Genomic DNA, 140,747 nt, shown 5'->3' on the forward strand with positions numbered 1-140,747 from the left:
CCAATGAACACCCAGGACTGATCTCCTTTAAGATGGACAGGTTGGATCTCCTTGCAATACAAGAGACTCTCAAGAGTCTTCTCCAACACCACAGTTCAAAAGCATCAATTCTTCGACACATAGCTTTCTTCACAGTCCAACTCTCACATCCATACATGACCAGTGGAAAAACCATAGCCTTGACTAGATGGACCTTTGTTGGCAAAGTAAATTCAGACTTAAATTGAAGAAAGTGGGGAAAACCACTAGACTATGCAGGTATGACCTAAATCAAATCCCTTATGTCTATACAGTGGAAGTGAGAAATAGATTTAAGGAACTAGATCTGATAGACAGAGTGCCTGATGAACTATGGACGGAGGTTCATGACATTGTACAAGAGACAGGGATCAAGACCATCCCCAAGAAAAAGAAATGCAAAAAGCCAAATGGCGGTCTGAGGAGGCCTTACAAATAGCTGTGAAAAGAAGAGAAGCGAAAAGTAAAGGAGAAAAGGAGAGATATACCCATTTGAAATCAGATTTCCAAAGAATAGCAAGGAGAGATAAGAATGCCTTCCTTAGGGGTCAATGCAAAGAAATAGAGGAACACAATAGGGTGGGAAAGACTAGAGATCTCTTCAAGAATATTAGAGATACCAAAGGAACATTTCATGCAAAGATGGTCTCAATAAAGGACAGAAATGGACCTAACAGAAGCAGAAGATATTAAGAAGAGGTGGCAAGAATACACATAAGAACTGTACAAAAAAGATCTTCATGTCCCAGATAATCATGATGGTGTGATCACTCACATTCACCTAGAGCCAGACATCCTGGAACGTGAAATCAAATGGGCCTTAGGAAGCATCACTACGAACAAAGCTAGTGGAGGTGATGGAATTCCAGTTGAGCTATTTCAAATCCTGAAAGATGATGCTGTGAACGTGCTGCACTCAATATGCCAGCAAATTTGGAAAACTCAGCAGTGGCCACAGGACTGGAAAAGGGCAGTTTTCATTCCAATCCCAAAGAAAGGCAATGCCAAAAAATGTTCAAACTACCTCACAATTGCACTCATCTCACACGCTAGTAAAGTAATGCTCAAAATTCTCCAAGCCAGGCTTCAGCAATACATGAACCGTGAACTTCCAGATGTCCAAGCTGGTTTTAGAAAAGGCAGAGGAACCAGAGATCAAATTGCCAACATCCGCTGGATCATGGAAAAAGCAAGAGAGTTCCAGAGAAACATCTATTTCTGCTTTATTGACTATGCCAAAGCCTTTGACTATGTGGATCACAATAAACAGTGAGTGTGAAGTGAAGCGTTAGTCGCTCAGTTGTGACTGACTCTTTGCGACCCCATGACCTGTAGCCCACCAGACTTCTCTGTCCATGGGATTCTCCAGGCAAGAATACTGGAATGGATCGCCATTCCTTTCACTAGAAGATCTTCCCGACCCAGGGATTGAACCCGGGTCTCCTGCACTGCAGGCAGATTCTTTACCGTTTGAGCTATGAGAATGTGACCAAGGTATATTGCTGGGAGAGGCAATGGGAGGAGACTTTGACCTTCTCAGAGAGGTCAGAGTAGACTCTCAAGGGCTGAAAAGGAATGAGTGCTGACTGGGTGAATAGAAGGAGGCAGAGCTTCCCATTAGAAGGAACAGCACATGTAAAAATCCTATGGCAGCAGGGTACAGGGCCAGAGCAGGGCTGGAAGAAAGCCAAACAGGTTGATGCCAAAGGGAAGAAACTGAAGACACAGGCAGGGATCAGACCTTAGGCTTTGGCTCTATTCTAAAAGTGACAGGGAACCTCTGATTCCTTCTGGGAGGAGTCACTATCAGATCTGTATATGTAAGTCCCAGGCTGGCTTATGTGGAGAACAGGTGAACATAAAGAAGTCATTATGAATGGAACCTAGTAGGAAGGAGCAGTGGCATCCCAGAGGGAGGCATTCAATCTTTACTTTTAACATGTACATTCTTCACTTTGCCCCGATAAAGAATCTGCAACGTGGGAGGCCTGGGTTTGATCCCTGGTTTGGGAAGATACCCTGGAGAAGGAAATGGCAGCCCACTCCAGTATTCTTGCCTGGAGAACCCTATGGACAGGAGCCTGGCTGGCTACAGTCTATGGGGTCGAAAAAAGTCAGACATGACTGAGCGACTAACACTTTTACTTTCATTCTTTACTTCTGGTCAGTGTGCCCTTTTCCTTAATAATTAAAACAGATGTACACTGTAATTTTCCTAGGCCACTAACAGACTGTTACAGTTAGTATAAAATTCAAGTTAACTCATGTATAAGCCAGAATGACTTTCCATGCCTCAATATGTGAAAATTTATTTTATCATCCCGAACCAGCGAGTTGATTACGGTAAAAGTGACTTCACAGATGAGATGTGGTTAGGTCCTTGAGATGGGGAGATTTTACTGGATTCTCCAGTTGGATGCAATGTCATCACAAAAGTCCATAACATGGGGGCAGGGATGTCAGAGTGGGTAAAGATATGTGAATGGAAGCAAAGATGAAAGAGAGAGATTTGAAGAAGACAGGTTGTTGGTTTTGAAGATGGAGGATGGGGACCACTAGCCAAGGAGAGAAGTGGTCTCTAGAGAGTGGAAAAGGCAAAGAAATGCATTCCCTTCCAGAACCTTCAGAAGGAAATCAGCCTGCCAACACCTCCATGGTAGGATCTTTGACCTCCAGAACTGTAAGATGGTATAAGTTTGTGTCATTTTAAGCCACTTCATGGCTCAGATGGTAAAGAATCCACCTGCAATGCAGGAGACCCGGGTTTGACCCCTGGGTTGAGAAGATCCCCTGGAGAAGGGAATGACAACCCACTCCAGTATTCTTGCCTGGCAAATCCCATGAACAGAGGAGCTTGGCGATCTATGGAGTCGCAGAGTCGGACACAACCAAGTGACTGACACTTCACTGTTTTACTTTTAAGCCCCTTTGTGGTAATTTATTACCGCTTCAATAGGAAATAAATACAGCTTCTAACATACTATATAATTTACTCAATTATTATGTTTATTTTTCAATTTCTCTCCCCCTGAGAGATGTTCCTCTTCAGGGTAGGAATTTTTGTTTTTTGTTTTTTTTCTCTCTGAAGAATCCCAAACTACTTAAAATGGGCCTGGCAAACAGCAGATGCTCAGTCCATGTTGATAAATGGATATAGAAAATGAAGGAAGGGAAAGTGTCAAGGCTTCTCTGGCGCTTTATTGACTAGGAACCTCATGTTATGTTTACTCACAGAAGTAAGAGAGGAGCAGGTCAGTTTGGAGAGAATCAAGAAAATAAAGATGGGTTTAGTTTGAGGTTTGAGGGCTTCTGTGGGAGATATAAATAGATAGATATGACCTGAGGGACTTCCCCGCTGGTCCAGTGGCTAACACTCCGCACTCCCAATACAGGGGGCCTGAGTTCACTCCTGGGTCAGAGAACTTGATCCCACGTGCCTCAACTAAGAGTTCGCATGCCGCAACTAAAGATCCCAAGTGCCGCAACTGAGACTCAGTGCAGCCAAAATAAATAAATATTTACAAATATATATTGCTTAAAAAAAGAAGAGAAAAATGTGTCAGTAATTCTGCAGAGGCAGCTGGAATGTGAGTCAGGCTGGTAACAGGCCCTGGGGCAGTTCAGTTTCCAAATCCTGAAGCTTGAGGCTTGGGAGGCTTCACAAGAGTCACAATCAACTGATCCCTCAGGCTTAATGTCACAACAGGGAGAGTCCTCAGAATAAGAAACAGGAGATCAGCCTTCCTCCCCAATCCTGGGGCAACTGATAAACAGTGACTCAAACGTTTCCTCATCCTTTAACTTTCTTCTTGGATCTTAATTGACAGGGATAGATTGTGTGCCTCTGGAACTCATAACACCGCCCCAGACACTGGGAAAGACAAGCACTAAGTGGTACACGGTCTTGCCCTAAGAGGACTTACATCCAGACATTCACAAAACTAAATTAAAATAGAAGCAACTATACACGGTGCCATGCATGGTACGGTCCAGCCGGCGAGGGTGGCTTACTGTGGCTGAAGTACCTACAAAGACCCAGTGGAGCAGATGTCACGTGAGTGGGTCTTCGAGGGACAGGGGCACAGAGAGCAAAGACTGCCAAGAATGCTTTGACTTGTTCAGAGAGCCTTGCCTAACGTAAAGATTCCAGATTGGAGTCTGTTTGGGGAAGAAACACTTGATACACCACCTTTTGGGTATTTTAGTATCCCAGGCAACCTCCCAGCCCAGCGCATGCGCCTCGCAGGGCTCTCGCGCAGTGTTACCATAGAGGCTCAGGGCTAGATCGTCAGCCAGCGCAGAGGCGGACATTTTGGGTCCTGGCAGGGAAAAGTTGGACAGGCTGGCACCATTAAAAAGTCAGGCTGCACCGCCCAAGAACGTGAGAGCAAAAGAACCCCCTTGGGGCGACAAGATCAAAGTGGCGAAACGAATCTTTAATGTCTTCCGAGGAAAAAAATAAGCTTGTGGAGAGTTGCCCACCGCCCTGCCCTCATCTAAGATGGCGACCGTGCGGGCGCTCTAGCTGCGCCCTTCAGATTCCCAGAGGGGGCGGTGTCCTCGTCGCTATCTTTGAGGTGATCGGCGGCGCAGGTTGCTTCGCTCTCTCGTCGCGCCTGATTCCTCCGCGAGTGGCCTTTGGGACGAGGAGGCTGGGGGTCTCGAGACTCTCCCCGTCCCCCGCCCCCCGTGCAGTTTTCTCGGCGCCTTCGCTGCGCTGGCCTCGCGGCCGCCTCCGTCAGAACCGCTCCTCGGTGCAGCCCCGCGCGGGCCGGCTGTAACCGCGCCCCCGGGCCGGACGATGCCTAGGAAGCTGCTGCTGCTGCCCCCGCTCTCCGTGTCCTCCGCTTTCCGCGCCCCGCGAGCCTGCCCCGCCGCCCGCCCCGCCATGAACGCCGCCCGCAACGGCTACCGAGTCTTCTCTGCCAACTCCACGGCCGCCTGCACCGAGCTGGCCAAGCGCATCACCGAGTAAGGGGCGGGGGACGCGGATGTCCCAGGGGCCCCTTCCTTTCCGGGAGACCGTCCTTGCTACTCTTCGCCTCCGCATCCCTCGACCGGGGTGAGGGGTAATTTGGCCCCTTCACCCTGCCGCCCCCACCCTCATCCCCCACCCTCATCCCCCACCCCAACTCTGCGGCTGAAAACACGTTGGGCTGGTTGACTCTTAACTGGCTTCTCCCCCAGCCCACCCCTCGGGTCCTTGGAGCGCCCTCCCAGCTTTCGGCTCCCTACTCCCACCTCCCAGGCGGTGGACACCCCCCCCCCGCCCCAGATTAGAGCTTTGTGGGAGCGGGGGCGGCTCTGGGTTTGGCTGCTTTTCCCACGGTTGGAGTTGACCTCTGGATCTGATCGCTGCGGTTCCCAAGTCTCCCCACCCCGGGAGACGGAGGCCGGCACGTAGTTACAACATCGGGTGCAGTAGATGGGGGTGGCAGGGGGCGGCCTTGCAAGTGAAAGACCCCCGAGGCCCAAGATGCACGGACTGAAGCAGACGTGTAGGGGAGGGCAGTGAGAACAAGGCAACCCCAGGGGAGCAGATTTATCGCAGCTGATGATTGAAACGACAGGTCTAACCGTATTCTGTAAGTCAGTTAGGTTCGATCAGTCTTAAGTCTTTGCTTTTTCACCTGTTCACCTAAAGAAGCCTCCAGCCTCGAGTGGCCTTTGGAGTCTTAGGACCTTGGCCGTCTTGCCCCTGGGCAAGAGACTTGATTTTCCTGAACTTCATTGGTAAGATAGAGACAGTTCCTTCTACTGCACCCAGAACATTGTGAACATGAACCAGATAATGGTTCATGCATTCAAGCGTCTAGCAGAGCAGAGGTTCATAGTGGCCCTCTGAATAATACATGCTTGCTAAATGGCCTCTTTTCTAGTTGGCTCTTGTAGAGAGTTCCAGAGCCTATTGTAGAGAAAGAACCTTCTGAGCCCTTTGCAAATAAAGTCGTTTAAAAAATAAGCTTGTTTTTTTAACTTGTAAAGTCATTTTCACGTTTTAAACAACTTATTAGAATTCTGTGGGGTTTTCAGAGTTTATAAGTCATGGCATGAATATATTTTAAAATTTTAGATGAAAGATGTAAAAGAAAGGGGAAACTTTAGTCATATTACCTCAGTAATGCCTGTGTTCTTTTCAGTTAGCTTTAAATGAGATTAGAAGAGTGTGAAAAAACAAACAGTCCTTTTGCAGTCTACTACCTGGTTTCCATTCCTGACCACTGATTATTTGTCTTTCTTTTTGAGGCCAACTAAAACACTAATTTTAAATATAAAGCTTGTGTTTGTTTATTTTGGGTCAGATTTACCACAGTGGCCTTGCTAAGAGAAACCAGAGCGGGGAGGGCAGAATTAAATAGTCCGTGTTTTTGCCTTGGTCTTGTATTTGGTTCTTGAAAAAATTGTTCCAGAAAATTTTTAAGTTTTAACCATTTTTAAGTGTGCAATTCACTGGCACTAAGTACATTCACAGTGTTGTGTGATTATCAGTACTGTTCATTTCTAGATCTTTTTCATCATTTCAAACAGGAACTCTGTACTCCTTAAGTACTAACTCCCCTTTATCCACCCATCCCAGTCCCTGGTAACCTCTGTTCTATTTTCTGTAGCTGTGAATGTTCCCATTCTAAGGTCCTCCTATACATGGACTCATAGAATATTTGTATTTTTGTATCTGACTTTTTTACTTAGAGTCTGGTTTTTTTTTTTTTTTCAATCGAGGTTTATCAATAATGTGGGCTTCCCTGGTGGCTCAGTGGTAAAGAATCTGTCCACAATGTGGGAGACCTGAGTTCGGTCTCTGGGTTGGGAAGATCCCCTGCAGGAGGGCATGGCAACCTACTCCAGTATTCTTGCCTGGAGAATCCCTATGGGCGGAGGAGCCTAGCCGGGCTGCCGTCCAGGGGGTCGCAAAGAGTCAGACACTGAGTGACTGAGCACACAGCACAGCATCTGTATTGTAGCGTGGACCAGAATTTCATTTCTTTTTAAGACCGAATAATGTTCTGTTGTATACTTGGCTGCAGTGTTTTTGAACAGATTGCAGAACATAACAACCATTATCAACAGCCCTTATTTCACTCATAAGAATGGTAATACTGACCGAGAAGAACTGAAAACAAACGAAAACCCATCATGAATTCCTTTGTCTACTCTCTTGTCTAGCCCTAAGGTATTTCACTGTGTGTGTTAGTCACTCAGTCATGCATCTTTGCGACCCCACAGACCATAGCCCACCAGTCCATGGGGGCAAGAATACTGGAGTGAGCTGCTGTTTCCTGTTCCAGGGGATCTTCCCAACCCAGGGCCTGAACCTGGGTCTCCTGCATTATAGGCAGGTTCTTTACTATCTGAGCCACAAGGAAAGCATATTTCCTAGTTTGTCTCAGAAATGAGTTTTCCACTTGGTTTGTTCTAATCAGGATCCAAACAAGATTCATACTGCGTTTGGTTAATGACATGGAAGTCTGATGCTTTTGACCACTGAGGCATTTACCTATGGCTTGTGTTTTTGGAATTATTGCTGCTAACCACGTATTTGTTGGCATCGATTTTGCAAGACAATTACTATTCGAAAAATGATGGAAATGTTAAACTTTGGTTGTGGGTTCTTCCCAGTAAAGCGGTGTGTTACAGAATGGTGAGCGCTGGAAGCTGCTCATGGAATGACAGCGGATTTTTAGTTCTTAATGAGTTAAATTTTCTAAATTTTTTTTTTTTGGTAAGAGAATGCTGATGTAGTTGGAGAAGGCGATGGCACCCCACTTCAGTACCCTTGTCTGGAAAATCCCATGGACAGAGAAGCCTGGTAGGCTGCAGTCCATGGGGTCTCTAAGAGTTGGATATGACTGAGCAACGTCACTTTCATGCATTGGAGAAAGAAATGGCAACCCACTCCAGTGTTCTTGCCTGGAAAATCCCAGGGACGGGGGAGCCTAGTGGGCTGCCATCTATGGGGTCGCACAGAGTTGGACACGACTGAAGTGACTTAGCAGCAGCAGCAGCTGATGTAATTATTGTAGTCTTTTTGTTAAATACATGCCTGTGAACTGGAGTTTTTCTAAAAAGAGCCTTCATTCTTCTTTTTTAATTAATCTGTTTATTGTTTGGCTGAGTTACGCAGCATGTGGGATCTTCGTTCCCTGACCGGGGATTGAACCCCAGTCCCCTTCCCTGGACTTGTGACTTCTCTGATGGTCCAGTGGTTAGGGCTGTGTGCTTCTAAAAGGGCCTTAATTGCTTTTTTTCTCCCTTTAGGCGTCTTGGTGCTGAATTGGGGAAGTCTGTGGTTTATCAAGAGACCAATGGAGGTGAGTTAAACTTCTTAAACGTTCTTTGTCCTTCAGGCTCTGTTTAATTGACTGGCATGTTTTTAAAAGGCTAGTGTTACTCATCTTTAACACAGGAGTCCGTTGCTCTTTAACAATAGGGTTGAAAGGTTTTCAGTACTTTTAAACCTTGACTGGCGAAGGCGATGGCACCCCACTCCAGTACTCTTGCCTGGAAAATCCCATGGACGGAGGAGCCTGGTGGGCTGCAGTCCATGGGGTCGCTAAGAGTCAGACACGACTGAGCAACTTCACTTTCACTTTTCACTTTCATGCATTGGGGAAGGAAATGGCAACCCACTCCAGTGTTCTTGCCTGGAGAATCCCAGGGATGGGGGAGCCTGGTGGGCTGCCGTCTATGGGGTCACACAGAGTCGGACACGACTGAAGCGACTTGGCAACAGCAGCAGCAGCAGCAGCAGCAAACCTTGACTTCTTGTTTTCTCCTTAAGTCTTCTTTCCTGTTGTTCCAAGGTAATGCAAATATCTTGTCATTTTAGAATGAAAAAAGCGATGGGAGGAGATTTTTCTTCCTTATTTTGCTGTATTTGATACATACATTCTACGTTTATCTGTCTCACTGTCATCAAATGGTGTTAAGAGCCATCTGTACTAGACAGGTAATGACTTACTTTAAAAACCTCTTGGAGTTAGTTTTATCTCTCATCTTTTCTCTCAAGTCTTGTCAAAGCTCACCACTTTTTTGTTGCCACCTAAGTTTTTTGTTCCGAACCAGGCGTAGGCTGTGGGGCTCTTAAATTCCCAGCCCAGGGATGGAACCCGCACCTCCTGCAGTGGAAGCATCCTGGACCTCCAGGGAAATCCCCTGCCTGAGTTTCCAGGGAGAGCTAGAACATGAAATAATACTGCTTGAAGGCTCTTTGTTGATAGCCGTGTTCCAGGAATAAACCCCCAGCTGGGAATTATTTTTGCAAAGTTGAAAGCCTTGGATTCATGTTTCTGTGTTTGCTCAGGAGAGAATTAAGATGAAACTGATGTTTGGGGAGCTAGAAAAGCAAAATATTGGGTAGTAATGTAAAGCATACGTTCTGGAGTGTGTACAAGTTACATCTGTGTTATATAATTAACCCCCAGAAACCCTTAATCCGGCTTCCACACTCAATAGCTGTTAACTTGATGACTTCAGAAGCTTTCTTGCCAGGGCAAGTCAGGAGATGCTTATTTTGTTGTTGTTAAACACATGCCTGTGAACTGGAGTTTTTCTAAAAAGAGCCTGCATTCTTCTTTTTCAGTTAATTTATTTATTTTTTGACTGAGTTGTGCAGCATGTGGGAATCTTAGTTCCCCGACCAGGGATTGAACCCCAGTCCCCTTCATTGGAAGTGTGACTTCCAGTGAAGGTGAGTGCATATAGGTGAGATAACTTATTTAACAGTAACAGATTTGGTTCATTGTGATGGCATTTGGGGGTCTCATAAATGAACCATTTGAGGAAAGGAGGGAGGTTTAGGGAGGGCCTTTTTCTCCATCTTCCCATCACTGTTCTAGGCCTCCTCTGTCTTTCTCGTCAAAGTAGCTTCTTAACAGGTCTTCTTACTTGCGTTTTCAGCCTTTAGTTTGCTCTGCTCCCCTCCAACAGGTTATTTCCACAATACAAACGTTTTTTACTTACCTCTGTTTCACATTTTATAGGCTAGAGTTCAGTCTCCTTAGCAATCATGTTGGGGCTCTTTGGGACCTAGTTTCTGCCCATCTCACCTGCTTCATCTTTGATCACACCCATCAGCATGTCTTGTGTGCTCTGATCAGGAATCCGTTTGGAATCTGCCTGCTCCTCTCACCACCCCCACTCCTGCTGCTCCGGTCCAGCGCACTGTCTGTCACTTGCCTAGGCTCCTTAAAAACGTCTTGGGGTGGCTCTCTCCAAGTAGCCACTCCTGCTTTGCCACCATTTTCTTTACACCGTAGCCAGTGATCACACGAAGCCTCCAGTGGTTCTCCTGTCTACTCTGGAATAGAGTCCAGACTCTTGGGAAGTCTGGTCATGGTTGGCTCCCTGCCCTCCTCTCTGTGTCCTTCTCTTTCAGGCTGTCTCCAGATGCACAGTGACACCCCTGCCACTGCTGTTCCACACTTGCATTCCCACTGCATGGTCCAGCCTGCGGTGAGGCCATCGTTCCCAGGCCTTTTCTCCTTTCTCGTGGCTGGGCTTTCTCCTGCACGTTGGCCTGGAGTGTTTGCCAGTCTTCGGCATTGCATTGTCTCTCCCGGGTCAGGCTTTGTCCCCTTGGTCCAGTCCTCCTCTTTGGGACCCCAGCTCAGGGCCTGACACAGAGGAGGCCACGGCCTTGGTAAAAGAACAATACGGATATTAACCTTTGGCTGCCTTAATTGCTGAATACTTTCCCCTGAGCATCTTGTGTTTATTTAGTGATGGATTTTCTTTTCTGGACCCTGAGATTTTACATAGACCTGATTATTGCTTTTGCCTTCTAGTCTATTTTTGGCTTATTTTCCCCTGAGCTTGACTAATTTTTTTTTCCAGTACATGTCATTCCCAGATCTATTAAGAATTTATTTTGGTGCACTAAATGAAGTGTTGATTTCAGTTCAGTTCAGTCGCTCAGTCGTGTCTGACATTTTGTGACCCCATGGACTGCAGCACACCAGGCTTCCCTGTCCATCACTAACTCCTGGAGCTTGCTCAATCTCATGTCCACCTAGTCGGTGATGCCATCCAGCCATCTCATCCCTGTGGTGCCCTCCTCCTGCCTTCAATCTTTCCCAGCATCAGAGTCTTTTCCAGTGAGTTGCTGTTTAGATTCCCCTTTACTCCCTCCAACTGCTGCCCAATTCTTACAGCATTCTTACACCATTCTTACAGCATGAAGTACTTTTCCTTAAAACTATAGAACATTTTTATTTTTCAGAAACAAGAGTTGAAATACAAGAATCTGTTCGTGGCCAAGATATCTTCATTATACAGACAATACCCAGGTAAGAGCGCGACTTTATCCCTTTTCCTCTAAAAATCTTAGTGATGTACCTTGCTGTCTCTTCATGTGAACTTCAGTTTTCTCTAAATTGTAAATGTGTTTGTATGTTAAATGCTTTCTAAAATACGATACGTATGTATGTGTTTGCATGTATACAGACACACATATTGGGTCTTTTGGAATTCTTTCCATGCTTGTCACACTGTACTTAACTGCTGTGTGTTTACTTGATCATCTTTTCCAAGCTTGAAGCTCCTCAAGGACAAAATATCCTCCCTGCATTTGCCAGGGTCTGTCTGTTCCGCTCTACTGAAAGCCTTTGTTGTTGTTAAATGCAGTGCATAGCTGCTCTGGTTCATATCCGCTGAGGCCCGTTTTTGCGCTGCATTTAATTTTGCACAGTGGCCGGTACCCCCGGCCATCTCTATTGCAGATACCATCTACTGGTGCTCTCCAGGCAGGAGGACAGGCCCTGGGAGAATCCTGGCATGCCTGAGCGTGAACTTCCCCGTGGGGTTGTCTCCTCTCAGCCCCTCACTGGGAATGGGGTTGGCGTCTTTGAAAAATCCAGAGCTTCACGTCTTGATCAGTTCAGTTCTTGAGATTGTGCCCAAGCAGGGCACTGGGTGCCATGGCACGCAGGCGCAGTACACGCATCACTTTAATCCTCGTGTGTCAGTCCTACGTGGCTGCTCTTGTTTGGCCTCTGTGATTCTGAGATTTATAATAAGAAATATGGATTTGGTCTTCCTGTCCTGGCACAGAGCTCCTAAAACTGTTGGAACTTCCTCCTTGAGAAAAGCAGTCAAAGTATCTCTGTTATTCAGAACAAGCCCCCTTTAGTTACCCCTGAATTATGTTTATGCAGGGAGTTTTGGAAATCCCCTGGATAAACCCAGGATGGGGGCTGGTTCCTAGGGGCACCAACCTTGTGATGAGAGGGTGGGTACCTTCAAGCTAGCCCCCATGACCTCTGGGGAGGAGTTGAATCCATCTCCAGTGGCCAGTGATTTGACCACTAATGCCGGTATCATGAAGCCTCCATAAAACCCCCAGAAGGCCTGGGTTGGTGAAGACGGGGGTGCTGGGAGGTGGGTGCACACAGAAAGGGTGGGGATGCTCTCCCATGCAGCATGCAGGATCTTCGTTCCCCGACCAGGGATCCAACCCGTGCCTCCCTACAGTGAAAGTACCAAGGCCTAACCACTGGGCCTCCAGGGAATTCCCTGAGTTCTTCTTTTATTATTATTATTATTATTAATTTGCTCTAGCAAGCTAATCAGAGCTGAGGAGTGGGTCCTAGGCACCTCTCAATTTATAGCAGGTTGGTTAGAGACAGGTGACAGCCTGGACTTGCCCATATTTGAAGTGAGGAAGGGCGGTCTCATGGGACTGGGCCCTTAAGCTGTGAGATCTGTTGCTATGTCAAGAGAGAGACGGTCAGAATTGAACCTGAATTGTAGGACACCCAGGTGGTGTCCCCAAGATTCTGAGAATTACATATCTATGGGAAAACCCCTACACATTTGGTGACCAGCAGTATTCAGTGTTGTGAATGTACAGAGAAGGAAAAAACCTTTTTCTTACAGTCCCCTCTGAAGGGATTGAGAAAGTTGGGCCTGAAGGAAGCTGAGGACCACAGGGTCATGGAGAGAGTGATCTGAACCCTAGTATAAAGAGTTTCCTTGTACACTGATAACTGGTAGCTACTCAGTATTTCATTTTTAATATTTTTTTCTGATTATAGGAGTAATATTCATCTCTAAAAACACAAGCTTTATAGAAACATGTATCAGAAAATAAGAATTCCCCAGCCCTCATCCACCCCGCTAGTCTTCTGAGATAACTAGTTTAAGTAGGTGTTTGTTCCTGTCTGTTGGATATGTACAAATTTAGGCTCCATCATTCAGGCGATCCTCAAAACCAAAATAAAAGCCATTTTAATTTCTCTGCATGGTTCAGATTTCAAAAGGGTGTGTAACGAGGCCTGACTCTGCCCTCAGCCCCTCCGCTTCCCTCCCTGGATGTGGCAGGTGTCACCAGGTTCCTAGGCATCCTTTCAGAGACTCTGTGTGTTCAAGCAGTTGCATGTATGTTTTTTTGCGTAGAAGGAGTTCCCTGGCGGTCCAGTGGTGAGGACTGTACCCTTGTACTGCGGGGGGTATGGGTTTAACCCCTGGTTAGGGAACCAAGATCCTACAAGCCTGGCGATATGGCCAAAAAGGAAAAAAAAAAAATGCTGTTGCACATTGCTGAACTTAAACAAATAAAGCCATGCATCATATCAACACAGAAAGAGCCACCTCATCTTTTAAAGATTCAGATTTTGAAACAGTCACAGACTTAGAGAAAACTTCCCTGTGCAGTACAGCCGCTTTAGACAAGCTTGCCAGTCTCATATCCCCGCCCCACAAATCACACAGTGTGTGATTCCTACAAAGGAGAGCTTGCTTTCTCTCTCTCTCCCCTTTTTTTTTCCTGCATCACATGGTCTGTGGGATCTCAGCTCCCTGACCAGGGATCAAACCTGGGCCCATGGCAGTGAAAGCTTAACCACCGGACCACAAGTTAGTCCCCAGCGAGGGCATTCTCCTATACAGCCACAGTGCTGCCATCAAAATCAGGATACTGAGACCTCTGTGTCATTACCACCTAAGGCTCAGATACCATCCCCAGTTGTGTGCTGTCCCCCAGGGCTCAAGCTCAGGCTGCACTTACTTGTCATGTATCTTATCTTGTAGACAGTCTGGAACTGTCCCTTAGTCTTTCCTTGACTTTCAGAACTTTTCACACTTTTGGAAGATGTTGACACTTTGGCCAGTTGATTTTGTTGAGTGCTCCTCAGGATAGGCAGTTCGTTTCCTTGGTGGCAGGAAGTTGTGCTTTATCTAATTATTGGTTTCCGTATCTCATGGTAACCAAGAAGGCAGTAGGAATATTAATACATGCAATCCAGGGTGAAGTTGGGGCAGTACTATAGACTGAACTTTATAAAAGTGGACATGTTTTCCAGGGGAAGGACACAATAAACATGGAAAAACATGTTGGTTAATAGCTTATTGGGAAATATTTGTTGTGTTTTTTTGTTTGTTTTTTTCTACTCATGCTTAGTTGCAGTGGGGAGAGTGACTCTTAAAGGATAACATGACAGTAATTTTACATACTCACCATGTGGAAAGGCTTCTCTTTGAAGCAGCAACACAGATACACGTGATGCTTTTAGAAACCAGAACCCCATCCTGAAGATGGTGCTGTTCCCCGTGTGTACTTGTTTTGAGATTATTTTAGAAGCCACAGTTGTCTTCCCTGGGGTTCAGTTTGGTGGTATCAAAGCAAAAACACCTTCACCGGACAGTTCCTGTATCTTTCAGGATGATGGGGATGGGAGAGGAAATTTGGAGAAAAGACAAAGAGAATATGTGTGTGTGTATCCCATGAAGGGTTATTGGGTTTGTCCCAATAAACAGTGTAAAACAACATTCTGTTGCCTGACTGAACATTTGAATGACAACTAAATTTAGTTAATTTAGTGGGGAATTTAGTGTTTCAGTCCTGTCTGCCACACGTGGTTATATAGATTGCCAATCGGTGCAAAATGCACAGCTTAAAAGTTGCAAGTTAAGTTTTATTTGAGGATCTTACTCAGGACTACAGTCTTGGAGCCAGTCTCAGAGATGACACTAAGGAACCACTCTGATGAGGTAAGAGAGGAACCAGGATATGTGTGAGTTTTTTTCCGGGTTGAGGGGGGCAGGGGGAGGGGGGTAAGTGAAACATCAGAAGATTATCGCTGATCACGAAGCAGAGACATCACAATGACTTTAGTGCTTTTCTGTACTCGGGAAGACAACGGATTTGGGGTCATTGAAATTAGCCCTTAGGTATGCATCTTTTTATCTGGGGCCTGTTACCCAAAGCCTAGAGAGCTGCTTGTTTTTCTCCATCCTGAATTCCCCTCAGGGCTTGACTCTGGTGGAAGTCAAGAGGTGTCCTGGGCAAGGTATGCAGGAAGGGGTCTGGGGCATTCGGCCGCTCTCTCCCCAGCTCTCCAACCCGGAAGTTCTCTGAACCCCCTCCTTTTTGGGTTTTTACGGAGGCTTCATTACAGAGGTATGACCTATTAAATCGTTAGCCTTTGGCGATTGATTGAATCCAGACGTCATGGGGTAGGACTGAAAGTTCAACTTCTCTAACACGTGGTCTGTTTCCCAGGTAACCAGTCTCCTTCAGGTGCAGTCCAAAAGTCACCTCATTAACATAACTAAAGACACCTTTACTTGTCTCAAAGCTTAGGAGATTCCAAGGGATTCCAGATGGAGCCTGAAATGGCAACCAAATAGGTATTCCTTACCGTAAATCACACTGTCACAGGGAGGTACTCAGGGAGTTCCCGGGTAAACTGAGCACTGGAACCAAGTGAACTAGATGGGAAGCTTTAGAAAGTGTTGTTTGAAGGACAAGGTTTCGTGTTTTATGTCACACGTTCTAGTTTGTTGATATAACTGTTGGTGTTTAGTCGCTAAGTCATGTCCATCTCTTTGCGGCCCCACGGACTCCGTGGAATTTCCCAGGCAAGAATACTGGGATGAGTTGCCATCTCCTTCTCTAGGGGATCTTCCCCACTCAGGAATTGAACCCATGTCCCCTGGATTGGCAGGTGGATTCTTTACCACTGAGCACATAAGACCACTCATTAAAAGACCATGACAGCTTACTTGCTGCAAGTGATTAATTGTTGGAGGTGGAGGCAGTGTACATCCTGCTCCCTGACCCTGTCCTCAGTACTTCCATCTGTGTTGCTGGTCTGTTTTTGCAGTTTTAACTGATAGGTATAGACGGTGTCCTTACCTCGCACTCACTTTTTGCCCATCGAAAATGAGAGAGCAGTAAGAGCCAAGGCTAATAGATGTGATAGTCTTAGGGAAGAGAAAAAGAGTTGGTAAACAATTAAGATTGTCCTGCTTAGAGATTACAGGCACTAGCCAGAATGTGCTGGGAACAGATAAACAAAGCAGAAGCTGCCAGCTAGTTTCTCTTGGCCCTGCTAACTCACACAGTACTGCCTGGGATCCAGTTTGTCCGGCGTCCCTCAGAGAATGGGTAAACCCCCTGTGACAAAGGCCCTTTTGTCGCCTTCCTGACCGAAAGGGAGTAGGTCATGGGAGGCTTTCCTTAGCCTTGATCTAGAGAATGTTGAATCCCCTGGCGCATAGGTCATTAGGAAACGGAAAAAGTAAAAAAAATAAAAACCTCATGGGAGAGATTAGTAATTAGTGGAAAGAAAGTTACTCTGAAATCAAGGCTTCTCCAAAACTTTTGTTCCTCTTGTTACACTCAATGTCTTACCATCCGGCCCTCCCTTGCGTGGTGCCTAAACCTTGTGGTGGATGGTTGTGTATTGTAAATGCTGTCACAAAGACAGCTGAAAACCCATGACCCAGATAGATATCCTTCCAAGATCTGTTTAATTAACTTCAACTCTCCACGTATTGTTGGCATTGGGATCTGGTGTAAGAGACCACCACATCCAGTGAAGATTTTTAATGCCACACACTGCACCACACCAGTGGAAGGTTAAGAAAGCTTATCTAACGTCAGCAAGCAGTCTGTATGTGGAAGAGGCTTTTGATAGAGGGTATATGATGCCTGATGTTTACAGACAGACTCCTGAGTTACCTATGTTCTATCCTGAGTGCCGTGCTGACTTCATCTGAATCCCCAGAGCCCACAGGCATCCATTGAGATGATCTGTTGTGGGCTGGGAGCTCTCCTTTCTGGGCTGAAGGATCAGAAGGGGAAGAGGACATTCTCAGGTGAGTTAGTGTGCTCCTTCTAGGGACAAATGATTCCAAGGGTGATGGTGGGGGAGAGCCAGAGGACTCCCCCACCCCCAACAAGATGAGGTCAGCCTCTTTTACCATGTTACCTCCCCACCTAACACAGTACCTGATGCAAGGTGCTCAGTAATTATTTGGTAAATGGATGATGCAGGGTGAAAATTGTTGAAGAGTGGGGAAAACTGACCAAGTATTATGAATTCCTAAGTGTTAGGTTGATACAAATGTAATTGCAATTTCAGACCATGAATTTTAAATCATTATAACTGGGCTCAAACACATCTTTATTAATCAAAATAGGAACCATTAAGATCAACACATTTTTGTCAGAAGAATAAGTTGCCAGGAATAAGTTGGTATATTCCTGTAGCGTAAAAATCGGTGCTTCGGGATTCTACAAACTCTTAGAAAGCATTTTCTGCCTTCTGCTGGTCGTGGAAACTTTCCCTGCAGAAAGTTGTCAGGATGATTAAAGAAGTGATTGTTGGTTGTCGAGAGGTCAGGTGAATATGGCGGACGAAGCAAAACTTTGTAGCCCAATTCATTTAACTTCTGAAGCGTTGATTGTACAATGTACGGTTAGGTGTTGTTGTGGAGAAGAAGTGGGTCCTTTCTGCAGCCCTAGCTGCAGGCGTTGCAGTTTTCGATGCATCTCATCGGTTTGCTGAGCATACTTCTCACGTGTAATGTTTCGCCAGGATTCACAAAGCTGTAGTGGATCAGACTGGCAGCAGACCACCAAACAGCGATTATGACATTGTTTTGGTGCAAGTTTGGCTTCGGGAGATGCTTTGGAGCTTCTCCTCGGTCCAGCCACTGAGCTGGTTGTTGCTGGTTGTTGTATAAAACATACTTTTCATTGCATGTCCCAATCAGTCCAATCGAGAGATGGTTCATTGTTGCTGCACAGAATAAGAGAAGATGACATTTCAAAATGACAGTTTTTTTGTTTTTGGTCAGTTCACGAGGCACGTACTTATTGAGCTTTTTCACCTTTTCAGTTTGCTTCAAAGGCTGTTTGATCGTAGAATGGTCATTGTCGAGTTCTTTGGCAACTTCTTGTGTAGTTGTGAGGATCAGCTTCGATGATGCTCTCGGTTGGTTGTTGTCAGCTTCCGATGGCCAGCCACTGCGCTCCTCGTCCTCAAGGGTCTCGTCTCCTTTGCAGAACTTCTGAACCACCACTGCCCTGTACGTTGTTAGCCAGTTCCAGGGCCAAATGCATTGTTGATGTTGCTAGTTGTCTCCACTGCTTTATAACGCATTTTGAACTTGAATAAGAAAATCGCAAGAACTTGCTTTTTGTCTAACGTTATCATTTCCCTAGTTTAAAATAAATATAAAATACACAGTAATATGTCATTAGCAAAAAAACATAAAGTGAGAAACGTGGATTAAAATGATGTATAATATAACCACATTTATTTAAGGAAGTATTCCAAAACAGTGAAGTTCAACAGTGCAAAACTGCAATTACTTTTGCACCAACCTAATAACCTTGAAAGTGTTTGATAAGTGTATTGTCACAATTATACCAAAAGGTTGTGTGTCTTCTGACCTTTTGATGCCAGACGTGGGATGTTATTAACTTGGGAATATGAGGGAGAAGAAGACTTCAGTTTATTTCAGAGGAAGGAAATGATAACTGGAAAATATGTAACCTGTTAGCAATCCAAAAGGAATGTCTCAGTTGACAGTTGCATCTTGAAGTTGAGCCCAGAATCAACTCTGCCTACCCTGTGGGAGAAATAAACACAGAAGCTTGTGACTGAAGCTTGAAGTAGTCATGAAAAGTCCAGACTACAAAAGGGAGGTAGGAAGCCCCCCCAGTGAGCGTGGGCGCAGAGATGGTGTCAGAGTGAAAGGGTGTCTTTGTATTGTTCACTCCCAGGTGCTATTATTAAGTTTCTGCTGTGTTGATGGCAGGCCTTTCCATTTTAATCAGGTGATTCAAGAACTGAATAAATAATCTAGGGATTTCCCTGGTGATCCAGGGGTTAAGACTCCGTCTTCCAAATCAGGGGTGCAGGTTCAGTCCCTGGTCAGGTAACTGAGTTCCCACATACCACAGGGTATGGCCAAAAATTAACATAAATAAATAAAACTTTTTTTTTTTTGTAAAGTATAATCTGAAGAGCGTGTTCCTCACTTGGGTGGGAACTCGGACATGGGAAATGATCTTCTTTATCTTGGAAAGGCAAGGGAAATACACTCCTAATGCAAAAGAAAGGGTGTTTGAGGACACTTGGACAATCCCAAGAAGAGTTGGGAGGAGGCTAGAGAGAGGGTTGAACTTTGGAAGGTCATCCTGAAGGATTTCAAGGCCCTTTAAGAGCAGAGCCTTACCTTATACTTGATCAGTCTTGGCAAAGGGTGGCACTCAACATTCATTAAAGTTTGGAAATAGCCTTTCCTTTGAATACCTTTCAGATTCACATTTCCTTCTTTGTTTGTCTGGGTAATCTTTGTATCGCAGGAGGCTCAGTGGTAAAAGAATCTGCCTGCCAGTGCAGGATCCACAGGAGACTTGGGTTCAATTCCTGGGTCAGGAAGATTCCTGTGGAGAAGGAAACGGCAACCTGATCCAGGATTCTTGCCTGGGGAATCCCATGGACAGAGTAGCCTGGTAGGCTATGTCCATACCCTTTGCCTGGTAGGCAAAGGGGTCCGACACAGCTGAGCAACTGAGCATGCATGTGAGTTTGTATCTCAGGGAAAGAAGGAGTGGGGGAGATTTTGGGAAATTAACACCCAAGACCTTCCTGCCCCGCTCACCCTTCTCTCCACCCCAAAAAGAAAACAAACAAATTATTTCGGCTAAATAGAAGGCCTGGTGGATTTTCCCTGGTGTTCCCAGGAAAAGGAGGTGCCAGCACCCTGGCCCGAGTTCAGATCCTGGGCATGGTACCAGCAGGTGTGGGTTAACTCTGGTCATCAGTAGTCAACATCTGCTTCACCTGCCATTCCCATGACCGTGTCACTGACAAGATCCAGGCAGAGATGAGTGTGGATGATGGTGCTGTGAATGTCAGTAACCTCAGATGCAAACTAGAGTTCACGTAGCTCAAAAGAAAAGCGAACCAGCTTCTCCCTCTATTCAGGAGGTGCCATCCTAAGCTACTGAGATGATTCACATTAACACCCATCTTGGCAACCCAGGTCAGGTTGCTGGGATTGAGATCCTTGCCAGGGGTTAATAAATGACATTAATCCCAAAGGACAAATCTCACCTGTTTCAGAGACGTGAACACGGCCGTGATGGAGTTGCTGATCATGGCATATGCGCTGAAGACTGCCTGTGCCAGGAACATCATTGGTGTCATCCCCTACTTCCCCTACAGCAAGCAGAGCAAGATGCGGAAGAGGGGCTCCATTGTGTGCAAGCTCCTGGCGTCCATGCTGGCAAAAGCGGGTGAGTGCGCCCACGCCCAGGGCCCTACACCGGCGGTTAGGACCCTCCCCGGGCCAGAGTAGTCCACACCCCACAGCCATAGGTGGTTGGTGGATACCTATTTCTCTGAGTGTTGTTGGGTAGTTTCTTTGTCTTGCTTGCTTTTGCATAATTCTGGTTAGGGATTGTGAGCTTAGGTGTATATTTTTTTTCCTCTTTGTCCCACTTCAGAGTGACCTTGCCGGCTTCAGGATTCTTTTCTCTCAACTTGGACTTTTTCCTCATTCTGCGTCCTGTTCATCTTATCATCATTGAAATTTTGGCTGACAGTCTTGGCATTCAGCTGTGATCTTTTGAGCTTCAGGTCTAGATTTTGTTTAAACCTTAGCTACCAGGGGGATCAGTGATAAAGAATTCCCCTCTGCCAATGCAAGAGCCGCAGGAGCCACAGGAGATGTGGGTTCAATCTGATCCCTGGGTTGGGAAAGTCTGTTAGAAGAGGAAATGGCAGCCCACTCCAGTATTCTTGCTGGAATAATCCTATGAACAGAGGAGCCTGGCGGGCTACGGTCCATGGGGTCACAAGAGTCAAATGCAACTGAGCACGCGATTCTGTGCATACATAGTAGTAAAGCTGGGGTTTTCTTTTACCATTTCCTCAGCTTGTACTCTCTTCTTCCTCCCTGATTGTCTTTCTGTATAGCAGGTCATAGCAGGGCATTTTCATCGTATGTTTTTGTAGTGACCTACTTTCTGTTCAATGTAACAGCCTTTCAGTTGTTGGGATTTTATTTGCTTCATGTTTATTTAAAAACTCAAATATAGTTCTGAGTCCTCAGAAAACATACTTGAATTCCATTCTTTAAAAATGTGTAATGTTTTTGGAAAGAACAAGTAATTCTGGTTCTTTCCAAAGAACCAGAAATTTTGCTCTGGAAGTTTTTCAGTGAGCTTGGCCGCTTGCCATGAATGTACGTTTTCTTTTGTTTAGCGCTGTTGATTAAAAGAGTATGTTTTCACTTTTTCTCTGTAAGCGTACTTCCTAACCCGTCCTCGTAGGACATGACACAGATTTTTCTGGACTCTTCAGCGTCTTATCCTTGTGTTTTGTGGTTTCTTTCTTTCTAGTATATGTATTACTCTGCTTTTGCTTTCCTGTTCCTTCTGCATTTACCTACACCCCTTCAACATTTCTTCCTAGATTCTTTAATCAAGGCCTTACTTGTTTTTTACATCTATTTTTGCTCCAGTATTTAATGCCCTATTCATATTTTCGCTTCTGCCTGATTTTTCTTTTCCTGGTTTTCAGGCCCAAGCTAATGGTTAGAGTAGAAGAGAGCACTGTTTTTTCTAGGTTTAGTTTTCTAATCCACTTGGAAGGTTATACGCTCCTTTACATCAGGCTTAACATTGTCTTTACTAAGTTTCATTAAGATTGCAAATAAGGTATAGAACCGGCGCACTTGTTCACAGTACCCCCTGCCTTCAGTCTTCTGTGAGGAAGCAGGCATTGGGCATCTAGTTTGTGTCCACTGTAGCTGTCAATTTGTAGGGGTGAACTTTGTAATTTTGTGTTTTAAAATTTCAGGTTTAACTCACATTATCACTATGGATCTTCATCAAAAGGAAATACAAGGCTTTTTCAGCTTTCCCGTGGACAACCTTAGAGCCTCACCTTTCCTGCTTCAGTATATCCAGGAAGAAGTGAGGAGCACCAGCAAATACCCCCTTGTCCTCAAAAGAGACCCCATGTAGTTCTTCTCTGGTACCAGGTTTCCATGTTGGAAGGCGCAAAGGGTGATCACATGATCTCTTGCTGAAGTCTTAATGCCTGAGGCAGCCAGCCAGGGTTAGCGTTGAGGCACAGAGGATCTTTTATTTTTTAAAGACATTAAGGACAGATTTCCTTTTAAGTATCTTTAGCCATTTGCTTATGTTTTCTAAAATGAAGGTTTTAAGAATTGTTTTTTATCTTCTTGATGTAGCCTACTTTGGCCATGATGCTAACTGATAGGGATTAAAAAATGGTAACTGTGTGAATGAGATTCTAGCATACTTATTTGCTAATATGGATCATTTTTATAAGAGGAAAAAAGATGTAGTGCCAGCACCCAAGTATTTTTGTTTATTTATTTATTTTTTAATACCTTTTCAGTATTTTCTTATTTTTCCTCCAAATCTAGATTCCAAATTACAGAAATGCAGTCATTGTAGCTAAGTCGCCTGATGCTGCAAAAAGGTAAATAAGCCAGATACACTCATCCCTTTCGGGTGCTTCTGAAGTCAAAATGGGCTGTGTTAGTATCCGGGGTCTGTCCTAATAACAGCCTCTGAAAGCTCACAAGTCCAGCTTTCCCCCAAGTCATTGTCATACTCCAAACCACAGCTTTACCTGTAGTCTCCAAATAACATGAGTGGTTCTTGGAATCACTCAGTTTTCCCTTGGGAGAAAATGAAGTTCTTCCTTCGAGTTCTCAGCAAAAGGAAAACAAGAATGCCACAAGCGCCTTTCAGACAGTGGTTTTTGAGACCTTTTTGAGCAGAATTCTGAAGATGAGTGACTTCCCTGGCAGTCCAGTGGTTCAAACACTGAGTTTCCACTTCCGGGGTCTCAGCTTCCCTCGCTGGCTGGGGAACTAATATCCTGGCATGAAAAGTGGCCAAAAAATAGAGAAAAAACAAAGCCAAAAGCAACTAAAGGTGAATGTGCGGCTGTTGGGCAAAGAGTAGAACCAACATGACCAGAATCAGATGCCAGCCCACTTCCCCCCTAGGGTGCCTCTTGAGACATTTGCATTCTGGCCTGAGCCTCACATTCTGACTTGTAGAAACAGTTACTTTGTGTGTCCCTAAAAGGTGGACTGGTATTTCATTCTGTGGTTAATGAAGTGATGAAAAAGCTGCACCTGGGTCTTCCTTCCCATGCGTCTCACCCTCTCCCGTTGGCTTCCTCTCAGGGCCCAGTCGTACGCGGAGAGGCTGCGTCTGGGCCTGGCAGTCATCCACGGGGAGGCCCAGTGTGCGGAGATGGACATGGATGATGGCCGCCATTCCCCGCCGATGGTCAAGAACGCGACTGTCCACCCAGGGCTGGAATTGCCGTGTAAGATCAGTCATGTCTTTTTTCTGTTTGTAAATTGAAGACAGTTTTGAATAGTATGAGTGGCTAGGAGTTCATTCCTACATGGATCTATTCTGGTATTTTCTGTTTTTCAAGTTTGAAATTTTATTTCTTTTTTTAGTATTATTACAAGTTTGAAATTTTATTTTATTTTTTTAGTATTAATATGATTTAAAAATTATTTTATATTGGAGTACAGTTGATTTACAGTACCATGTTAATTTTTGAGTGTACAGCAAAGTGGTTTAGTTATTTGTGGTTGTTGCTTTTTAGTTGCTAAGTTGTGTGTCTGACTTTTGTGACTGTATGGACTGTAGCCCACCAGACTCCTCTGTCCATGGGATTTCCCAGGCAAGAATACTGGAGTGGGTTGCCATTTCCTTCTCCAGGGCATCTTCCTGATCCAGGGATTGAACCTGCATCTCCTGAATTGGCAGGTGGATTCTTAACCACTGAGCTACCAGGGAAGCCTAGTTTAGTTATACATTTACTATTATATCTATTACACGTATTATACATATATGTATGTATATGTATATATATATATGTGTGTGTGTGGAGTGAAGTCGCTCAGTCGTGTCCGACTCTTTGCGACCCGTGGACTGTAGCCCACCACGCTTCTCCGTCCATGGGATTCTCCAGGCAAGAATACTGGAGTGGGTTGCCATTTCCTTCTCCAGGGGATCTTCCCAACCTAGGGATAGAACTCAGGTATCCCACATTGCAGGCAGACGCTTTAACCTCTGCGCCGCCAGGGAAGCCCAATATGTATCTATTTTTCAGATTCTTTTCCCTATACGTTATTACAGAGTATTGAGTAGAGTCCCCTCTGCTATATAGTCCTTGCTGACTATTTTAAATACAGTAGTGTATATATAACATATCTGTTAATCCCAAACTCCTAATTTATCCCCCTTCACACCTCTCCCCTTGGGTAACCATAAATCTGTTTCCTAAGTCTGTGAGTTTGTTTTGTTTTATAAATAAATTCATCTGTGTGCTTTTTTCGATTCTATTTATAAGTGACATGCTATCTTGGCATTTTAAAATAATTGAATGGTATTACAGTGATTTCATCTTTTGTGAAATACTTTGTTACACACATTTGTAGGCATTGAGGACAGCAGAGCTGATCTGGGTAGCGCTTGGCTTTCCGAGAGTGTGAAATCATTTTGGCTTTAGTAAAAAGTGGTATGTGTAGTGGTGTGAAATCTTAAGCGTTTGTATTTTGGTAAGATGGGTGATGGCGCTTCCCAGGTGGCACTGCTGGTATATACCCACCTGCCAGTGCAGGAGACGGAAGAGACACGGGTTGGATCCCTGGGTCGGGAAGATCCCTTGGAGGAGGGCGTGGCAACTCCAGTATTCTTGCCTGGAGAATCCCGTGGACAGAAGAGCCTTGTGGGCTACAGTCTGTAGGGTCGCCAAGTGTCAGACGGGACTGAAGCGACTTAGCACACTTGCACACAAGATGGCAAACATTTGTCAAATATCAGGCTTTGGTGATCAGGTAACTAGCATCTATTTTAGTGATGTAGCTCTTTTGACCTGATACCTGTTTTTTTTTCTTTTTTTTTAGTGATTTCATTTGTTGACTTATTTTTGGCTGTGCTGGGTCTTTGTTGCTGCGCAGGCTTTTCTCTCCTTGTGACGAGCAGGGGCTACTCTCTAGTTTGGGTGCTTGAACTTCTCCTTGCGGCGGCTTCTCTTGTTGCGGAGCACGGGCTTAGCTGCTCCGTAGCACGTGAGATCTTCCCAGATCAGGAATCAAGCCCATGTCCCCGGCATTGGCAAGCGGATTCTTAACCCACTGCGCCCCCAGGGAGGTCCTGTGAGGGCCTGTTCTCTTGATGCTCTAATGAAGTCTGTCTCTTTTTTTTAAAGTAGAGTGAAGTCGCTCAGTCCTGTCCGACTCTTTTCGACCCCATGGACTGTAGCCTACCAGGCTCATCCGTCCGTGGGATTCTCCAGGCAAGAGTACTGGAGTGGGTTGCTGTTTCCTTCTCCAGGAGATCTTCCCAACCCAGGGATCGAACCCGGGTCTCCCGCATTGCAGACAGACGCTTTACCATCTGAGCCACCAAGGAAGACTCTGTCTCTTTTTTTAGTCGCCACCAAATTGCGTGTTGAGTTTGTGCTGCTCCCAACGCCAGTTTTGAGCAGGCACTGAGCGTACCAGGAGTGAAGCTTTTGTTTTCTTAGTCGTTTTCTTTTTTAAGCCTTGACCCTAGCCATGCCTGGTTTTCATTTCAAACTGACAGAATTTGAGGCGGGGGAGGTAGCAGCAGTAGCAGCAGCAGGCTCACCAGAGAGTCAGCAGGAGCATCAGACTGGAGCCGAGCTTCTGTTGTGGTCTGACAGGAGATACCAGCTTGCAGTCTTTTTCTTTTTTTACAGAGAAAAATGGTCAAGAAGGGACCACATCACTTTAAGAAGTGGGGAGGTCAGCATAACTACCTACCCCCGTGGTTTAATTTACAGACGGGATTTGAGGAAGGCTTTTCTGATGTTGGTTGTTTACTTCCTCCTCTTTTAGGTAATGCTTATACGCAGAGCCTTTGTGACTGCCCAAATTCAGGAAATTGCCCTTGTTTCCGGAATGGGAAATCAGGAAATGTCTGTTGAAATTTGCCAGTAACATAGTGTTGGATTTCAGCCTGGCTGATGTGCTGGTATACGCAGAGGGACACCTGTTCTTCCAGGTTTATAGCACCTGTCGAGAGGAGTCAGCTCTGGTGGATGGCCTGCTAATTACTAACCTGTAGAATTACCCTGAATTTAGCCTCTTCCCCTTCCCTCACTACTCCTACAGTAGATACTTCAGAATTAAGCTTCCCAAGACTTCCCCTGTGGTCCAGTGGTTAAGACTCCACATTCCCAGTGCAGGGGCCACAGATTGGGGAACTAAGATCCTGCATGCCATGCAGAGTGGCTGGAAAAAAACAGCTTTCCAAAAAAAGCAAAATGTCTATTCTGAAATACTAATGCCCGCTCAGTTTACTGGGGCTTCCCTGGTGGCTCAGCAGTAAAGAATCTGCCTGCAGTGCAGGAGCCTCAGGAGACGCGGGTTGATCTCTGGGTTAGGGAGATCCCCTGGAGGAGGGCATGGCAACCCCTCCAGTATTCTTGCCTGGAGGATCTCCCCATGGATAGAGGAGCCTGGCGGGCTGTAGTCCATGGGGTCACAAAGAGTTGGACAGGACTGAAGCACACCGCATGCTCAGTTTACTTAACCCCCTTTTCAGGGAGAATTCCTCTGTCCCCTTTGCATCCTGTAGTTGGCTTTGTATTGGGGATGGGCCTTTTTCACACGTAAATTTTGTAGCAGATAAGAAGTCTCAGCTTTAAGGACCAGTTAAATCAGGAAAAGATGATGGACTTGTGATTATTGTCTTCAGCTTCCTAATTTTCAGGAAACTGATTATGTCAGTGGTTTAGTTATCTGATTGTGAGGTTACATTCTTTGTCCCAGTAAGGTCACCTTGGAAGAAAATGAGATCAAGCCAGCTCTTTGGCAGCATTTCCCTGTTTACTTTCTACTTAGCGGCATTTATTTATGTTTCTCTACTGGAGGGTTTCTGTTCTGAGTGGCATTGCAGTGGGGCTCCTTCTCTGTGCGGGTGAGAGATCTTTCTAGCTCTGCTCCTCCACCCTCCATCCGGAGGTCCCCGTGCACCCAGGGTGGTCTGGGTCTTAGGCACACGGGGCTGCTGAGCCCTTGATATGCGGTTGGTCCCAACTGAGAATCACCACGTGTGGAGAAGGCACACCAAATAGGAAGACAGTGATGAAAAAAAAAAGTAAAACGTCTCTAATAAAGGTGCATATCGCGTATGTGTCAAAATGATAATATGTTAGGTATACTGAGTAAAGGAAAAATCTGTGAATTTCACCTGTTTCTTTTTGCTTTGTGATGTGGGTATGGAACATTTAAACTCGGCTTCCTTGCTGCTGGACGGTGCTCCTGCAGATAACCCATCTCTGGGAGGCCCCAGGTTGATTAAGGAAGATCCACAGATTTTTAAACTGTCTGTCGGGGCTCTGCCACCTGTTCCAGGGAATGTGATGCGATGACATCATTCACCTAGTGACCCTTGGATGACTGGGGTCTTGTGATTTGTTTTGCTTTCCTAGTGATGATGGCCAAGGAGAAGCCGCCCATAACGGTAGTTGGAGATGTGGGAGGACGCATCGCGATCATAGTGGTAGGTCACCGTCCCCCTGCTGTGCAGAGATCACATCATTTTTAGTAGGTGTCCACCTTGGGATGGGTGTCCAGTGGTGATGGTACATTTAAATGGATCTGTCTAGTCTTGAACCCTCCCTAGCGCAAGTAGCAGAAACTTTTAAACCAGATGAACAGGGATTATTATTACAACTTACACATGTAAAATGAGCACAGTAGTAGCGCCTGTAAGTAAATTCAGTTCCACAAATAACCTTTGTCTTCAGGGCTCTGGGTTCTGTGAAAGCAGCTGACCCTACTCCTCGCCCTGAAATCTGTGGGCCGTGCAGTGAGCTAGACGGACCTCCATTTCCACCATTGGGGACGTGTGTCTCCTTTGTTACTGCAGCACAGTACCTGTGCTCCCAGCTCTCAGCTGCTTCTGCTGGGCCACGGGGTCCGACCTTTACTATGGCTCACTTCATTGCTCTGTTGCCATCAATTAACTTCCTCTTGGGCAAACAGTAAATGGGACACTGGCTGTGCGGTTTTCATCAGAAGTGTGAAATTGGGAGAGGAGTCTTGGGAGATCTCCTGAGCTGAAGCCGGGATGTCACGTGTGATTGTAAGGCTTTGCCGCGCTCTCCTCGGAAGTTCAGTTTGCGTGGCTCTGTTGCCGCTGCCGAGGGCTGTTCAGTCCTGTCTTTGACCCGGGCGATGGCTCTGTTCTTCCACTGGACACCCTCGGAAGCGAAGCACAGAGAGGCATGTGTTTACAGACAGGGGTGGAGGGACCTCCTCGAGCCCGAGTGCGGGTCTCTCCGCAGGATGACATCATCGACGACGTGGAGAGCTTTGTGGCGGCTGCGGAGATTCTGAAGGAGAGAGGCGCTTACAGGATCTACGTCATGGCCACCCACGGCATCCTGTCCGCAGAGGCCCCCCGTCTGATCGAGGAGTCCTCCATCGACGAGGTCTGTCTACTCTCTTGGAGGTTTTAAATCTTGATATTATATGGAAAGAGCTAACGTTATTCCTGTGTAAGGGAGCCGTCCTGGGTGAGCCATTCAGGGAGGGTCACTCAGTCCAGCGTAGAGGTCTGTCTGCTCCTGAGTCGTGGTTTGCTGCTCTGTCTTCTGGGAATAGTTCAGTGGTTCAGTCCGTGTCACTTCCTCCCTCTCCAAAGGACTGAAAGCACGTTTTGGGTGGCTAGCAGTCTGTCTGGGCAGATGTCAGATTTATAGTTAGAAATATGTGCTTGCCTGGTAGCTCAGCGGTATAAAGAACACACCTGCAGTGCAGGAGCCGCAGGAGACACAGGTTCCATCCCTGGGTCGGGAAGATCCCCTGGAGGAGGGCAGGGCAACCACTCCAGTATTCTTGCCTGGAGAACCCCATGAACAGAGGAGCCTGGTGGGCTACAGTCTATAGGGTTGCAAAGAGTCGAACATGACTAAAGGGACTTGGCACGCATGCATGCCCGGTTAGGAATATATGTCTATTTTCATAAACACTTGCTCTCTGTACTTCAGTATAATTTGATTCTAAAGTAGCATGTCTCTCAATACCTAAAGTCTTCTCTAATAGGAAGTTTTCTTGCAGAGCTGAGTCTCACCCTATCATTTCTGCATACATAGACCAAGACCTCCATAAGTTTCTCTTTTGAATACCTTCCCTTGTGTAGTGTTGGTTTTGTTTGTATAAACACACCCCGTAAAGTAAGGTTTTGTCGTTTGAAACTTGGTCTGTGGCTACCAAATGTCAGATACACGTTTCCAAGTGACCACATCAGGCCACACAACATCAGTGACGTGTTTATTTTCTGTTACTGCGTCAACCAGGTGGTGGTGACGAATACTGTCCCTCACGAGGTGCAGAAGCTGCAGTGTCCCAAGATAAAGACTGTGGACATCAGTCTGATTCTTTCTGAAGCAATCCGGAGAATCCACAACGGGGAGTCCATGGCGTACCTCTTCCGGAACATCACGGTGGACGACTAGCTTTCGCGGCTGCCTTGGCCCTAGAGCTCCTAAGGAAAACATGTGAAGGGCAGTGCCATCAATAATGTACACAGGGTTTCCTTTCAAGGGAGGCACATGGTTTCTCTTGCCAAGCTTGGTGGGTAGGAGGCATTAAGATAAGATAGTCCAGGGGACAACAGGGGTCGTGGGGGCGTGGCCTCAGCTGTTTGCTGTCTCCATCCTGTCTCTTAAAGTTAGATGCCTTCCTGAACAGGATCTGAAAATCTTGCTGATGTTGCAAGAGAGTGAAAGGCAGGTGAAATCCTGACTCTCTAACTTTCGTTCAGTTGTTTCCACCGCAGGGACACGTCCGTGTTAACGTTGAACCTGGTTAGGGAAGCTGAGCACCGTTCCTATTCCGCTTGTCGTCTCGCCGGTCAGCTTTCCCCAAATCTTTTCTAGGGAATCCTATTTTTCTTTAAGAACCTGCTTGCCAACAGCCAGTGAGCAAGGAAGCATTGGTGGTAGTGCTCCTAGGGAGGGCTTCACATTAGCAAGTCACACCTATCTCTGGATCCCCACGTTGCTCTTAAATCGCAAATAAAGGAATCTGCTGTGTTGTTAGTGTCTTCGCTGCAGCGCTCCCCACTCTCCTGCCTTCTGTCCAGACGCTGCAGAAGCCAGTGCCTTGAATGCAGGTGGCCCAGGTCCATGGCTGGCCCCAGCCCTGGACAGACGTGCCCCTCTGCACATTCCATCCCCTTCCCCTCACGTTCCCTGAAGTTAAATTCTTGTGTAATAATAATAAGTGATATTTGAATGTTTGAATATTCATATCTGAATATTTGAAGGTTCTATATTTGAAACCTAAGTAGTTGTTATTCTAATAGACCTAAACCGAACTTTTTCCCTGTGTGCTAGGTGACACTTAGGTTGGTTGCGTTACTTAGGACTGCACTTCATTTTTCTGCCAACATTTAAAATGACACAGTCCTAATTCTGTTACAGTTGACATCTTATTTGTCAGGTAGACTTTTTCTATTCTGATCCAAGTCAGAACTGAATGAAACAGGAGGGAGCAGTGTCTGCCCGGAAATGAACTGCAGTCACTCATTTGTTCCATTGGTTCCTGAGAGATAATAAACGCCGATTCACTTACTTGTACCATTGCATTTCTCTGCGGGGAAGTTTCCTGGACATTTTTCTCCCTTTCCTAACAGCTAGGAAAGTTCCCCAGCCCACCATGGAGACTTGAGCACATTCCCTTTCTCAAGCACACAAAAAAGTTGCCTTCTGTTAAGAGTCCAAGTAGGAGGATCTTGAGAAAAGAACTTAATTGTGAAATAATTCCCCTGGTTGTAGAGGAAGTGCCGTGGACTGCTGTTACTCAGCAGACTGGTTTTGTCCTGGAGGTTGGGCCAATGACCCTTCCCGGGTCTCTTTCATCAGCTGTCGAAGGGGAGGTTTGGAATTGAAAGCCAAGGTCCTTTTCAACCCCAAATTCCATTTATACCTCCTGTGAGTGTTCTCTGTGTCTCTAAGAGAGATTTTTAAATGTACTTATTTAACAGAAGCACTTAAGTGTACATTTCCTGGGATTGGAATTGGAGTATATTAGAATAAGCCCTTTGCATTGGCATTTGGTGAGTCCTAGTGTGTGCCTGTCATGATAGCAAGGCTCAGGGACAGGAGAATGGAAACATGAGGGCCCAGAGAGGTGATGTTCTGGCCTTAGCTGGTGTAGCAGCAGCCATATTCTTCTGGAAGGTTCTGAGCTTAGAGTCAATTCAGCCCACACATCTCACCCTGCAGTACAGCCAACACTCAATCCGAAAGCTTCAGCTATGACTCCGTGGCCTGGCTTTATGTCTTCTAATGTAGGAGTGTATGTGCACAAGAGACTGCAAAGAATTTTTCCCTATTCTTTGGCCACTCCTTGCGGCAGGTGAGACCTTAGTTCCCCAACCAGGGATCGAACCTGTGCCCCCTGCAGTGGACACCTAGAGTCCTCCCTGGACTACCAGGGAGGTCTGAATAATGTCTCAACAACCCATCTGAAGGCCTGTTGTGTGTCAGGCTCTGGGAATATAATCGCAAAAATCCGTGGGTGGTTAACCCTCATGGAGGTTACAGACTCATTTAGCTCCATTTCCAAGAAACACTGCTTTTATTTTGGAGGGAGGTAGGGAGTGAACATGGAGGCTTTCGATTTTACCAGTTCAAACTAAAAATTGGACTTTGAAAAGTAGTGTCTAGTATAAGTGTCGATGCAGGTTTTCTGTATCTGGAAGGTCAACACTGAAAGCGGTACCCATTTCCTGGGGGACTCTGGTATGGGAGAATAAGCCTCAGTTGCTGAGAGCATCACTGTCCCCCCTGGTCCTATCTCATCGGCCCTGCCATGTAACCAGGGGAGATGCTGGCACGTGACCACGTGAGTCTTCTGAGATAAGCGAGGCCAGGGCAGCGCAGAAAATTCTGGCAGCTGGTGGCTAACTGGGACCACCTGGGTACTGTGACTGGCCTTTAAGTTACCTTCCCTTCTGATTGAGCAAAGATACGGGAACTGTGCCCGAGGGGCCAAGGTCTGACGACTGTGTCTGTTAGGTTGCCATTGCCCTGTGAAGGGGACACACAAAACCCCGTGGCCGTGAGGCCTCAAATCTTTGCATTATTGTGACCCCCACCCCCACCCCCGAGTGAATCAGCTGGAATCTAGGTGAGCCTTAGGGGGCCTCCACCCTCCCACCCCCAAATTGACGTGTTCCCTGGGTGGGGGTGGGGGGCGTTTACTGAGAACAAAAATTGATGGCACTTTGGGGTGTGACCAGGCCTTTCCCGACCCACTAGAACAGGCTTTCCTTGGGTCTGGGGTGGCTTCAAGGACCTGCAGGTGTCCGCGCAGAGGCCAACTCTCCGCGAGGCGCATTCTTCCGTGGAATCCCCGAATGCGCGTTGGGGCATCCACAACCGGGCAGCGAACGGGGGCCACGAACTTCGTTCCAAACGTCCGCCGGCCGCCTGGACACTGCACTCCCGAGTTCGAGCTCGGTGATCGGATGGCGGCGGGCTGACGCCAGAGGCTCTGCGGTCCCGGGACCCGGGTTTCCCGGGAGCGAAGACTGACTGGGAAGTCCGGTGGCCGGGCGCTACCTCTCCGTCCTCCAGAGAGGCTCCAGACCGAGACTGGTGCCCAGCGCGGCTGAACGCAGGGGCAGGGGCGCCCCGGGGCCTCTCAGGGGCCCGGAAAGGCCCGGGAGGCGGGGCGAGCAGTAAGGCGGGCAGGGCCGCCCGAGAAGGCGAACGATGCCGCCCGCGACGGCGGCCCCCTCGGTCTCCCTCCGGGAGCTGGCCGACCTCGCTATCGGCACCCCGGAGGTGGGCGCTGTCAATTTCACGGCCCTGCACACGCTCCTCGTGGCCATGCTCAAGAGCCTCAACCTGCAGGATACGCGGATCGACTTCCAGACTCCCATGCTCGACCAGAGCCGCTCCTTTGAGTCCCCGCGGGTGTCGACCAGCACCCCGCAGCTGCTGGCGCCCAAAGAGAGGCGAAGGAGCAGCGTGGCCAGAGCGCAGACCCTGGAGACCCAGGTGAAGGACCTGGGCGGCCAGGTCCAGGACCTCGGCCGGCAGCTCAAGACCATGGGGAGCCAGGTGCAGGCCATCGTGGCGCACGTGCAGCACTTCCCCACCCAGACTGATGGGCTGGACGACCGCGACTGGCTGGAAACGAAGGATTTGGCCCTGGTAACGCAGGAGAAGGGGCAGACAGGGCAGACGAAAGGCAGGAGTGACAGCAAGCCGGTCTTCCAGGTGGGTGTGCGGGCGGCCCGCCCAATCCAGGCCGCTCTCCAGCGCCCCGCCCCCAGGGAGCTGGGCTTCTGAGACACGCTCCTGGGAGGAGTCCCGGAGCCCGGAGGCAGGCGAGGGAGGGTCAGGCCCGGGCCAGGAGCCCCATGGCTCGATTTCTACCTCGCAGGGCCCCGAGCTGCTCCAGGACCTCATGAAAGACATGAAGATTTTGAAGGAAGCCCATCAAAAGAAGGTGCAGCCTGAGGTGCAGCCTGAGGTGAGGGCGGCAGGGACCCCACCTTGGGGAGCTGAGTGACCCCCTTCCTGGGCAGCCTTCTTCCTCCCCTCTGTTTACCCGGGGCTCACCCACCACTTGTCAGACACCCATGCGTCCTGAACAGACCCAGAGAGGGCCCAAGAACTTCTCAGAATGTTCTTTAAGTGACTTTCCTTTAAACTAGAATAAAGGAGCAAGGTGGTGGGTGTTAAGGGATAAAAGTTTGGTCCAAGAAAAGAGAGCTAGAATGCAGAGGGTCATGAGTCACCACCCACAGCCCCCCAGGCAACAACCTCTCTCACTTGGATCTTTGTTTGCTTGGAGAGAAGCCAGGAGCCCTGAGCGTAAGCAAAGAGTCAGACATAACTGAAGTGACCGAGCACATTTTTAGATTTGGGGTTTGTCTTTGGTAAAGGCTGTTTTACCTTTAGATTCGTAGTTTCTGAAGGTTTGCCAAAATTCTAAGGAGCCACTTGCTGTTGATTTGCTAAGTTGTGTCCAACATTTTACAATGCCATAGACTGTAGGCCACCAGGCTCCTCTGTCCAAGGAATTTCCCACCCAAGAATACTGGAGTGGGTTGCTATTTCCTCTTCCAGGGAATCTTCCTGACCCTGGGATTGAACCCGTGTCTCCTGCATTTGCAGGTGGATTCTTTACCACTGGGCCACCTGGGAAGCCCCAAGGAGCTGCTTTAAGTGGTAGCGATTTGCTTTGATCCTTCAGAGGCACTTTTCCCTTTAAACAGTGCAGACTTTCAGATACCCAATCATCTTTGTTCTTGAGAGGCGAGGTCAGTCTGATTCCAAAGTCCCACTAGTGGGTTGTATGAAATGCATCCTGGGACCAAACAAAGGGTCCCACCCTCGCACCATTTTTGTCCAAGGCACGTAGCCTCCGAGTACCACTCACCATGCCCCATGTCCCTTCCTCTTGTTGTCTGGGAAGAGAATGGGGAGCCTGGCTTGGCAAGCTTCTCTGTACCTTGAGCTCCTCTAAGACCCAAGGACCTCCTTTCCTCTTCTGCCGTGTGTGTGTGTGTGTGTGTGTGTGTGTGTGTGTGTGTGTGTGTGTGAGTGTATGTATAGAGGCCACTGGAGGGGCTGTTTTGATCTTCAATCTCTGAACTCTTCTTCCAGCAACTCCTTCAACGGATTGAAGAACTGGAGAGGATAAACAGAGAAAGGGACGAATTCCTGGTAATATCAGCCAGTTCTGCGGGAAAGGGTGGTGAGAGAGGGGATTAGGGGGTAGGATGGTTGCCCAGAGCCTGGCCCCTCTCCTGGGGCTCACCCAGTTTCCCACCCCAGGGGTCTGCATGCCTTCATTCGAGGGTGATGTATGTCTCCTGCCTCTTGGGGTGCCGTCCCTGGCATGTGGGAACATTCTTTCCCTGCTCATTGGTCCATCTGGGGCCCACATGGGACAGGAAACCAGCCGCCCAACATTCACTGGTTTCTTGAAGGACAGTACTTCTCCTTGGGGCTTCGGAAAGACCCACCCCATCCTGTTCTGTTCTGTCCTGTTCCTAAAGAGTCCTGGGATTAAACTAGGGGTGTGTGTGTTGTGTATGTTCGGTGTGTGTGTGTGCTTGTCTGTGCGTGTTGTCTTTCACTGTCAGGAATTATTAAACCGGAAGCTGAGTAGGATGCCGTCTTCAGAAGAGGCCACCATGGTCACCTGGGAAGAGCTGGAGCAGGCGATTACTGATGGCTGGAAGGTCTCACAAACAGTAAATAAGGGTGGGGGGTCCTGGGGGTGGGCAGTGGTCTTGGAAGGGGCCCCTGAACCTCACAGTGTTCTGTTATGTGGATGCTTATAATTTCCTTCACAAGTTTTCTATCAATATTACGGATAGTTTTAATGTTTTTCCCCAAGCTTATAAGGAACCCTGCTCTAATGCGACATTCACACAAGTGAAGGTATTCATAGGGTAAATTCCTAGAACCAGAATACATGTTTACAGTTTGGATAGCTTTGGCCAAAATTGCCTTTCATGGTTGTGGTTCTGATTTGGAGCTCCGTGAACAGCAGAGCAGAGAATTTGTTTCTCAGTACCGGATTTTGTTTGTTTTTTTAAAAAATATTAATTTGCTGCATCAGATCCTGGTTGTGGCATGTGAAATATTTTTAGTTGCAGCATGTGGAATCTAGTTCCCCGACCAGGGATCGAATCCAGGCTCCCTGCATTGGGAGCATGGTGTTTCAGCCACTGAATCACCAGGGAAGTCCCCAGAGGATGGTTTTGATTTGCTTTCCTAGCTTTTCAAAGTTCCTTTAGAGTCTGTCCTAACACGCATGGGTCCCTTCACTATCAGTGCACAAAGGTGAACAACCGTGGCAATAAAACCCGTTCAGGGAGCCTTTTGCTGATGGTGACTTGTACACACAGGTGGCATCTGCCTCGAGGTAGTGCATAGGATAACCAAACCAAGCTTTCTTCGTCTGAACAAAGGGGGTATTTTCAAATGACCCTCAAGGACAAGGATCAGGTGTCCTTTTGGTCTTGACATTCCTCTTCCTCTGACTTTGTGTATCTGGATTCCTCAGAAAGGGTCCCACGAGCAGGAGAAAGAGAGTGAGGCCTTTGGCGCCACCAAGTGGCCATCTGGGGTGCGCCAAATACCGTCTTGGTACAAAGACACCCTTCTAGTTTCCTTGTTTTCTGAGGTCAGGGCCCTCTTCGAGGAAAGCAGCATCACAGAGTTCAAGGAAGAGCCTGCAAACCAAGTGACCAGCCTAGAAAAAGGTGGCCTCTGCTTTCACTGTCATTTTTTTTAAGCCAAAGCTTTTTTGCATTTACCCACATATCACTATTCTATGTTTCGAGAGAGCAGCACATTTTTGGGGGTGCCAGCAGAAGACTCCCGCAAGACCTAAAAATAAGCCTCGACAGAAGCGCCTCTTGACTTCTCACTTGTCCAGAAGTGAGAAGGTGTCAGGGTTCTGACGGCTGCTCAGAATCACGAACAGCCCCAGAAGCAGATGAGAATAAATTTAAATATTAATTTTTGAGAAGCAAGAGTCAGTAATGATCATAATGAAAGCAGTGGAGAGTTTCACTCTCTCAAGCTGAGGAAATACAACACGCTTGAGCCCAATTTTTTTTTTTTTTTTTTGCCTTGTTGGCAGTAACTCTAAGGTGATTGTGAGGTACACTCTCCGCCTGCATCATGAGTAGACAGGCAGGATTGAGGCTTGGATGTGAGTACAGGGGGTGGGGGTGTGTGTGATGAGTACAGAGGAGTAGATTACACGCTTGGAGATGCAGATGTGAGGAAGCACACTGTCCATGTAGCAACTACAGTTCAAGGAGCTCAGAATTCATGTGGAAGACGCTCATCCCAGGACCTGAGTGTGGAAGGACGCTGACCGCTTGATCCCAAGGGTGTGTTCTGATGGCCGATGGGGCAGGTCTTTGCAGCTTTGCTCATATACCCAGCGGTGCTGCTGATGCTTTTCTTCCACCTTCTTTTTCTCTCCCTCCTCCTCCTCCTCATGGTACTTCTTCAAGCAATTCTTGTATCAGTTGCATCCCTAGGGGAGAGGTCTTGGAGAATCTTCTGTAAAGCAGAGTGGACTGCCTCCCGTGATTCATCTTTTAGAATTTGATTTATTCTTGATTGCACGGGGTCTTTGTGGCTGTGTGCAGTCTTTCTCTCATTTCAGTGAGTGAGGGTTGTTCTCTGGTTGCGTGGGCTCCTCACTGTGGTGGCGTCTCACGTGGCAGAGCCAGGCTCTAGAGTGCGGGCCCAGTAGCTGTGGCACATGAACTTAGTTGTTCTACGGCATATGGAACCTTCCTGGACCAGGGATCAAACTAGTGTCCTCTGCATTGGCAGGCAGATTCTTTAGCACTGGACCACCAAGGAAGTACAGAGGCATGGAATCTTAACCACTAGACCACCAGGGAGCCCTCTTGGTCCCCTATAGATAACCTGTTTTCATAAACAATGCCTCAGACTCTGTCTCTGTACGTGTATGCCTGTTCTTTCGTGAGAGTCAATACAGACAGTTCCTATCTATGGAGTTTCTGAGTCTGTGCTTTACATTTTAAATGCATGGTTTACTTTCCCTACTGTGTACACTTCTGCTGCCAGCAATGGGTCAATGGTGGAGTAGACTTTATATTGTAAACTCAATAAATTACTTATGTCCTTTGTTTCCAGACGCAATAAAAGTTGGAGTTGATCACGTGATTTAGCAGGTTTCCCCCCCACCTTTTTTTTTAATTTATAGTTTGGCTGTGCTGAGTTCTCATTGCCACATGTGGCCTTTCTCTAGTTGTGGCGAGTGGGGAATACCCTCTAGTTGCAGCGCGTGGGTTTCTCACTGCGGTGCCTTCTCGTGTCGTGGTGCATGGGGTATCTATGCCCGTGGGCTTCAGTAGTAGTGGTGTGCAGGTTTAGCTGCCTCACGATATGTGAATCTTCCCAGACCAGGGATGAAACCCATGTGCCCCGCACTGGCATGTAGATTCTTAACTACTGCACCACCAGGGATCTCCCCCCTCCTGTCTTCTATGAGGAAAATTACATATAAGGAGACCATTTACAAATGTACAGACTCAAAAATCTGGAGAACTGCCTTTCAAGGGTGTCAAAGTCAGTCTTTGTGTCCAGCTTAGTTTTGTAAGGGTGCATGTTTTTTCCCCAAGGGCTCTAAATCATCTTCATCAGATACCCCAGACTTCCTACCCTCCTATCATGAGTACTTTTTCCTTAGAGACACTGATTTCTCTCTTCCTCTTTCACCAGACCTCAGAGTCATCAACAGGACTTCAGCGGCGCAAAAGACAGAGTTCCATAACATCAAGTGACCTAATTGCAAGTGGAGTCTCCACAAAGCATCCAAGTGATGACCAGGCTGTGGACTCTGCTGGTTTTATCACAGACAACACCTTTTCAGGAACCAGTGGCATAGGATACCCCTTCGATGGGCCTCCTGGCAGGGAACGGAGCAGAGTTTCCTCTGCCACTGGGTTTCCGGCTAGAGAACAGCACTTAAGGGCCCGTGATGAAGCTGGCCTGGCCAGACCCCATCCGCCATCTATGTCCCAGTTGAGGGCAGAGCCAGATCGCCGCCGGTCTAGAGAGAAGCACAGCTCAGGGTATCTACGCAGAGATGAACGGGATGCCCACCTTGGCCCAGTGTATCAGGATGTGTCCTTGCCCAGAGATCAACACCCTCAGATGTCCCCAGATCAGCACAGGGGAGTGTTTGCTAGCCAAGGCCACCTCTATGCAAGGCCAGATCAATATGGATTCGGATCGTTTGATTCAGATCAGCTTGAATTGCTGTATCCCAGCACTTATGTGCCTGGCATGGTTCCCATCAGTGTGGATCAGGTTGGAGTGATGCTGCCTGGAATGGATGAGCAGGAATTGGTACTAGCTGGCATGGCTCAGAGTGATGCGGTGCCACCATTGGTACATGGCAGAGATCAGCCAGGATCAGAACAGCCTGGTACAGTTCCGCTTAGCACATATCAACTTCCTGGAATGGATGAGAGTGGTATGGGACCACTTGGCACATATCAGTCTGGGGTGGTACCTCTTGGTGTAGATCAGCATGGATTTGTAATATATCCCATGGATCAGCAAGTTTTTGTACAGCCCAGTTTGGGAACATCTGGCTTCATACAACCTGGCACAGAGCAGCATGAAATGATCCAGCCCAGTGCAGGCCAGGCTGGTGTGGTCCAGCCCGGTGCGGGCCAGGCTGGTGTGGTGCAGCCCGGTGCGGGCCAGGCTGGTGTGGTGCAGCTCGGTGCGGGCCAGGCTGGTGTGGTGCAGCTCGGTGCGGGCCAGGCTGCTGTGGTGCACACCGGTGCGGGCCAGGCTGGTGTGGTGCAGCCCGGTGCGGGCCAGGCTGGTGTGGTGCAGCCCGGTGCGGGCCAGGCTGCTGTGGTGCAGCCCGGTGCGGGCCAGGCTGGTGTGGTGCAGCCCGGTGCGGGCCAGGCTGGTGTGGTGCACACCGGTGCGGGCCAGGCTGCTGTGGTGCACACCGGTGCGGGCCAGGCTGGTGTGGTGCAGCCCGGTGCGGGCCAGGCTGGTGTGGTGCACACCGGTGCGGGCCAGGCTGGTGTGGTGCAGCCCGGTCCGGGCCAGGCTGGTGTGGTGCACACCGGTGCGGGCCAGGCTGGTGTGGTGCAGCCCGGTGCGCGCCAGGCTGGTGTGGTGCAGCCCGGTGCGGGCCAGGCTGGTGTGGTGCACACCGGTGCGGGCCAGGCTGGTGTGGTGCAGCCCGGTGCGGGCCAGGCTGGTGTGGTGCAGCCCGGTGCGGGCCAGGCTGGTGTAATGCAGCCTAGAATGTATCCACGAGGTTTGGTGCAACCTGGGATGTATCCGCGAGGTTTGGTGCAACCTGAAATTTATCCACGAGGTTTGGTCCAACCTGGTATAGATCAGCCTGGTTTCATGCAGCCTAGAATGTATCCACGAGGTTTGGTGCCACCTAGAATGTATCATCGAGGTTTGGTGCAGCCTGGTGCGGGTCACCCTGGTCTGGTGCAATCTGGTGCAGGTCAAACGGGTGTGATCCAACCCGGTGCAGGCCAGCCTGGTGTGGTGCAGCCCGGTGCAGGTCAGGCTGGTGTGGCGCAGCCCAGTGCAGGCCACGCTGGTGTGGCGCAGCCCAGTGCAGGCCAGGCTGGTGTGGCGCAGCCCGGTGCAGGCCAGGCTGGTGTGGTGCAGCCTGGTGAAAGTCAGGCTGGTGTGATCCAACCCAGTGCAGGCCAGGTTGGTGTGATCCAGCCCGGTGCAGGTCAGCCTGGGTTGGTGCAACCTCAAGTGGATCAGTATGGTTTAGTACAGCCTGATAGAGGTCGACATGGCTTTTTTCAACCTAATATATCTATGCCTGGCTTGGTCCCACCTGGGGCATATCCTCCTGGTCTGGTCCAGACTGGTGCCTATCCAGGTGGTTTGATCCAACCTGGGGCCTATCCACGTGGCTTCATGCAGCCTGGTGCCGATCAGCAGGGTTTGGTTCAGCCTGTAATAGATCCACATTGGGGGAGGCAATCTGGCACAGGTCGAAGCATAATACCACCAGGCACAGAGCTTCTCGGGTTTCCAACATACCGTGCCGATTTTCGAAGTTTTACATCACCACGCCCATACCAGCAAGGTGTGGCACCTCCTGGCAGGGATCAGTATGGTCAGGTGTCATCACTCCTATCCAGTCAAGGTCTGACACCATCAGGTACAGACCGAGAAGCCTTGGTACTACAAGAAATGTATCGACAAGGTTTGCAGCAGCGTGGCCCAACACCATTAAGCACAGCTGTAGGATCTGCACCCCAGGATCAACAGCATTTGGAAACACCTGAACCAGAGCAGCGTGACCAGGCTGTTCCCAACTCTATCCCAGACTCCCAGGGCCTAATGTATGGTGGCCCAGGGTATCAAGGTGTAGATCAGCACGTCCAGGTAGGTGTGGGTCCAAAAGAACTATATGTTTTAAGCCAACCTGGAGTTTCTATTCAGACTTCCCCAGGCCAAGAGGCCCCCGTTCCCAGGAGCACACACTCCCTTGACTATCTGGACCGAGGCTCATCCGAAAGGAGCGATACTCAGAGTGAGAGACGTGAGTCACTGGATAAACTGGCTCCCAGCTTCCCCATAGCCATGGAAACATTTCGTATGATGGGGGAGATTATCGCCCTCTACGTGGAGCTTAAGGAGAACATAAAGGACCTGAATGAGGAACAGGCTGGCCTAACGGACTTGGAGAAGATCCAGTACCTGCTGGCACTGATGGGTGGGTGCTGCAGGCACAGAGGAGAGGCCGTTGTCCTCCTCGGCTGATTTCATCCTTTTCTCCTCCTGTGCCTCTGCCTGAGACCCCCGAAAATGGCATTTCCATTCTCAGCCATTCTGGGTTCTCCCATAGCCTTTAAGGGTCCAAGTTGTTGGTGTTTAGTCACTAACTTATGTCTGACTCTTTGCAGCCCCATGAACTGTAGCCCACCAGGTTCCTCTGACCATGGGATTTCCCAGGCAAGAATACTGGAGTGGGGACTTCCCTGGTGGTCCAGCGGTTAAGAATCCGCCTTCCAGTGCAGGGGAACACGCGTTCGATCCCTGGTCAGGGAACTAGATCCCACATGTTGCAGGGCAACTAAGCCCGCACACCAAAACTAGAGAGAAGCCCTGGAGCCACACGACAAAGACCCTGAGTGCTACAACTAAGACCCGATGCAGCCAAATAAATAAATATTCAAAAGAAAGAAAGAAAGAAAAAGAATGCTGGAGTGGGTTGCCATTTCCTCTTCCAGGGGATCTTCCTGACCCAGGGATCGAACCCATGTCTCCTGCATTGCAGGTGGATACTTTACCACTGAGCCCCCAGGGGAGCCCTGAAAAGACACTCCTTTCTTCCCATCCCCTCTCCACTCCAGCCCCCAGGAAAAGCCAGATAAACGATCCATGTTGTTCTTCATTGTGAGGCTGGGATTGGGAGCCATTAGAAATCTGATTTTTCTGACTCTAAGATCTCTGTTCTCCATAGTCAAGAAGTCCATACCCCCTGACCTGCAGGAACAGCTGAAGACCTTAAAGGCCTTGACCAAAGAAATTCAACAAGAAAAAGCAAAAGTAAGGGAGGGTCCACCTCCTTTGCCTTCCAGTGCCAACAACTCCACTTCCCATTTTCATTTTCATGGACTGCACAGTCCTTTCACCTCTGTTACTATCACATGGATCTTTACAGTCCCCTCCGATGGGAAACACACCCCAGGTTTGAGCGTGTTTCTTTCCTGAATCTAAAACCTGACATTCAAAGCTATTAAGATTCCACTGAGCCAGCAAGGTGGCCTGGGCTCCTTTCATTACATGTGGTCATTTCCAGTAACCCCCACTGTCCCTGGAGCAGCCTTGGAGTTTGTGGGACTGTCTGGGGCCAGCAGTCATGGCAAGGGGCTATTAGGTCTTCAGCCCTTCTCTCTGTCTCCTTTTAAGGTTTTTATTTTGAGGTGGATGATATTTAAAGTCATTATTGAATTTGTTACAGTATTGCTTCTGGTTTTTTTATGTTTTAGTTTTCTGGCCCTGAGGCATGTGGGAATCTTAGCTCCCCTACCAGGGATTGAACCCATATCCCTTGCATTGGAAGGTGAAGTATTAATCACTGGACTACCAGGGAATGACTGACTCCCCAGTCATTCTCTTAATGCCAGCTCTCTACATCCATGGGCTTCCCTGGTAGCTCAGGTGGTAAAGAATGCACCTGCAATGCAGGAGACCCTGGTTCAGTTCCTGGGTTGGGAAGATCCCCAGAGGAGGGCATGGCACCCTACTCCAGTATTCTTGCTCCCATAGACAGAAGAGCCTGGCGGGCTATACTCCATGGGGTCGCAAAGAGTCAGACACAACTGAGCGACTAAGCAAAAGCATCTTCATCCACGGGGTAGACGGACTGAATGTCAGGAAGGGACCTCAGGCTTTGCTAGAGGATTGGATTAGGATTAGGGGGTGGGGTGACTTTCCTGGTGGTCCAGTGGTTAGGACTCTGTGCTTTCGCTGCCAGCAGCCTGAGTTTGATCCCTGGTTGGGAAACTAAGATCCTGCAAGCCTCATGGTATGGAAAAAAAAAAAAAGAAAAAGCAAGGATTAGGGAATGAGGGAGGAGCTTGCTGGGCCTGCAGCGGTACATTCAGAAAGCAGAGATCTCAAGCCTGCCTGACACTCCTCTTCCATTGGATTTGTAGATGGAGAAGATGAGCAAGATCCTGGAGGGTCATGGGGAGAAAGAAATAGGAAAGGAGGAGAAAGGTAGCCCTCTGAACCTGCAGCTGGGTATCCTCAGGTAAAATCCCCCGGCTGAGTGCAGCTTGTGTCCTGGCATCACGTGCTCTAAGCCAGGGAGGCAGTAGCAGCCTCTGGTCCCCTCCTTCCTGAACCGACTGCTATCTTTGATCCGGATCACGTCTGCTCTTCAGGTTGTCCGTACCTTGTTCAGGTTGCTAGTGGAAGTTTCCCACGTTCTTAAAACAGTTCAGCACCAGGGCTTGGAAGAGCACTCCTCTCCCCGGACAAAAAGCTCCCTAGATTCTGTCCACAGTTGGAGGCTTCAAAGCATTTGCTGGAGCCCCTCGGAGCAGTCTCTGCGCAGGGCCAGGCCTCACCCCCTTGAAGCCTCTCAGCCGGGCACACTGGGCACCCGCCTCCACGGCAGGCAGGGCCTTGGACGCTTTAGGCAGAGCTTGGAGAGGGGATGTGAAAGAGCGCCGGGCTGCCTCCTCCATCCTTGAGGGCCGGCGCTCTGCCATGCCGGGCCCCAGCCCCTGGGCGGGTAGTGGGGCTGGACCATCTCTTGCGCACACAGAGTCACCATGGCTGACATCGAGAAGGAGCTGGGCGAGCTGAGGGAGAGCCAGGAGAAGGGCAAGGTCAGCATGGAACATTCGGTCTCCGAAGCCTCCGTTTACCTGCAGGATCAGGTGAGGACCTTCAGCCCACAGGGACGAGGGCCCTTCTCAGAGCTGGCTGAGGGCGTTGGGGATGCTAAACGCTTATCTGATATATACTTGGCAAGTATTTTCTCCCTTTCTGGGGGTTGTCTTTTCACTCTCCTGGGAGTGTCTGCCTTTACATCGTGAGTGTTGGTCACCCCAGAATGTTCCCAGTGAGGACTGTCTGGACTCAGACCAGCTCTCTGAGTGCCCATAGAAGGATCAGATGGGCAAAATCATGGGCCCAGGGGGCTCGTGATGGGAACCCCTTTATGCTAGAGGCCCCATTCAGGACCCCTGCACCAAGTTTGCCAGGACGGTGGTGTGCACCATTTCACAACCCAGGACTGACTGTCTTGGATAGGATGGCAGTAGATGGTGTGTTTGAGAGTCACGTGTTATCCCAAGGCTCAGGCCTGAGCTTAGCCACCTCTGGGGCTCCGCAGGGCCACACCTGGAGGGCATCCACCTGCCACTGGGCAGGCCCAGCTCCTGACTCTCCAAAATAGCGTTGACTCTTCTGGTGGCAAGAGTCATGCTGAGCTCAGGCCCACAGGAGCCTGGTTGAAAATACAGACGTGTAGAGGAAATTGGGAAGGGCAAATTTCTAAGCCAAGGGGCCAGTCTGGCCCGGGCCACTACCTGTCTGTCCTTGTGTGTCTTTTCTGAAAAAGCTTTCTTTCTTGCTTGCTTGGCTTTGCTGGGTCTTCTTGGCTGCGTGCGAGGGCTTTCTCTAGTTGCGTTGCACAGGGGCTACTCTTGAACGCAGTGTGAGAGCTTCTCAGGGCAGCGTCTTCTCTTGCCGCAGAGCGGAGGATCAAGGCGCGCGGGCTTCAGGAGCGGCTCTAGAACGCTGGCTCAGTTGTCGTGGAGCACCAGGTTAGTGCTCCTTGGCATGTGGGATCTTGCCGGACCAGGGATTGAACCGGTGTCCCTTGGTTTGCAAGGCAGATTCTTAACCACTGGACCACCAGGAAAGCCCTCTGTCTTTTGTGTCTGTCTTTGCCTCCGTGTCACTTTCCTTATCCATCTTTCTCAAATACCACTGTATCTCTCTTGCCTTCTGTATTCCGTCAGGTTTCTTTTTTTTCCATTTATTTTATAATTGGAGGATAATTGCTTTACTATGTGGTGTTGGTTTCTGCTGTACAACAACACAAATCAGTAATAATTATATATATCCCCTCCCTCATAAGCCTCCCTCCCACCTCCCATTCCACACCTCTGGGTCATCACGGAATGCCAGGCTGGGTTCCCTGTGTCAGTCAGCTTTCTTATCTCTCACACATGGTCCAAAAGGGCTGCCCCAGGCCTTGCAATGTCACATGCTTCCAAGGAGGGGGGCCCTAGGTTGGCTCAGCCCCTCTCCCCGAGGCAGGCAACACATCACAGGTCTTTGGTTAGTCTGGTGTCTACCCAGGACCAGTCCTTTATGGGGACAAACTGGGACCATGGGATCCAGAAGAGAGCAGGAGGGCCAGTGGAAGGAGTTTGTTCCCACCCTGGCCGTGAGAGACCCCTGCAGTGGTGGCACTGGTCACATTCTCTCTCTCTCTTTCAATTGAAGTATAGTTGGCCTACAATATCACATCAGTTTCAAATGCACAACATAGTGATTCAGTATTTTTACAAATTATACTCCACTGAGGGCTTCCCAGGTGGCTCAGTGAATAAAGAATCTGCCTGCCAAGCTGGAGACATGGGTTTCAATCCCTGGGACAGGAAGATCTCCTGGATAAGGAAATGGCAATCCTAAACGACTAAACAGCAACAGACTCCATTGGAAGTTATTATAAAAGAACGGCTCTATTTCCCTGTGCTACACAATATGGCTTGGCTGCTTATTTACACACAGTAGTTTGTACTTCTTAGTTCCCTCCCCCTGTCTTGTCCCTCCCCTGGCCCTCCCCCAGCTGTAACCACTAGTTTGTTCTCTAGGTCTATGAGTCTGTTTCTGTTCTGTTATATTCACTAGTTTGTTTTATTTTTTAGTTTCTACATATAAGTGACAACATACAGTATTTGTCTTTGACTTACTTCACTAAGGATGACACTCTAGGTCCATCCATGAAAGTGAAGTGAAAGTGTTAGTTGCTCACTCATGTCTGACTCTTTGCGAACCCATGGACTCTTGGCCTCCAGGTTCCTCTGTCCATGGAATTCTTCAAACAAGAATACTGGAGTGGTTAGCCATTCTCTTCTCTAGAGGTCCATCCAAGTTGTTTTGCAAATGGCAAAATTTCGGGTTTTATGACTGAGTGTGGTATTCCATTTTAATATATAAACCACATCTTCTCAATCTATTGATGGAAACTTAGGTTGCTCCATGTCTTAGCTATCGTAACTAGTGCTGCTGTGGACATTGTGGAGCATGTATCTTTTTGAATTCGTGTTTCCATTTTCTTCAGATACATAACCAGGAGTGGAATTGCCGGATCATACGCTAATTCTATTTTTAGTGTTTTTAGAAATTTCTGTACTGTTTTCCATGGTGACTGAACCAATTTACATTCCCAGTAGACTTTTTGATGCTAGCCTTTCTAAGAGGTGTGCGATGATATCTTATTGTGGTTTTGATTTGCATTTCTCTAATAAGTAGCGATGTTGAGCATCTTTTCATGTGCCTGCTGGCCATCTGTATACCTTCTTTGGGAAAAATATCTATTTAGGTCTTCTCAGTTCAGTTCAGTCACTCAACCGTGTCCGACTCTTTGCGACTCTATGGAGTGTAGCACCCCAGGCTTCCCTGTCCATCACCAACTCCCAGAACTTGCTCAGCTCATGTCCGTCAAGTCAGTGATGCCATTCAACCATCTCATCCTCTGTTGTCCCCTTCTCCTCCTGCCTTCAATCTTTCCCAGCATCAGGCTCTTTTCCAATGAGTCACCTTCTTCACATCAGATGGCCAAAGTATTAGAGTTTCAGCTTCAGCATCAGTCCTTCCAAGGAATATTCAGGACTGATCTCCTTAAGAACTGACTGGTTGGATCTCCTGCAGTCTAAGGGACTCTCAAGAGTCTTCTCCAACACCACACTTCAAAAGCATCAATTCTTTAGCGGTCTGCTTTCTTTATAGTCCAACTCTCACATCCATACATGACCACTGGAAAAACCATAGCTTTGACTGCTGCTGCTAAGTCACTTCAGTTGTGTCTGACTCTGTGCCACCCCATAGATGGCAGCCCACCAGGCTCCGCCATCCCTGGGATTCTCCAGGCAAGAACGCTGGAGTGGGTTGCCATTTCTTCCTCCAATGCATGAAAGTGATAAGTGAAAGTGATGTCGCTCAGTCGTGTCCAACTCTTTACGACCCCATGGACTGATGCCTACCATGCTCCTCCTTCCATGGGATTTTCCAGGCAAGAATATTGGAGTGGGTTGCCATTGCCTTCTCCATAGCTTTGACTAGACAAACCTTTGTTGGCAAAGTAATGTCTCTTTTTTAATATGCTGTCTAGGTTGGTCATAGCTTTTCTTCCAAGGAGCAAGCATCTTTTAATTTCATGGCTGCAGTTATCATCTGCAGTGGTTTTGGAGCCCAAAAAAATAAAGTCTGTCACTGTTTCCATTGTTTCCCCACCTATTTGCCATGAAATGATGGAACTGGATGCCATGTTCTTAGTTTTTTGAATGTTGAGTTTTAAACCAGCTTTTTCACTCTCCTCTTTCACTTTCTTCAAGAGGTTCTTTAGTTCCTCTTCACTTTCTGCCATAAGGGTGATATCCATCCATTTTTTAAATCGGGTTTTTTGATTTTTGAATGTTGAATTGTATAAGCTGTTTATATGTTTTGGATATTAACCCCTTACCAGTCAGATCATTTGGAAATATTTTCTCCCATTCCATAGGTTATCTCTTTGTTGGTGGTTTCCTTTGCTGTCCAAAAGCTTTTCAGTTTAACTAGACCTCATTTGTTTATTTTTGCTTTTATTTCCTTTGACTTAGGAGGCAGATAAAAAAATGTTGCTACAATTTATTTAATTTTTTATAATTTATTTATTTTTGGTTGCGCTGGGTCTTCGTTGCTGCTCGTGGGCTTTCTCTAGTTGCAGTGAGCAGAGGCTGCTCTTCATTGCAGGGCACAGGCTTCTCACTGCAGCGGCTTCTCTTGTTGCAGAGCACGGGCTCTGGGCACATGGGCTTCAGAGTTGCTGCCCGTGGGCTCAGGTGTGTCAGGTAGGGTCGTTGCTCTGCGGCATCTGGGATCTTCCGGGACCAGGGATCAAACCCATGTCCCCTGCATTGGCAGGCGGATTCTTCCAGCAGACAATCAGGGAAGTCCTATTGCTACAATTTATGTCAAAAAGTGTCCTGCCTGTTTTCTTCTAGGAGTTTTATGGTTTTGGTTTTACATGTAGGTCTTTAATCCATTTTGAGTTAATTTTTTTTGTAGGTGGCATTAGAAAATCACGTTCTCTTATTGTTCTTTACATACTAAATGGGGAGAGAGCATGTGTGAGCCCACCGCTCCTCTGCCCAGGGCCTGGAACAGGGCCTGTGTGCCACCAGGGTCCTCAAAGTGTGTGTGGACTGACTGACAGACATCATCACTCTGGGATTTAGCTAGAGGAGATACATTCTCACATTGCACCAATGGGCTGGCTGGAGAAAGGTACAGAAGCCCCCTTCCTGCAAGGGCTTAATCAGCACCTGCCCTCCCTCCCCTGGAAACACTGCTCACTGTTTAATGGACAGACATCGAGCACCTCCCGTGAGCTGCATACCGTGCGAGGCACCGAGGCTCCGGCACCTGCCTGGATCACAGCAGGTCCGGGCAGAAAGGCTGGTGGTGGCTGTGTGGTGACCTGCTCACTGCCCTGCACCCGCCCTCTCTCCCACACCCAGTTAGACAAGCTCAGGACGATCATTGAGAACATGCTGGCCTCGTCCTCCACGCTGCTGTCCATGAGCTTGAACATGGCCCCGCACAAGCCCCTGACCACCCTGGCCCCCAGCCAGATCGACCCTGCGGCCACGTGCCCGGCCTGCAGCCTGGACCTGAGCCACCAGGTCAGCATGCTGGTGCAGCGCTACGAGCAGCTGCAGAACATGGTCAGCAACCTGGCTGCCTCCCGGCCCTCCAAGAAGGCCAAGCTGCAGAGCCAGGTGACGCGCCTGCCTCCCTCCTGGGTAGCTGCAAATGACCGCCCACCAGGAGCTGCTTGGGGAGTGTCCAGGGGAGGGATGTTGGGTCACTTTTGCATGATGGAGCCCTTTAGCAACTGCCCAAAAGTGCCTGGTCTTTCTGTGGGGTCACAGCAAGGGCAGCCATTGAGCTGGCCCTGGGGATGGGACTGGGGGCCCGACCTGGGTCCACGGTGGGATGGGGACAGCGTAGCTGGTGGAGGGGTGGAGCAGAACCATGCTCGTGCCTCGGGGACGCTGACATAGCTTTAGTGCTTGTTGCCCGCTCCTTCACACTGGTCTTCTGGTCTGTTTCTCTCTTCCCCGATAAAGGGCAGGCCTGCTGGGGGGAGGGCAGGGAGGACCACAAGTCCCTGAGGCCTGTCTCTTGGACTCCAGAATTCACACTCAGCTCAGGGCAGGAGGGGAGACTGTAGACCACATCCCAACTCTCTGGGGCCCCAGAGCAGCTCACCACCTCACCTACACCAGTGGACCGGGTGCCTGGAGGCCACTCCATGGGGAGGTGGTGGGCTATGATGGCAACCCAGGAGGCCTAGAGTGGGGTCTGATGTCCGCCTGTCCGCTGGGTGATGTTCTAAAGGCTCCCCTGTCGGGGGAGCGGCAGCACCCCAGGTGGGTGTGGGGTTGCCGCCCCAGGGAGCCTGCCTCTGTCCTGCGCAGGATGAAGAGCTGCTGGGCCACATCCAGAGCGCCATCCTGCAAGTGCAGGGCGACTGCGAGAAACTCAGCATCACCACCAGCAACCTCATTGAAGACCATCGGCAGAAGCAGAAGGACATTGATGTGAGGACTGGGAGGGGGGCGGGGGCGGGGCTGGGGCGCGACCGGTTCCCTGCTCCTATTCTCTGCTCCCTCGGCCTCCCAGGTGTTGTACCAGGGTCTGGAGAAGCTGGAGAAGGAGAAGGCCAACAGGGGACACCTGGAGATGGAAATCGGCGTGGTAAGGCCAGGCCTGAAGAAAGGCCACCCAGGGAGGTCCCATCGCTCCCACTCTTGAAAAGGCAGAGAGAGGAGAGGAGCCCAAGGTGGGAGGTGGGCTCAGCATCAGAGTTGAGCTACGTGGAGCAGGGCCCCACTGTGGCTCTCGCCCATCTCGGTGGGGGCGCGTCTCGTCCCCGTCTCTGGGCAGAAAGCCGACAAGAGTGCCCTGGCGGCCAAAGTGAGCCGCGTCCAGTTTGATGCCACCACGGAGCAGCTGAACCGCATGATGCAGGAGCTGGTGGCCAAGATGACGGGGCAGGAGCAGGACTGGCAGAAGATGCTGGACAAGCTCCTGGTGGAGATGGACAGCAAGGTGACCCGGGCAGCGCCACCTCCTCCAGGCACTGCAGACCTCCACCTGCTTTCTCAGAGCTCACCTGGTCCCCGCCCCCCACTTCCTCCCCCAGCTGGACCGCCTGGAGTTGGAGCCGGTGAAGCAGTCATTGGAGGATCGGTGGAAATCCTTGCGACAGCAGCTCAAAGAGCGCTCTCCACTCTACCAGGCGGACGAGGCAGCCGCCATGCGGAGGTGAGGCCTGGCAGGGGAAAGGGTGGGCCGGCTGGAGGGTCCCCATGTGTGTTCGGAGGGACTGGTGGATCCTATCTGGGACCGTCCAGCCGTAGGAAGCCACAGAGCTTGAAAAGCTCTTGTAGCTCAGGCTGATTCATATTATAGCAGAGAGAGGGAGGGGAGGGGGGCGTAAGGCTCTCTGGTCACAGGTGGGAGGGGGTTCACAGCCCCCAGAACTCAGCTCCCAGGGGAACAGGCCCCAGGCCACCAGAGGCAGAGCCTGGGCGGGGTGAGTGCTCCTGGGGGTGCCTGGCTCCTGGCAGCTTCAGTCTCAGCATTTCCATTCCTGGCCACCAGAGGGCTGCCAAGGCTTACACAGGGCACCCACCCCCCAGGGCCCTTGAGAGCCCTGCCGGCTTTGGGTTAGGGTAGATGGGTGCTAGATGTGTGTCCAGAAGTGGGCATCTCTAGTAGCTGATGTGTGCAGGGAGCAGGGCCCAGACCTGCCTCCGGTGGCCTGGGGGCCCGTCCCTCTGGGCGCTGAGCATCCAGCCTACCAGCCAAACCTGAGTTCTCCATCCCTCCCTTTGGGGCCCTCTGGGCAGGCCCTCACCCTCTGCGTGTGTCCCATCCCTCACAGGCAGCTCTTGGCACACTTCCACTGCCTCTCATGTGACCGTCCCCTGGAGACACCTGTGACTGGACAGTGAGTGCCCCCAGCGCGTGGCCGTGATGGGGGCGTCTTCTGTCCTCCCTGCCGGCCTCCAGCTCGCCTGCTCCTCCTCTCTCTGGTCCGCTCCATGCCTCGGGCTGCTCTTACCCCTTGGCCTTCAGTCCCTGGGGCGGGAAGGCTCCTCCGGCAGGTGGAGCATGAGGAGGGGGTGATGGGTTTGGACACTGGAGTTTCTCACTCCGACCCTCCCTTCCCTGCCCCTGCCCAGAGTCATCCCCATGACTCCTGTGGGCCCCTGCCTGCCCGGGCACCGCTCTGTCCGCCCCTACACGGTCTTTGAACTGGAGCAGGTTCGGCAGCAGAGCCGCAAGTACGGGCGGTGCCGTGGGGTCCTGTGAGGGCTTTGCAGGGGGTCTGGAGGGCGAGAGTGGGGACTGGGGCGGGGTGATGCTAGGGCGCTTTTTGAAGCAGCTCCCAGTTCTTCCCAGGGCGGGAGCATCAGTGCAGGAGGTGCAGACCTAGTAACCACCTGCCTTTGCACCCCTGCCAGGCATCCTGGTGGGACATTGCCTCTGAGACTTCCCCCCACCCCCACCCCCACCCCCACCCTTCCCCTGCTCACACTGGGCCTAGGAGGAAGGCAGGGGGCAGCTCCATGAGTGTGAGATGAGTGGTAGGGGATGTGTTTCATGCCCTCCGGGGCTCCTGCCCTCCTCCCACAGACTTTCCAACTTCTGAGGCTGGGGGGTTCAGCAGAAAGCCTGGTTTTCAAAGCTGCCCTTGGAGCCCACGGGGGCCAGGGGTGCGAGGGGGCCCGATGGACTGGGCTGCTCTCCCCTCTGGCTCTCCGGCATGCTCTCGGCTCAGGAAACCCTCCCCGGCAGGCCCGGCCCTGGTCCCTGGGGTTCGGTGGAGGGGGCTCCCACTCCACAGGGCCCTGCTTCCCAGGGAGGGTGCTGGGGTGCAGCTCACCCCTCCACTGGGCCCGCACCCCACAGCCTGAAGCTGGGCAGCAGTGGCTTCCTGCGGGGGGACCTGGGGCAGGTGGACCAGAGCGTGGGGCGCCTGCGCACCATGCACTCCAAGATGCTCCTGGACATCGAGAAGGTGCAAATCCACTTCGGGGGCTCCATCAAGGCCAGCAGCCAGATGATCCGCGAGCTGCTGCAGGCCCAGTGCCCCAGCTCCCCCTGCTACAAACGGTGGGCGGCCGAGGGGCCTGGCACCAGGGAGGGCAGAGAGTGTGTGTGTGTGTGTGTCCGTGTGTCTGTGTGTGTGTCCGTGTGTCTGTGTGTGTCCCTGTGTCTGTGTGTATGTGTGTGAGTGGGGCACCGGGGAGGGCAGAGAGTGTGTGTGTGTGTGTGTGTCCGTGTGTATGTGTGTATGTGTGTGAGGGGGGCACCGGGGAGGGCAGAGAGTGTGTGTGTCCGTGTGTGTGTGTGTGTGTCCGTGTGTGTGTGTGTATGTGTGTGTGGGGCACCAGGGAGGGCAGAGAGTGTGTGTGTGTGTGTTCGTGTCCGTGTGTGTGTGTGTGTCCCTGTGTGTGTGTGTATGTGTGTGAGTGGGGCACCAGGGAGGGCAGAGAGTGTGTGTGTGTGTGTTCGTGTCCGTGTGTGTGTGTGTGTCCCTGTGTGTGTGTGTATGTGTGTGAGTGGGGCACCAGGGAGGGCAGAGAGTGTGTGTGTGTGTGTGTGTCCGTGTGTGTGTGTGTATGTGTGTGAGGGGGGCACCGGGGAGGGCAGAGAGTGTGTGTGTCCGTGTGTGTGTGTGTATGTGTGTGTGGGGCACCAGGGAGGGCAGAGAGTGTGTGTGTGTGTGTTCGTGTCTGTGTGTGTGTGTGTGTCCCTGTGTGTGTGTGTATGTGTGTGTGGGGCACCAGGGAGGGCAGAGAGTGTGTGTGTGTGTGTGTCCGTGTGTGTGTGTGTCCCTGTGTGTGTGTGTATGTGTGTGAGTGGGGCACCAGGGAGGGCAGAGAGTGTGTGTGTGTTCGTGTCCGTGTGTATGTGTGTATGTGTGTGAGTGGGGCACCGGGGAGGGCAGAGAGTGTGTGTGTGTGTGTCTGTGTGTATGTGTGTGAGGGGGGCACCGGGAGGGCAGAGAGTGTGTGTGTGTGTGTGTGTGTGTCCGTGTGTGTGTGTGTCCCTGTGTGTGTGTGTATGTGTGTGAGTGGGGCACCAGGGAGGGCAGAGAGTGTGTGTGTGTGTGTTCATGTCCGTGTGTATGTGTATATGTGTGTGAGTGGGGCACCGGGGAGGGCAGAGAGTGTGTGTGTGTGTGTCTGTGTGTATGTGTGTGAGGGGGGCACCGGGAGGGCAGAGAGTGTGTGTGTGTGTGTGTGTGTCCCTGTGTGTGTGTGTATGTGTGTGAGTGGGGCACCGGGGAGGGCAGAGAGTGTGTGTGTTCGTGTCCGTGTGTGTGTATGTGTGTCCCTGTGTGTGTCTGTGTGTGAGTGGGGCACCGGGGAGGGCAGAGTGTGTGTGTGTGTCCATGTGTGTGTCCGTGTGTGTGTGTGTAGAGTGGGGCCTCCATGTAGGAGAGAGTATGTGATTGTGTATGTCTGTGAAAATGTGAACATGCATATGTGTGTATGAAAATGTGGGTGTGATTATATGTGTGTGAACGTTTATGTGTTTTTGAGAGAATGCAAGAGAATGTGTATGTGTGAATGTGTGTAAACATGTGCGAATGTGTTTGAGAATCTGTGAACACACGTATGTGAATGTGTATATGAGTGTGTGAATGCGTGTGAACAAGTGTGAGAGCATTGTTAAATGTATACTGTATGAGCAGATGAATGTGTGTGAATGTGCATATGAATGTGTGAACGCCTATGTGTGCGTTCTGAGTGTGTGAGAGAATGTGTGTATGTCTGCGAACGTACATGTGAATGTGTGTTTGAGGATCTGTGAATACATGTGTGTGGATGTGTGTATGAGAGAGGGAGTGTGTGTGTGTGTGTGTGTGTGTGTGTGTCCCTCAGGAGGCCACCCTGCTCGCTCACCCCCAGCCCTGTCCTGGCTAAGCGGTGGCCCCTGGAGCACCCCCCTCACCTGCACCCCCCGCCCCAGTGAGGCGTGTCCTGGGACACACCCGCTCCCCGTGACTCCGCCGTCTCCACCGCAGGCTGCCAGACATGGCTGATTACAGCTACTCCTCCGCTCCCCGGCCCTGTGGGGGCAGCCACACCCTCACCTACCCCTACCGGCGCATCCGCCTGCAGCACCTTTCGCAGGGACTGTACCCCACCGAGGAGATCCAGATCGCCATGAAGGTGGGGACACTCCTGGGAACCTCCAGGGAGGGCCCCCCAGACTCCCAGATCCCTCTGGAAAAGCAGCCAGCAGTCCCCTGCTCGGTCCTCAGCCTCGGGTGTGGTTTCTTAATCAGACCCAGTCAAAGCCTCAGATTCTTTTCCTTTCCTGGGAAGAAGACAGCCATCCCGGCCACCCGGCTCATCCCCTTCACCCTGTCACTCAGCCCCTTCGAGGGCTCTGAGCACCGTTTGGCTCAGAGAGGGGACGGGAGGGGCACTCAGGCGGCAGGTGGCCATGGGTACCCACCCGTCTCCACAGCACGATGAGGTGGACATCTTGGGCCTGGACGGACATATTTACAAGGGACGGATGGACACAAGGCTACCGGACCTCCTGAACAAAGACAGTGAGTGTCCAGATGGCCCAGAGGCCCTCGGGCTCCTTGCTTGGGTCCCGCAGGGTCTGTCCGGCTCCTGGAGGCCCCTGCACTTCTTGGGGCCACCAGACCCCGACTGCCTTCCTCCTCCACCTCCCTGACTCCGAATGCCCCCAGGTCAGTGTTGGCAGAAGGGGGACAGCTGCCCAGTCTTAGCCAATCAGCAGGAATGTCGTGGCCCCATCTTTTCTGGCCAGGCTTCATCCGCAGGCTGTCACCCCAGCTTTCCCACCTAGGCCTCTGTTCCCAGCATCACCCATTCTTCAAAACTCTTCCTGAGCCCCTACCACTTTGTGAACCTCTCGATGTTCTGGAACGTCCCCTTCCAGTTGGCCATCCTGGATGTGCTTTGTCACTTCCCTCTGGGTCTGACCGGTGTGTATGCATCTTTCTAGTCACTTCCCCTCCCGAACTGTAAACCCAGGGTCAGAACTCACCCAGCACCTGGCACGGGGCTACTGTATGTGGGTAAGATATCGGAGTGAGTGGATGGATGGATGGATTGACAGATGGCCAGACAGACATAAAGGGGGATGAAGTGCTTGTTGTTGCTCAGTCACTAAGTTATGTCTGACTCTTTGTGACCCCAGGGACCGCAGCACGCCAGGTTCCCCTGTCCTCCACTATCTCATGGAGTTGGCTCAGATTCATGTCCACTGAGTCGGTGATGCCATCCAACCATCTCATCCTCTGCCTCCCTCTTCTTTTGCCTTCAATCCTTCCCAGCATCAGGGTCTTTTCCAATGAGCAAAGTGCTTGCTTATAAAGGGCATTTCCACGAATTCAGACTGAGAAGGGCGCCCGCTGAGGCAGGCTGAGACCAGCAGCCCGCCGCCCTCTCCCCATCCCCACAGCCCCCTCAGAGCGTATCTCAGAACTGATCCTCCCCGCTCCGTCTCCCGTCAGACGCAGGGATGAAGCATAAGACCAAGCAGTCCCGGGCACACGGGCATCGGCAGCAGTCCCTCAGCAACAGCGGCCAGCTGCCCTCGCGGCCTCAGAGCGCCCAGACGCTGGCTGCCAAAGACTCAGGTAGCTCCTCCCTGGAAAGAGGGTCCTTCTGGGTGGCACTGCCCGCCGACCCTCTTCCTTGCCCTGTCCGGCCCCTCTCCTCCCCGTGGCTGGTATATACCCTTATTCCCCTGGAGAGAAGAAGGGCCTGGGAGCCGAGGGATGGGATGCGAGGCAGGAAAGAGAAAACCCTTCCCTCCCGGGCGCCTGCTTTGTGCCAGGTCTGTGGGCAGATACCGTCACTGCTCCCATTTCACAGAAGAGGAAACGGGTGGGCTTGCGGCCCAAGCTCTGGCTCCAGGCCCAAGTCCTTCCCCGCTGCTCATACGCACCGACTCTCCTGGGCCTGTGAGGTCCCCAGGGTCCGTGCTTTCTCCAGAGGGGCCAAATCCGGCCTGAAAGCCCGAGGGCTAAGTGTTCCCCTGGGGTTTGGCTACGCATGGGAGCCAGAGAGGGACACCGGCCTGGAGCCAGGGGACTAGACCACTTCCCGGTAACTCTGAGCATGTCTCCCCCTCCTCCTGGCCAGTTTCTTCATCTGTCAATAAAAGGGTGCTGGATTCTGGCTGCTAAGTTAGGAGCCCCCCTGCAGAGTCTAAGAAAGCTGCTGAGTTTCTTCTCATGAAACCTTATGTACCCACAATGCTTTGCAGCTACTTGCTGGAGGCCCAGGGAGCCCCACCGCACCCCTGCCCAGGTCTAGAGCCGCAGCCCGAGGTCCTCTGCACCAAGCCTTCCAGTTCCAGCCCCCAGTGCCTGCAGGAGCCAGAAACCAGTGCAGTGGTGGCGATGTGCAGCCTCGCCTTTGCCAAGGGTTCCTCACTGCTGAAGAGCTTTACACGTGTGAATCAATAATTTTAATCCTCACGTGTTACAAGATAGGGACCATTGCTGGTTCCACCTACAGCTGACAAAGCCAAGGCACAGAGAGGTTAAAGTACATGCCCAAGGTCACACAGCTAGAAAGTCGCAGAGCCGGAGCTCAAAGCCAAGCTGTCTGGCCCCAGAGCCAGCGTTGGTGATGAAGGCAAATAGCCTGGGGTGGAGGATTCAGCAGGAGGCAGACAGCATTGGTGGCCTTTGGCTCTGGCTCCTAGGACTGTTCTTGGGGGAACTTAGCTTCCTTCTCCCTGGCACCCGTGTCCACTCTAAAGGCACATTACAGAAGCAGGAGGCGGGGGCTGTCTTAAAGAGAAATTCCTGCCCTGATTTAAGTCAGTGTGCCCCTAACAGTCCCTGTATTAATAGAGGGAATGTTAACAAAGAGGCAGGCTCTTGCCCCCTGAGTTATTTTAACTCAGAGTATAAAGGAGTGTGGCTTAGGGGCTCGTAAGAGAGCTTGACCCTCCAGCATGATGTCCTGGCTCAGCCTGGTTAGTGGGGCTTTGGGCAAGCCGAGGTGGGCCGCTGTTGGGCGTGGGAGTCAGCCTGAGCCATCCAGGGCCCCTCCTGTCTCGCAGCTCCTTCCCGTCATCAGAAAGACAGACCTGTCTCCACCGAGGGCCGCCTTTCCCAGCTGAACCCAGCCCACCTACCCGGCGAGACAGCAAACCTGCCAGTGGGGCTGGACGTGCACAGGGATGCACCTCCTGGGGAGGGGCTCGAGGAGCCCACCCGGGGGCCACGGTCCACCTCTGCTCACTGAGCAGAGCTATAAATAAATGCTTAGGAGAAAGCTTGGGGCCATGAGGCTCCTCTGGTCCTGGTTCAGGTGGGACAGTGGACTTCTTGCAGCCTGACGGACGTGGCTCCCCCAAACAGGGCCAGCTGTTCTCCGAGGGCTCCAGGGCTTCAAGAGGACTGAGTATAGCACCCAGGGTGGGGAGGCGGCAGCACAGGCCAGACCCCAGGCCCCGGGGACTGGCAGGCCTACGGGGGTCGGCCCTCTCTCGACCTTGGCTGGACCAAGTGCTAAGGCCTTCTCTGGCACAGGCACCGCCTTCCCTCTGGATAAGTGCCCAGGGCCCTCTGGAGGGTTTAGATGCTTCAGGTCCGTGCTCTGCTCAGGCTGTACCCTGGGGTGAAGGTTTAAGGGTGGCCGCCAGCAGGCTTCTGGCACATCCTGGGGAAGACGGGGCCACCAGCACCTGGGAAGGTTCCTGGTTGCCATCCTCTCCAGCTTGCGAAACGAGGAGCTTACCCAGGTGGTGCTGGTGGTAAAGAATCTGCCCGCCAGTGAAGGTGATGCGAGACGCGGGTTCGATCCCCAAGTTGGGAAGGTCCCCTGGAGAAGGAAATGGCACCCCACTCCAGTATTCTTGCCTGGAGAATCCCATGGACAGAGGAGCCTGGCGGGCTACAGTCCATGGGGTCACGCTTGGAGGCTGCAGCAGATGCAAGAGGGGCTGCTGGGGCCAGGCCGTGTCCCTGCTCCCCTTCCCTCCCCAGGAACAGAGAGAACTGTCTGACAGCCTTGAGGCCTGGCCCTTGTCCTGCTGCATGTCAGCCTTAACAGATGAGGGGTCAACTGTAAGGGACAAAAGCCCTTGTCCCCAAAGCCCCAGGGACAAGGGGAGAATTGCCTCCCACCCAGATAGTCTTGGAAGCAGTTTTCTGCCTTCAGATCTATTCTCATCAGCCCCCTCCTCAAAGGTGGGGTTCCCTCCCCCACCCCCAGGCCCCTCTGCCAGTGAGAGGCCTGCTTTAGAGGTGTGAGCGGAGGGGCGACATAGAGTCACAGGTGGGTGTGGCAGGAAATAGCCCAGAAAAGGGTTTCACTGGAGGGTGGGGCCCTCTGGGGGTGTCATGTATGGAGCAGGCACTCCCTACGGGAAGGGGCACCCCCCCTCTTCCCCATCTGCTGAGATGTGATTCATCATAGAACCCCAGAGTCCCAGCAGGCACCCAGCACCCTTTGCTCTGCAAGCGGGAGGCAGGCGAGGCCCGGGCCCTCCTCTGCTCAGTGTCCTGGCCTAGAATCCAAACTCACCAGCTTGGCGGGGAGGAGGGAGGAGCAGCCAGGCCCCCCACCCACCCCGATGCCCCTGAAAGGACGAGGGGGCCCCCCCACTCCACTTCCCCACACCTGGGCCGCCTGCCCGCCCTCACCCAGCACTGGCCGCCCACGTGCCCGTGAGGGGCTTCCCCTTCCAGCCTGGGAAAGCACAGGTGGGCAGAGTGAGGGGTGTGGGTGGGAGGAGTCCCACGGATCTCCGACCAGGAAAACAAAACTGAAAGGACAAACCCAGCCTCGAGCACATGGTCACATGCAGAGTGCGTGGCCAAGGGCAGCTGCATCCCCAGTCCTGCTCCACACCCACAGAGGGGCTGCCCCACAGCGACCCCGTGAAGACACAAGGGCCCAGTAGTAGGGGGGGCCAGCCGGCCAGGTGGGGCCCTTCCCAGGTGTTCCTGCACTTTGGGTCTGAACATCCAGACCCTGCAGGCCTGGTCGACGGCAAGGCCCAGGCTGCCAAGAAGGGAATGTGTCCAGTCACACGTGCTGGAGGGGTCTGGGGTCTGGGTGGGGGGCGGTAAGGGGATCAAGGAGGAACCCCAAGCCTGGGCCCTGCAACCCAAATTCTGCATTTGGGTGGACCGACTCTGCACCCACCTGGGCCACCTGCGTGGGAGAGTCTGAGGAAGGGCCCCACCAGGCCAGGAACTGCCATCACTGCTTTATCCTAGCCCCTTGGGGACCCAACTCAGGCCTCTGGCTCCCTGAGAGCTGCGGCTGACCTCTGGGATGTGGCCACACAACACGCACGTTAGGACAGGGTGCTCCGAAGGAGCTTGGGGGCAGGAAGAGCAGAGAGGGTGGAAAGATACCTTGGTGGGGGGGACAGGCTAAAGTGTGGGGCCACCATCGGGCCCCCTGAGGCAGGAGGGGAGCTTACCCCACCACCAACTGCAAAGACAGGGGCTCCAGGGCTAAGGCTCAGCCTGTGGTGACCTGTGAGGTGGTGGCCAAGGGCCAAGAGGAGAGGGTCACTATGACCAAGCCAGAACCTGTTCCTCCTTCTCCCTACCCCGACCTATCAGCCCCCTTGTCAGAACACCCGACCCCGCCGCATGGCCATGAGGCTGGTCCCCTGAACCGCAGCATAGCCAAGGGCCCCCCACCCCTCTGCCCAAGGAGCACGCTCTCCGTTCCAAGGCAAATAAAGGCACCACAAACCAGGGAAGTTAGAAAAGTCTCTTTTAAGTTTTAAATTAAAATTTCACCCTGGTGAGATGATTTGATTTGGGAACTCCATCCAAAGGCAAGCCCTCCGCTCTGCTGTCCACGGCCGGGAACACAGTGGGAGAGGCAGGGCAGCCCTGGGGTTGGGGGCCGGCTCACAAGTCCTACATGAGCCCTGCACAGCTAGCCGCTGAGGCGACGCGGGCCGGAGCGCCGCTGACCGGGGGTGGGCAGTGGCCCCCACACCTTCAGCCACCCAGCACCACCGGGAGTCCCTCCCACAGCTGCCACGGGGAGTAGGAAGCCTGTGGTCCTTCACCCGATTCCAGAAGGTGTGACCTTTGAAAGGAGGCAGTGAGCAGACCAAGTGACTGCAGTCACACCACCTGGCTCCCCAGCACCTGCCCTGGGCCTGGGGTTGGAGGAAGGGGTGCTGGCCCACTGGGTGGCTCCCCTGGCCCTTCCCCGCTGACCCAACACTCCGTCGGCCAGCCCCGTTCTCACATACATTAGTTATTTTTATATATTCATATATATATTACAGTTATATATTAAAAAGAGGAAAAAAAAACTTGCCTGATTTGAAACTCCTGAAGGATCCAAGTGGCTCAGAAGTTTACTGTCCCCCCACCCACAAAAATTCTCTTATATAAAATCTTCCAGTGCGATCTTCAGGAAACCCCCGCGCGCCCAGCTTCCCCCCCGCCCCTAGATTGCCCCCTAGCTCCAGCCCAGCGCCCGGCGGCATCCAGTCTCATCTCTGGCCGTCCATCGCCGCCATGGCTTTCTGCTGCGTGCTCCCCTGCTGTGCTCCGGGGGGCCACGTGGGCTGTGGGTGGTGGAGGTGGTGGAAGCTGTGGGCCGTGGGGGAGGAGGGCGGGATCCAGGCGGCCTGGTGGCTGGGCGGGGACGAGGCCCAGAAGGGGCTGAAGTTTGAAGGGGGTGAGCAGGCCACGGCAGTCATGGGGCTGTTGCTGCTCTGCAGGCCCTCGGAGGCGCGAAGCTTTGAGAACATGGCCAGCGCGTCAGGGAAGTTCGGCGGTGTGGCAGGTGTGTTGCTGGGGGTACACATCTGCTGGGAGAGAACACAGGGGTTTCGAGGGCTGCCCATGTGGGCCCCCCTCCCCAATCCCCAAGCCACAGTCCGAGGTCCTACAGAGCCTGCCTTCCTGTGGGGCTCACCCAGGCCTGACCCTCTTTTATTTCCCATTGTTCAGTCCAAAAGAGGTTTCAACAGCACAAAAGCACTCCTTGCACAGAGCCGCTAAGAACCAAAAACATGGGGGCAGATTCCTACAATTTTTGTCAAAACCGAAGTGTTTCTTTTTTGAAAAAATATTTATTTGCTTGGCTGTGCTGGGTCTTAGTTGCAGCAGGTGGGATCTAGTTCCCTGACCAGGGATCGAACCTAAGCCCCCTGCATTGGGAACACAGAGTCTTAGCTACTGGACCACCAGGGAAGTCCCCAGAGAGTGTTTCTTGATGCTTGGGAATGACGCCCCAAGTGTCAGAAGCAAATGGTTAATTCCAGCCAGGAGCTAGGATGTCAGATTAAAGCCGAGACAAGGGAGGAAGCCCAGGGTACCACTGCTTAGTGCTTCAGCCTGGGTGAAAACCCAGCTGGCTCTTCAATAACCTGCCCTCAGATGTCCCGGGAAGGTCAGTCAAAGGAAGACAGCCAGATCCGGGGTCTCCCTCCAAGGCCAGCCCAGGGGGAGCTGTGCCTGCCCGGCAGCAGTGCTGGTCGGCAGGCGTCAGGGCCTCTGCCTCATCACCTCATTTCTCACGGGAATGCCAGGTCTTTCTGATTATTCTCTCTGTGATAGAGATGCGGAAACCGAGCCCCAGAGCTCAAATCAGTTGACCAAAAACACAGCACAGCAGGGACTTCCCTGATGGGCCAGTGGTTAAGAATCTGCCCCCAGTACGGGGGACGCAGGTTCAATCCCTGGTCAGGGAACTAAGATTGCACAAGCCACGGGGCAACTAAATCCGCCTGCCCCGATACAGCCAAATACTTAAAGCATACCACTGCAGGACGCAAGCTGAGCAGCCGGAACCCAGGAAACTCCTAGGTCTTCAGGCCCAAGCTCTTAACCTCTACCCAGCCCCTACTGCTGCTACTGCTGCTAAGTCGCTTCAGTCATGTCCAACTCTGTGTGACCCCATAGATGGCAGCCCACCAGGCTCCGCCGTCCCTGGGATTCTCCAGGCAAGAACACTGGAGTGGATTGCCATTTCCTTCTCCAATGCATGAAAGTAAAAAGTGAAAGTGAAGTCGCTCAGTCATGTCCGACCCTCAGCGACCCCATGGACTGCAGCCTACCAGGCTCCTCTGTCCATGGGATTTTCCAGGCAAGAGTACTGGAGTGGGGTGCCATCGCCTTCTCCGAGCCCCTACTCATCTGCAATTAGTGAATCTAGCGCAACTCCATGCCCAGGCTCCCCAAGGACAAAAACCAGGGATGTCGGTTTCCGGTGTCCCCGGCGACTCGCTGCCAGTGTCTGGGCGAGTCCACTCAGCCCCTCTCAGCCCTCTTCCCGGGGGTAGCTGCAAATATGCCAACCTCTGCTGTCTTCTGCCACAACCCTGAGCAGGGACTCCAGCCAGGAAGGGCAGGGGCCGGGCTGGTGTGCCGTAACTGGCAGCCTCCTTGCAAACACCAGGGACAGCAGACCCTCCCTCCCGCCCCTGCCATGTGGGGAGCACAGAGGTGCCATCCAGGAGCTCCTCACGGGGGCCCAGGGAGGAGGCAGCTGAGAACACAGCCTGCAGAGCCTGTTGTGACCCCCACGGCCACTTCTCCGTTTCCCAGGGAGCCATGGGAGCCCTTCTTTGAATTTCTCCTAATTTTAGCAACACCGGCCCCTCCCCCAGGCACAGGGCTCAGGGAGCAAGATTTGAGGACTCTTCACCTTGCAGTCGGAGCTTACACAGCTCTGCAGTTAAAAACCCCAGCCCCCAAATGGGGACAGGCCCATGGTGGCAGAGGTGGGGGGGCAACCCTCTCTGATTAACTGGGCTGGCCCCTCCATCAGCAGCTGGGGCTCCAACCCGTGTCCTCTCCGGGGAGGCCACAGGACCCAGGGCAGCAGGCCTGGCCCCACCCAGACCACTTCCCTCCTCCCTTCACTATTCCTCCACCACCCCCCCCCCCCCCCTTCCAGGGCTGACTTCTCGGCAGCAGGAAAACAATGAATGGGGGGTGGGGGCAGAAGCCAATTGCATCACAGCATCGTGACCGACTTCCCCGTCCACAAGCCAGCGATCTGGAGCAGGCCTGTGCCTGCCTGCCTGTGTGAGCTCAGGCAGCTTCCTTAACCTCTCTGGAGCTTCTCTCTGCTTCTATAAAGCCAGGGGTTTGGACCAAGTCCTGTGCAAGTCCAGCTCTATCTAACAGCTACGGAGAGCGCTTCCCAGCTCTCAAGCACACCCAGCGCCCGCTGCCCCCTCTGAACAGCCACTGTTTCCCGGCCAGTGTTTTTCTCCTCTTCCTAGCCCTTCCAAATCTAACCTGGGAGCCCATCCCCCTCTCATCTGGGAAGATGCCTCCAACTGTTGATGTCCAATAATCTACCGGACTATTTATCAATTACTCATGGCCTGGGGCACTTCTGGTATTTTTACGTAACATTTTCCTTTGATTTATTATCTCTTAAAAAAATCACCAGCTCCAAGAGGGCAGGGATGGTGTTCACTCAGGTGCTGGTGAGGTACTCAATACATGGTACACTCATGGGAGACAACGATCAAAACCGGCAACAGGCCTCAAGGGAAGCTTCAAAAGGATTACAAACCCTGGGGATTTGCAGGGAAAGAGCAACAGAACCTAAAAGGATCACCAGTCCCGGCTCTCACAGGCGAGCCTCTCTGTTGAAGGCAGCCCAGAGCCGCTGAGCCGGAAGCCTGGGCCTTTTGAAATGACCAGTTGATGGAACAAACCTTGAGGCCCCCTTTGAGAGGACACGGAGGCAGCTTCCCCTCAGTCAGGTGCAGGTGGAGGCCCCCATGGAGATGAACCCCTCTTAGTTTTACCAAGAGCCTGGCTTCAACTGCCAATCCTGCGGCCAGCATAATTCTCATCATACTCCAATGCAGTTTTGTTTTTTGATTTATACACAACAGGCCATTCCAAGAGAAAAGCTGGTTAAAGGGGTCAAAACAGCTCCCCCCCCCCACCACTCGTCCTTTGTAACTAGATGAATACATGGCATCAAGAACAAGACACAGCAGAGGAACTCATGGCAGCTTCTCCAGGCAAACAGCCACTCTGAGAAGGGAGCTGTGGGCAAGTACACTGAGCGTGAGAAATGGCAAAAAATACACTTCAGAAGCCGCAATAGATCCGGAGTGTATTTTACGATCCCTATCGGGGGGCCCTCCTCCCCAGCAGGGCAAACTGGTAACTAGAGGGGGAGAAGGAGGCAGTCAAACCTCTAAAGTGAAGGGATGTCCTGTGCCCAGTGGAGAGCAGGATGCCTTATGGCCAGGAGGGCAAAGGCCCAGGCCTGGAGCCAACTTGGAAAACAGAAGAAAGCAAATCCAGGCCTGAACCACTTCTGTTTCCTGTGCTTTATACGTCTTCACCTACAGAGATTAAACGCATTCTTGGCTTATCTAGTCAAAAACCTGTAAATCTTCCAGGCGGCTCAGGGTTAGGTCTTTTCCCATGAACAGGAAAGAGTGGACATAACTACCTGGGAAGAGCCCAGCTCCCAGGCCAGAATGGACTTGTCCCTTTCCTGTTCCCCGTAGAGCTGGGCTGTTTGGAAGAAGGGGGGGTTGCTGCCACTCAAGAGCAAGAAATGGTGCTCCATAAACAGACACCCCCAGGTCCCAGGTCCCAGTCCCCGTGGGGTTGGGGGGGCCCTTCGCTCCCGCCCTTCGTTTCCCCCTCCCGGGATATCTAGTTATCCTCCGAGCCCCCTCCCCATACCTGCCTCCTGGCTACTCCTCCAGCCACCCTCCTGGCCCCTGGCCTAGGAAGATCGCCGGGGCACAAGGCCTCAGGTCGAGCCATAGTGGCCCCGGAGACCTGACCGCAAAGTTGGGCGAGCCGGCCGGCCCCGGGAGCCGCTCTTTCCTGGAAGACATTTTGGCTCTTTGTTTACAACGCGGCGCGGCGCTCCCCGGCAACATGGCTGTCACCGCCGGCGCCTGACAGCGGCCCCCGGCCCGCGCGCTCGGCCGCTCCGGTGCGCTGCGCCCCCGGCCGCCCCGGGTGCGCCGCGGTAGCGGCGAGGCCGGCCCTCCCGCCCGCCGCGCCCGGCCACACTTACCATCTGGTGGTGGTGGTGGCCGTTGGGAATGTTGGTTTCTTGGAAAAACGTGCTCAGGGCGGTCTGCGGACAAACACAGCGGCATGGTGGCGGTTAACGGGGGTGGAAGCCCACCCGCCCCACCGGCCGGGACCCTCCGCGGTGTCCGTGGCGCTGCGCTCCCGGGCCTCCGGGTCCGACCCTTTGGCCCGCAGACACGCGTCGCTCGGAGGGGGCGTCCCCCAGGCCCCGCGAGGGTCCCAGGCGGCAGGGCCCCACGCCCCACGCGGGCGCCGATCGCCGGACCGGGCGATATACACAGAGCTTCCCTGCCCCCTCTCCCTCCGCGGCGCGCGGCCGGGCGCCCCGGCCTGCACCCCGACCCCAGCGCCGGCGGCCAGCGAGCGGGACTGCCCGGGAGCGCTGGCTCTCGGCCCACACGCACCTCAAACTGCCAGTGGGCCGCCTGCAGCAGCTGCTTCGCCTGGTCAGCCGCGCAGCCCGCGGCCAGCACGAACTGGTTGATCATAACCTGGTGCCGCAGCTCATCCATGTTCACCGACATGGCTCCGGCCGGCGCGCACTCCCGGGCTCGGCGGCCGCGGGAGGCCGGCTGCCCTCCGCTCGCGCTCGCCGCCGCCGCCCGCGGCCTCCGGACCCTCGGCCGCCGCGCCGCCCGCCTGGCGAGTGTTGTTGTCCGACTCGCGCTGCCGGCCGACACCACAAACAACAGCGCGGGGCGGGGCCGCGTGTCCCAACGTTCGGGGGCCGAGAGCCGCCGCCGCTGATTGGCCCGCTCCGCTCGGCCGGGGCCCGGTTCCCGTGCGGACGTTCGATTCGAATCCTGCGGCCTGCGGGCCCGCACTGTTTCTCTTTTTGCCTGGCCGCGCCCATTGGCGGACGTCGGCGCTGTGGGGCTCCCGGGCATTGGCCAGACGCTGTGTTTTGGCTCGTCTGGGCTCCTGATTGGCCCCGACCCGGCGTTTGGGGCGGAGCCGCGCCAACTGATTGGTCTCCCGTGAGTCTGTTTGAACTCAACTTGAAAACCTTGAGTGCCAGCTGATTGGCTGAGGCTCCTCTATTTGCTGTTGTAGTCTTGGGGGGTGGTGCGGCCAAGTTCATTCATTACTTCATTGAAACTGAACATGCTCAGCTGGAAAAGCAAGACAGAGTGGCTTTGACTCACTTCCTCTGAAAGATGTGGTCATCTCGAGAAACACAGTGATCAAAATAGGAAACAGAGTCTTTGAAGCTGCTCAACTCTCAAAATTGTTTATTTTTTTAAACTTTCAAGCCGCTCTACTTTTTTTTTTTTTTTTGGCTTTTTATTGAAGTGTAATGTAATCTCTTCATGCCTGCTTCCAGTCCAACACACCCCAAAAGCCCAACAGCCTTTCCCTACGTTTTTAGGCCAAAAACTTGGCTTTCTGAAGATGTAAACTAATGTTAATGTACATTAAATATAATGGAAAGGAGAAAATGAGACTTTCTCAGACACCAATATTGAAAACTAAAAAAAACAAAAATGTTTTTCCATAAATTAATTGACCTAACTGAAACTTTAATTTGTTTCTATACAGGTACTGGCTCTCAACTCTAGATATTTAAAAACAAAGTTTATTTATATACACTGAGCTTCCATCTTCTGAATTAGATTTAACCTTCAAGTTTTGTGTTTGGGCATTGTCAGGATGGGGAAAGAACTAGGAGTTTAAGCAGACTGAAGACAGGCCAGAGAGTTTAGAAAGGTAAATAAACATTGCTAGGAATTCACTGTGAGAATTTCTGTTTCTCAAAAACTTTGTAAGTTCTGGATCTAAAATACCAATCAAAGAGAACATTATAATTAATTAAGAGTCTTCAGAACGGGAGGCTAAAAGAAAGGAAGCCATGATTCTATTTTGACTTTGCCTGAAGTGGATTTAACTCTCCATCTAAGAAAACCTAACCATATAAAAAAAAAAGAATATAAATAAAGAAAAAGTTACACCCAATGTTTATGTACTGACGAAAAACAGCTTCGGGCACTATCATGAGTTTGTCCCATTTAGTTAGTCCCTTTGTTTGTTTGTTTGTTTTGAAGGAGCAGGAGTCAGCTTTTTGCCTGCCCAGTCCCATTTCTGTTGCCCTTAGCTACCTCCAAGTTTGCACGGGCTGAGACCTGGAGTGTGGCTGAAGAGTCAAGTACAGCTTGCAGCCCTTCCCTTCCAGTAATTGCAAGGTGAAAACAAAAGTGAGCAGCCAGCAGTTGCCATTTGCCAGGGAGCCTGGGCCACAAGCAGCCTCAGAACAAGGAAGTACTGTCACTGTGCGGCTCCAGTTTTCACAAGTGCATACAGGTGTCCAGCATGCCAGGGCCATGAGTAGTAGGATTGAACTGGGCAGAGGCATTTCAGGCTGCAGGAACCCTTATGACTGTTTGTTTGTTTTGACTATGCCTTGCAGCATGTGGGACCTTAGTTCCCCAACCAGGGATCAAACCTGTGCCCCTTGCAGTGGAAACGCAGAGTCTTAACCACTGGACCACCAGGGAAGTTCCAGGAGCCCTTTTGTTTTGTTTTGTTCAGTAGCTAAGTTGTGTCAGACTCTTTGTGACCCCATGGATTGTAGCCCTCTAGGTTCTTTTGTCCATGGGATTTTCCAGGCTAGAATGCTGGAATGGTTGCCCTTTCCAGGAAGACAAAGGTCCTGAAAACACCAAAATTGCCAAAGCTATTTTCTCTTGGATATCAATGTGGTCTGTTCTGAAGCTTTCTTTAATGTTTACCACTTGCAGGGGACAGCTGTAGACACCCAGGAGAGGCATGGAAGACCAGGCCCCCGAGCCATTCTGGTTATCTGCTGTGGACATAAAGTCAACTTGGGCATAGAGAGCAACAGAATTCTGCCTCTGATTTGTAGCTGTGAGTAGTGGAAATGCTTAATCAATACTTTGGCTTCTGAGAATCTGTTTGGCAATGAATAGGAGTAGGGCTTTCCCTTCTCAGGCTGGGAAACAGGAGTGGCCCCCTCCTGGGAGCACAGGGAAAATGAATGAGGTCATGTTTGTAGAGGGCTTTGAGCTGTTGGGATGAAAGCAGCTCCCCAAGTGCAAGGTGTTATTAACCGAAGGTATTATTATTTTCATCTGAGAGGACAATGTGCAGCAGGCAAAACAGAGCAATAAAAACATGCCCATTAATAACGAATAAAGCACAGTAGTAGTCTCAGAAGGAACAAAATCCTTGTTACACCAATGGTCTAGGCTACAGAAAGAGCCACGATACAACAACTAGGAGAAACAGTCTTAGCCAGTATTTCCTCGGGGGCGGGGGAGGTGGGACAGGGTCCAGATAACAAGGATGTTGGGAATGCAAGTCACTGAGTTGGTGGAGAGACAGGCAACAATAAATAGCTGGATCGTCACAGTTGCAATTAACCGAGCATTTCTGGCGACCCAGGCATCTTTTGAAGAGTTTACTGTCATTTAGTCGCTCAGTGGTGTGCAGCATTTTGAGACCCAGTGGACTAGCCCACCATCTTCCTCAATCCATGGAATTTCCCAGGCAAGAATAGTGGAGTGAGTTGCCATTTCCTTTTCCAGGAGATCTTCCTGACCCAGGGATCAAACCCAAGTCTCCTGCATTGGTAGGCAGATTCTTTACCGCTGAGCCACCAAGGAAGTCTTTTAGAGAGTTTACTGTCTGTTAACTCATTTCAGTCCACGACAGTCCAGAATCCCATTTCACAAGCGAGGCAATTAAGGCACAGAGGAGGGGAGGAGCTTACCTAAGGTCACAGTAGTAAATGCTGGAGTGAAGCATTGGCCAGTGTAGTTCCAGAACCTTGTAGTTAACCATAACACCACACTACCTTCCTTAATGTTGTAGTGTTGCCTCAGTGGGGCTCACAAAGAGCCATGAAAGGCACTGGGGCTTGCACAGGGGTTGCTTGGAAAGGAACAAGCCCCAGATGAGGAAGAGGAGGCATCTGCTCTCTTGGGCAATCGTGGGGGAGGGGTGGAGAACTGACATTCCCAGGCCATCTCTGAGGTACATTCCATTCCTATTTCTTTCTTCTTCCTCACTACTTCTTATTCTCTGACCCAAATAGATCCAACAAAACTGAGAGAAGGACTTCCTTGGCGGTCCAGTGGTTAAAACTCTACACTTTCGATGCAGTGGGGCGCGGGTTTGACCCCTGGTCAGAGAACTGAGATCCCACATGCTGTGTGGAACAACCAAAAAAAATTAAAAAACAAAACAACAACTGAGAGGGGGAACTTGAGGACTCTTGGTATGGAAGACCCACCGTATGCAGTCTCCTTGCTGAAATTTTGTACCCTCTGAACATCTTCTATGGTTTGAAACTTCCAATAGGCTTTGAGGCTCAGAGAGGGTGAGTCAGTCACTGCTTGAATTATGGGAGTACAAGGATTAGATCTCTCCTTTTCTTCCATTCCCTCCATCTTTCCTTCTTTCCTTCCTTCCCTTCCTTCTCAATTTCTTATTTCTTGTTTCTCTACTGTTGCTTCAAGATACCGAGACAATAGGACAAGGTGGGCGGGAGAAGCAGACAGATGTTGAGAGGAAAAGAATCATGGGAGGGATGTAATGTCAGGTAAGGAGGTCGAATGCAGACAAAGTTCGAGGGGCAGCTGAGTTAGGCTGGAGGTTAGGCATGCCTCTCCTTTTGTGGACTTCTAATGCAATTGCCAACTCTTGCTTGTTTAACCTATTTTTTTTTTAACTTTTTTTTTTCTGTTGCAGTGGGTCTCAATTGCAGTGTTTGGGCTTCTCTCTAGCTGCAGCCCGTGGGCTCTAGAGCACTCAGTAGTTGCAACACAGGAGCTCAGTAGCCCTGTGGCATGTAGGGTCTTATTTCTCTGACCAGGGATTGAACCCGAGTCCCCTGAATTGCAAGGCTATTTCTACTATATGATGGTTAAGGTAAACTTGACCACTTGTTTTTCTAGTCTTTTTCCTTAAAGAAAGGGCTTCCCTAATATCTCAGATGGCAAAGAATCTGCCTACAATGCAGGAGACCCAGGTTTGATCCCTGGGTTGGGAAGATCTCCTGGAGAAGGAAATGGCAACCCACTCCAGTATTCTTGCCTGGAGAATTCCATGGACAGAGGAGTCCATGGAGTCGCAAAGAGTTGGACACAACTGAGCGACTAAATTTCCTTAATGGAGATGGGGGCTTGGTGTAGTAACACGTCTACTCCAGGCAAATCCCAGTCCTCCTCTGTGATCATTGAGATTTCTGTCTGTCGAGAATGTTCTCTGAACCCAGCTCTGTGCTATTCTTTATTTGGATTACCTTTTTTAATATAACAACCTGGTGAGGTGGGGACTGTGCATATCCCCAATTAACAAAGAAGAAAAGCGGGGTCAGAGAGGTAATACGTGACCAAGTCACCAGTTAGCTCAGGGTGGAGTTGAGGTCTGAACCCAGGTCCATGTGTTTGCTCCCAGAGTTTATGCTCTTCAATATCACAGGCTCCTTTCTAGCTCTGCCCACCCGCTGGAATCCTCCTTCAGTGATAACAAAAACTGGTCTGTATTGTTGGAAGTAGTGGGAATGTCAAAGCCAGACCTCAGGGATGAGTTCATACTGGTTTATACCAGATTACGTTTCACTAGATGTCACATGTCCACAAGGGACAAAGGTCATACCACTCCCAGCAGAGTTAATGGCATTTCCCAAAAGCAGCACTGGTGGCCTGTACTCTGCGACCTGTACCTGCCAGCCCTGTGATAAGCCGGCCCCACCTCTCGTTGCCAGGTGTGTGTTATGGTAGGTAGGTCTCTGGCAACCTTTTCGAAGGGACAACATCGGGGGTGGGGGGGGGGGGGCCTTGGCCAGAGGGCAGGAGACAGCCTTCTTAGGAAGGTCTTCCTTCTCTGGGGTCCTCAACTGTCCTCTTGGATTCAGGCACCAGCCTCTTTCTGTGGGACAGAAATTGATGAGCCTGGCACTGGGCCTCTCTAGCCCCACGCATGCTTCCAAAACACAGGAGGAGGCCGGTTGTTATGACCGCCACTGACTCTAAGGTTTGAGACAGGCTTCCAACCTGGCACACCTTTTTTTTGAGAACTATATCCTGCACTAAGTTTGTGTGTAACCTATACACAGTTTGAAGCATAATGAACAATCACCCACGTACCCAGCACAGAACTCAAGACTACTACCTCTGAAAGCCATGCCTCTCCTAAAATGCATATTCCTTTCCTCCCCAGACTCATAATCCTCAAACTTGCGTTAAGCATTCCCTTGTTTGCTAATTTTTTGTCATTTAATCTTATGTGTATGTATTTCCAGACAAAGGTGATTATGAGTCTAAGAGATTGATTCCAGGGCACAAATGACTCACCTTTGCCTGGGCCCAGTCCCTCTCTCCCTTAACTCTGTTGGGTGAGCCCAACGGAGCCTCTGAGCAATACGAATCCCTGGCTCTTTTTCGTGACCTCAGACAGAGGCGCTGATGCGAACTAGCAATCACAGGAGATAGTCCAAGAAAATTCCTTGGAGGAGGGAAATCTAAGTTGGGAAGGATTTGGGCAGATAGATAGCAGAAAGAAGAGAATTTTGGTTTTGTTTTTTTGGCTGTGCTAGGTCTTTGTTGCTGTGCGAGGGGTTTCTCTACTTGTGGTGAATAGGGGGGCTACTCTCTAGTTGCGGGGCACTAGGTGTGAGGGTTTCAGTAGTTGTAGCTCACAGGCCCAGCTGCCCCTTGGCATATGAAACCTCCCCAGACCAGGGATCGAACCCCATGTCCCCCGCACTAGCAGTGGATTCTTAACCACTGGACCACCAGGGAAGTCCAGAAAGGGACTTGAAGAGTTACCTTGAAAGCAAGTTCATAGCAAGACCCATTGGCGCTTCTGTTGGGAAGCTCCAGCTTCTGCTGGGAAGTGGAGAGGGGAACATTAAGCTTGGAGAGGCAAGGGTTGGAGCGGACCAGTGCTGGGCAGCGGGGGAGAAGGGGGCTAAAGTGTCACTTCCTTTATCCATGAAAAATGGTACATCCTTTCTCAAGTTGCTGCCAAGACTCTTCAAATTAGGTTAAGCGCTGTCTATGGGGTTGCACAGAGTCGGACACGACTGAAGCGACTTAGCAGCAGCAGCAGCAGCAGCAAGCTATGAGGTAACTACAATCCTTACTTGTCACCCATGCGAAGTTCGCTGTGGTTTGGTGACTTTCAAGAAAAACTGACCTCTGGGCAGTGATATAACAATCCAGCCTATGGGAGCTTCCACTGTCATGTAAACTACAGCCCTCAGGCTGCCTCCTGTTTTTGTAAATAAAGTTTTATTGGAACACAGCTACACTTATTTGCTTATGATTCATCTATGAGTACTTTTGAACTATAGTAGTTGCCGTATGAACAACAAAGCCTACAACGTTTCCTGTCTGACCCTGTGTGCCAGCCAGAACTTGGCAATGAGAGGGCTGGAGGGTTGCGCACTGGCAAGTAAGTGCTTTAGCACAGAAGTGGTACACCTCTGCTCATGGTTCGTTGTCTGGAAAAATCACATGGCTACTCCTAACTTCCAGGGAGCAGCCAAGTCGATCCACCACACACCCAGAAGTAGAGAAGGAGGGACTGGTGAACATTAACAGTGTCTAAACGACCTCTGTGAGGCCCTTCCATAGGTACCAGGCTGTCAGGCAGTGAGGATGGACTCATTTTCCCTTGCTTATCTGTAAATCCCAGAGTCACAGAGGGAATATAGATGGATCAGGACTCAGCAAAATGGAGAGAAATATTGGAGAGGTCTGGAGTTTACAATGAGATGCTACTTGAGGTTGCAGAAATTTTCAGAAACACAGGAAGCCAGGATACATTGAGGAAGGAGAAAAAAAAGGGAAAGCAAGTCCTAGAAGGGAAGTGTTTGTTTAAAATAAAGTCCTTGGTTGGTATTGTTTTGTTTTTTGGTTTTTTTTTCTCAAGTTTTGTGGTAACAGGTACCTTCCTCCTTTGGGAACACAGGGCATCTTGGGGCAGATGATGGATATTCGATATTTCCTGACCCCAAGAGCCCACGCCACATAGATCACTCTCTGGACCAAGCAGGGTGCTGTTAATAAACACAGGGCAGCTTTCCACATAAAGAGGAAGGAAGTTTCTCCTGAGAATGAGAACTCTGGGCTGTACAGAACAGAATTGGGAAACTACCAGAACGCGCCTTTGTCACCAGCAATACCCATGTCCATCAAGCCCTGGACCTTGAGAGCAGCCAGAGGAAATGCTATGACCTGTCCTTGGGGAGCTGCCAGACCAGAGCCGTGCTTCTGACCAGGCTGTGCACCGAGTCCAGTCATCAAACAGGATTGTGTAAGGAGTCAGGACTTCTGTCTAGACCTGAAGGCTCTTAAAGACCACAGGCAAATAAATAAATAAATAAAATAAAGACCACAGGCATTACCAAAGTGTCTATAGGAGAGAAGTTTAAGGCCAAGAAAGACCTTGGAGGGGTATCAAAGGGCTTGCTGAAAATGGTCCTAATTTAGATAAGAAGAAGAGGTAGAAGGAAGTGGGATGAGGAAGGTAGGTTAAACTTACAGGGACTTCCCTGGTGGTCCAGTGGCTAAGACTCCATGCTCACAATGCAGGGGGCACCGGTTCAGTCCCTGGTTAGGAAACTAGATCCGACATGCTGTGACTAAAGATCCCACATGCCACAATTATGACCTGGCACAGCCAAATCAATCAATAAATATTAAAAAAAAACAAAACTTGGAGAGGCAAAGTGAAGGTGAGGTGGAGAGCTGTCCCCGCGTAAAGTGAAGGTGAGGTGGAGAGCTGTCCCCGCGTGTTGCCCTTTTTCACTGGTAGCCCTACAGAGAGAACTATTCTGCTGGCTCGGTGACCAGCAGGCCTGCCAAAGGGACAGGTTTTCCTCATGGAAGCTGGTAGGACCGGTAATCTGCGGGGAAGACCTGGGGCTTTAGGCTCAGGTGAACCTCAGGCAGGTTCCTGCTCCCTCACCTGGTTGAGTGAGTTTCAGGTTCCTCATCTGGGAAATGGGAACAATAACCATACTTATCGCTTCGGGGTTGTTTTGAAGATTAAATGAGATAACACATTCAAAATTTTTTGGATGGAGTCATTGTTCAAAATCGATTGTTCTTTGTAAGCATTTAGCAAGTCATTTATTGAATGACTCACATACAGGAAACGGGCTTCCCAGGTGGCTCAGTAATATAGCATCTGCCTGCCAATGCAGGAGAAGCAAAGAGATGCAGGTTCAATCCTTGAGTCTGGAAGATACCTTTGAGTAGGAAATGGCAACTCTCTCCAGTATTCTTGCCTAGAAAGTTCCATGGATAGAGGAGCCTGACGGGCTATAGTCCATGGGGTCGCAGAGTCAGACACGACTGAGCAGGAACGCACATGTGGGAGACACTGTGCCCAGTCCTTCTGAGGGAGTCAAAGAAATCTAAGACTGGGGGTGTGCTGGCAAACTGGCTCTGGGGTGTGGGGCAAGCCCTGGTTTGCAGCTTTTGGTGGTTTCTGTGGTTTAAATAGTTCCATCATGGCCAATTTTAAGCTACTGGCAGTTTAGCAACTGGCTGGCAAAATTCCAAATAGTCCACTCTAGAGAGCAGGCCCCCAACCCAATGGGCTTTCTCTGTAGTTAGGAGATGACACACCAGTGAAAAATTAACAGTAGTGGCTGACAGATACACAGCCCAGTCCATAGATAGCTGATCCAGAGGGCCTTTGAGGGCCGTGTTTTCAGGGTACAAGCAGGGTGTACTGAGATGCAGAGGGAGAAAAAGGCTCAGGGATAAAATATGCATCTTGTGTAAGGTAATAGGGAGCCACTGAAAGTATATGGGCAAGAGTATATGATGATGATAGCTGCATATCAGTAAAGTTAAGCTGGGAGTGATTTTTTAGAATGGATGAGAAGAGAGAGGATTGAGAGGCAGGAAAACCAGAGGGGAAGCTAATGAAATCACTAGATCTCTTTTCATACACAGATTGCATCTTGGACTAGGAAAGATAACAGTACACAATGAAGCAATATAACAAACATACACTTCGTGGAACATAATAGCAATCTGAGGCTTCCAGCAGTTTACCCTGAGAACCACGGTGGTGAGTAGCATCTCTATTTATTACTCTGTCAGGCTCAACACACAATCTTTGAAGAACCCCTGATGAAGATAGTAGGTGTCACTTAAATGAATAAGCAATTAGCTCGGGAGTAAATGTGTCTTGTAAATGAAGTCAGGCTTCCCAGGTGGCTCGGTGGTAAAGAAGCCACCTGCCAGTGAAGGAGATGTGGGTTCAATCCTAAATTGAGAAGATCCCCTGGAGAGGGAAATGGCAACCCAATCCAGTATTCTTATCTGGGAAACTCCATGGACAGAGGAGCCTGGTGGGTTACAATTCAGGGCGCTGCAAAGAGTCGGACAGGACTGAGCATACACACACACACACACACACACACACACACACACACACACAGAGTCACGGAACTGGTCAGTGATCAAACTTTAGCGAAGAGCTGACTCATTGGAAAAGACACTGATGCTGATAAAGATTGAGGGCAAAAGGAGAAGGGGGCAACAGAGGATGAGATGGTTGGATGGTATCACTGATTCAATGGACATGAGTTTGAGCAAACTCCAGGAGATAGTGAAGAACAGGGAAGCCTGGTGTGCTGCAGTTCATGAGGTCACAAGGAGTCAGACATGACTTAGCACCTGAACAACAGCAACAGACTTTAGCAGGGAAGCACCTTGAATGTGTATGTGACACTTTTAACCTATTTGCTTAGAATCTGATCTAGCCCTCAGGGGTGATCCTCAACCCTCTTTTCTCATCTGCCCTTTGGTTTCCATGCCTGGGAGGAGGTGAATGGCCCATCTGATCTCAGCTCCAGTTTCAGGGGGGTAGAGGGAGGGTGTAGGGAGACGACTGCTCCCTGCTTGAGCTTGAGCTCAGTACTGGGTAACTTCTGTGGGAGGGTGGTGTACCGAGTGTTGGGCCTGGCATCCCAACAGGTGAACATGTATTCCCGCTGATTTGTCCTCTTCTCCTGGCACTAGAAGTCAACCTGCCCTGTAAATAAAGACACCAAACCAGCAATTCGTTTTTCCCACAGCGAGGCCCGGAGCACGGAGCCTTGGATCCCTGAGTTCTGAGCCAGGCAGCCACCGGCCTGACTTTGGGCAAGTCCCTTGCCTTCCTCAGGCTAGAACTACATCTGACCTGTCAGGTGAGGGGCCCTGGATTACATATCCTTCCGGCTTCTTCTAGACTTGACGCTCCAGCCAGCACTCGGTGTTGCCAAGAAACCCCAGGAGAAGGAAGAGAATTTGTTCTCAGCTTCTCCCTTTGATTTTCTGAGTAACTGCAGTTGAGCATAGAGGTGTGGGGGCTGTCAGCACTGTCTCTCCCACATTCTGGCTTCGCTGGCAGCAGGGGACAGATGCTGGGCTTTTTGCCCGCCGGGAGTGTTTCCCCCAGAGGAGGCAGAGCAGGCAGCAGATCCAAAGTGGGCTGAATCATTAGTGGCACCTCCTTTAGCACAGATTTCATCACGGAGCGTATGCAGCCCCAGATGCAGCTGAGCTCAAAACCCAAAGAAGGACAGGGAAGTGAAGGCAGAAGCGAATGTACCGAAACGAGCTTAAGGGCTCTGGTGTTTCACAGAAACAATCTGGGACTAAACTAAAGCAAAATAGAAGGAACTCTCCTGATTTCTTTAAATGAGTGCTTGAATGGGATTAATGTCCCAGGTCTCTCCTTTCTCCAGAGGCCCGGGGAAGCAGGGCTGGAGGCAGGGTGAGGTGCCTTGCGGACACTGAGTGGCAACTTCAAGGTCACACCCTGGGCACCTCACTCTCCCCACCCAAGCCACACCAGGCGAGTGTAAACATTGTCTTTCATTTCAATCTCAACTTGAAAAATAGATTAAGAAGCTACAAACCCAACTGGAGTCTAAACAGTTGCCCTTTGTTAGAGGCACGCAGCTGAGCAGGAAATTAACAATGAGGAATTCACACTTGGCAAGACGCAAAAATATGAAAGGCCGATGGCTGATTTCCTAGTGGGCAAGGTTATCTTCCTCAACAGAGAGCTTTCGGTTGTCAGAGGAACAGTTTGCTGGGTCCCAAAACATTTAGGATCAGGCCCCTGTGTCCGCATCAGCCTGGCGTGCCGATCTGGAGCAGGATGTGAAATTCTCTGCTTGTGGTTTTCGCTTGACTCCACTGAAGCCAAGGGCCAAGGACTGAGAGAGAGAGATGAGGGGCTATGCGTTGAGATTGGGCCCCTTGTTTGTTTGCTTTTTAATTTGGCTGCTCTAGAACTTCATTTCGGCACACAGAATCTTCGATCTTCGTTGTGGCACAGGTTTGGGGCGGCGGGGGGCGGGGGTGTCTTTGCTTTAGTTGTTGCATGAGAACTCTTTAGTTGTGACACGTGAGATCTTAGCCCCCTGACGATGGAACCCGAGCCCCCTGCATTGGGAGCATGGAGTCTTAGCCACTGGACCACCAGTGAAGTCCCTGGGGCCCATGTTTTGGATACTCAGGATAGCCAGAGTTCTAGCTTTCCTGTCGCCCAGCCCAGGCAGAAGGGTAAGACAAACAGGCAAGAAGGAGCCTGTCATAGCTCCTTCAGGTCCCTGAGGCATGCCCCCCAACATCCCGGCTTTGCTGCCTTGGGAACTCCGTGCTCCCATTAGGACAGCATCTATCAGCTCTTCACCGGCAAGTTCTCTCTCTCCCTCCTGATGTGGGCATCTGTGAGAATCTTTGAAATTGGTGGGTGTGTCACAAAAGGTGGAAAATGCACGACGGGGCTGAAACCAGGACAGCCAAAACGAATAAAGTAAAGGCTCAAGGGGACTAGCTGACCTAGAAATTACTCGTCCCTCTGTTCCCTTCCCCGCAGGCTTCTCCTTTCTCCCTTAGACCCAAGGTGGAGAAGGGCTACGACCTGATAAAAATACACAGGCTTGTTACCTCCCTGCCTTCCTTGGATGATTAGAGGAAAACCCCTGAGACCCTTAAGCGCTGGCTTCTCTCCTAGGGTTCTCCCAAGGGCTGCACCCACATAGGCTTGGAAATGGTTAGAATGCCTTGAGGCTATTTACACAAAGGATGTGTGGTATTTGCATGTAATTTCCCTGTGCGATCTGAGCCATCTCTCCCCAGACCATTTGTTCAAGTTAAAAGTATTTTTATGACTCTCTTGATGGCTCTCACTTCTGGATTTTTCCTCTTGTCTGTGCCATCTTCTCCCTCAGGACCTCTCCTTGGCCCACATCTCTGGCAAGGGGAGTCCGGAGGCACCAAGCAAGGACCTGGGAGGAATGCAGGTCTTTCAAGGGTTTGCTTATCTCACCTGCACCCTGAGCACCGGGGGAGGTTCTTTTTTCCAAAACAGTAACACTGTGTGATTACACTGTAGACCGTGGGACTCTAACCTAACTCACAGAAAATCTCTTTGATCTGGAATTTTCTCTGAACTACCGGCATCCCTTTCTCTTCTGCCTCCTGACCCTAGTCAGCCCGTTACCATTATCACTTCTTCGTCTTTCTTTTTTAAGTCTTAACTCTTTTTTTTTTTTTTTTTTGGTTCTGTTGGGTTTTGGTTGCTTCCAGCGCGCTTTCTCTGATTGCGGTGAGCAGGGGCTAGTCTCTAGTTGAGATACTTGGGCTTCTCATTGCAGTGGCTTCTCTTATTGTGGAACACAATAGGTGTACAGGTTTCAGTAGCTGTGGCAGATAGGCTCAGTGGTTGTGGCTTGGGGGTGGACTTAGTTGCTCTGGGATCTGCCCAGACTAGGGATCAAACCCACGTCCCCTGCATTGGCAGGTGGATTCTTATTCACTGTACCACGAGCGAAGTCCCGATCACTTCTTTTTTTAAACTGAGTCTTGATTCACTAATGGCTTCTTTGTAATAGACAGTAAGGATTGGAGGAAGAACAAAGTTATAAGCTTGGGGAGTGTTATCCAAGACAGGGAACAGGGCTTCCCTGGCGGCTCCGTGGTTAAAAAAAAAAAAAAAAATCTGCCTGCCAATGCAGGAGACATGGTTTCCATCCGTGATCCAGGAAGATCCCACATGCCTCAGAGCATCTAAGCCCATGCACCAGTTATTCAGCCTGTGCTCTAGAGCCAGGGAGCTGCAGCTACTGAGCCCACATGCCCTAATGAACCACGTGCCCTAAAGCCTGTGCTCCACAGCAAGAAAAGCCACTGCACCTTGAGAGCATGACTGCAACAAGAGAGTAGCCCCTGCTTGCCTCAACTAGAAAAAAGCCTTATGCAGCAATGAAGACCCAGCACAGCCAAAAATAAATAAATACAAAGAAAATTATATTTATATATGAAAAGATAGGGAGCAAACCCACTTCCCAAGATCAGAGGCTGAGATGAAAGAAGAACAGATCATTGCAAAAAACAGGAACAGAGCTGCCTGACTGAGCTACATCCTGCCTGACTCTGGCTGCAGATGTGGGTAAATCCGCTCAGAGATGGTGCCCCCTTTACCAATGGCCAAGGGCAGGAAGGACAAAGACTTCTTTGATAATAAGATTATAAGGCATTTTACTCTGTGATGTGCTAAAGGCTTTCTGCTTTGAGGCCATACTGATTCTTCGTGACTTGTATTTTATCTTTACCCAGTAATTACAAGGTAGGCCCTGTGTGTGATGAAAAGGGTAGCTGGTAGTCATTGGTTCCCTTCCAAAGATATGTCTAAAAGCCTTCTAGTGGTGAGGGTCAAGGGTTGGAGGGAGGGCTCTGAACTCTGTCACGGAGCCCTGGTGCTTGGGAGAAGCTTCCATCTGCTGGCCTGGGCCAGGGACTTGCCTGCTCCTCGGCATCAGTCAAAAAAAAAAAAAAAAAGACAAATATGTGTTCCTGCCATCCTGGGGACAACCAAGGCAATTGGGTGATGGTATCTTTGTCACCAGGTCTGCAACTGAGAAGAGGACAATTAAAAGTACAAAAGAGGAAACTCCCTGGCAGTCCAGTGGTTGGAAATTTGCCTTCCAGTGTTGGGGGATGCCGGGTTCGATCCCTTGTCAGGCAACTAGGATCCCACATGCCCACCAGTCAACTAAGCCCCCTCTAGGAAACTGCTGAGCCTGTGCACAGCACAACTGAGACTCCAGGCAGCCAAGTAAATAAATAAATGAATAAAAAAAACTAGTACAAAAGGTAATCAGGAAAGAGACTTTGTGAAATGGCTTTTACAAATCTAATCAAGGGAACCCAAGGGCCCAACAGTACACTGAATGTTGCTGAAACATTGCTGACATCGTGTTCTAGCAGTTGAAGTTTTTGCTAATCAGTCTATGCTCTCATCAGACCCGCACAAAAAAGAAAAGGTTTAAAACACATATGTCTGTAATTAAGCTCTGGAGTGGTGTCTTCTGTCTGTCCCAGTGACCCACTGTGGTTGTGTGTTCTCATTCAGAGAAGCCCTTCACCTGTCATCCCGCCTTGACTCTCCTTGCTCGCATAGTTTCCAAAAGGCATGATCCGAGCTTGACTGTCTCGATCTACTCTGAGTTGAGGGTCTCCTAACTTCAGGGCTACATGAGCTGCAGAAGGGACCCATAAACAGAGAATGTGTATAGCATTCTGCTCTTTGAAAGGAGCTAAATGAGAGGGTTAGAAGTAGAAGTGGAAGCAGTGTCAGATTTTGTTTTTTGGGGCTCCAAAATCACTGCAGATGATGACTGCAGCCATGAAATTAAAAGATGCTTGCTCCTTGGAAGGAAAGCTATGACTAACCCAGACTATGTCTTACAAAGCAGAGACATCACTTGGCAGACAAAGGTCTGTCTAGACAAAGCTATGGTTTTTCCAGTAGTCAGATATGGATGTGATAGTTGGGCCATAAAGAAGGCTGAGCGCAGAAGAACTGATGCTTTTGCACTGTGGTGTTGGAGAAGACTCTTGACAGTCCGTGGACTGCAAGGAGATCAAACCAGTCAATCCCAAAGGAAATCAACCCTGAATGTTCATTGGAAGGTCTGTTGCTAAAGCTGAAGCTCCGATACTTTGGCCACCTGATGCGAAGAGCCGACTCATCGGAAAAGACCGTGGTCCTGGGAAAGATTGAAGGCAAAAGGAAGAAAGGGCGATAGAGAATGGGATGGTTGGATGGCACCACAAACTCAATGGACATGAGTCTGAGCAAACTCTGGGAGACAGTGGAGGACGGAGAAGACGGGCGTGCTGCAGTCCGTGGGGTCGGACACGACTTAAGAGACTGGGCAACAACGAAGTGAGACGGATGTCGGTGGCGACGTCTTCCGAGCGGGTCACCAGCACTGATCAATCTCCCTGGCCCCGGGGAGTCCCTTTGAGGCTACGGCGCTGGGGGTGGGGGGAACCCACCCGAAGTTCCTCGGCTGGGGCGGGCGGGCTAGGGGCACCCATCTGCGGGGTTTCTGACCATTGCCTTTGGGATGCTGAGGGGTGGGGCTGGAGAAGGCATCCTCCCGGCCGGGAAGCCGCGTGCGCCCTTCGGATGCTGGGGACAATGGTGAGCGAACTCCTGGGCCTCGACCCGGCGCGCGCGGCGAGACGGCGGCTCCCGCGCGGTCCCCTGAGTGGGGTCCGCTGGCTCCGTGGGGGCGACGCGTCCCCGGCCCCTCCAGCCCGCGCTGGGCCGCGAGCCCCGGGCCGGCCGGGCGCGCCCGGCGGCCGCTCGGCCGAGTGCCGCCGCCCATTGGCTGGCACGGCGCGGCCCGCTCCCGCCCCGCCCCACCATTGGCCGCGGCCGCCGCGGGCCCCGCGCGCTAGCCGCGGCTGACATCACGAGGCCTGAGGCGGCGGCGGCGCCCCCGGCCCGGCCCGCAGCCCCCCTCGGCATAGGCGCCGCCGCGGGGCCCGGCGGAGGATGGTGCGCGGCGCGCCCGGGGCTGCCCGCCGCCGAAGCCGCAGCGCCGAGGCAGGAGCGGGCCGCGGCGCGCAGCCGACCCCCGCACCGGACGCGGGGCGAGCGGCCGCCGCGGTGAGGCGCCCAGGGCGGCGCGCGCGCAGCGGCCATGGGGGCCCTGACCAGCCGGCAGCACGCGGGCGTGGAGGAGGTGGACATCCCGTCCAATTCCGTGTACCGCTACCCGCCCAAGTCCGGTGAGCGCGAGCCGGGGCTGCGAGGAGGTCGCGATGCCCCCGCGCGGGGGGTCCCCCGGGGGCCCAGGGGACCCAGAGGCCGACGGCGCTGCAGAGCCATCTCGGAGGGTGGGAGGTGTTGGACCAGGTCTGGGAGGGGCTGCTTTAGGGCCCTTGGCGGGGGTCGCCGGGGTGGGCAGCCCCTCCGCCGGGGGCTGGGAGCGGCCTGCGCGCCATCGGGTCCTGTGACGGAGACGTGCGCTCGGGGGACTGCGGCTCCGAGGGGCGGGGTGTCCACGGCGCAGACCGGGTCCCTTCCTTCCCGCCCGGTGCCCGGGCCCCCTCAGGAGCTGAGGGTGAGGTGGAACGGGTTGGCATCCGAAGCGGGCACCTGTGCTAGGTGCTGGCCCTGGTGGCCTCCGGAGAGGGAGGCACAGGTTTGAATTAGGTTCTCCTGGTTGCGGGGTTGGGGGGTGCTGCTGGAGGATGGCGGCGAAAATGCGTTTGCTGTTGCGGGTGCTTTTTCAAGAGGCTGTCAGAAGAAAGGAGTTTAACAGAAATGTATCAGAGTCATTCGGGTTGTCGCTTTGCCAGAGTAGTGGCAACCCTGGCATTTGGAATGAGAATAGCCCTGGGATAGGGCACAGGTATTGATAATGTCTAGAAGTATTATGTTTGTTTTCAGAATCATTAAAACGATATATGTCTCCAGCCTCTGGCTTGTACCATAAATATTGGAAGTGGAGGAGAATTTTGACAGCACAGAGAGGCTTACAAGTGGATTGAGCACCAGCCAGTTCGAAACTGCTAGCCAAGACCCTAACTCCTGGCTCTTTGTTTTTCAATACTTTTCTCAAGACTTCTGGGGACCCATGGCTACCATCTTCCCTTCGGCTTTGGACCTGATGAAGATTTTCATGATCTTGGAGAGATGTCAGAATTACAGCAGTAGAATAAAGACATGCTAATGAGATGAGCTGGTTTCTCAGCAGTCGATCCAGTTTGTGCCAGGTGAAAGCTGGGACCAGACAATGAAGCTGCACCCTGCAGTGTGTCTGCCAGGCTGTGTTGCACACTGCTTTTGTGGCAAAGAATGAAACGTTGCAGACATGAATATGCTTTTGAACTGCTTTAGTATAGTCTGAGATCAAGGGAGGCATTATTAGTGTTTTAATAAAGCTCTGGCTAATTACAACTATGAACCCAGTGCTAAAGGAGGCATGCATTTTGCTTTTTAGTCGACAAAAATATACACAATTATTTGTGGACTTTTCTGAAATCACTTAGCTTTTATTGATTCGCATATGGAGCGTGTTTTGCTGAACTTGGAGTTTGCAGTGGAGTTCACTGCCTCAGAAGAGTATTTATCCATCCGTCACTTATCGGAATAAGCATAGGTCGATCAAAGTCCCCAAAGGATATTGATCCAACTGTGGATCTTGGATGATGATAATACAAGGGTAATGGACCAAACTGAAACTTTCCCTAACCATCACCCTCCATACTTATAGTCTTAAATCATCATCTCTGCTCTACCAATCTTTTTTAACCCATTTTTTAATCAGAGCTTTTGCACGAGAGAAATCTTTGTAGCAAGTGGACCAAATTTTGTATGTTGAACGTAAAACACAGAAAATAGGAATCAGAACATTCATGTCCCAGTCGGCAGACCTCTGTATACTTGAAAATTTGTGTACTTGGCGTATATGCGCTAGTCTAGAGGCATCTGCTATCTTTCACGTGATCTTTATCATTATTATTGTTTTATTTATTCGGCTGTGTTGCCTCATTTCGGCACACGGGGATCTTTCTCTGCAGAGAACTGACTCTGTCTAGGACTCTCTCTAGTTGTGGCTCGAGGGTTCAGTAGTTACAGCACAGAGGCTTAGTTGTTCCATGGCATGTGGGATCTTGGTTCTCTGACGAGGGATCGACTCTTCGTCCCCTGCATTGCAAGGCAGATGCAAGTCCCTTGTGTGATCTTTAAATTTACCTGATTATTGGATTATAATATTTTTTGGTTTTTTTGGCCGGGCAGTGCAGCATACAGAGTCCCTACCAGAAATAGGACTGATGCCCCCTGCATTGGAAGCTTAGAGTCTTAACTGCTGGACCATCAGGGCAGTCCCTGGATTATAGTATTTGAGCCCCAAAGGAACCTTGCAGAGAATCTGGCCCCTGATCCATTCATTTGGCAGGTAAGAAAATGGAGACTCAGAGAAGTGGGTTGGTAAAGGCCAAGGTTACCCAGCAAGTTAGTGCTTTTCTTACTAAACCATCAGCCTCTGCCTTTCTTAAGGAATTGGATTTTGAACTCATCCTTGATGATTAGTGGAATGGAGGCTATTCTGCATCAGTATTGGTACAAAACTCAGAGGCCTGTCTCCCTGTTGAAGGATCAGACTGGGCTGATCTTGAGGTCTCCCTATCTTTGGTGCTGAGAGTGGAACAAAGCAAACAGCAGAATCAGCTTTCTCCAGGTGACCAACCTGGCTGAGCTGGGACCGCCCTCTGGCTCACCAGGAAGTCTCTATAACTCCACGTGCCCAGCAGAAATTGGTTTTTCTGCTTTTTGTATTTTTAAAGGAACCCCTTAATTTTGTACGCATGTTGACCTGGAAACATTTAAAAGATATTGAGAACAGCTGATTTCATGTTGGCACTTGGGTTTATAGCTTTTTTTTTGTTCTTTACTAGAGATAGGTGAAAATAAAATAGCCTAAAATTGTTTAGAATTAATTATTTTTTGAATCAGTCATAGAGTCACATAGTTCAAAGTTGAAAAGAATGAGAAGGCATACAGTGAGAGTCTAGTTCTCACAGTGCCTGTTCATCCACCCAGTTCCTCCCCATATGCTGCCCATACCTACGTAACCACTTTCTGGAGTTCTTCCAGTTTCTTGTGTAAATACAAGTGTAACTACTTAGACTGCTCTGCACTGTGTTTTGTTTTGTTTTTTTTACTTTCAAAGATATTGGAGGTCTTTTTCTGTTATCTCCATATTAGGGTTTTTGTTGTTGTTGTTGCTGTTATTGTTGTTCTTTTAAAAAATAAAACAACTAAAAAAAATTTCATTAAAAAACAAAACAATCAATTAAAAAATAAAATAACATTCCTTGGTGTGTACGTGCTATTGGTTTTTCACGCAGTCTGCTACTGGTGAACATTTGGAAGTGTCTTTCCGCCCCAACCTTTTACTATTACAAACAATGCGGCAATGACTAGTATTATGCATATGTTCTCAGGCAGTTTTTAGCTTTGTTAATAAATACACAAATATTAATCATTTAAATAACAGGAAGTGTGTTGGGAATTTGTTGCTGTAGACTGTTTCTACATTAGCATAGAAAGCTGTTTTCAGCACTGTTCTGCACAGTGCTAAAAGGCACAGGGTTGTGCCTTTGTAATTTTTGAGTTGGAAGCCATTCTGTGCTTTTAAATCCTCCTCTGAGATCTTTGTTTCTTTCAAAGCCCATGATCATTTGTTCAGCAAAGGTATAGTTTTGCTGAGGTGTTGTTTTTATGCACGCAGGCCCAACTTTTGAAAGGTGTCTCCATATTGATAAGGGTCATTGGTTCTGTTTTCCTCTGTCCAGGAAGAAATAGCATACCATAAAGACATTCACTTTAATTCAGTACCTGATAAATCTAGTTCATTTCCCTCTTACATATTTGAGCAAATTGGAAAATAGGAGTAATTCATTTTGCTTAGGTGTTAAGAGGGAAACTTATTATAAAAATTTAAGATGGGGAAGGGATAGTTAGGGGGTTTGGGATGGACATGTATACACGGCTGTATTTAAAATGGATAACCAACAGGGACCTACTCTGTAGCACATGGAATTCTGCTCGATGTCACTTGGCAGCGTGGATGGAAGGGGAGTTCGGGGGAGAATGGTTACATGTATGTATATGGCTGAGTCCCTTCTCTGTTCACCTGAAACTATTCACAACATTGTTAATTGGCTATACTTCAATACAAAATAAAAAGTTAAAAACATAGAGTAAAATTAAAAATGGTGAAACTTCCCTAGTGGTCCAGTGGTTAAGAACATGCCTTGCAGTGCAGGGGATTAGATCCCTGGAAACTAAGATCCCACATGCCCCGGGGCAACTAAACCCATACCCAAACACCACAGCTACTGAGCACTGCAAGTAGAGATCCCACATGAGGGGACAAAGACCCTGCGTGCTGCATCTAAGGCCTGATGCAGCCAGATAAATAAATAAATAATTTTTTAAAAAGTAAATAAAATTCAGAATGGTAATCAGAGTCCTGGACAGCTAACATCATCATTCTCCAAATTTTTTGTTGTATTGGAGTACACATATGCTTGTCAAGTGGGTCTGTCCTAGGGCAAGAGCAGTTTCTGAAGCATGGGTACTAAGTCTTTGCTGGTTGTACAGTTATAAAAGTTTCTCTTAGCTTTGTTGTTGTTTAGTTGATGAGTCATGTCTGACTCTTTAGCAACCCCGTGGACTGTAGCCAGCCAGGCTTCTCTGTCCATGGGATCTCCCAGGCAAGAATATGGAGTGGGTTGCCATTTCCTTCTCCGGGGGTCTTCCCAGCCCAGAGATCGAACCCTCGTCTCGTGCATTGGCAGGTGAATTCTTTACCACCGAGCCGCCAGGAAAACTTACTGCAGAATAAAGAATTATTTGGTTTTGGCAAATTTTGATTGATGCATTAACCAAAATTAAGTAGGTCTCTTGGGACTTCCCTGGTAGTCCAAAGTTTAAGACTTAGCCTTCTAATGAAGGGGGTACAGGTTCGATCCATGGTCAGGGAGCTGGGATCCCACATGCCTTGAGGTCGAAAAAACCAAAACATAAAACAGAAACAATGTTGTAACAAATTCAATAAATACTTTAAAAATAGTCCACACATAAAAAAATATTTTAAAATGGTAAAAAAAAAGGTTTCTAAAATTTTTAGTAAATACATTTAATACCATAATAAAGCTAATGGTTGTTCTATTTAATGGTGGAGTCATAAAGCTCAAGAGTTCAAATGCTGGTGTTAGTTTTGAACACTTAAAAGGTGGTAATTCTACTTTGGAAACCTCCAGTATTTTTGCTTTATTTGTACCTTACTTCATTGAGAGCAGACTGATTTCTTTTACTTTTCGATTGTGTCTTATGATTGAGGGCCTTTGATTTCCTTATATGATAGTGGTTGTGTTCTTTTGTTCCTTAGCACCTCTCTTCTCATTCTGTTTATTACTGTCAACGCACATTATCGGGCACTGATGGACTGTGCTGTGTGCTAGTGTATAGATTCTGATCCTGGGATTTTGATGCCTATGGCAAGCATCAGGATAGAAGCCCTCAAATCAACTTTGTAGTTCATGATGTGGGTCACAGAAGGGAGGATTAACAATACAGGCTCTATGGTGGTTGTATCACCAGGGTTCTCCAGAGAAAGAGAACCAATAGGAGATGTACACATATAATTGCCCTCCGTTATTGTGAGGCTGGCAAGTCTGAAAGTTGTAGGGCTGGCCAGCAAGCTGGATTCTCAGGAATTCATGTTGTATTCGTCAGTCTGAAATCTGTAGGACAGGCTGCCAGACGAGAAACTCAGGCAGGATTTCTGTGTTTGGTTTTTTTTTCCCCATACTTTAAACTTTTTATTTTGCATTGGGGTATAGCCAGTTAACAATGTCGTGGTAGTTTCAGGTGAACAGCAAAGGGACTCAGCCATACATATGTATGTGAATCTTACAGCGGAATTCCTTTTCCTCTGGGAAACCTCAGTTTTGGCTTTTAAAGCCTTCAACTGATTGGATGAAGCCCACCCACATTATCCAGGTTAATCTCTTTTACTTAAAGTCAACTAATTATAAAGGTTAATTACATCTACAAAATACCTTCACAGCAACATCTAGATTGGTGTTTGGACAAACGACTGACCACCATAGCCCTAGCCAAGTTGACATAAAAATTAACAATCATAGTGATTCTTTTTTTGTTTTTTTTTTTTTTTTTGCTGTGCTGCATGACTTTTCAGGATCTTAATTCCCCAACCATGGATCAAACCTGTGGTAGTGAAAGTATGGAGTCCCAACCACTGGACAACCAGGAAATTCTCAGTAGCTTCTTATTTTATCAAATTATTTGTGCTAGATAGGCACAAAACTTTGGCTCCAAGTTTTTAGTTTCTGAAAGAGCGCCTGTGCTGGGAAATCATATTTTTAAATGTCTAAAAATTACAGTCTTTAAAAATCATTATTTAAGAATTACACTCCTTCCAGAATTTCAGTGCTTATCATCTAGTATCAAATGTAGAATGCAGTCATAAAGAGATAAATAAGAATATAAAATATACCATGATCAGGTGGAATTTATGCCAGGAATGCATGGTTGGTTTAATATCTGAAAAATCAATTGATGTTAATGCACCATATTAGTAGAATAAAGAATAAAAACTACATGATCTCCAGTACCTTGGATCAATACTGCTTAACATATCCAATACCTTTTCAAATAAAAACATTCAACAAACTTGGAATAGAAAGGTGCTTCTTCACTCTGATGTAGGATATCTATGAGATACTCATAGCTACCAGTATAATTAATGGTGAGATACAGATTTCTTTCCTCCTAAGATCAGGGTCAAGACAAGGATGTCTGCTTTTGCCATTCAGTAATGACTGAAGATTCTAACTGGATTGGAGATTCTAACAATAAGGTCAAACAAAGAAACACATAAAAAAGAAATTTTAAGGCAACCAGATCGTAAAGAAAAAAGTGAAACTGTATTCACAGATGACATGATCCTATGTATAGAAAATACTCAGGATTCTACAAAAAAAAGCCTACTATAACTAATAAATGAGTCAGGTTGTAGATAAAAGATCATATAAACACAAAAAAATCAATTGTGCTTTTATATACAAGCAATTATCTGAAGGGGTTCCCTGGTGGCTCAGCGGTAAAGAGTCCGCCTGCAATGCAGAGGACTTGGAGACCTGGGTTCAGTTCCTGGGTCAGGAAGATCCCCTGGAGGAGGAAATGGCAACCCACTCCAGTAATCCTGCCTGGAAAATCCCATGGACAGAGGAGCCTGGCGGGTTCCATGGGGTTGCAAAAGAGTTGGACACTACTGAGTGGCTAAACAACAACAAATAATCTGAAAATGAAATTAAGAAAACCGTTCCATTCCCAATAGCAGCAAAAAGAATGTAGTCATTTTCAGGAATAAATTTAACTTAAGTGTGTGATTCGTACACTAAAAATGCTAAAATGTTATCAAGATTAGTGCTCTAACTAAAGATTAGTTTAAAGAGGTCTATATAAATAGACATTTCATGTTCATGAATTGGAAAACTCAGTTGAGATGCCAGTGGTCTCCCAATTGATCTAAAAATTGACTACGTTCTCTGTCACAACCCCAACAGACTTTTTTGAAGAAACTGGCCAGCCAGTTCTAAAATACATGCGGACAAGCGAAGGATCTAGAATATCGTTAACAATTTTGAGAAGGAAGAACAAACTTGGAAGATTTTCATTACCCAATTTCAAAAATTACATCAAGACATGGTGTGGTGTTGGTACAGCTAGAAGCATATAGATCAGTAGAATTCAAGACAGAAATAAATCCTTATATTTATGGTCAGTGGTTTTTGACAGAAGTGCCAAGACAGTTCAACAGGGAGAGGATATGCTTTTCAACAAATGGTGCTAGGATAATTGGATATTGACAAGCATAAAAATGAGCTTAGACCCTTTATTCACATCACCAAAAATTAACTCACATAGAATGAATGAATGAAATAGAATGAAAATATTGACCATGGAGTGGAAGAAAATATTTGCAAATCTTCTATATGGTAAGGGATTTGTGTCTAGATTATATAAAGAATGTGTGCAATTCAAAAACAAAAGGACAACCTGAAAAGGAGCAAAGTTCTTCAGTAAACATTTCTCCAACAAAGATACACAAATGAACAATAAGCATGTTAGTAATGAAAAGATGCTTACTATTGTTGGCCTTTGCTGCTGCTGCTAAGTCGCTTCAGTCGTGTCCGACTCTGTGCGACCCCATAGACGGCAGCCCACCGGGCTTCCCCATCCCTGGGATTCTCTAGGCAAGAATACTGGAGTGGGTTGCCATTTCCTTCTCCAATGCATGAAAGTGAAAAGCCAAAGTGAAGCCGCTCAGTCGTGTCTGACTCCTAGCGACCCCATGGACTGCAGCCCACCAGGCTCCTCTGTCCATGGGACCTTCCAGGCAAGAGTTCTGGAGTGGGGTGCCATTGCCTTCTCCAGTTGGCCTTTCAGTTCAGTTCAGTCGCTCAGTTGTGTCCGACTCTTTGCAACCCCATGAATTGCAGCACGCCAGGCCTCTGTCCATCACCAACTCCCGGAGTTCACTCAGACTCACATCCATCGAGTCAGTGATGCCATCCAGCCATCTCATCCTCTGTCGTCCCCTTCTCCTCCTGCCCCCAATCCCTGCCAGCATCAGAGTCTTTTCCAGTGAGTCAACTCTTCGCATGAGGTGGCCAAAGTATTGGAGCTTCAGCTTCAGCATCATTCCCTCCAAAGAAATCCCAGGGCTGATCTTCTTCAAAATGGACTGGTTGGATCTCCTTGCAGTCCAAGGGACTCTCAAGAGTCTTCTCCAACACCACAGTTCTAAAGCATCAATTCTTCGGCGCTCAGCTTTCTTCACAGACCAACTCTCACATCCATACATGACCACTGGAAAAACCATAGCCTTGACTAGATGGACCTTTGTTGGCAAAGTAATGTCTCTGCTTTTTAATATGCTATCTAGGTTGGTCATAACTTTCCTTCCAAGGAGTAAGCGTCTTTTAATTTCATGGCTGCAACCACCATCTGCAGTGATTTTGGAGCCCCCCAAAATAAAGTCTGACACTGTTTCCACTGTTTCCCCATCTATTTCCCATGAAGTGATGGGACCAGATGCCACGATCTTCGTTTTCTGAATGTTGAGCTTTAAGCCAACTTTTTCGCTCTCCTCTTTCACTTTCATCAAGAGGCTTTTGAGTTCCTCTTCACTTTCTGCCATAAGGGTGGTGTCATCTGCATATCTGAGGTTATTGATATTCCTCCCGGCAATCTTGATTCCAGCTTGTGCTTCTTCCAGCCCAGCGTTTCTCATGATGTACTCTGCACAGAAGTTAAATAAGCAGGGTGACAATATACAGCCTTGATGTACTCCTTTTCCTATTTGGAACCAGTCTGTTGTTCCATGTCCAGTTCTAACTGTTGCTTCCTGACCTGCATATAGGTTTCTCAAGAGGCAGGTCAGGTGGTCTGGTATTCCCATCTCTTTCAGAATTTTCCACAGTTTATTGTGATCCACACAGTCAAAGGCTTTGGCATAGTCAGTAAAGCAGAAATAGATGTTTTTCTGGAACTCTCTTGCTTTTTCCTTTAGGGGAATGCAAATCAAAACTGCAGTTAGATTACCACTTCACAGCCACTAGGATGGCAATAATTTTTAAAAACAAATAGTAAGAGTTGGTGAGAATGTGGAGAAACTGAAATCCTGGTCCACCATTGATGGGAATGTAAAAAGGTACAGCTGCTATGGAAAACAATTTGACAGCTCCTCAAATGCTTTGTTACTTTATAACTCAGCAATTACAGTCCTAGGGGTGTATGTGTGTGTATGTATGCCCAAGAAAAATAAAAATATTCCATACCAAAACATGTAGATGAACGTTCATAGCAGCATTAGTCATAGTAGCCAAGAGGTGGGAATAACCCTAATGTTCAACAACTGGTGACTGGAACAACTGATAAAATGTGGTAAATCCGTGCAGTGGAGTGTTATTCGTCAGTAAAAAGGAATGACATATTGATATGTGCTATAGCTTAGCTGAAACCTGAAAGTCACTAACATGAAGTGAAAGAAGCCAGAGGCAAAAGGGCATATATTGTATAATCCTGTTTATATGACATGTCCAGAAGAGGCAAATCCATAGAGACAGAAAGGAGATTAGTGACTGCCAGTGGCTGGGGGAGGGGGAGATGAGAAGTGATTGCTAACAGGGTTTCTTTCTGGGATTATGAGAATGTTCTAAAATTAGATAATGATGAATAGTTGCATAACTTGTGAATATACTAAAAAACCATCGAACTGTATGTTTTAAATAGATGGATGGTATGGTATGTGAATTATCTCTTGGTAAAGCTGTTTTTAAAAGGGACCTAGGACCTCCCCAGGGCTCCCTTAGTGGCTCAGATGTAAAGAATCTGCCTGCCAGTGCAGGAGACTCAGGTTCTATCCTTGGGTCAGGAAGATCCCCTGGAGAGGGAAATGGCAACCCCCTCCTGTGTTCTCATCTGGGAAATTCCATGGACAGAGAAGCCTGTTGAGCTACAGTCCATGGGGTCACAAAAAAAGCTGGACACGTCTTAGTGACTAAATGACAGCAAAGAGGACTTCCCTGGTGTCCCCATGGTTAAGACTGCCTTCCAATGCAGGCGGCGAGAGTTCAAACCCTGGTTGAGGATCCCACATACTCCATGATGGGGCCAAAAATTTTTAAAAATGGACTTAGATTCAAGAGTTAGAACTATAAAACCCCTAAAAGAAGACATAGGAGAAGCTATGTATTTGTTTCAGATTGGGCAGAGTTCTTTGATACAATGCCAAAAGCTAAATCCATAAGGGAAAAAACTGATAAATTGGATTTCTTCCAAATTAAAAATGTTTTTACTTCAAACAACATTAAGGAGATGAAAAGACAAGCCACCTTCTGAATGAAAATATTTGCGAAACACATAGAGGATTTACATCCAGAATATTTTGACAACTCTTACAACTCAATATTAAGACAACAACTCAATTTAAAAATGGACAAAAGAGTTGAATAGACATTTCACCAAAGAAGATACAGGAATAGCCAGTAAACGCATGGAAAGATGCTCAGCATCAGTAGTTATTAGGGAAGTACAATTAAAACCACAATGAGATAGCACTTCAAAACTGCTAGGAAAGCAACAGGAAAAAAGACAACATCACGTGTTGGTGAGAAGGCAGAGAAATTGGGATCCTTGTACCTTACAGGTGGGAACAAAATGGTAATGGCCAATTTGGAAAAGAGTCTTAAAAAGTTAAGTCCAGTGTCTTAAAAAGTTAAACATAAACTCACCTTATGGTCTAGCAGTTGCACTCCTCTCGTTGTTCACTGGCTCAGTCGTGTCCGACTCTTTGCGACCCCATGGACTGCAGCACACCGGGGCTTCCCTGTCCTTCACCATCTCCCAGAGCTTGCTCAAACTCATGTCCATTGAGACGATAATGGCATCCAGCCATCTCATACTCTGTCGTCCCCTTCTCCTGCCTTCAATCTTTCCCAGCATCAAGGTCTTTTCCAACGAGTATATCTGTTAAAAAAAAATGAAGACATAGATACGCACAGCACCGTGTGTTCAGTTGTTCATAACAGCATTGCTCATAATGATCAAAAAACTGAAAGTAATCCAAATGTCCATCAACTGGTGAATGGATTAACAAAATAAGGTATATTCATTCATTACAATACTATTCAGCAATTTAAAGAAAACAGCTATTGATATACACTACACAATGCAGATTAACCCCATAAACATTGTGGTAAGTGAAAGTAGCCAGATACAAGATGATGTATTATTGTATGTGTCCATTTGTATGGACTAGAAACAGCAAATACAAAGAATTAGAAAGCAGAGCAGGGTTTGCTTAAGGCTGGGGGTGGGAGTGGGAATTAGTTGTAAATGGACACAAGGGAGCATTTTGTGGTGGTGATGTTTTCAACTGGATTGTGGTGATAGTTGCCAAAATCATTGAATTGTAGCATGGATGAATTTTATGCTGTGTATATTATACCTCAATAAAAACTGTTTTTAAAAATAACAGTCAAGAGACTTCCCTGGTGGTCCAGTGGTTAAGACTCTGAGCTCCCAATGCAGGGGGCTTGGGTTCCATCCCTGGTCAGGGAACTAGATCCCACACGCAGCAAAGATGGAAGATCCCAAATGCTGCATCTAATTCCCGGCGCAGCCAAATGCATAAATAAATATGAAAAAAGGAAATACCAAGTGTTTTATGCCAGTTGAATAAAATAAAGAGAAGAGCTTGAGGACTTCCCTGGTGGTCCCGTGGTTAAGAAGCCATTGGCCAGTGGGGGGAACACGGGTTTGAGCCCTCGTCGGGGAAGGTTCCACATGCCTCAGGGCAAGTAAGCCTGCACACCACAACTGGTGAGCTCGTGCTGTAGAGCCAGCGAGCTGCAACCACTGAGCCCACGGGCTGCAGCTCCTGAAGCTCTCAAGCTCTAGAGCCGTGCCCCGCGACAGGAGAGTCCACCATGGTGCAAAGCCCCCTCACCGCAATGAGAAAGTAGCTCCTGCTCACCACAGCTGGAGGAAGCCCACCACATGCCACATCTAAGGCCCAGAGCAGTCAAATAAAGAAAGAAATGCTAAAAAAGACAGAAATTAGTGTTGAAGTCTTCTGAGCATTCATAAGGTGAATGAAGTGTGAGAAAAGACAGTTGGCCTGGTTGGCCTCGTTCCAGAGAAGAGTTTCAGCGCAGTGCTGTAAAGATCGGAGGGGTTGTTGGATGTGGGGGTGGGAGCAGACAGAGGATGGAGGAATGGATTAATGGATGGATGGGCTGGTGGGTGGATGAGTGCGTGGATGGATGGTTGGGTCTTCAGGCATTTGTTTTTGTGTTTGTTTTTTAAGTGAGGGAGAGAATATGTTTGTAGAGGCCAACAAAAAAGCCAGTGGAGAACGAGGAATGGAAATCTTGAGTAAGAAGGATTGTTGCTGATGAGGTCTGGAGGAGGTAGAGTTAGTTGGGAATGAGAACCCAGGTGAAAAAATCACGCTTGCGATGGGGACAATAGGAATATCTTCTTGAGACGGGAAGAAAGGATGAATACAAATATAGGGAAGGTGAAGGTATTGAGACTTTGGTAACTACAGGGTTTTTAAGGTGCTCCACAAAGTAGAAGGAAAACAGGTAGAAGGGTCAACGTTGGGGACTTGAGAACGTGGGAAGGTTTGGGTCCACTGACTGTGTCTTGCTGTATATACTGTGAAGCTACAGTTGTTAAAACCGTACTGTGGGACTTCCCTGGTGGTCTAGTGGCTAAGACAACCACACTTCCAATGCAGGGGCCCCGGGTTTGATCCCAGGTCGGGGAACCAGATCCCACATGCTGCAACTAAGGGTTCCCATGGCACAACTGGAAAGGTCCTGCACACCACAGCTGAGACCCCGGGGTGCACCAACCCCCCAAAAACCCTATATCGTACTTGTTCAGAATAGAATAGGACCCAGATCTAGATATATATATATAGCATGATAAAAATCAAATTTCAATTAGTGGAGGAGCCCAAGGGCCACGACTTGTGAGCCTGTGCTCTAGAGCTTGGGAACCACAGTTAAGCACAGATGTCCTAGAGCCTGACTGAGCGGCAGGAGAAGCCACCGCAATGCGAGGCCCAGGCCCCGCAAGTAGAGGGGAGCCCCACTCGGCACAGCTGGAGAAAGCCCCGTGGCAGCGAAGACCCAGCACAACCACAAATAAACAAGAAAGTGAAATAATCAGTGGGGGAGATGGAATAGTCGAGAAATTATGTTAGTGATGTTTCCTATTTGGAAAAAAAAAATTAAACCCTTATCTCACACAGTTCACAAGGACAAATTCCAGATGTAAAAACAATAAAATAAAAAAACTAGTCGGGGTGATGGGCTCTCCGTCTTAGGACCATGGCCCGGTTTGTCCGTAACCTCGCGGAGAAGACCCCGGTGCTGGTCAACGCTGACTTACTCGAAGCCTCGATTGGCCACGTTTTGGTACTATGCCAAGGAGGAGCTGGTTCCTCTAACCCCTGCTGAGATCCCTACAGCAATTCAGAGCTTGAAAAAAATTATCAACAGTGCTAAAACTGGTAGCTTCAAACAGCTCACTGTTAAGGAAGCTGTACTGAATGGTTTGGTGGCCACTGAGGTGTGAATGTGGTTTTATGTTGGCAAGATTATAGGCAAGCGTGGCATCATTGGCTATGATGTTTGAAGACCAATTTTTAACGTGATTATATTTGCTTTATTATTCAAGTGTTCTTGGATCATGTGTGAGCAGACTGCTATTTGAATAAAATAAGACAATGTGTCAGAAAAAAGAAAAAAGAAAACCAGGCAAGCAACATAAACGAGAAAGAGTAGGGAGCATTTATCAGGAGGGAAACAGTTAATTCAATCTAGGCAGTCAATGGGATTATAGTATAATGGTTAAGAGCACACACAGGCTCGGGAATAAAAATAGCTGGATTGGGGGCATGGCACTGGCTCTTCTTAACTGTGTGACCTTGGACAAAGTCCTTAACCTCTCTGGGCATTCAATTCCTCTTTGGTAAAATAAGAAAAAAAAAATAGTTGACACGCACCTTATAGGGTTGTAAGGAATATGTAATATTTGTTACTATAGCACTGGTATATAGAGTAAGCCTTCAAAAAGAGGTTGTTTTTATATAGTCATTAAGAACAATGAGCTTGGGAATTCTCCGGTGGTTCAGTGGTTAGGACCTGGCCTGGTCTGGGTTCGATCCCCTGGTCAAGGAACTAAGATTTTGTAAGCTAATTGGAGTGGGCCAGGGGAAAAAACAATGAAGTCAATCCATAAGTCCATACATAAGTACAGACCTGGAAAGATGCCAATATTACATTAGAGAAAAAAAGCTACATGCAGATCAATATGAGTAATATTTTAAGTAGGTTAAAAAACAAAGTAAAGCAAAACCGAAAACTTGAATGTGCTTATATATGTATAGGAAAACCTAGAAGGCTGCAAACTGTTTTTTGTTGTTTGTTTGGGGGGAGAATCATTATCTTTTTTAAGTTAATTAATTTTGGTTTTGGCTGCTCTGGGTCTTCACTGCTGTGCACAAGCTTCCTCTCGTCGCCGCCAGCAGGGGCTACTCTTCGTGAGGGTGCGCAGGCTTCTCACTGCAGTGGGTTGTTACCGAGCACCGGTTCTAGGCACGTGGGCTCAGTACTTGCTACGAGGTGTGTGGAATCTCCCCAGACCAGGGATTGAACCTGTGTCCCCTGCACGGGCAGGCAGATTCTTAACCACCGGACCGCCAGGGAAGTCCCCCCAAATTAAGAGTTTTTGTTTGTTAACATTTAGGGTATCCATTAAATACAGAGTTGAAGAAAATGAGAAGTGTCAACTGCCCTTTATTGTGTGATGTAATAGTCCATAGTGGTTTGGTGGGAAATGTCAGAATATCTCATTAGGGCAGACATAAATTCTGGAATCCACTGAGCAACATTTACTTTCATTATGATGTTAGGAATGTACCCCAGTAGTGTAGTTCATTGGGTAAACTAGTTAAGATTGTTAATTTCAAGATATTTCTTTTTCACATGGTGAGTAACAAATAGCTGTATTCTTCTTAGCGGATAGTTGAAAAAAGAATGTGGCTAGCACCTGAAAATATTTTTATATTGATTACATGTTGAAGTAATATTTTAGATATATTGGGTTATTAGAATATCCAACATTGGGTTAAATAAAATATATTCAAATTAATTGTGATTATTTTTACTTAAAAAAATATGGCTCTTAGATAATTTAAAATTACATATGTGGCTTGCTTTTTTTTTGGTCACGCCTCAAGACATGTGAGATCTTAGTTCCCTGACCAGAGATTGAACCCTTGACTCTACAGTGGAAGACCAGAGTCAACCACTGCACCTTCAGGGAAGCCCTGTCATGGTATATTATTACTGAACAGTGCTGATCTGGAAGAACAGTACTGGTGTAATTTTCTTCCCTTGTAAGTGATTTTTAAAAATCTGGATGCCTTTTTTTTCTCTAATACTCAAAAAAAAAAAAAAAAAAATACTGAATTGTACTAGTACTGATCATTCTGGGCCAGACCTTATGGGGTTTTCCCCCTTGATATTTTATTTTTATTGTGGTTAAAAATACATAACATTAAACTTAACCACCTTAACCATTTTCAAGTGTTAACAGTTCATTAGTGTTAAGATCTCTAGAACTTTTTCTTCTTGCAAAACTGAAACTATACCCATTAATCACTGATTCCCCCCTTTCCCTCCCCCACACACCTTATGTTTCAAATACAATTTAGGGGGTGAGTGATGAAGTAGGAGTTTAGGATTAAAATGTCTATACTACTATATGTGAAATAGATACCAACAAGGACCAACTGTATAGCACAAGCAGTTATACTCTATATACTTAGTATCTTGTAATAACTTGTAATGGAAAAGTATATCTATAACCGAATCACTTTGCTATACTCCTGAAACTAACACACCATTGTAAATCAACTATATTTCAATAAAAACTTTTCTTAAAAGTATATAATTTTTGTGTATGATGTGGCTTCTTTTTTCCAGTTCGACTGATATAATTGACAAATAACATTCTGTAAGTTTAAGGGGCACAACATGATAGTTTGATCTAGATGTATCTTGCAAAATGATTACCGCAAGATATGTCTTTTTAAAAATAAGGGTTAGATTTTTTTAAATTGAGTTTATTGCTGGCTGCACTGGGTCTTCATTGCTTTGCGAGGGCTTTTCTCTAGTTGCGGCGAGCTGGGGCCACTCTGCGTTTCGGTGCACTGACTTCTCTTGCTGTGAAACACGGGCTCTGGGCTCTGGAGCTCAGCAGTTGTGGCTCCTGGGCTTCACTCTTCCTTGGCATATGTGGAATCTTCCCGGGCCAGCGATCAAACCAACATCCTCTACATTAGCAGGTGGCTTCTTAACCCTTGGACCAGGGACGTCCCAAGATGTATCTTCTTAAAGCCTGCAAAGAATTCCAATTATGATTTGGTTAATAAATTATAGCCAACTATGGGACTTCCCTGGAGGTTCAGTGATTAGGATTCCATACTTTCTATGCGAGGACTGCAGGTTTGATCCCTGGTCAGGGAACTAAGATCCCACATGCTACATAGGTGGCCTACAAAGTAAAATAAAAACTCTAAATAAAAATTATAGCCAATTAATAATGAAAAACTTGCAGGTAATCTACTAGTCATGTGTGTTGTTTCCTTCCCGCAAATAGGCAAAGAAATGTTCCAGTGTAGTTCTTTTTTCCGTACCATTTCTGATCTTGGTGCACAGTTCTCACTAAGAAGCAGAAATGTGCACAAACTGTCCACCAGGCACTTTTTTTCAGGGACTGTTGGTGTGTTTGGTGTTCCCATCTGTTGATGTGGCCACACCGTCTAGGTCACTGCGCCCTGATCCTCACCTCTGGGCATCCTCGGCAAACAGAACGTTTTTCTTTTATCTGATGAGGCATTCATATTTTAAGTGTGTCAGGGAGATAGATCAGTGTGGCATTGACACTTCTCTCAAAATTAAAAAAATCCTCCTTTTCACCTGTGGATTATTGACCTTACTTTTAGGTCTTTGTATATGTGTGCTCTTGATTTTTAATGCCATCAAGGCTGGATTTCCCTGGCACTCCAGTGGTTAAGACTCAGTTTCCAATGCAGAGGATGTGGGTTTCATCCCTGGTTGGGGAACTAAGATCCCACATGCTGTGCAGTGCAGCCAAAAAAATTTTTTTTTCTTTTAAATAGTCATAAAATAAAATAGAGACTTCCCTGGTGGTCCAGTGGCTAAGACAGCAAGCTTGTATTCCAGGGGGCCCAAGTATGATCCCTGATCAGGAAACTAGATCCCATATTCAGCAACTAAGAGTTCACATGCCTCAACCAAGACCTGTGCAGCTGAATAGATTTATTTAAAAATAAAAAGTTGAAAGTTAAAAAAATAAAATGCCAGACAAGGCTACAGTTAGCGCTACACGCTGCTTTCTGGGTAATTTCATTCATTATCATGGCTGTCCCCAAAAGGGCATTTCCAGTAGAACCCTGCCATCTTTAATGCTTTAACCCCGAAGGCTTTAACCCTGAAGCCATTAGTGCTCTTCTCTTGCTAGAATCAATCACTACCATGTGTAAGCTGATTATCCGTTGATTTCATTGTCCTCACGTCCCTCACCTGATGGCTCCCAGGTCCTAGAAACTCAGCGTGTCCCAGATTGAACTCAGCCTGTACCACTCCAGACACCGAACCTGCTTCTCCCCATTCTTTATTCATGATCTGGGCAAGCCACCCATTAATGTAAACATCTTTCCTAATTTCACCTAATGTATAGTAAACGTATAATGTCTTAATGTGTAGAAAATGTATTTTTCTAATGTTCGACAGTAAATGATAAATTCTTTGAGATGGGTGCTTCTGTTTGTGACAGTTAGGCACCTCCTTCTCTATAAATTATGCACGTGGAAAATAGGGCTAGTAAGTGCTAGACATAAATAATTTATAACTAAGCTCCTAAATGATGAATTGCGCTGTGTATCACTGCAGATTGCTGCCCCTGTGTGTTTTCATGTTGATGGGTAACTTTCAAGGGTTCCTCCTTGATTGCTTTGGTTTCGGCTGCTTTTACCCTCAAACAAGGGGCTTTCCAGGTGGCTCAGTGGTAAAAAAATCGACCTGCTAATGCAGAAGATGCAGGTTCAATCCCTGGGTCAGAAAGATTCCCTGGAGAAGGAAATAGCAACCCACTCCAGTATTCTTGCCTGAAAAATCCAATGGACAGAGGAGCCTGGCAGGCTACGGTCCCTGGGGTCCCAAAGAGTCAGACGGAATTAAAATAATAACAACGACTCTCAAATAATGCTTTCCTGCTTGCTGGTTAATTAAAGAATTGCCTCACTTTGTGGCAAGGGATTTTATCCATGTTGTTTTGTTTAATGTGTTTCTAGACCAAAGCAACTCCATGTGTAGAAAATCCAAAAAAATGAATGTTTGATTCAGTTTTCCTGTTAGAACTTTCTTCTCTGCCTTTGTTGCTGTGGCTTCTTCACAGGCTGAAAGTGCTGAATCTCATCTTTTAGAGTTTTCTGTAAACCTAAAAAATTGAAACATTTATCCTAGCCATATAACACATAAAGAAGACTTTTTGCTGATTCGTAAGTTCTTTGTATTAATCCAAGAACTGGGGTATATGAGAGCACTGATGGAATATGATATGGCCGAGTCACTCACTTTTGAACAGTTTACGTTTATGGGAAAATTAGATTATAGAAATGTGAGCTAAGAAGCATTGGGGTTTGTTGTTGTTGTTACTGTTTTGGTTTTTTTTGGCATATAGTTGATTTACAATGTGTTAATTTCTGCTATACAGCTAAATGATTCTGTTTGTATATATACATTCTTTTTTATACTCTTTTCCATTGTGGTTTATCACAGAATATTGATGCACAGTTCGCTGTGCCATGCGGTAGGACCTGTTGTTGATCCAGTCTGTGAGAAGCATGCATTTAATCAGATTTGGAAAGTGTTCCCAGATGGAATGGGCAGTGTTACCTAAGCCTCCCTGGGTTACTTAGTGCCATCGTGTCCTGGCTCACTTCCTCCATCTGTCTCCATAAGGCAGTTGGAGATCCTGACCCTGCCTGCAGATTGCCTCTAGTTGGTGTAGGGTTGAAAATATTCCTGCCTCCTGGCTGATCAAGGTGGGACCTGACTGATGTCCCTGTAACTTTGGCCATGAAGACTGCTAATGAATTTGGGACTAGGGTGTATATGCGTGTCTGTGTCTTTCAAAATCATTAAACTTGTCCAGTTAAGCAACATAATCTGTGTGGTATGTGAGTGCCCAGTCGCTTAGTTGTGTCTGACTCTTTGAGACCCAGTGGACTCCAGCCCGCCAGGCTCCTCTGTACATGGAATTTTCCAGGCAAGAGTCTGTGTGGTAGTATATTGGTAAAGCCTGGGGCAGTATTACTTAATTTGTATTTTCCTATTAAACCATCATTTTGAAGCAAATATGGAACACAAGGACCCTTCATTGTGGAGGGTGATGGAGGTATACACGGAATTGGCAGGGAAATGCTGAGACGACTGTGTTTGGGTATGAGCCAGTGTATGGAAAGTCTGGGCAAAGGAACGTATGTGCGTGCGTGCATGCTGATACCCGCAGTTAAGATTCATGAGTACATGCAGAATAAGGAATAACCATTTCAAGTGTAAGGGAAAAAATTCAGGAACAAAATACATATATATATATATACACATTAAGGTGCATTGTGGGGCCTTCTGGTCTTTTGCTTCTTGGTGGGATAGGCAGATCATTTGAATCATCAAAGATTCAATTAAGAATGTCAAAAGGGACTTCCCCGGTGATCCGGTGGTTAAGAATCTGACTGCCAATGTAGGGGATGGGGGGATTAAGGGGGGATTCGATCCCTAGTCTGGGAAGATCCCACATGCTGCAGGGCAACTAAGCCCTGAGACCACTGAGCCAGCAGGCCACCACAAGAGAGGCCCTCAGTCACCGTAACTAGAGAAACACCACGTGAAGTACAGCCAAAGAAAAGAATGTCAAAAGGAAAACAGTGATCTGTTTTATATTTGATATCTCACTGCTAGGATTTTGCGTATTTTGTGCCATTATCCCCAATCAAGAGAAGAAAATTTTCCTAGGGTTAGAAATGGCTCTAATTGTTTGTTGAAGGGTTAACCTTCTTTTTCTTTCCCCCTGAATCGGCTTGTTCACTTGGCTTAGTTTGACTGGTTTCTGTCTCTCGCCCTCTAGGAAGCTATTTTGCCAGCCACTTCATTATGGGAGGAGAGAAGTTTGATTCAACTCACCCCGAAGGCTACTTGTTCGGAGAAAACAGCGATCTGAACTTTCTGGGGAACAGACCAGTGGCGGTATGATTATCATCCGTTTACTTCCACTCGGGGCTAAGTGGCTGAGTCAAATGGTCTTGTCAAAATAAGTTTGTAATTGCTGGTTCAGCAGCGTCTGCGGCTTGGTCTGAGTTGAGAGGAGCCAGACTGCAGCCTCTTTGGTGGAGCAGGGTCTCCTGGCACCAGAGGCTGCCCCATGGAAAAGTACCCGGTCTGCCTGAGAGTGAGGACGGCTCACAAAACCCAGCTCTCCTAGGATCTGCCCCTCTGAAGCTCTGCCTAAACGCCACCTCTGCAGACTTCCCTTACCCAGTCCCTTGCTTGTCCTCACCTTGCTTTTCATTCCTCTTCAATTGGAGAAGGAAATGGCAACCCACTCCAGTGTTCTTGCCTGGAGAATCCCAGGGATGGGGAGCCTGTTGGGCTGTCGTCTGTGGGGTTGCACAGAGTCGGACACGACTGAAGCGACTTAGCAGCAGCAGTAGCAGCATAGCAACTAATACCACATTGTTGTTTTTCGGTCGATAAATCATGTCTAACTCTTTGCAACCCCATGGGCTGCAGCATGCTAGGCTTCCCTGTCTTTTACTATCTTCCAGAGTTTGCTCAGATTCATGTCTGTTGAGTCAGTGATGCTCTCTAACCATCTCATCCTCTGCCACCCCCTTCTCCTCCTGCCTTCAATCTTTCCCAGCATCAGGGTCTTTTCCAATGAGTCAGCTCTTTGTATCAGGTGGCCAAAGTAATGGAGCTTCAGCATCAGTCCTTCCAATGAATATTCAGGGTTGAATTCCTTTGGGATTGACTGGTTTGATCTCCTTGCAGTCCGAGGGACTCTCAAGAGTCTTCTCCAGCACCACAGTTGGAAAGCATCAGTTCTTCCTAATACCACATAAGCTTCCGTTGCCTTGTCCCCTCTATTATCTGCCTTTTGCATCAGAATGTCCATTTCCCAGGGCAAGGGGGCTGTGCCACTGTCGAAACCCAGCACCCAGAACAAAGCCTGGGACATTGTGATAAGCCTTTCATAAAGATCTGTTGAATGAATGACTGACAAGTTTCCCCTCGATATCTGAGTTGATATCAGACTGTCTCTCTCTCCATTCATTCAACTCATTCCATAAATGTTTATGGGGCATTTTCTCTGCACCCAGCATGAAGCTTTGCAAAAATAGCTGCCATGTGGCTACTGATTGGCCACTTTGTGCTAAGGAAGGCCCTAGAGACTTTTCAGACATTATTTCTAATCTTCATAAAGACCCACTTTAGGACTTCCCTGGTGATCCAGTGGTTAAGACTCCGCACTTCCAGGGCAGGGGCCAGAGTTCAGTCCCTAATCTGGGTACTAAGATCCCACATGACACGTGGCAAGGCCAATAAATAAATAAATAAATAAAAACAAAACTATGTATATAAAAAAAAAACCCTACCTGTCAGAGAATTTATTATCAGTATTATTTTGTAAGTGAGAGAACTGAGGTTCCGAGCTTCTGTTGTTGTTGTTCTTTAGTTGCTAAGTCATGTCCAACTCTTTTGAGACCCCATGGACTATAGCCCGCCAGGCTTCTCTGTCCATGGGATTTTCCAGGCCGGAATACCAGAGTGGGTTTCTAGTTCCTTGTCCAGAGGATCTTCCCAACGCAGGGGCTGAACCCACATCTCCTGCAATGCAGGCGAATTCTTTACTGCTGAGCCACCAGGGAAGCCCAGTAGCCTTTATGAAGTGCACACTATGTTCCAGACCCTGTTCAAAATGCTCTCAGACAATTTTTCCCAAAGCCACATAACTAGATCTGCCTAGCTGCAGATCAGTAACCTTTCCACTGCTTCTCTTTGCTTCACAATATCCTGCCGTTCTCCAGAAACTGCTATTTTAGTGGGGCAGGCCCAACACAGGAACAAGAGATACTTCAATAGCAGTCAAGGTCTGAAAGGGCTGTGATTCTGTAGGTATAGAGAGTGGTGGAGGGGAATCGTAAGGGCCGGTGCTTTGGTTCTGGTTTTGAGGAGGAGGCCTTGGAGGATGGCTGAGTCTTCATGAGGCGGGTAGGCAAGGGGCTTCCGGGGAGGGAGGCACAGGGCACAGGTGTGAACGCATTCACATTTCTGTCGAATCAGTAACCGTTTACTGAGAAACTGCTGTGTGCCAGGCACTGTGGGAGGTGCTGGGGACACAAAGCTGAAATGAGCATGGTTTGTTCCTCCCCTGGAACAAATCAGGAAGCCAGTCTGGCAGGAGTGGCCCTTTTCCTGGTGGAGAAGCAAGGTTGGAAAGGTAGGTGGGGGCTCCGTTCCCTCAAGATGTGCTCCACCCTCTCCCACAGGCTCGGGAAATACTGAAGTGTGTTAGGCAGATGAGAGCCCCAGAGAAATCATTTGTTTTTTGGTCTTTAGGAAGGTTAATCTGATGACGATTTTCCATCTGGAGCTTTAATTAAAAAGCATTTTGGTTGTTGTTGATGGTTTTTATTGTTTTCTTCCTTTTCATCTGGGCTTCGCTGATGGCTCAGAAGGTAAAGAATCTGCGATACAGAAGACCCGAGTTCGATCTCCTGGAGACGGGAATGGCAACCCAGTCCAGTAATCTTGCCTGGAAAATTCCACGGACAGAAAAGCTTAGGGGGGCTGTAGTACGTGGGGTCACAAAGAGTCAGAAACAACTGAGCGACTAACAACACCTTTCTGTCTGGAGTGACAACCCCCCCACCACAACCCGGTGCTGTGTGCTCAGTCATGTCCAACTCTTTGTGATCCCATGAACTATAGCCTGCCGCACCCCGCCCCGCCCAGGTTCCTCTGTCCATGGAGTTTTCCTGGCAAGAATACTGGAGTGGGAAGCCATTTCCTTCTCCAGGGGATGTTCCCCACTCAGGGATCAAACTTGCATCTCCTGCATTGGTAGATGGATTTTTCACTGTGCCACCTCGGAAACCAATTCTTAGTTGAACAGTACTTTCAAAATACCAAGTACTTTCTGCTTCACAGTCAATTATGACAACTCATACTTATCAAATGTCTACTGTCTGATTTTTCTACTGTTACCTTAGCCTTTAGAGTGGAATGATCTTTTTTTCTGCTTGAGCCAGATAAGAACTCCCTTACTTCCTGGAAGTGGGCTCATGCTTGAAAAATACTCTTTCTTCTCACAGGGACTTGGCCATTTGCATCTGTTTCTTCCTCCCTTTTTTCTTTCCTCTGGTGTCAGAATAGTTTATATACTTTTTTAAAGTGTAGGTTTTTTTAAAAAAACTTTTTCAGGCCATAAAGGTGATTTTAAAACAAGGGAACACTTCTTTAGGCTCATTTTGAGGTTTATGTTGGCCAACAAACCTCCCCAAAGGGTAACCGTCTTGTTTACACTTCTGTGAGCCCATGAATGACTGAGCTCTTCCAGGAGCCCCGGACAGCAGCCTTAACCTTCACTTGCAGGCTTTCTCCCAAAGAAGCATCAACATTGGCCTTTTTGTTGTTGTTTTTGTGGACTAATCGTTAAACATGCTTCATATTGCACAGAGCAAATGTTTTCAAAGGACATCATCGTTTACGTTAAGAAAGCAAATCAGAGTCACTTCAGAAAGGGAGGTGGAAGTAGAGAATGCAACATGTTTCCCTTTGCTTTTTCCCTTTCTTAGTTAATAATAGCTAACTGAGTGAACGCTCACCATTTGCCAGGCCCAGTTGTTCCAAGTTCTCTGTATGTGTTGACTCTTTGTGTCCTTGTTGATGCCGCAGTGAGGCCGAACTGAAACGTCAGAGTTTGGAGCAGAGAAAGGTTTATTGCGGGACCATGGAAGGAGATGGGTGGCTCATGCTGTAAAAAGCCTCAACTCTCCAAAGCGTTTCAGCACAGCACTTTGAAATGGCAGGCGAGGCAGGGGTGGGCGGTGTTGCGAGGTATGTGATCGCCTTGTGCACGGTTCTCTGGCTGATAAGGAGGGAGCAGGGGCTGCCACAGGGGTTCACTTTATCGGTCCTCAGGCCCCAGGAGGCCTGGGGCTCTGTGCTCCTGGTCATCAAGTAGCTCTTCCATTTGGTGGGAGTTTTTTTCAGATCTGCAAAACAACTCAGGACATTTGCATCAAATACTATTATCTAGGTGCTTCCGAGAGGAGCTGAAGCAGAGGATATGGGGGAAGGCCTGTCCAGGGAAGGCCCCATAGGGTCCTGCTCGGTTACATCCTCACACCCTAATAAGGAAGGTCCTGATTTGATGGATGAAAACAAGAGACACAAGGAATTGAAGCAAAGATTGCAAAGCCTAGAAGTGACTGACTCAGGACTTGAACCCAGCAGTCCAGTTCCAGAGCCTGGGGTCCCCTGCCCTTTCCTGATGGTCAGGTTAGGGGTACTCAGGACCCCTGCCCACATCTTGTATGTGAGTCTGAGTAGATCCTCGAGGGCAGTTTGTGAAATGTGGAGAGAGTAGCCAGCATGCCTGTGACACGTTCTCACGAGTGTCTCTTGAGAGAGTTTGTATTTGGTGTGTAATTCCACCAGCTGACCTGACCTTGGCCGCCTGCTGTTACCGCACGTCAGCTTGTTTAGGGGAAGGCCCAGCGACTGAAGGCTGGCTGGTCACTTGAGTTCTCCAGAGCTGACCTCTACTCTCTGCTAACATATCTCAGTGTCGGTAGACGGGCGTTGGGTTGCAGAGGAAAGAGAACAACAGCCTTATAAAGCTATCCAACAGCCCCAGGCAGGAACGGCTCCTCTTTCCAAAGAGATGGGGACACAATATGTTGAAATACATGGTTAGATTAAGTTATAAAGGCCGTAGACTTCCTGGCTTCTGGGGCTTGTTGTATTTCCTGTCATCTTCTGAATGATCAGACTCAGATGAGTCCCATTCAGCTATGGCTCGGCCTGTAGTTTTTACAGAAGCTCATCTCCCGCTTAGGATAATCCATCCGTCAAAGTCAGATGTATTATCAAGTCTTCAGGTCAGATTTAAAGAACCAGAGTGTGGGTGTATAGGGAAGGATGGTTGAAGAGAGGTCGGAATCAAGATTGCAAATTTTACATACCTATTGCAACCCTAGCAGTGAAGATTGCAACCCAAACTCTTTGCAGCCCTGGCAAGGGTCCATCACCCAGGCTCTCAAATTACCCACTTGTAACGGGGAGGCTGTTCTGACTTTGTAGCAATGTCATGCTTGAAAAATGTGTTGGAATTGCTGGAGAAAGAGAAGTGTGCAACAACGTTAGCTGCACTCGCTAGCCTTTCAGGTTGGTTATTTCTGCAATTACAGTTCTGGGTGGAGCACATACTCACTTTTTTTTTTTTTTTAAGTTAATTGTGAGTTTTTTCTTATTTTATTTCATTTTTAAATTTTCTTGGCCAAGCCACGTAGCAGGGGGGATCATAGTTCCCAGACTAGGGATCGAACTCATGCCCCTTGCATTGGAAGCGCCGAGTCTTAACCGCTGGACCACCAGACAGATCCCCTCACTGGTTGTTAAGGAACTGTCTTAAGTAGTGAACAGGGCTTCTACAGGTCCTTCTACTCTGGCGTCTGTATAGAGGAGATGAGATGGTGGTGTTTGTACATCACAGTTGAGGCCACCCTCCCCTTCCCTAGGTGGCAGAAGAACTGATGGTGGTTTTTTGGTCCTTTATTGCGTTAGATCTTTTTTTTTCTTTAAGAGCTTCTTTTCTTTTTTTTTTATGCCTGCACTGGATCTTCGTTTGCTTTGCTTGCGCTTTCTCTAATTGCGGCGAGCAGGGGGCTGCTCTTCCTTGTGGTGCGTGGGTTTCTCATTGTGGAGGCCTCTCTTATGGTGGAGAGCTAAGCACACAAGGTCTGTAACTGTGGCTTCCAGGTTGTAGAGCTCGGGCTTCCATAGTTGCGGCACACAGGCTTAGTATGTTGCGTGGCGTGTGGAGTCCTTCCTGACCAGGGATTGAACCCATGTCCCCTGCATTGGCAGGCAGATTCCTATCCGCTGCAGCACCAGGGAAGTCCTAGATCTTATTTTATTGAGGTAAATTACTGCTAAAACTATAAATCATTTGGAGGTTTAGTGACTTTAGGATTGTCAGTTATCGAGAGAGATCTTGACTCCAGAGGCATTTAAAAAAATATCCATCTTGCTGGAATATTTTAAGAATTCAAACAGTGACAACTATAGTGCTTTGATTTCCATTTTAGAAAGTTAATTCTTTAACTCAACTCAGAGTGTCGAGTGAATGAGAAAGAGAAGAAGAGACCAGTTAGGAAGTCATAGTTTACCTTACTTTTCAGATAAAAAGTACGTTTATCTAGAGAGAAACACACTCCATAGATAAGAGTGTGGGCCATATCAGAAGACGATAATGGCCCAGAAGTCATAGTTCATGTTAGTTAAGAATGAAAAGTGCCTGAACTAGGATATTGACATTAAAAAAAAAAAAAAAAAAAGGATCCAAGAGTTCTGGGCAGTTAGAGTTGAGGAAAGGGGAGAAGGCAAGGCAGGGGACACGGAAGAGCAGAGCCCCCGGGGGCAGCTGCCGCTTAAACAGGGCGCCCTGCAGGTGTTTTGTCTGAAGGCTGGTTTGTGCCCAGGCCTCAGTGTAACCAGGCAGGTTGGTCACAGGTACAGTGATATCTACGGCCTTAGAGCCTCTATTTATCTGCACAGGCTGCCGTAACAAAATACCATAGGCTGGGTGGCTTAAACAGCAGATACTCATTTTTCATGGTTCTGGAGGCTGAGAAGTCCAGGATCAAGGTGCCAGCAGACCAGGCTGCCAGTGAAGGCCCTCTTCCTTACTTGCCATGACTGCCTTCTACTGGGTCTTCACACAGCAGAAAGAGCCTGGGAGTTCCCTAGTGGTTAGGATTCTGGGCTTTCACTGGCACAGGTTGGGTTTCAGTCCCTGGTTGGGGAATTGAGATTCTGCAAGCCTCTCAGTACAGCCAAAAAGGAAAAAGAGAGAGAATGATATAGCTCTGTTTCTGTTCCCATCTTGAAGGGCCCACCCTTATGACTTTATCTAACCGTATGTTGTTGTTTAGTCACTAAGTTGTGTCCAACTCTTTGCGACCCTATGGACTGTAGCCCTCCCAGGCTCCTCTGTCCATGGGATTTCCCAGGCTAGAATACTGGAGTGGGACTGTAGACCCCCAGGCTCTTCTGTCCATGGGATTTCCCAGGCAAGAATACTGGAGTGGGTTGCCATTTCCTTCTCCAATGCATGAAAGTGAAAAGTGAAAGGGAAGTCGCTCAGTCGAGTCCGACTCTTAGCAACCCCATGGACTACAGCCCACCAGGCTCCTCCACCCGTGGGATTTTCCAGGCAAGAGTACTGGAGTGGGTTGCCATCACCTTCTCTGAAGGAAACCCTATCTAACCTAATTACCTTTCGAAAGCCCCATCTCTTTGGAAGTTGGGCTTCAGTGTATGAATGGGGGAGGGGGCATAATTGAGTCCATTGTTGTTGTTGTTCAGTTGATAAGTCCTGTCTGACTGTTTGCGACCCCATGAATTGAGCATGTCAGTCCTGCCTGTTCTTCACTATCTCCTGGAGTTTGCTCAAACTCATGTCCACTGAGTCAGTGATGCCATGAGTTCATGACACAATGTAAAAGTCCATGGAAGAAGTGTGTGGGTGCGTGTTTGTATTAAATTGGATTTTTTGCCTTTTGTCCATCTTCTTTCCCTCTTCCTTCCTTTGTTATGGTACTACAGCTGTTTTTCATTTTTTTGGACATTCAGTTTGCAGTACGTATTTAATTTCCATCTATGGCCCAGCTATTTGTCGTTTCCAAATGTCCATGTAGAGGAAGAACATACTTCTGTGTGTCTCCTCTGAGCTCACCATTCTCCTGCAGCCCTGATTCACTTTGACATCAGATACGTGTGAGTTTTCCACACATTAGGCAGGAATCATCAGATAAATTGTAGCGTGTCTATACTATGAACTCAGCCAAAAATAAGGTAGAGCTGTATTTACTGAGATGAAAATATATCCATGACCACATCATTTACCAAGAAAAGCAAGTTGCTATATATAATGTAGAGTCTGGTTTCACTTCTGATAAAAGTATTAGTAACAGTGTGTAAAATATTTGTGCATACATTTATGTTGATATTTACAGGTGCATAAAAATACATGAGCACACAGCATTTGAACCTGTGACAGGGGTAACTCTTGGGGCTACATCAGTGACAAGAGGTCCTTTCTTCATATCCTTCTGTGTTGTTTGAATTTTCCCCAGTGGATATGTTTTCATTTTTTAATTGAAAGCATTTACATTTTCTCTAAAAATAGAAAAAGGATTACCATTGAGCATAGGAAGGAAATAGGCCTAGGAGAATATATAAAAGTAGGAAAATGAAGGCCATTCATAGAATAATAGATTTTTTTAGTGAACTGCAGGAAGTGGCCTGCTGAGTGGGGTTGCATGCTCAGTCAGTCAGTCGTGTCTGACTTTTTGTGACCCCACGGACTGTAGCCTGCCAGGCTCCTCTGTCTATGGGATTTCTCAGGCAAGAATACTGGAGTGGGTTTCCATTTTCTCCTCCAGGGGATCTTCCTGACCCAGGGCTCGAACCTGCATCTCCCAGATCTCCTGCTCGGCAGGTCCATTCTTTACCACCGAGCACCAGGTTAGGATGTACTAAGAAGTGGTTGCGGGCTTGTAGAAAAAGACAAAGACATCAGAATCAGCATGGGGAGGAGTAGAGCTGGGAGCTTCAGCCTCTGGGTTGTCAAGGTGCAATGATTCACCTTTAGAAAGGTCAGATTCAGTGTGACTGGGTCCTGTTTTTAACAACCTGAGAGTCCAAGAAAATCCAGACTATAAAAAAGCTAAACTATGAATATTTATACTTTTAAAATGCGAATAGGGCTTTACAGACCTTTATGTAAGGGTTTTTTAAAAACAGCACTCTTATAATACCTGTCTCCCTACTCCTGGACTCTCCCCGGAGGTGACTACCCTGCTCAGTTCAATATGTTATCTTCTCAATCTTACTTTCATGTTTTAAAACTGTGACAAAATATGCATAACATAAAAGGTATCATCTTAGCAATTTTAAGTATACCAATGTCAGTATATTACACTGTTTTACACCCAAGCTCCAGAACTCTTTTCATCTTGCAAAACTGAAGCTCTGTCCCCATTAAATACGAACTCGCCCTTTTCCTCTCCTTTCAGCCCCTGGCAACCGTTCTAAGAATTTGACTTCTAGAGAAGTCTGTATCATGGAGTCTTACAGTATTTGGCTTTTTGTGACCTGTTTATTTCATTGAGCATAATGTTTTCAAGGTTCATGCATGTTGTAGCCTATATCAGAATTTCCTTCTTTTTTTTTTAAAAAAAAGTATTCAATGGCTGTATCAGGTGTTAGTTGTGGCATTAAGGAAATTTTAGTTGAGGCACCTGGGAGTCTTGTCTTGCAAGCTCTTAGTTGCAGCATGTGAGATCTAGTTCCCTGACTAGGGATTGAACCCAGGCCCCATTTTTTGGGAGCTTGGAGTCTTAGCCACAGGGCTACCAGAATTCTGGCAGTCCCAGAATCTCCTTCCTTTTTAAGGCTGAGCAATATTCCAGGATATAGATAGACCACATTTTGTTTATCCTTTCATCTGTCAATAGACACTTGGGTTGCTTCCTCCTGTTGGCTGTTGTGAATAATACTGCTAAGAACATGAGTGTTACATTCCATTTTTAAGGCACCCATGCCAGTATTGGCCTAGGGAAGAGGACCATTCACTTTTAGAAATTATGTAAATAAAATTATTGTATGTCTTCAGTTTTGAAATGTAACTTGTTTTTCGTCGTTACCCCTTGGCTTTGGGTTAAGATGTGTGCTAGTCGCTCGGTCGTGTTGGACTCTTTGCAATGCCATGGACTGTATAGCCTGCCAGTCTCTGTCCACGGGATTTCCCAGGCAAGAATACTGGAGTGGGTAGCCCCGGGCAAGAATACTGGAGTGGGTAGCCTTTCCTTTCTCCAGGGGATTTTCCCAACCTAGGGATTGAACCCAGGTCTCCTGCATTGCAGGCAGATTCTTTACCATCTGAGTGATCTATTCTATTTATGTTACTTTGTAATTCTTAATAAAGATGAAGGAATCATTTCAAATGCATTCTTTTAGGGAAAGTTGCTACCTACCACTTCAGTTCAGTTCAGTTCAGTCACTCAGTCCTGTCTGACTCTTTGCGACCCCATGAATTGCAGCACGCCAGGCCTCCCTGTCCATCAACTCCAGGAGTCCACCCAAACTCATGTGCATCAAGTTGGTGATGCCATCCAGCCATCTCTTCCTCTGTCATCCCCTTTTCCTCCTGCCCCCAATCCCTCCCAGCATCAGGGTCTTTTCCAATGAATCAACTCTTCGCATGAGGTGGCCAAAGTACTGGAGTTTCAGCTTTAGCATCAGTCCTTCCAAAGAACACCCAGGGCTGATCTCCTTTAGAATGGACTGGTTGGATATCCTTGCAGTCCAAGGGACTCTCAAGAGTCTTCTCCAACACCACAGTTCAAAAGCATCAATTCTTCGGCGCTCAGCTTTCTTCACAGTCCAACTCTCACATCCATACATGACTACTGGAAAAACCATAACCTTGATTAGACGGACCTTTGTTGGCAAAATAATGTCTCCACTTTTTAATATGCTATCTAGGTTGGTCATAACTTTCCTTCCAAGGAGTAAGTGTCTTTTAATTTCATGGCTGTAATCCTACCACTTAGTGAATAAATATTGAGTATGTAAACAAAGACTATTTTGCAGTGTGCAGATACCATCCTATCGTATTTCCAAATACTGAGGGACTATAACCAAATTGTAGGTTTTAGTCAAGAGTTAGCTTCAACTGTCTCTTGATTCCAGAGATAACATCAAAAAACTGGTAGTTTTATTTTAAAATGTATTTATTTATTTGATGGTATTGGGTCTTAGTTGAGACACGTAGGATCTTCATTACATCATACAGGATCTTGCATTGCTGGGCACAAACTCTCTAGTTGTGGCCCTCAAGCTCGGTAGCTGTGGCCTGTGGGCCTAGTTGCTCCACAGCATGTGGGGTTTTAGCTCCCTACTTAGGGATCAAACCTGTGCCCCCTGCTTTGAAAGGTGAATTCTTAACCACTGGACCCCTAGGGAAGTCCCATGCTGGTTACTTTTACATGCAGTGTAGGACAGATTATGTTTTAGGTAAATAAAAGCATAAAAAATAAGAGTACGTGTAATGTTAGCTCCACCTTTGGAAAATAAATTATAGCATAAAAAAGACAGCTTTGAAAGCTAGGTGGTTGAGTCCAAGCATTTGCTATAGTACTTGGCACTAAGAAGGGATTTTTAATGTGACTTCTGTCCTGGTTTTGCACCCTGAGATCTCTGTTTTATGGAGATGAGTTTCTGTAGGTGACGGATCGTGGGATGGAAAAGGGTTCCACTGGTGTGACGGGGCAGGAGAGTGGCGGGGGGCCCTGAGCCACACCATCGGGTTCACTGTGAGGTCCCAGTGATGAGGAGGGGTGTCCCAAAGATGTCAGGTCAGCTGATAATGACTGTTCCTGGCACCTGCTCTTTTTTTTTTTTTTAACTTTCTTTTCTGGAAACAAAAACCATCTGCTTTTAATTTACTTTCTGTTTTTTTTAACTTTTGTATTGGGAGTTGTGAAATATTTATATGGAAGTATATAAACCATATCTACTGTTAAAGAAACTATAAACAAACACCCTTGGACTCACCACCCAGATCAAGAAATGAAGCATTGCTAGCACCTTAGCAGTCTGCCCTGTGCCGGACCCTGGTCACAGCTTTATCGAGATACAATTCACCATGGATTTCTCCACAGAAGCATTACCATCTTTCCGATGGTAGTTAATAAGTATCTTGGGGAAGTTAGTTGGAAACTACTGCCTAGATGTCTTCTTTTTTTAATGCAAAAACCGCTCACTAAGTGTACTCCTTTCTTCACATAAAGGTGCTGCACTGGCTGAGGTTAGTGAAATAGGACATTGCATATATTAGATCTAGGGCATTGCTGAAAGATTCAAGGCAGAGACTGTGATTCTATCTGTCTGGTATGTCGGGTTCAATGTATAGTCTTATGGAATTAAAGGTGTAGAAAGGAGTGGCAAGGTAACCTGAAATTATGAGAAAAAGGAAAAAAGAAAATTCCCTAGAGAAGAAATGTTGCTGGAGATGACGTTGCTGGAAGGAACAGGAACAGTGTTTAGGAACTTCCCTGGTGGGCCAGTGGCTAAGCCTCTGCACTCCCAGTGCAGAGGGGCCTGAGTTGGATCCCTGATCAGGGAACTAGATCCCACAGGCCACAACTAAGAATCTGCACGCTGCAACTGAGACCTGGTGCAGCCAAATAAATAAATACGTAAATATTAAAAAAAAAGAAGAAGTAGAAGAAGAAGGGGCTTCCCTGGTGGCTCAGTATAACGAATCTGCCTGCCAATGCGGGAGACAGGGATTTGATCCCTGGTCTGGGAAGATCCCACATGCCGTGCAGCAGGTCAGCCCCTGTGCCCCTACTGAGCTTGTGCCCTGGAGCCGGAGAGCCACGACTACTGAGCCCTTGTGTAGCAGTCACTAAAGCCCTTGCACCCTAGAGCCCGCGCTCCGCTACAAGAGAAGCTACCGCAATGAGAAGCCTGTGCACCGAAATTAGAGAGAAAGCCCAAGCAGCAGTGAAGGCCCAGCCCGGCCAAAACTAAAATAAATCTAAAGAAGAAGAAGAGGGCCTGATCTGTGAGGCACAGTCAGTGTAGTGTCTAGGCTTTGGTGCTCAGACTGTGTGTCCCCGGCCCTCTCAAAGGACACAGCCAGCTCATGGCTTTTCCTGCTGTATGTGGCAGACCCTTTCTAGTATGCCAGCTCCTCTAGGTCCCATGTTGGTTACTTTTACATGCAGTATAGGATAGATTATGTTTTAGGTAAATAAAAGCCTAAAATAAAGAGACTTAACAGTATGTGTAATGTTAGCTCCACCTTTGAAAAATAAATTATAACATAAAAAAGACAGCTTTGAAAGTTAGTCGGTTGAGTCCAAGTGTTTGCTATAGTACTTGGCACTAAGAAGGGATTTTTAATGTGACTTCTGTGCTGGCTTTCCACCCTGAGACCTCTGTTTTATGGAGATGGGTTTCTGTAGGGGACGGATGGTGGGGTGGGAAAGGGTTCCACTGGTGTGACGGGGCAGGAGAGTGGCTGGGGGCCCTGAGCCACATTGTCAGGTTCACTCTGAGGTCCCAGTGACCTCAAGGTCTGTTTTTCCAAAGACTGCTGTGCCAGTTTTAGAATCATTTAGTGTGGTCCATTGCTCTTCCAGGCTTCCCTGGTGGCTCAGAGGGAAAAGAATCTGCCTGCAATGCAGGAGACCTGGGTTCAATCCCTGGGTTGGGAAGATCCCCTGGAGAAGGGAACGGCTACCCACGCCAGTATTTTGGCCTGGAGGATTCCATGGACAGAGGAGCCTGGCGGGCTGTAGTCCATGGGGTCGCAAAGAGTCAGACATGACTGAGTGACCTTCACTTTCACTTCACTATTGCTCTTCCAGGCTCCTAAGAGGCGCCCCCCCCCCCCCCGCCCCCAGCACATGAGACCCTGATGTTTGCCAGGGTGTTTATGGGAGGATGTCCTCAGTGGCTCTTCCCCATCCTGCTTTATATTCCACACCCCTGACTGATACCCCCAGGACCCACGCATCCTTTCAGTTCCTGCCTGTGTGCGCGTTAGCCCGGTCCCCTGGGGTGTTTGGGATGATGAGCCCAGCAACCCCATTGGGTGATGCTGAGATTTCACCCTCATTATGGTCTAATGGCCAGGAGGGAAGTGGGGGCAGTCCTGAGTAGGGCAGGCACTGTCTTGTAAGAGGCTTGTCTTGTTTGAGACTGCCGCTGTAGTCTTCAAGCAAGGGGGATTCCTGTTTACCAAGGAGAGGGAGTCAGCCACTTTGTGGGCCCAGGTAATCTGGGGTTTGAGGTTCTCAAGTAAATAGACACAGACACCCCCATCCTGAGGCTTCCCAGGTGACTCCGTGGTAAAAGAACCTGCCTGCCAATGCAGGGGATGCAAGGAGAAGGAAATGGTAACCCACCCCAGTACTCTTGCCTGGAAAATTCCATGGATAGAAGAGCCTGGTGGGCTATAGTCCATGGGGTTGCAAAGAGTCAGACACGACTGAGTGACCAAGCAGGACACACAGCCCCATCTCAAGCCTTAGAGTTCATGCCTTTCCATGAGGGCCTTGACTTTGATGTAACAGACTTGCCTGGACTGAGTTCACCCTTCTTAGTTTTTTTTCGTGGCTGTGCTGGGTCTACGTTGCTGTGTAGGCTTTCTCTCGTTGCAGGGAGCAGGGGCTACTCTCTAGTTGCAGTGCTTGGCCTTCTCATTGCAGTGGCTTCTCTTGTGGAGCTTAGGCTCTAGGGCGCACAGGCCCAGTAGTTGTGGAGCTTAGTGCTCCAGGGCAACTTCCTGGACCAGGGATCGAACCCGTGTCCCCTGCATTGGCAGGCAGACTCTTAATCACTGGACCACCAGGGAAGTCCTTCTTCTTGGTTCTGCCACTCCTTAATATCAAGTGCTGTGCCTGCGGGGGGTGAGTGCTTTTAGGCCGATTGTCATACTTGGCTTCATGTCATCATATCTGAGATTGTGTTTTTCCGTTTTCATTGGATAGACGATTTTTAATAACAGCCACCCAGTCCCACGGTCCTTCTTGTGGCTGTTTCTTCGGCACCTCCTGTACCAGAGACGTGAAACTGGTCAGTGTGCGCCCCCTCACCCCTGCCACAGCTCATAGCATCCCAGGGACCTTCACCCCACTGATGGGTTCACGTCGCCATCTGGCAGGTGAATGACCCACCACCCCCAGAATTCCACCTGCCGACTCCCCTTCCGTAGGTAGCCTCTGATGCCACCTGTTCTAAGGCAGACTCTCTGGAAGCAAACCTGCATTGGAGATCTTTATGAAAACTGTTTATTGAAGGAATGCTCTTTGGAGAAAAGGTAAAACGGAAGCCAGATGGTGCAGGGGAGCAAAATTAGCAACAGTGTGGTCTTGGCAGAGACTTGCTCCAGCCTGGTCCCTTGGAAAAACTCTGTGGAGTACAGCTTGCACCACAGAATCCCCGCATCTCGAGGACAAGGGGCTGGCCTTTTGTACCCCCTGCCCTGCTGCTGTGAACCTTCTATTGTATGAATTTTGTTCAGCATGAAAGTGAAAGTGTTAGTTGCTCAGTCATGTCGACTCTTTTGCTACCCCATGGACTGTAGCCCGCCAGGCTCCTCTGTCCCTGGGATTCTCCAGGCAAGAATACTGGAGTAGGTGGCCATTCCCTTCTCCAGGCGATCTGCCCGACCCAGGGATTGAACTCAGGTCTCCAGCATTGCAGGCAGATTCTTTACCATCTGAGCCACCAGGGAAGCCTTTGTTCAGCATACGCATGCATATTTGTTAGGTGTATGCTCATGGTTGGCCTTGCTGGGGCACCCAGCATGCTGTAGAAGACTCTGCCAGACAGTTTTCCAAAGCAGCTTTGCCAATTTTACTCCTACCAGGAGTGTTTGGGGTCCCTGGCACCTAGTTATTTTCCATCTTTTTCATCTTGGCTATTCTGGTGGGAAAGCACAATTAATTTCCATTTTCTGGATGACACAAGAGGTTGAGTACATTTTTTTTCCTTAGTTTTTTTTTTTTTTTTAAGTGAACCATTTTATAGTCTTTTCTTGAATTTGTTACAATATTGCTTATTTTTATTTTTTTGGCCATGAAGCATGTGGGACCTTAGTCCCCTGACCAGAGATCCAGCCCAAGTCCCATCATTGGGAGACGATGTCTTAACCGCTGAACCTTAGCTTCCCTCACTGGGAAGTCCCAGTGAAGCTGAGCACCTTTACATATGTTTAGTGGCCATTTGGATCCATCCTTGGAAAAGTGTCAGTTCAAACCTTTTCTCTTAGCTCAGCTGCTTTTTCTTCCTTAGTAAGGAAATAACAGGGCGGCATGAGTCTTTGCTCAGATAAATACATTGCAAATATCTTCTCCTAGTCTCTGCTTGCTTTTCACTCTCTCTTTTGAAAAATTATTTATGAGAGTTTCCTGGTAGCCTGGTGGTTAGGATTCAGTGCTTTCACTGCTGTGGCCCAGATTCAATCCCTGGTCAGGGAACTGAGATCCCACAAGCCGTGCAGCCAAAAATAAAATAAACAAATACACTTGGTTGAGACATAATTGACAGGTAACTATTGTGTTAGTGTGAGGTGTGCAGCCTATTGACTTGACACATTTGTATATTGCAATATGATTACCACCAAACGTGGTTGCTAACACCCACCTCAGGGCATGCCGTTTTTCTTTTCTGTGGTGAGAAAACATTTCAGACCTAGTCTCTTAGCAGCTTTGAAGTTCAATGCCTTTTTCATTCTTTTCATGGTATCTTTAGTTGAACAGAAGTTCTAAATGTTAATATAGTCCAGTTTATCTATTTTTTTGTATGGTGGAACTTTTTTGTATCCTATTTAAGAAATGTTTCAAATAACAAAATCAGGAAGATGTTTTGGTTTTCCTCTAACAACTTTGTTTTACTTTTCACATTTAGGCTTGTCATCCACCTGGAATTGACCTGGGAGTGTGCTGTGAAGTAGGGGCCGAGGTTTTTTTTTTTTTCCCATACTTGTTTATTTGGCTACTCTGGTCTTAGTTGTGGCAAGCAGGATCTTAGTTGCAGCATAGCTTCCTGACCAGGGATCAAACCCGGGCCCCCTGCACTGGGAGCTTGGGAGCTCACAGTCAGCCGCTGGACCACCAGGGAAGTCCCAGGGCCAAGCTTCTTTTCCTTTTTTTTTTTTTGTTAAAATTGACCCAACACCGACTGTGGAAAAGGCTGTCCATCCCTTTCTCACGGCGCTGCAAATTGGGTGGCCGTATCCAGTTTCTGCAGTAAAGAATCCACTCACATCCAGCCTGAGGGTGGCAGGGGTGGAGAGGGGAGCGAGCCTGGTGGCCGGGTTCTGGGAGATCCTCAGGGAAGGGGCTAAATGGTCTCAGCAAGCTTCGTTTCGAAGCACTTTGCTTTAGCTATCAGTTTTCACAGAGCTGCCTCGCCTCAGCCGTACCCCGTGTCCCCCGGGTCCCCGGGACTGTCAGATCCTCTGATGTATTCTCTGAGAAACCTGACTTTAAGAAAAAACAGGAAAAGTCTACAAGGAGTAAATGCTGGAGAGGGTGTGGAGAAAAGGGAACCCTCTTACACTGTTGGTGGGAATGCAAACTACTACAGCCACTATGGAGAACAGTGTGGAGATTCCTTAAAAAACTGGAAATAGAACTGCCTTATGACCCAGCAATCCCACTGCTGGGCATACACACCGAGGAAACCAGAATTAAAAGAGACACGTGTACCCCAGTGTTCATCACAGCACTGTTTATAATAGCCAGGACATGGAAGCAACCTGGATGTCCATCAGTAGATGAATGGATAAGAAAGCTGTGGTACATATACACAATGGAGTATTACTCAGCCATTAAAAATAATACATTTGAATCAGTTCTAATGAGGTGGATGAAACTGGAGCTGATTATACAGAATGAAGTAAGCCAGAAAGAAAAACACCAATACAGTATACTAACGCATATAGATGGAATTTAGAAAGATGGTAACAATAACCCTGTATGCGAGACAGCAAAAGAGACACAGATGTATAGAACAGTCTTTTGGACTCTGTGGGAGAGGGCAAGGGTGGGATGATTTGGGAGAATGGCATTGAAACATGTATAAGAAACGAATCGCCAGTCTATGTTCGATGCAGGATACAGGATGCTTGGGGCTGGTGCACTGGGATGACCCAGAGGGATGGTACAGGGAGGGAGGTGGGAGGGGGGTTCAGGATGGGGAACACGTGTACACCCGTGGCAGATTCATGTTGATGTATGGCAAAACCAATACAATATTGTAAAGTAATTAGCCTCCAATTAAAATAAATAACTTTAAATTTAAAAATTTAAAAAAAAAAACAAAAGAGAAAAATAAATGAGTTTTGAATCCCCCCCCAAAAAAAGAAAAAACAGGAATGTCTTAAAAAGGAGGAGGAGTTCACAGACATACCAGTGCCCTCTGCAGCCTGGCCTCCACATGGTCCGGGGAGCCCCTGTTTGTGGATGTGTAATAAGAAGTCCCCCAGACGCTGTGTGCATGCGCTGGTGGGAGTAGGGACAGGTCAGCTCTGCTGCTCCGTCAGCAGCCCTCAGCCAGAGGGGTCGGTCCCAGCTCCCCACCAGCGCGTGCCTGGGTCTCCCTGCAGAATGCAAGCGGATTGTCTCAGACCTGAGCTTTGTGTTCTTCACTGGTTCGTGGTTGCTTTGAATCTAGTGCAGAGGTCACACTTGTGCGCTGGACCACCAGGGTCACAGCAGACAAGAGGCAAGCTTGCTCAGCTCTCATTTTACCTTAGACTGTGTCTCCCATGTCCTTCTAATCATAAACTGAGGATCTCAGAGAGCCTTCCAGTCGCTGTGGTAAGAATTTTTATGCCTCCACGCAGAGAATGCGTGCTGTTCCCAGGAGGTTCAGTTCCAATAGACTGTGTGGAAGATTTGCAGTCATTCTCCCAGGTAAAAGTGAGATGTGTCCTAAATTGTATTTACTCCAAGTGTTTTGGGATTCATGGATAAGAAATACTTATCTAACTGCTCATTTGTGCATTCTTTTTTCCAAAAATTCAAAATGGGATTACAGGTAGAATTTCTTTTTTTAGAAAATAATATTGTCACAAATAATCATCACTAATGATCAGTTCAGTTCAGTCGCTCAGTCGTGTCCGACTCTTTGCGACCCCATGAATCGCAGCACGCCAGGCCTCCCTGTCCATCACCAACTCCCGGAGTTCACCCAAACTCATGTGCATCGAGTTGGTGATGCCATCCAGCCATCTCATCCTCTGGTCCCCTTTTCCTCCTGCCCCCAATCCCTCCCAGCATCGGGGTCTTTTCCAATGAGTCAACTCTTTGCATGAGTTGGCCAAAGTATTGGAGTTTCAGCCTCAGCATCAGTCCTTTCAATGAACACCCAGGACTGATCTTCTTTAAGATGGACTGGTTGGATCTCCTTGCAGTCCAAGGGACTCGCAAGAGTCTTCTCCAGCACCACAGTGATAACCTATATTTTCATAGCATGGTGTGATTTTTAGAACATTTTCTATTTGCTCTTAATTCAGTATTCTGGCCTGGAGAATTCCATGGACTGTATAGTCTATGGGGTCGCAAATAGTCAGGCAACAACACTGAGCGACTTTCATTATCTTCTTACTACTTACCCCATCTGATAGACAAGGGCTGTAAATCCCATTTTACAGATAAGGAAACTGATGCCACAGATGTTAAATTACTCACCCGAGAATAGAAGCAAGAACTTGGATCTTCCCTCCTGCTGTCTTTTTTTTTTTAATATATATAATTTTATTACAAAATTAAAAAAAAACAAAAACACAGCATTCTCGTTCTAGAAAACCCAAAAGTTGCTATTGATGCTAATTTCTATGAGTTTGCTGTGCTACCATATACAAGTCAAGAAATTAAAGAAACCATTAAATATATAGAAATATTTAACATCAGAAGCTTGAAACTCTACCTGTATGTAGTAGCCCCTCGAAAAGCCACAACTTGCATTTTTCAAAAAGTATTTTCTCTACAAAGAATCTTATCAACTCTACAAAAATCTGTACAGTTTTTATACTGAAGCTAATATTGAGCTGCACTTGAATTCACATTCTTAGCAAAACAATTGCCTGAGCACACACGCACACTCCACACACATCATTACAAGATAGCCCTTTATTCCTCACCTTCCTCCTCCTCCTCCTCATCTTCCTCCTCCTCCTCCTCATCTTCATCTTCTTCCTCCTCATCTTCTGGCTCCTTCTTCTTCTTGGAGCCTGTCGGCCTGCCAGGGCCCTTTCTTCCCCCGCTTCAGTCTTCCCGTGGCACGGTATGCAGCAATATCCTTTTCGTATTTCTCCTTTAGCTTAGCTGCTTTCTGTTCATACGGCTGTTGATCTTTGGCTGACTGCTCAGGCCACATTTCACTCAATTTGTTTTTGCAGTATCCTCAATGGATAAGCCGGGGTGTTCGCTTTTGATCTTTGGGCGATGTTTGGAGCAAAACAGGAAGAAGGCAGATGGAGGCCTTTTCGGAGCGTTGGGATCTTTTTTCTTTCCCTTCTTGTCACCTTTAGGAGGAACATAATTTTTCATCTACCTGTCGCAGCGAGCTTTGTCACTTTTTGCCATGTCTCCGAACTTGGACTTTTCCTTGGCCGACATGGTCTTCCGTCTCTCGGAACATTTCTTGGAAAACTCTGCAAAATTGACTGAGGAGTCGGGGTGCTTCTTCTTGTGCTCCTTGAGGCAGGTCTGCACGAAGAAGGCATATGAAGACATCTTGCCCCGCGGCTTGTTGGGGTCGCCCTTCCCCATGCTGCTGCTGCTGCTGCTGCGGTGGAGGCGGCGTGTCCACCTGGCGAAAGATTTTCCTCCGAGTTCGGCTCAGCGGCCGCATCTGACCGCTACGCTGCTGCCCCAGCTCCGTTGTGAACTGGTTCCCCTCCTGGTGTCTTATCAAATCGTTTCACTTGTATTCTTTGATTTCATGCTTGCACACAGCTCACTGGCAGGACCAGAGGATCCTATCTCCTGTTTGAACTTAAAAAATATTGTTCCATAAAGCCTATATTAAAAAGCACGTGGCAAGAATTTCCCGGGCAATCTAATGGTTAAGATTCCGTACTTTCAATGCAGGGGACGTGGGTTTGATCCTTGGTTGGGAAACTAAGATTCCACATGCCACATGGTGCAGGCAAAACCAAAAACCAAAAAGCACATGGCAAGGAATTCCCTCATTGCCTGGTGGTCAGGACTTGGTGCTTTTATTGCTCTGCCCTGGGTTCAATCCCTGCTTCAGGAACTGAGATCCTTCAAGTCAAGCGGTGCTGCCAAAAAGAAAAAGAAAAGAAAAAAAAAAAAGTGGTGGGAGCGGGGTTCAGGATGCGGAACACATGTACACCCATGGCTGATTCATGTGAATGTATGGCAAAAACCACCACAATATTGTAAAGTAATTAGCCTCCAATTAAAAAAAAAAAGAATGTATATATGGGTAAAACTGAACCACTTTGCTATACAGCAGATTGGCACAACGTTGTAAATCAACTATACTTCAATTAAGAGTAAATTAAATAAAAAACACATGGCAGCCTGTTTTTTAGGTATTTTGTGAGTATTAATTGTGCCAACCTGCTGTTTAGGGCAAATATTCAAAATCCAGGTGGTCACCATGGGCACACACTGTGCTTCTCTGAAGGCTTTATTCAGATCTTCATTCTACAGATACCCATTTTAATCATTTATGTGTGCTGGTCTAATCACCCTGGGTGATACAAAAATGTCTCTAGCATAGACTTTGCCCTCCAGTTTATCATCTCGCAGGAAGTTCAGACACATATACACAAAAGGGGAAGTGATAAATGAAGTGAAGACTGAGCTTCCAGAAGTTCTGAGAAACTTTACTTTGTGACATAAGTTTTGCTGACTTGGAAAGTGCTGCTAAACGCATGAACTTTTGGTTTGTTGTTTAAGGCTGTGTCTCTCAACAAACCAGGGCACAGAGAACTGCTGCGGTTTTCAACAGTGAAACTAAAGCTTCTGTGTTGCAGGAATTTCCTCGAAATTTCTTTGAAACATACTGAAACTCAGTACACACTCTTACCTCTTATTTCCTGTTGTCAGGGTCCACCCCAGCTTACGGGAAACTATAGGTATCTGTGTTGCATTTCAAAGAAAAATTTGGTTAATTTTTTTCAGCTTTTAAAGAGATGCAAAATGACCTTATATCGTAAGAAAAGTGGTTCTTTTTTTTTTTTTTACAAAAGTATATAAAAAAGACTTCTGGGTCAAATAATGTGGTTATATGTAGATAGCATCCCTGAATGGCACACTTATTTCACTCAACTAAAATAGTAGCTCTGATTATTACAGAAATGAATCAGACGTGTGCTTTATCTTTAGAAGACAGCTCTGACAAAGCAGGCTTTGTGGTAAAGGTTGCTATAATTATAGAATAGAATGTAGTCCCATAGTTTCCATTTATTAAAAATGTAAATGCTTTTAATACCAAAGGTGCATGTCCTCTGCTAACCCAGACTGTTAAATGGTTTCTTAAAGAATGAGAGGGAGATGACTTCCCTGTTGGTCCAGTGGTTAAGACTGAGCTTCTACCGCAGGGAGCAGGGGCTTCCTCCCCTGGTAAGGAACTGAGATCCCACAGCCACGTGGTACAGCCAAAAAAAAAGTTAGCCCAGGCACTTAATAGAAGTGATGATAGTAATAAGTACCAGTGGGTGCCATTTACAGTCAACACAGTTATTTCACCATTAACAGTCCAGCTGTTTTCTCCCAGCCCCAAAGCACCCTCTAAGGTGAGCAGGGGTAATGTTCGGGAAGTCTTCTCCCAGGTTTCTCCACTTCCAGGCTCTGCCAAGAGGGGATGCTAACGAGTCTGCAGGCCTGGAGGAGGAGGAAGCGTGGTACCCAGAGGTGCCAGCTTCTGGGAGCCTCTAAGATCTGATAGCCCCGACCTTGCCCCCTGGTCCCCTCAGCACTGGGGACGGTGGCGGCCTCCCCAAGGTGACTGTGTCAGCTCAGTGTCCCTTTTTTGTGTTTGGGTTCTCCAGTGCCCGTTTAACCAGTTCCTTCTATTAAATTCTCTGTTAAAATGCTTGGTGTGGTTTGTTTTCCTGACTGGACCTTGATTAATATAACCTTTACTCTCTCAAATTGTAAGGCAGCTATTATCAGGCATATTTTACTGATGAGCACGTGGAGACTTAGGGTACAGCGGTTTGTGTAGAATTGCGCAACCACTAGTACAAGAGCCAAGACAGGCCCACCTTCCATTGTGAGATCCTCTGCTTTCCATTCCTTCTCGTCCTTTCTCTTGCTTAACTTCCTCCCTTCCTTTTTTTTTTTTTTTTTTTTAATAATTTTATACCAAAAGGAAAAGGACTTCTCTGGCAGTCCAGTGGTTAAGATTTTGCACTTCCACTGTAGAAGATACAGGTTCAATCCTTGGTTGGGGGACTAAGATCCCACATGCCCCTCTGCACAGCCCAAATAATAATAATAATAATAATAATAATTTTATCCTTAACAGAAGAACTGCAAAGGTAGTAGGAAATTCTGGTATACCCTTCACCCAGCTTTCTCTGATGTTAATGTCTTATACAACCATGAAGCATTTATCCAAACTAAAAATTAGCATACGAACATTACTATTTTTCAAAGCTACAGATTTTATTAGGACTACACCAGTGTTTCCATTAATGTCTTTTTTTTAAGTTCCAGATTACCTTTGGTTGTTATGTCTCCTTTATCTCGTCCAATCTTTACAGTTTCTGTTTTTCCTTGTTTTTCACAACTGTGACAATTTTGAGATGTATAGTTAGATATTTTGTAGATCTCCCATCAGTTTGGGTTTCCTGAGGTTTTCTTGTGATTAGATTAGAATTATGGTTTGGGAGGAAGAACACCACAGAGGTAAGTGCCCTTCTTATTACATCAAATCAGAGGCACATAATCGTTCATGCAACTCCCAGTGATGGCAACCTTGATCACTTAGTCAAGGTGGGTGTCTGTCAGGCTTACCCACTATAAATCTTTCCTTTTCCATAATTTATTTGTTTAGAAGCTAGTTACTAAATCCTCTTGCTGAACTTTTGACTTCCCACTTAATCCCCGGGCTCTGCTTTCTTGGAAGATTATTAACTAGTGCTTAAAGAATCTTTGTATTAATTGACTAGGCTGAGAATTATAAACCCAGGAGCCAGACTAACCATGCTGAGATTTATGGGTGTGTATTGCTTCTTGGAAAATTATTAGCCGTTGCACCATTTTTGCCTTGCACTATGTTTAAACATGGAACTTGGCTATTTTTAGTCTCAGAAAGCTTATGGTTAATGCTAGGACACTTTCTTTTACTTGATGAACTGGAATCACCTCTGACAAGCCCAGAAAGATGATCAGAAGCCCAGGGTCTTAATAGCATGCAGGAAATCAGTAAAAAGCATAAGAGACAGAGAGAAGTGGTTGCTGAGAAAATGGGAAGGAAAATTGGAAGGGCTGAAGAATGCGGTTCAAGGAGTGGAAATTTACAAGGATGAATGAGAGGTGACAGGTAACAGATGGAGAGACACAGAGATCTCAGATAGGAGGTCAAAGAAAGGTTAAGGATGGAACACAGGATGAGAGAGAAGCCTGTGATATGAATCAGCCTTGAGGCTGGACTCTGGACTTGATATATTATAAATTATATAATATATATATAAATAATATAAATTATATAATGTAAATTATATAATATATAGAAGTTATATATATATAATATAAATATTTTTCCTGAGATTTACCATCTAGGATATAAGATTTATACTTCAAGCTCTAGATTTCATTATGGACAGACTTTAAGTGACCTTAGGCCTCAATATCAGCGAAGGCAATGGCACCCCACTCCAGTACTCTTGCCTAGAAAAGCCCATGGACGGAGGAGCCTGGTGGGCTGCAGTCCATGGGGTTGCTAAGAGTCGGACACGACTGAGAGACTTCACTTTCACTTTTCACTTTCATGTATTGGAGAAGGACATGGCAACCCACTCCAGTATTCTTGCCTGGAGAATCCCAGGGACGGTGGAGCCTGGTGGGCTGCCGTCTATGGGGTCACACAGAGTCGGACACGACTAAAGCGACCTAGCAGCAGCAGCAGGCTTCAATATAATATATCTAATATATAAACCAGAGAAAGTAGTTCAGTTGGTTTACATAGCCTTGGCTAATCACTGTTATTAAGGAGTGACTGAAGAATAATCAGAGCTCTCAAAACTTCTAGAGGCTTAGCAAGACAAAATGAAGCAGATGGTGCCTTGTTAAATTAGCTACAAATTACAGATCTTAATATTAACAATTTAGAAATGAAAACTATCAGACATATGCTATAGGCTTTTATTTTATGCTGTTTTGTTCTAATTATATGGGATTTCCGTATCTCATGAGTGACTAAACAAAATAAAATCTCATTAGAGTTTTTGAGTCACTAATGGCCTTCTTCCTAAGCCTGAGGCTGTATCTGCAAATATGTAGCTTAGCCAAGATAACAGACCTCACCTGGGCTTAGAATTCTGTATTTGATTGGCTTGGTGGTGATTTAGTCACTAAGTCGTATCTGACTCTTGCGACCCCATAGACTGTAGTCCGTCAGGCTCCTCTGTCCATGGGATTCTCCAGGCAAGAATACTGGAGTGGGTTGCCATTTCCTTCTCCAGAGGATCTTCCCAATCCAGGGATCGAACCCGGACTCCTGCATTGCAAGCAGAATCTTTACCGACTAAGCTACCAGGGAATTGGCTTAGAAATCTGTATAAACTTAACTATTTCTATATTTCATACTGTTATTCTTTTACTGGAGCCGAGATTCTTTTTTTTTTTTTTTCCCCAAGATTTTTAAAAATGTGGACCATTCTTTTTAAAGTCTTTTGAATTGGTTGCAGTATTGCTTCTGTTTCATGTTTTGGTTTTTTGGCCACGAGGCATGTGGGATAGCTTCCTGACAAGGGATCAAACCCTCACCTCCTGCATTGGAAGGCCAAGTCTTAACTGCTGGACCACCAGGGAAGTCCCTGAAAAGCTGGGATTTCTAACACAGCAGACTTCAGATGTGATCAAGCGCATTCAGGGTGGTATGGCCGTACACAATAGCCGACCTCAGAGCATATTTCCCTTCTAGCAATTGGAGAGATGGAGACTTGAAACTTGTAATTGATCTTGAATCTTACATAGGTAGTTTACAGTCAGTATACTTCAGGAGGGGCACAGGTGGGCAGCTTGGAGTTTTTCAACTTGAACATCAACTTAGTTTTTAGTTTAGGTTTTTAAATATTTATTTACTTGTCTGTACCAGGTCTTGGTTGCAGCACACGGGATCTTCTGTCTTCATTGCAGCGTGTGGGATGTAGTTCCCTGACCAGGTATTGAACCCAGGCCCCCTGCATTGGGAGTGTGGAGTCTTAGCCACTGGACCACCAGGGAAGTCCCAGTTTTTAGTTTTTGAAATATAGACTGGGGAAGACTTTAGTCCACTTGGCCTCCTTAATAATTGGCCTGTTGAAAATGCCTCTGTGTTTAAAAAAAAAAAGACTGGAAAACTAACACTTGGTGGCATTAGAACATTCATATTAAAAAATAAAAAACATTCATATGCTTCTTTGGAAAAAAATATGTTGTATATTTTAAAATGCCTATTTTGGCTGATGCTGGTGCTTATCCTTCTGGGCACATTCTTTACATACAGGATTAGACATCTTGAAATCTCTTACTTAAAAGTGAATTCTTGTTTGTGGGCTAGGTTACCAGTCTCCTGACTAGATGAAATCTGAAAGTCAGGCATCTATAATAGAATGCTGGTCTGAAGGGAGTCATTTCTCTGACGATTAGTCATTATTTACCAACTTAACTGGAGGGAAAAGATAACGGTGTCTGCTTTACTAAAAGCCCCTTTTTTCCCTTTTAATGCTCCTTAAAATTAGCTGGTGTCAGGCAGAACCCTCTGTATCTAGAAGTCAGGAACCGGAAGTCGAGTAGGTTTCACTTGTGATCAAAACCACGCATTTGATGTCAGAGTGTACAGAACCCATTGCCTGGTCTGAGTACTCCTGAGCAATGTGACCCAAATCATAATAGAGGGAGAAAATGGGTCTGTGATGGTTGTTAATGGAGACCTGGGTGATTTTGTGATGGGTGCTTTTCTCTGCAGTGACTCTTTCATCACCTGTTAAGAGAGAACTGGGTTATTGGGCATACCCATAATAGGGCTTAAGTATTTTGGAAAGGTCAACCTTAGAGGCAGTATCATGTAGCCAGGACATTGGTCCTGTGTGCCCCTTGCCAGGGGGCCTGGCGGAAGAGTTAACAGATTATAAATAGACTGCCATCTTGGATGGATTCCTTTGGTAACCAGACCTGAACACAGAGCATCTTTCAGTAAAGGTCATCTTGTGACCCCCTCTCGGTGTCTCCCTCACATCTTCAATTTGAGTGGAAAGGATGTCGTCTCACATCTTGTCAGCTTTGTGGTTACCAGTCTTTCTACACAAGTGATTGATTCCCCACGAGGATTGGATGGAAAATTAATGTAAAGGGGTTTTACTGCTGCAAATATAGCTCATTGATGTTCTGGTGGACAGCAGGCACAATACAGCCTGTCCCAGGGCTGCAGCTGGTTAAATAGGGAAATTTGTATTCATTTCACAGCTTTCAACCAGAGTAAACTGTTCTCCCCAACACGGATCTCAAGAAAATGTTCTGAAATATCACCAGTCTAAAAATATCCACTGGTAAAGTTTTGGACACACTGTGTAACTGAGAAGAGGGGAAGTAGAGAAGGCTGAGAAAATAACCAAACATCAAATAAAAAGGAACTGAAATTTAAATAGAAAAGCCCTAAAATCTATAAAAGCAAGCACTTATGAAAAAGAGTGCTGTAAATGAGCTATTCATATGACCCCAGATGTTGATTTCCATATTGACTATTATTTGATTCTCTGACACTTTACGTGTCTGCTATGTATACAATTAGTACTTTTCTATTTTCGTCATAGTTTGTCCAAAAATAATCTCCTTTCTCTTCAGAAGCAGATGTTTGACGTTCGGGGCTTTTTGCTTCGTAAGTGAAAAACTGCGTTAGCTTGTATTCCTTTGTTTTTCTTCTGTGTCCCTCTCCCTTCTTTCCTATTAAGTTTCCTTTCAGGGAATGTGTATTGCAGGATTGTTCGTAAGAGTGAAAACTGGAGATAGAGCAGGTGTTCCATCAATAAAAGATTAGTGAATACATGATGGGCTGAGATAGACTTCTCTAGAAAAGAACCAGGGCTCCTTGGAGACATGATAGGTTCGAGGAAGGGGACAGAAAAACAGAAGGTGAACCTGGAGTATCTTTCTGTGCCAGAAAGTAAGCAAGTGCTTCAACAAGTGATTGGAGGGGGGGGACCCCTGGTGGTCCTGTGGTTAAGAATCCGCTTGCCAATGGAGGGGATTCAGGTCTGGGAACTAAGATCCCACATGCCACAGGGCAACTAAGCCCGTGCACCAAAACTCCTAGGCGCTGCAACGAAGACCCAGGGCAGCCAAAAATAATAGGCAGTTTTTTAAAAGTGGTGGGGACACGTCTAAAGGACCCAGGAGCCACTGAGTGATCTCTTGCAGGCCATATCCAGGCTTCTCTGTGGGTATGTGGTCAGGCCCGAAGTTAATGGCAAATGTTAGCAAATTGTGTACCTTTGAAAATCCTTTTTATTGAAATTAATTATTCATTTTTATGACTGGATTATAGTCCCTTTTACAGACTACTGGGAATCGCCCAATAATTTACAACTGAAGTAAGATGTTCTATAATCTCGTATGCACTGGGACCATATTTTTTTACAACAAAAATGTGCAAAAGTAGGGGGTAGTTTAACAAAATATTTGAAATTAGGATGGCTAGAATATCTAGGATACATGGCTGATACACACATACACATATGTGTGTGTATAAATATATACATATGTGTTGTTGTTCAGTTGCTTAGTCGTGTCTGACTCTCTGTGACCCCATGAACTGCAGCACACCAGGCTTCCGTGTCCTTCACTATCTCCCTGAGGTTGCTCAAACTCATGTCTGTTGAGTCGATGATGCCATCCAACCATCTCATCCCCTGTCACCCCCTTCTCCTCCTGCCCTGTCTTTCCCAGCATCAGGGTCTTTTCCAAAGAGTCAGCTCTTGGCATCAGGTGGCCACAGTATTGGAGCCTCAGCTTCAGCATCAGTCCTTCCAGTGAATATTCAGGGATGAACGTGTACACACACACGTGCATATCCGAATCGGATCTCTGTAAACTGGCAATTCCACATTCGGTCACCAGGTGGCGCCTGGCTGGTGTAAGAAAAATGTACAAGGAAACTGATGAACCCCAGAATAAAAGGCCAAGGAGGAACTTGCTTTGTGTTCACACAAAGCCTTCATCAGCAACCCCTGGGGACTCACTGAAAGGGTTCCTCTGGCTGAGTGCTATACCACCTTCTCCGTGAAGCCGTTCCATATTACCTCAGCCAGAAACAGTCACTTCCTTATAGCTGCCCTTTTGTTAGGCTTTTCTCTGCTTAACGTTCCGGTTATTTGTGTAGCAATATCATCTTCCTTATAATGCTGCTTCCTGAAAGAGCAGGACGTTGTCTGTTCCACTTGAAGTGTCTCTTTACAACCAGCACTGAGGGTTGCGGATAAGACTCTGATTGGGTTAATGAAAGGCTGCTAAGGCAGAAGCTTTGGTAGGTAGGAGCCTACAAACCGGGTTAGTTTCTCCTAAAGAGATTTTCAGTGGTTTTCTTTTGTGGTGGGGGAGAGAGATAAAGAGCTAAAATGTAAGCATGGGTTTATTATACTAGAAAGGCTGTATGCGTGTGTGTTTAGTTACTCACTCATGTCCAGCTCCTTGCGACTCCATGGACTGTAGCCTGCCAGGCTCCTCTGTCTTCAAGCAAGAATGTTGGAGTGGATAGCCATTCCCTTCTCTAGGGAACCTTCCCGACTCGGGGATTGAACCTGAGTCTCCTGCATCGGCAAGCAGTTTCTTTACCACCGAGCTACCAGGGAAGCCCACCATGAAGGATAGTTTGTCTATATAAACAGTTGATCCCGGGATGCCTTTCCTTGAGCGCTGAATAATTTGCGTTCCATTGCCAGTTATCATCAAATGTAACATTCTAAGTGGGAGATGAGGAACACTAGCTTTCCCCCCACCCTTTCCTTTTGTTTTTCCTCTTTGTGGGGAGGATGTGGAGAAGGGGCAAAGAGTGAAGGGAGAACCTCTAATTTTTTTTTTTTTTAACTCAGGTAGGAGTTACGGGCAACTCTCAAGTACCCGTGCAAATAAATATGATTAACTTCACTACTCCAGAAAAAAATTTTAATCCCAAAGTCATTTATTTTGGCTTTAGAATAGACAAGCATTTGTGTCGGGATTTCCTGCCTAATTACTTTTTGCTTAAGCTTATTTAAGAATTGTTTTAAATTCCTTTAGTGTGACAGCCCAGCAAAATGGTCAGGGGTGGGGTGGAGAAATGGGCCACAGATGGGGTCTGAACCAGGATTTCAGCTTTCCTGTATAAAAGCCTCCTGATATGCTGCATGCAGGAGAGCAACGTTGAAATTAGCTTTCTGGAGAACTATTTGGCAACATAGTTTTAAGAGTCTTAAAAATATGCTTACTCTTTGATCCAGTAATTCCACTTCTAGGAATTTGTCCTAAGGAAATAATCAAGCAGGCACGCAGAAATGTAGGGACAAGGCATTCACCGTAACATTAAAAATAAAAGTAAAACCCTAACTGGAAACACTGAATAATGTGGAATTGATTAAAGTAGGCGCCGTCTTCATTGTGGCACGTTGGATCTTTAGTTGCGGCATGTGGGATCTAGTTCCGTGACCAGGGATTGAAGAACCCTGGCATTGGGCGCATGGAGTCTTAGCCAGTAGACCACCAGAAAGTGTTAGTTGCTCAGTCATGTCCAACTCTTTGCAACCCCATGGGCTGGGGCCCTCCAGGCTTCTCTGTCCATGGGATTCTTCAGGCAAGAATACTGGAGTGGGTAGCCGTTCCCTTCTCCAGGGGATCTTCCCTACCCAGGGATCAAACCTGGGTCTCCTGGATTGTAGGCAGATTCTTTACCATCTGAGCCACCAGGGAGGCCCAGACCACCAGGGAAGTCCCTCAATGTATTCTCTTAAGGGTCATATTCACACACATGAAGTATCAGCAATCACACTGAATACACAAAATCAGATGTATAATACCATAGATTCAATTATATTTCCCAAGTAAAAGAGTTACAGTCAGCAAAAATCCATGAAAGCAGAGTTTCGTGTAGATGTTCTGTTTTCTGAAAGCAGCAGAAGGGAGCAGACTCTTCAGAGCTAGGAGGACCACGTTTTTGCACAGCTTCAAACACTAGTAGGTTTTCGGGAAACTGTATGTAAAAAATGTTTACTGCCCAAGTGACATTATAAGAATACCAGGAGCATTGTAGATCACCCTGATTCATCTTCTCCAAGCAATTCCCAATTAAATGTTTTACTATGTCCCCCTTTCTTATTTCCTCATTGTCATCACCTCACAACTCCAAACCCAGATGTCTAAACGGGGAGAGAGTGAAAGTGTAAGGTAAACAACGGACAATCGAAAACCTTTGATGACCCCAGAAGAGCTCTTGGCTCATGGGTTTTTTTGTTTGTTTGTTTTCTAAAAACCCTCTGCTTTATGTGATCAGCTGCGGAGGAAATTTGTTTTTCACTGTTTGCGGGTCTTCACCGTACACACATTGGGGTTCTCTTGTGTTTGCAGTTCCTAAATTCTTCAGACACCATGCGGCTTCGCTGGAGGAAAATCCTTGCAGGTCCGGCTCCCCATGGTGTAAGGTCAGGTGGAAAAGCCTTTTGTGATTAACTCGGCCACCGTGTGTCGCATGGTATTTGGAACTGCAGTGGGAGCTTTTATTAGTTGTCCACATTTTGAATGCTGACTCACATAAGCTTCATCTAATGGGAAAGGCAGATAAATGTAGCATTTTGGACGCCGGAACACTGCCACCTTGCCCTCCCAGCAGCTGTGACCTTGAGCAGGCTCACTTACTATGGTGATCGGTCTTTCTAAACACACTCTCTTCTCCCACTTTGTCTCTGACACAGTTCCCTTACGCAGCCCCTCCTCCCCAAGAACCAGTGAAGACTTTGAGGAGCCTGATCAACATCCGAAAGGATACACTGAGACTCGTCAAGTAAGTCCAGGTTCCCAGCTGGGGCCAGGTTCCCGGCGCCCTTCTTCAGGCAGGGGCAGCCAACTCCCCAGGGGACCCACAGAACTGTTTCCGCCAGACCCAGAGCCCGGCCTCCAGGCCGTGGGCTGTGTGCATGAGATGTTTCTGCACCTGGATCGTTCAGAACTTTCTGAGACAGTCAGTGTTGGTGAGGAACCTTCTCTTTTCTGAAAGCCATCGTGGTTATCCCAACCTGATGAACTGTCCAAAACAAAGAATTGTTGGGGGAGAAAGTGAATTTTGCAGATACCCGGACAAACCTATGTGAAAATGGGATATTTGAACTTGGCACAGAAGTCCTTATTTTCCTGCCTATATTTACTTTTGGATTTATTCTTAATCTCATGTGCCTTTCCTCTGGCACCCTGGGTTTGCTGTTTAATCACCATTGTCAGTATTAGTTATCATCAGCATCTGCCTTCTTTGTGCTATCTCTGAGATAGTGTGTGTGTGTGTGTGTGTGTGTGTGTGTGTGTATGTGTGTGTGTGGCTGCACTGTGTGGCTTGTGGGATCTTAGTTCCCCAACTAGGGATTGAACTTACACCCCCTGCAGTGGAAGTTCAGAGTCTTAAATGCTGTACCACCAGGGAAGCCCCAGAGATAGTATGATTTTTAAACCGATGCTGCCCTGCGGATAGCAAGTCTGTCTACCAAGAGTTTGGGTTCGAATTAGTAATTAATACATAGAGAACTAAGCAGCGGAGGAGAGAGAAAAAAAAGAGCACAAACTCTAATAAAAGCTTATGCCGGAAAAGGAAAACGATTAGAGATTACTCTGTGGCTAAGCTGGGAGTAATGTTGATAGACTCACATTTGTATAGAGGAAGATGTACTGAGCTAACAAAATCATGGTGTATTACACGGGGGAGGGAGCACCCCTGTGTGGAGCAGAGGGAAGGAAGGGAAAGAACGTCTTGGGACTTCCCTGGTGGCTCAGTGTTAAGAATCTGCCTGCCAGCGCAGGGGACACAGGTTCAGTCCCTGGTCCAGAAAGATCCCGCCTGCCACAGGGCAACTAAGCCCATGCGCCACAAATACCGAGTCCACACTCTAGAGCCTGGGCTCTGCAACAGGAGAAGTCACCACACCTGGAAAAACCCGCACGCAGCACCGACATCAACAAATAATAATTTTTTAAAAACTTTAAAAAAGGAAAGCCTTGTTCCCATAGTAGAAGGTCAATAGACAACGCCTAAAGCTGAAAAAGTAACCTGAGCCTGTTATTGCAAAACATGCAGGTAAATGCCAAAAACAGTCAGCTGCAGAGGGAAAGGCGGTTTTCTCTGAAGAAGCGGAAAATGGGCAGAAAGAGACCCGCTGCGTTTTTGTCACGAGCCTTGTGGAAACTATTTAAACAATGGCATGAGTAGCTTTGATTAAAGTAAAAGCTATTTTTTTAAAGTCTGGCAAACGCATAAGGCGTTTAACGGTGGCACCATGAAGTATCAGAAATTGCCTAAACTCCCCCCATAGGACTAACAGGTGCTCTGCCGTCATTCATAATGAGGGTGGAGGCCTACGTGTGTGATCACAGAGGGTAGCCCACAGTATATTCAGTTTAAAAAGGAAGAGAAGGGACTTCCTTGGTGCTCCAGTGGGTAAGACTCAGGCATCCAATGCAGGAGGCCCGAGTTCCATCCCTGGTCAGGGAACTAGATCCCATATGGCGACACCCAGAGTCTATATGCTGCAGCTAAGATCCAGCACAGCCATTAAAATAAACAAATAAATAAATTTTTATAAAATAGAAAAGGGAGGGAATTCCCTGGCAGTTCAGTGGTTAGGACTCCTTGCTTCCACTGCAGGGGCCGTGGGTGGGTTCAGTCTCTGACCAGGGAGCTAGGATCCCACCAAAAGAAAAGGAAAAAAAAGATCACTGTAAACATGTTAATGGGCTACCCCCAAATGCCGAGTCTTTGTGGTTTTCTAGATGTGCTGAGGAAGTGAAGACCGCTGGGGACGAGGCGGGCAGAGCGAAAGTCCACTACAACGTGGAGTTCACCTTCGACACGGATGCTCGGGTGGCCATCACCATCTATTATCAGGCCACCGAAGAGTTCCAGAATGGCATCGCCAGGTAAGGATGAGGGGCCAGGAGAGCCACGTCCTTCCCACACAGGCCAGGGTCCACGCCTGACGCGCTCCCCTGCCGAGGAAAACATTCTTTTTCGACACTCAGGCGAGAACTGTTCCTGAATTTGGATTTTCTTACTTACACAGTCTTACTTGATCACTTTTTCTCTTCAAACTATGCCATCTTGGTTCAGGGACAGGTAGCAGCATATTCCTTCAGGTCATCACGATGCTGTTAGAAACCAATTAAGCTGGGTCAACTTCCTGGTCTAGTGGCTAAGACTCTACATTCCCAATGCAGGGGGCCCGGGGTTCAATCCCTGGGCAGGGAACCTAGATCTCGCATACCCCAAATAAATAAATTTCTTTATTTAGCACAGCCAAATAAATATTTTAAAAATCTTTTAAGCTACATTTCTGTGGGTATGTGGGTTGAATAGATACCTTTTAAAAATTACTTATTTACTTTCTTCTTTTTGGCTGTGTTAGGTCTTAGCTGTGGCAGGATCTTCACTGCAGCATACAGGATCTTTTCCTTGCAGCAGGAGGATTAGTTGTCCCAAAGCGGGTGGGATCTTTGTTCCCTGATCAGGGATCAAACCTGCATCCCCTGCATTGGAAGGCGGATTCTTAATCACTAAACCACCAACGCTCAGTCACTCAGTCATGTCCGACTCTTTGCGGCCACATGGACTGTAGCCCGCCAGGCTCCTCCATCCACGGGATTCTCCAGGCAAGAATGCTGGAGTGGGTTGCCATTTCCTCCTCCAGGGGATCTTCCTGACCTGGAGATCAAACCCTGGGATCAAACCCAAGTCTCTTGCGTCACCTGCATTGGCAGGCAGACCCTTTACCACTAGCGCCACCCGGGAAGCCCTCATAGGGAAGTCCCTAAATAGATAACTTCAATAGCACCACCAAGCAAGGGCAAAGAAAGGAGATTATAAGGAGATCTTTTTTCTTTTTTCTGTTCCACTCTATACTGAGAGCCTGTTGATAATTGACAGCAGACACGGAACAGAGGAAACCATCAGATCCTCTGGGCGAGACGGTAACTTGTGCTTTGCTTCCCACTTTGACCAACAGCTACATCCCCAAAGACAACAGCCTGCAATCGGAGACGGTGCATTACAAGCGCGGGGTGTGCCAGCAATTCTGCCTGCCCTCGCACACCGTGGACCCCTCCGAGTGGGCGGAAGAGGAGGTGAGCAGCCGGCGGCCTCCAGGAGAAAGCGCAGGGCAGGTTCCGCGCACAGGCCCGCAGGGCACGGAAGCTCCTTGGGACCCTGGCTGGCAGCACAGGACCGGCCCTGGTGCTTGAAGGCATGCTCCCCTTTAGCCTTCTGATGCCTTCATGCCCCGGGAAGGACACAACTAATTTTTCTATCCCAGAGCAGCCCCATTAGCCTAGGATATTTTGAGAAAGTAGTGCCCAAAGGAAAGACCTACAGGTTACAAACCTTTACATCTCTGAGGTTTCTTACAGAGAGACTGGTGGCCTTCAACTCAATGGACTTAGGTAGTTGGAAAAGGCAACCCACTCCAGGATGCTTGCCTGGAAAATCCCAGGGACAGAGGAGCCTGGTGGGCTAAAGTCCATGCTGTTGCGAGAGTGGGACACGACTTAGAGACTAAATGACCAGGTAGTCACCAGGTTGACGGGTGAGGAGCTACGAGGAAGTTAAGGCCTCCCTTTCTGGTGGATAACTGTGCCCTTTGGATGTAAGGCCCCCTTCCTTTGGATGTAAGGCCCCTTCCTCCCTCCCTTTTTCTCTTCTTTCCCTTCAGCTTGGCTTCGACCTAGACAGAGAGGTTTACCCGTTGGTGGTCCATGCCGTGGTGGATGAAGGTGATGGTACGGGTGCTTCCCATCTTCTGGGCTGCACGTGGGCCCATTTGTGGCAGGCAGGCTGGCAGCAACTGCGGCCTCAGATCCACAAGGGCCCTCCATGGGCGTCAGTTTCCACATCCCAGTGCCCTCTTGCTCCCAGCCTCCTCGGGCACCGACAGTCCTACTGGGTGACTTAACCTGCCCCTTGCTGTGAAGCCAGAGGGTCACAGGGGCTCGGGGAAGGTGCGTGGGGTCAAGCTGTATCATTAGCGGTCTTCTCCCCCATCCGTGTGCCTTTTTTTCTTTCAGAGTATTTTGGCCATTGCCATGTCCTGCTGGGCACTTTTGAAAAGGTCAGTGGGTGACGTTATGGAACTTGCTTTGGTACGCACTGCTGTCTCTCCTCCGAGGTCACATGGAGGCCCCTTCTCTGGCTGCCTGGGTTTGGCAGAGCGGGTTTGGCTGGGAGGCTGTGGGAAGCCGGTGGGGAGCACCCCTCTGCACACCCAAGGCCACACAGGGCCGAGTTCCAGCTCAGCCACTAGCTTGCTGATGCCCCTTGACTCCTTAGGCCTCATTTTGTCTTCTTAAATCGGAAGGGCTAGACTACACGCTTGAGGACCCTTCTAGAATGAGGAGTCTGTTGTTCCACACTCCAGGGCGGGGCTGGGAGGATCCAAGAAGGACCCTAATTGAGAGAAGTAACAGGAGAGCAGCTGGTCTCCCTCTTCCTCGTCATAACTGCCGTGTTTCATGTTTTCCCTCCAGCACTCAGATGGCACTTTCTGCGTCAAGCCCCTCAAACAGAAACAAGTGGTAAGCATTCGAGGGCCGGGGCTGTTGGTGTTTCCCCACTTTGCTCTCTGTCTCTCTCCCCACTCTTCTGCTAAGCGCTCTTCTTCCCCCCTCCCTGCCTTTTTTTTTTTTTAATCAAAGAAGCAAAGCAAAAAGGGATGCTTTTCTGTGTTAGAAACGACTTGGGTGGCCTGAAAGGAATACCAGTTTGGGGTGTCTGTTGTTCCAGAATTGTCGGTGGTGAGACGGCCAGTAAAGGACTTCAGAAAATGAAAGGACGAGATTTGTTTCCTGACATCAGGTTTAGGGAGAACTCTTTTCATTGAAAAGGCCAGGCTGAGAAACTAACATTTCCAGCTAAAAGAATAAACTATCAGGGTCTGATTCAGGGCCAATTAGAGCTCTTGGCTTAATGTATCCCAACATTTCTTTTCTCAAATTCAAAGTCTGCTGGCCATCTGCCCCCTTTCAGGATGACGGGCAAGTTATGCTGGTATCTGCCGGAAGCCCTGACCCCTGAGGCCGCGGGGAGAGCCATGGAGGACAGGAAGGGAGAGTGGAGTCAGTGGCATCGCCCACGGTGGCCTCATCACGTGGAGGGTGAGAGGCAGTCGAGTGTGGGGCAGGGTAG

General features: G+C 48.0%; 4 protein-coding genes across 6 annotated transcripts in view; 3 read left to right on the forward strand and 1 right to left on the reverse strand.

Moving 5' to 3' along the window:
* The first annotated feature begins 4,604 nt into the window (after positions 1 to 4,604).
* Positions 4,605 to 30,935, forward strand: PRPSAP1 (phosphoribosyl pyrophosphate synthetase associated protein 1). 2 transcript variants are annotated; one of them, XM_052657506.1, is made up of 10 exons: positions 4,605 to 4,989; positions 8,275 to 8,327; positions 11,237 to 11,303; positions 20,379 to 20,551; positions 22,119 to 22,234; positions 22,714 to 22,769; positions 23,488 to 23,633; positions 27,786 to 27,856; positions 28,644 to 28,790; positions 29,658 to 30,935. In XM_052657506.1, exons 1-10 carry the CDS (start codon positions 4,820 to 4,822, stop codon positions 29,814 to 29,816), a joined length of 1,158 nt encoding a protein of 385 aa, XP_052513466.1. In that variant the 5' UTR covers positions 4,605 to 4,819; the 3' UTR covers positions 29,817 to 30,935. The 2 variants fall into 2 exon arrangements, with proteins under 2 accessions (XP_052513466.1, XP_052513467.1); XM_052657507.1 differs by lacking the exon at positions 4,605 to 4,989 and adding an exon at positions 5,637 to 5,751.
* Positions 30,936 to 33,083: 2,148 nt separating this feature from the next.
* QRICH2 (glutamine rich 2) lies at positions 33,084 to 57,964 on the forward strand. The gene is made up of 20 exons (XM_052658644.1): positions 33,084 to 33,593; positions 33,760 to 33,849; positions 34,989 to 35,048; positions 35,471 to 35,569; positions 38,607 to 41,613; positions 42,364 to 42,449; positions 43,562 to 43,659; positions 44,179 to 44,293; positions 49,151 to 49,411; positions 50,114 to 50,236; positions 50,319 to 50,393; positions 50,583 to 50,747; positions 50,842 to 50,963; positions 51,586 to 51,651; positions 51,887 to 51,988; positions 52,617 to 52,820; positions 54,742 to 54,889; positions 55,191 to 55,278; positions 56,215 to 56,340; positions 57,780 to 57,964. Exons 1-20 carry the CDS (start codon positions 33,084 to 33,086, stop codon positions 57,962 to 57,964), a joined length of 5,730 nt encoding a protein of 1,909 aa, XP_052514604.1.
* A 2,476-nt stretch (positions 57,965 to 60,440) lies between these two features.
* On the reverse strand, positions 60,441 to 66,436 carry UBALD2 (UBA like domain containing 2). Of its 2 annotated transcripts, none has more exons than XM_052657590.1 (3): positions 66,147 to 66,436; positions 65,723 to 65,785; positions 60,441 to 61,517 (listed from the first exon to the last, which is right to left on the reverse strand). In XM_052657590.1, the coding sequence occupies exons 1-3, from the start codon at positions 66,264 to 66,266 to the stop codon at positions 61,197 to 61,199; spliced, it is 504 nt and encodes a 167-aa protein (XP_052513550.1). In that variant the 5' UTR covers positions 66,267 to 66,436; the 3' UTR covers positions 60,441 to 61,196. The 2 variants fall into 2 exon arrangements, with proteins under 2 accessions (XP_052513550.1, XP_052513551.1); XM_052657591.1 differs by having other exon boundaries at positions 60,441 to 61,514; positions 66,147 to 66,414.
* Positions 66,437 to 82,720: 16,284 nt separating this feature from the next.
* Positions 82,721 to 140,747, forward strand: part of RNF157 (ring finger protein 157) — a 79,953-nt gene continuing 21,926 nt past the window's right edge. Inside the window, exons 1-8 of the mRNA XM_052657171.1 lie at positions 82,721 to 82,808; positions 103,420 to 103,538; positions 135,289 to 135,377; positions 137,348 to 137,494; positions 138,577 to 138,694; positions 139,279 to 139,345; positions 139,631 to 139,674; positions 140,090 to 140,137. Of these exons, the coding sequence (XP_052513131.1) occupies positions 82,721 to 82,808; positions 103,420 to 103,538; positions 135,289 to 135,377; positions 137,348 to 137,494; positions 138,577 to 138,694; positions 139,279 to 139,345; positions 139,631 to 139,674; positions 140,090 to 140,137 (720 nt within the window). The remainder of the gene's footprint in view (positions 82,809 to 103,419; positions 103,539 to 135,288; positions 135,378 to 137,347; positions 137,495 to 138,576; positions 138,695 to 139,278; positions 139,346 to 139,630; positions 139,675 to 140,089; positions 140,138 to 140,747) is intronic.

Source organism: Budorcas taxicolor, chromosome 19 (assembly GCF_023091745.1).
Source record: "Budorcas taxicolor isolate Tak-1 chromosome 19, Takin1.1, whole genome shotgun sequence".
NCBI lineage: Eukaryota > Metazoa > Chordata > Mammalia > Artiodactyla > Bovidae > Budorcas > Budorcas taxicolor.

What these genes read in the sequence shown, in the direction of transcription:
- PRPSAP1 (XM_052657506.1), top strand. Translation starts at nt 4,820, where the DNA reads ATGCCTAGGAAGCTGCTGCTGCTGCCCCCGCTCTCCGTGTCCTCCGCT. An exon ending in TTCAGTATATCCAGGAAGAA is followed by an intron (nt 22,235 to 22,713) that starts GTGAGGAGCACC and finishes CTCCAAATCTAG; the next exon opens with ATTCCAAATTACAGAAATGC. An exon ending in AGGAGTCCTCCATCGACGAG is followed by an intron (nt 28,791 to 29,657) that starts GTCTGTCTACTC and finishes TGCGTCAACCAG; the next exon opens with GTGGTGGTGACGAATACTGT.
- UBALD2 (XM_052657590.1), bottom strand. Translation starts at nt 66,266, where the DNA reads ATGTCGGTGAACATGGATGAGCTGCGGCACCAGGTTATGATCAACCAG. An exon ending in CGGCCCACTGGCAGTTTGAG is followed by an intron (nt 65,786 to 66,146) that starts GTGCGTGTGGGC and finishes GTTTGTCCGCAG; the next exon opens with ACCGCCCTGAGCACGTTTTT. An exon ending in GCCACCACCACCACCAGATG is followed by an intron (nt 61,518 to 65,722) that starts GTAAGTGTGGCC and finishes GTTCTCTCCCAG; the next exon opens with CAGATGTGTACCCCCAGCAA.
- QRICH2 (XM_052658644.1), top strand. Translation starts at nt 33,084, where the DNA reads ATGCCGCCCGCGACGGCGGCCCCCTCGGTCTCCCTCCGGGAGCTGGCC. An exon ending in AGCCTGAGGTGCAGCCTGAG is followed by an intron (nt 33,850 to 34,988) that starts GTGAGGGCGGCA and finishes CTCTTCTTCCAG; the next exon opens with CAACTCCTTCAACGGATTGA. An exon ending in CGATTACTGATGGCTGGAAG is followed by an intron (nt 35,570 to 38,606) that starts GTCTCACAAACA and finishes CTCTTTCACCAG; the next exon opens with ACCTCAGAGTCATCAACAGG.